The 144179-nt window shown below is 46.9% G+C and overlaps 3 protein-coding genes and 1 pseudogene across 4 annotated transcripts; all 4 read right to left on the reverse strand.

Annotated features, from left to right (window-relative positions):
- Positions 1-56280: 56280 nt before the first annotated feature.
- Positions 56281-58780, reverse strand: LOC139274111 (histone H2B 1/2-like). The gene is made up of 2 exons (XM_070891154.1): positions 58602-58780; positions 56281-56623 (listed from the first exon to the last, which is right to left on the reverse strand). The coding sequence occupies exons 1-2, from the start codon at positions 58778-58780 to the stop codon at positions 56281-56283; spliced, it is 522 nt and encodes a 173-aa protein (XP_070747255.1).
- On the reverse strand, positions 56761-56992 carry LOC139274324 (U2 spliceosomal RNA; annotated as a pseudogene).
- A 1960-nt stretch (positions 58781-60740) lies between the features above and the next one.
- Positions 60741-120123, reverse strand: LOC139273586 (zinc finger protein 214-like). Of its 2 annotated transcripts, none has more exons than XR_011595233.1 (3): positions 120037-120123; positions 119086-119249; positions 60741-62333 (listed from the first exon to the last, which is right to left on the reverse strand). XR_011595233.1 is itself a non-coding variant. In XM_070890535.1 (3 exons), the coding sequence occupies exon 3, from the start codon at positions 106131-106133 to the stop codon at positions 105459-105461; it is 675 nt and encodes a 224-aa protein (XP_070746636.1). In that variant the 5' UTR covers positions 106134-106471; positions 119086-119249; positions 120037-120123; the 3' UTR covers positions 104065-105458. The 2 variants fall into 2 exon arrangements, 1 of the variants encoding a protein (XP_070746636.1); XM_070890535.1 differs by lacking the exon at positions 60741-62333 and adding an exon at positions 104065-106471.
- Positions 71564-71950, reverse strand: LOC139273592 (histone H2A type 2-A-like). The gene has a single exon (XM_070890552.1). It carries the CDS (start codon positions 71948-71950, stop codon positions 71564-71566), a length of 387 nt encoding a protein of 128 aa, XP_070746653.1.
- Positions 120124-144179: the final 24056 nt, after the last annotated feature.

Consider the following 144179-nt stretch of genomic DNA (forward strand, 5'->3'; position numbering starts at 1 on the left):
TGCTTTCCAAATGCGCTGCTATTTCATCTTTAATAATTGATTCCAACATTTTCTCCAACACCGATGTCAGGCTAAAAGGTCTATAATTCCCCGTTTTCTCTCTCCCTTCTTTTTCTAAAAAGTGGTGTTACATTAGCTACCCTCCAGTTCATAGGAACTGATCCAGAGTCAATAGAATGTTGGAAAATGATCACCAGTGTGGAGGCACAGTGCAGTCCATCTTACTGATCTTTGTTAACAGCAGCAATGCATAAATACACCCTACGGGCTCGAGCCATTTTAATGCAATGAACTGAATAAAAGGTGGTGGCTGATCTGATACCGTCCACTGTGCACCACCGTCTGAAACGAATTTCTAGGCCATGCCTCTGCGTATAAAGCCAGGGATCCCGTATGCAGATTTAACAGCCTCCTCAACTTGCCCCGTCACCTTTAAAGACTTGTGTACATATAGGTGTCACTGTTCCTGTCCCCTTTAAGATTGAACCCTCTCATTTACATTACCTCTCCTCGCTCTTCTTACCAAAATGTACTACTTCACACTTCTATGCCTTGAATTTCTTTTACCATATGTGCACCTATTTTATCACTCTGTCTATGTCCCCTAAAGTCTGTTACTACTCCCCTCATAGTTAACTATAGTGATAAAGTGCAACATCCCCACTGACACCTGGGAGTCCCTGGCCAAAGACCGCCCTAAGTGGAGGAAGTGCATCCGGGAGGGCGCTGAGCACCTCGAGTCTCATTGCCGAGAGCATGCAGACATCAAGCGCAGACAGCGGAAAGAGCGTGCGGCAAACCAGTCCCACCCACCCTTTCCCTCAATGACTATCTGTCCCATCTGTGACAGGGACTGTGGTTCTCGTATTGAACTGTTCAGTCACGTAAGGACTCATTTTAAGAATGGAAGCAAGTCTTCCTCGATTCCGAGGGACTGCTGCTGATGATGATGAGTTAACTACATTTCCTAGTTTCGAGCCATCTGCAAACTTTGAAATTATGCCTCATATACACAAATCCAGATCAATAATTATATAGGAAGAGCAATGACCTGAACCGGCCGCTGGGGAACACCACTGCACATTTCTCTCTAGTCCGAAAAACAAATAGCCACCACTACTCTCTGCTTTCTGTCCCCTAACCAAATTCCGTATCCAGCTCCACTGCCCCTTTAATGTATGGGCTCTTCTCTGAAACAACATTTACAAATACAGGTTGCATTTTTTGTTCAGTCCGTCTTAGAATCATGGAATCATAGAAATCTGGGGCATCAAAGGAGGTGGTGAGGGTGTGATTGAGCAGATCGATAGCTGCAGAAATGTCATGGTGATAGGAGGGTCAAAGTAGCTGTTCATAAGTACCATTGTCAAAGAGTCAAGAGAGAGTTTTTTCCAGGGGCGGACACGGAAGGAAGTAGGGCTGGCGGGGGATGGGGGTGGAAGAGGGATGTGGGTGGAGAGCGATACGAGGATGTGGTCAGAGATGGCCTTTTCTGTAATTGACATGATGGGAGTGGCGAGGCCACGTGAAATAGCAAGGTCAAGGGGGTGGCTGCGAATATGGCTGTGGAGTGTACATGGAGGGAGAGATTAAGGGAGGATATGAGGCTAGTGAACTGAGAGGAGAGGGAGCACAATGAGTTGAGATGGAGGTTGAAGTCACCGAGGATGAGAACTCATTCGGTGCAGAAGGAGGAAAGTAGTGAAGAAATGTCGGTAATAACATTTTTTATGGTATTTGGGAGGGCGGTAGAGAGAAGAATTTTAAATGGGAGAAAGGGGTGGAATAAGGTGAGATGTTCAAAGGAGGAGAAGGTGTCGGAGGAGTAGGGGGACAGACCAAGGTAAGATTTGATGATGAGAGCCACACCGCCACCACAGCAGTCTGGGCAGGGCAAGTGGTGGAAGGTGTAGCCAGGAGGGGAGGTTTCATTTAAGGGTAAGGTGCAATTGCCCCTCAACCAAGTTTCTGTCAGGGCCATGATGTCGATACCATCATCCACGATAAGCTCATGGATGGGAAGGGCGTTATTCACAAGTGAACGGACATTCTGGAGGGAGATGCAGAGAGGGTTGGTGATGGCTGCCCCACTGCCAGCGTCCACAAGGTCAGCGCTGTGGTGGGATGGGTGGGATGGGGGGGGGGGCGCGGGGGAAGAGGAGGGGGGAATGGTGAGTTGAACAGGGGGGACATTGACAAGATTAGCCCCCAGTGGGTGAGAGAGTAGGATGGGACAGTTAGGGTTGCTGCTTCTAAGGAGGCAGTGATGAGTGCGTCGATGGGCCCTTCGGCAGATGCCAAGAAAGGCACAGAGGGAAGCTGCAGGTTTACCTAGGAGGGACTCAAGCCTGGGGCGGCAGCAGGAGAGTACGAAGATCAAAGAGTAATGAAGGGTTGGGGTAGGGATTTGGGAGGGCAGAATATCCGAGAAAGGAGAGACGAAAGGAGGCATGATGACAGGAGAGAACGGTCAGGGAGGGATCAAAAGAAAAGGAAAGAAGGGTAAAAAGTGGAAAAGTATTGAGTGACTCAGGAGAACAATCCCAGTTTCTCCAGTCTATCCACATAACTGATTTTCCTCATTCCTGCAACCTTTCTTGTAAATCTATCTGCTCCCTCTGTCAAACAACTGTCAAATAAATCAGCTTTGTTTCCTACATACAGTGAGTCGATTCCTTGGTTTCTCCAAGAGGAGACTAATTAATGTCCTGTTACCCACTGTTCCATTTTTAAGCCTTTTCTCCTTTGTATTTATAAAGTGCCTTTCGCCACCTCAGGATGTCCCAAAGCCCTTTGCAGCCAATGAAGTATCCTTTAAATGCAGTCGCTGCTGTAATGGAGGAAATGCAACAACCAATTTGCACACAACAAGTTCCCACAGACAGCAATGTGATAATGACCAGATAATCTGTTTTGGAGATTTTGGTTGAGGGATAAATGTTAGCCAGGACACTGGGGAGAACTCCCTTTTTCTTCGAAATAATGCCATGGGATGTCTTACGCCCACTTGAGGTGTCAGATAGGGCCTCGGTTGAATGTCTCATGTGAAAAAGGGCACCTCTGACAGTGCGGTGCTCCCTCTGTACTGCATTGGAATGTCAGCCTAAATTTTATGCTCAAGGCTCTGGAGGTGGACTTGAATCCACAACCTCCTGACTCGGAGACAAGCATGTTACCACTGAGCCACAATGAACACCTTATTGTCCCTCAACCAACATCACATTGCCAGATGTGGCTCAGTGGGTAGCGCACTCGCCCTGAGTCAGAAGGTTGTGGGTTCAAGTCCCATTCCAGGGAGTTGAGCACAAAAATCTAACCTGACACTCCCGTACAGTGCTGTGGGTGTGTTGCACTGTCGGAGGTGCTGTCTTTCGGATGAAACATTAAACCGTGGTCCCAACTGCTCTCAAGTGGTCATAAAAGATTCCATGGCACTATTTCATAGAAGAGCAGGGGAGTTATCTCTACTGTTCTAGCCAATATTTATCCCTCAATCAACATAACAAAAGAAACAGATTATCTGGTCATTATTACCTTGCTGTTTGTGGGAGCTTGCTGTGCACAAATTGGCTGCCTCGTTTCCCACATTATAACAGTGACTACACTTCAAAACTGCAAAGTGCTTTGAGATGTCCGGTGGTCATGAAAGGTGCTATATAAATCCAAGACTCGGGATCCAGAGAAGGTATTCGTAACACGGGGAGTGTTGGATGGGACAGTGCAGAGGGAGATTTACTCTGCATCTAACCTGTGCTGTACCTGCCACGGAAGAATCACATGAGACTCTAGAGTTCATATAAATGATTTTTATTGACATTCAGACATGACCGTCAACCTTATTCTGGGGAGCACCGCTCAGACCAGAGGAAAGATTGTACAGACCAGGCTGGTAATCCCTTGAGTATAGAAGATTAAGAGGTGATCTGATTGAGGTGTTTAAGATGATTAAAGGATTTGATAGGGTAAATAGAGAGAATCTACTCTGGTGGGGGCAGTCCAGAACGGTGGGGGGAGGGAGGGGGGGGGGGGGAGTGGCATAACCATAAAATTAGAGCTAGGCTGCTCGAGGGTGATGGGAAGAAGCCCTTTTTCCAAACAAAAGGCAGTGGAAATCTGGAACTCTCTCCCAAAAAGCTGTTGAGGCTGGGGGTGAATTGAAAATATCAAGAAGGAGATTGATAGATTGTTGTGGGTGTGGGTATTAAGGCTTATGGAAGCAAAGTGGGTAGATGGATTTGAGATACAGATTAGCTGTGATCTGATTGAATGGCGGAATAGTCTTGAGGGGCTGAACGGCCTCGTCCTGTTGCTCGGTTCCTTCCCTACCCGTGCAGATTGTGAATCTCCATCACCTGCTGCAGGAGCCAGTAAAGGGGATTTAGTCCATTGTGAGCAGACTATAACCACAAGCCCATCTGGTTATCACCTATATGGTCCGTGAGGTTATTGTTAGATTCACACCCAGACATTGGGCCTTTACTGGTCTGGCACTTCATCCCATAACACGGGTCCAGGGGCTCAGTAATGTTTCATTCCTCAGAACAAGTAAAGTACAACACACTGGTCAGCTAAACAGAATCTCATCATATTTATAGGGCCATAAATATAAAATAGTCACTCATAAATCCAGTAGGGAATTCAGGAGAAGGTTCTTTACCCAGGGAGTGGTGAAATGTGCATTGGGACAGATACATCTAACGGAATGCCAATGGAGGGAGAAAGCAACACATGGTTATATGTATCGGGTTAGACGGAATAGGATGACAGGAGTCTTGTGTGGACCATAAACACCGGCTCGGACCAGTTGGGCCAAATGGACAGTTTCTATGCTGTACATTGTATGTAATTCTATGTAATAACATGAAAGGTCAAATCAAGGGGATCATCAGCACAACAGTTTGAAAGATTATCAGCGGTTCAATATTTATAAAAACATTCTCCCATCCACGTTCATGTCGCCCCAGCTGTCTGCAGGGCCTGCGCTACAGAACAGTGTGAACTCGCTGGTGTTTCAGCAGGTGGGATAACTAAGTGAATCTCTTCGCACACACGGAGCAGTTGAACAGTCTCTCTCCAGTGTGAACTCGCTGGTGTTTCAGCAGGTCGGATGACCGAGTGAAACTCTTCGCACACACAGAGCAGGTGAATGGGTCTTTCACCAGTGTGAACTTGCTGGTGTTTCAGCAGGTCGGATGACCGAGCGAATCCCTTCCCACAAACAGAGCAGGTGAGCGGTCTCTCTCCAGTGTGAACTCATTGGTGTGCCTTCAGCTCTTGGGAGCTTTTAAAGCTCTTTCCACAGTAACAACAATTAAACGGTCTCTCATCAGTGTGAACTCGCTGGTGTTTCAGCAAGCTGGATGAACAAGTGAATCCCTTTCCACATGTGGAGCAGGTGAACGGCCTCTCCCCAGTGTGAACTCGCTAGTGTATCAGCAGGTGGGCTGAGTGAGTGAATCCCTTCCCACACTCAGAGCAGTTGAATGGTCGCTCCCCAGTGTGGACACACTGGTGTATCAGCAGGCTGGTGAATTGAGTGAATCCCTTTCACACGTGGAGCAGCTGAACAACCTCTGCCCAGTGTGAACTCGCTGGTGTATCAGCAGGCTGGTGGACTGAGCGTATCTTTTCCCACACATGGAGCAGCTGAACAACCTCTGCCCAGTGTGGAGGCGCTGGTGTCGCTTCAGCTCCCCAGAACTTTTAAAGCTCTTCCCTACAGTCGGAACATTTAAACGACCTCTCGTCAGTGTGAACAAGCTGGGGTGTCCACAGACGGGATGGATAAAGAAATCCCTTTCCACACACAAAACACGTGTGCGGTTTGTCTGAGCTGTGATCGCTGCTCTCTCCTTCCATGTGCAAAGGCCGATGATATTCAGGTCCTGATGAATCAAGCGACTCTGTCGGATCTTGACTTGATAGTTGGGTCTGAGCTTCCTGTCTGTAAATGCTCCACATCTGACACCCAGCAAAGGGAGTTTAGAAAGGGGTAAGAGGGGGAATGTTGCCTCATGTCGCCCTTTCCCAGCCCAGGGGCAGTGAAGCTGATTTTCAGGCCCAGGTGCTGCACAGGTTGGTTGACAGGATCAACACTACCCACAGGCCCCCGCGCTGACACCACGCATGCGCCCCCTGGCCCCGCCCACAGGTGGCCGGCCTGCACCGTGCATGCTCAGCTCACACCGCCTGCGAGCCCCATCACCGGTGGAAAGTGAGTTTTATGAGGTTTTTTTATATATAAATAGCGGAGAGAAGCGCGAGCGGGGAGATCAATGAAAATAAAATACAAACCGCAGCTTCCGAGCACCTCCCCCCCCACCGAACCGAGCAGGGCAGACTGAGGCCCCCCCCCCCACCCCCCGGGAACAGAGTGGGGTGGATTGAACCTCCCCCCCCCCACCCTCCGGGAACAGAGTGGGGCGGATTCAATCCCCACCCCCCACCCCACCCAGAACCGAGCGGGGCGGATTGAATCCCCACCCCCCGGGAACAGAGCGGGAAGGATTGAGAACCCTCCCCCCTCCCCCCCCGGGAACAGAGCGGGGCGAATTTAGCCCACCCCCCGGGACTAGAGCGGGGCAGACTGAGCCCCCCCACCCCCCAGAACCAAGCGGGGTGGATTGAGTGACCACCCCCACCGAGAACTTAGTGGAGCAGACTGAACCCCCCCCCCCCCAGAACCGAGCGGGGCGGATTGAGTGCCCCCTCCCCCCACCCCAGAGAACAGAGCGGGGAAGACTGAGGCCCCGCCCCCCCGGGAACAGAGCGGGGCAGATTGAGCGCACCCCCCACCCCCCAACCCCCAGAACCGAGCGGGGCGGATTGAGCACACACCCCCCCCCCCGCCCACACCCCCAGAACCGAACTGGGCGGATTTAGGGGCCGCAGCACATCACAGCACAAATACATTCCATTGAAAATCAAAAACGCCACAGGGAAAGTGATCCATCTGTGGCTAACTAAAGAAGTTAAGCATAGCATTAGATTGAAAGAAGATTATAACATTGCGAAGAATAGTAGTAAGCCTGAGGATTGGGAGAGTTTCAGAAACCAGCAAAGGATGACCAAAAAATTGATAAAAAGGCAAAAATAGTTGGAAAACTGCAAATGTAACACTATTTAAAAAAAGAGGCAGACAAAACGCAGGAAACTATAGACCTAACATCTGTGATTGAGAAAATGTTGGAGTTCATTATTAAAGAGGTAGTATCAGGACATTTGGAAAAACATAATTCAGTTAGGCAGAGACAGCATGGATTTATGAAGGGGAAATCATGTTTGACAAAGTTGCTGGAGTTCTTTGAGAATGTAACCGACAGGGTGGATAAAGGGGAACCAGTGGTGTATTTGGATTTCCAGAAGGCATTTGACAAGGTGCCGCATAAAAGGTTACTGCACAAGATAAAAGTTTACAGGGTTGGGGATAATATATCAACATGGATAGAGGATTGGCTAACTAATAGAAAACAGAGAGTCTGGATAAATGGTTTATTCTCTGGTTGGCAATCAGTAACTCGCAGAGTGTCACCGGGGTCAGTGCTGGGACCCCAACTATTTACAATCTGTATTAACGACTTGGATAAAGGGACCGAGTGTAACGTAGCCAAGTTTGCTGACGATACAAAAGTGGGAGGAAAAGCAATGTGTGAGGAGGACACAAAAAACCTGCAAAAGGACTTCGACAGGCTAAGTGAGTGGGCAAAAATTTGGTAGATGGAGTATAATGTTGGAAAGTGAGGTTATGCACATTGGCAGAAAAAAATCGAAGAACAAGTTGTTATTTAAATGGAGAAAAATTGCAAAGTGCCGCAGTACAGCGGGACCTGGAGGTATTTATGCATGAAACACAAAAGGTTAGTATGCAGGTACAGCAAGTGATCAGGAAGGCCAATGGATTCTTGGTCTTTATTGCAAAAGGGGATGGAGTGTAAAGGCAGGGAAGTCTTGCTACAGCTGTACAGGGTATTGGTGAGGCCACACCTGGAATACTGCGTACAGTTTTGGTTTCCATATTTAAGAAAAGATATACTTGCTTTGGAGGCAGTTCAGAGAAGGTTCACTAGGTTGATTCCGGAGATGTGGGGGCTGACTTATGAGGAAAGTTTGAGGAGGTTGGGCCTCTACTCATTGGAATTCAGAAGAATGAGAGGTGATCTTTATCGAAACGTATAAGATTATGGGGGGGCTTGACAAGGTGGATGCAGAGTGGATGTTTCCACTGATAGGGGAGACTAGAACTAGAGGGCATAATCTTAGAATAAGGATCCACCCATTTAAAACAGAGATGAGGAGAAATTTCTTCTCTCAGTGGGTTGTAAATCTGTGGAATTTGCTGCCTCAGAGAGCTGTGGAAGCTGGGACATTGAATAAATTTAAGGCAGAGATAAACAATTTTTTAACCGATAAGGGAATAAGGGGTTATGGGAATCGGGCAAGGAAGTGAACCTGAGTCCATGATCAGATCGGCCATAGAAACATAGAAAATAGGTGCAGGAGTAGGCCATTCAGCCCTTCGAGCCTGCACCGCCATTCAATAAGATCATGGCTGATCATTCAACCTCAGTACCCCTTTCCTGCTTTCTCTCCATACTCCGTGATCCTTTTGGCCGTAAGGGCCATATCTAACTCCCTTTTGAATATATTTAGTGAATTGGCCTCAACAACTCTCTGCGGTAGGGAATTCCACAGGTTAACCACTTTCTGAGTGAAGAAGTTTCTCCTCATCTCGGTCCTAAATGGCTTACCCCTTATTCTTAGACTGTAACCCCTGGTTCTGTAACTCCCCAACAACGGGAACATTCTTCCTGCATCTAACCTGTCCAATCCCGTCAGAATTTTATATGTTTCTAGGAGATCCCCTCTCATTATTCTAAACTCCAGTGGATAGAAGCCCAGATGATCCAATCTCTCCTCATATGTCAGTCCTGCCATCCCAGGAATCAATCTGTTGAACCTTCGCTGTACTCCCTCAGTAGCAAGAACGTCCTTCCTCAGATTAGGAGACCAAAACGGAACACAATATTCCAGGTGTGGCCTCACCAAGGCTCTGGACAACTGCAGTAAGACCTCCCTGCCATTTACCTTCTTCACCGCCTGCTGTGCCTGTATGTCAACATTCAATGACTGATGTACCATGACACCCAGGTCTCGTTGCACCTCCCCTTTTCCTAATCTGTCACCATTCAGATAATATTCTGTCTTCCTGTTTTTGCCACCAAAGTGGATAACCTCACATTTATCCACATTATACTGCATCTGCCATGCATTTGCTCACTCACCTAACTTGTCCAAGTCACCCTGCAGCCTCTTAGCATCCTCCTCACCGCTCACACCGCCACCGAACTTAGTGTCATCTGCAAACCTGGAGATATTACATTCAATTCCTTCATCTAAATCATTGATGTATATTGCAAGTAGCTGGGGTCCCAGCACTGAACCTTGCGGTACCCCACTAGTCACTGCCTGCCATTCTGAAAAGAACCCGTTTATTCCGACTCTCTGCTTCCTGTCTGCCAACCAGTTCTCTATCCAGTCAATACATTACCCCCAATACCATGTGCTTTAATTTTGCACACCAATATCTTGTGTGGGACCTTATCAAAAGCCTTTTGAAAGTCCAAATACACCACATCCACTGGTTCTCCCTTGTCCACTCTACTAGTTACATCCTCAAAAAATTCCAGAAGATTTGTCAAGCATGATTTCCCTTTCATAAATCCATGCTGACTTGGACCGATGCTGTCACTGCTTTCCAAATGTGCTGCTATTTAATCTTTAATAATTGATTCCAACATTTTCCCCACCACCGATGTCAGGTTAACCGGTCTATACTTCCCTGATCGTATTAAATGATGCAGCAGGCTCGAGGGGCCATATGGCTTGCTCCTGCTGCTATTTCTTATGTTCTTTTGTAGACATAAATATAAAAAGTATGTAAATAGGAAGTGAGTAGCAAATGTATACATTGGTCCCTTAGAGACTGAGACAGGAGGAATTATTATGGGAAATAAGGATATGGCAGAAAACGTTAAACAAATATTTTGCATCTGTCTTCACAGTAGAAGATGCAAAAATCATACCTAAAATGTTGGGGATTAGTGAGGATGAGGAACTTAATGTAATTAATATAAATAGAGAGAAAGTACTAGAAAAATTAATGGGACTAAAAGCCGACCAATGCCCTCGACCTAACGGCCTGCATCCTTGGGTTCTTAAAGAGACAGCTGCAGAGATAGTGGATACATTGGTTCTGATCTTCCAACATTCCCTCGATTCTAGAATGATCCCAGCGGATTGGAAGGTAGCAAATGTAACACCGCTATTCAAGAAAGGAGGGAGAGAGAAAACAGAACTATAGGCCAGTTACCCTGATATCAGACATCGGGAAAATGCAAGAATCCATTGTTAAGGAAATGGTATCAGGGCATTTAGATAATCATAACATAATTAGGTAGAGTCAACATGGTTTTATGAAAGGGAAATCGTGTTTGACAAATTTATTAGAGTTTTTTTGAGGATGTAACTCGCAAGGCAGATAAACCAATGGATGTAGTATATTTGGATTTCCAAAAGGCATTTGATAAAGTGTCTCATGAAATGTTATTACTCAAGATAAGGGCTCATGGGATTGGAGGTAATGTATTAGCATGGATAGAGGATTGATTGACAGACAGAAAACAGAGAGCAGGGATAAACGGGTCTTTTTCAGGTTGGCTGGCTGTAACTAGTGGGGTGCCGCAAGGATCAGTGCTGGGGCCTCAGCTATTTACAATCTATATTAATGACCTAGATGAAGAGACCGAGTGTAATGTATATAAGTTTGCTGATGATACAAAGCTAGTTGGGACAGTAAGCTGTGAGGAGAACACAAAATGTCTGCAAAGGGATATAGACAGACTAAGTGAGAGGGCAGTAAGGTGGCAGATGGAGTATAATGTAGGGAAATGCGAGGTTATTCACTTTACTTGGAAGAATAGAAAAACAGAATATTTTTTAAATGGTCAGAGCTTTTAAATGTGTTCAGAGAGATTCGGGTGTCCGCGTGCAAGAAACACAGAAAGTGAACATACTGGTACAGCAAGCAAGAAGGCAAATGGCACGTTGTCCTTTATTGCATGGGGTTGGAGTATAAGAGTAAGGAAGTCTTGCTACAATTGTACAGGGCCTTGGTGAGACCACACCTGGAGTACTGTGCACAGCTTTGGTCTCCTTATCTAAGGAAGGATATACTTGCCTTGGAGGTGGTGCAACAAAGGTTCACGATTGATTCCTGGGATGAGAGGGCTGTCTTATGATGAGAGATTGTGTAGAATGGGCCCATACTCTCTGGAGTTTGGAAGATTGAGAGGTAATCTCATTGAAACATACATGCGTCTGAAGGGGATTGACAGGGTAGATGCTGAGAGGTTGTTTCCCCTGGCTGGAGTGTCCAGAACTAGGGGGCACAGTCTCAGGATAAGGGGTAGGGCTATTTAAAACAGAGATGAGGAAGAATTTCTTCACTCACAGGGTTGTGAATCTTTGGAAATCTCTGCCCCAGAGGCCTGTGGTTCTTATATTCAAGGTGAATATATTCAGGGCTGAGATAGATAGATTTTTGGACTCTAGGGGAATCGAGGGATATGGAGATCAGGCAGGAAAGTGGAGTTGAGATCGATGATCAGCCATGATCTTATTGAATGGTGGAGCAGGCTCGAAGGGCTGTGGGGCCTACTCCTGCTCCTATTTCTTAGCATGTTGTCTTCTGTAGGGAACCGGACTTGGGCATGTGATCAACTCCACGGCCATGACTGACGTGAGCTTCGATCAATAGGGAGCAAGCAGGCAGAGCTTGGAGGGCTGAGGTGGCGGCGGGTCCTCCAACCAATTGTGGACATGAGGGGCGGGACTTTCGCTGCCGACTTCTGAAACAAGTGTAATGCAGCAGCAGAGGGCGCTCTTCTGACTTTAGGGCGTAGGCATGGAATCCTCGAATGGTTCCAACACAGGAGGCCATTCGGCCCGTCGAGCCCGTGCCAGCTCTCTGCAAGTGCACCTTAGCTAGTCCCCCGCCTTTTCCCCATAGCCCTGCAGTTTATTTTCCTTCAGATACTTATCCAACTCCCTTTGAAAGCCACAATTGAGTCTGCCTCCACCACCCTTTAGGCAGTTCATTACAGATCTTAAGCACTGTCCAGACCCCTCATTATTTTGAACACCTCTATCAAATCTCCTCTCAATCTTCTCTGCTCCAAGGAGAACACTCCCAGCTTCTCCAGTCTATCAATGTAACTGAAGTCCCTCATTCCTGGAATCATTCTCGTAAATCGTTTCTGCATCTTCTCCAAGGCCTTCACATCCTTCCTAAAGTCCGGTGCCCAGAATTGGTCACGATACTCCAGTTGGGGCTGAACCAGTGTTTTATGCAGGTTCATAATAATTTCCATGCATTTGTACTCTGTACATCTGTTCATGAAGCCGAGGATCCTGTTAGCTTTTTTAACTGCTTTCTGAACCTGTCCTGCCACCTTCAACAATTTGTGCACATGTACCTCTGTTCATGCAACCTCTTTAAGATTGTACACTTTAGTTTCTATTTCCTCTCCTCATTCTACCAAAATGTATCAGTTGATACTTTTCTGCATTAAATTGCATCTACCACATATCCGCCCATTTCAACAGCCGGTCTATGACTTGGATGAAGTGACCAAATATAATGTAGCCAAGTTTGCTGATTATACAAAGGTGTGAGGTAATAAAAAATCTGCAAAGGGATACAGACCGGCTAAGTGAGTGGGCAAACTTTTGGCAGATGGAGTATAATGTGTGAGATTATCCATTTTGGCAGGAAAAATAAAAAAGCGTATTATTATTAAAACATGCTGCAGTATCAAGGGACCTGGGGGTCCTTGTGCATGAAACACAAAAAGTTAGTATGAAGGTACAGCAAGTAATCAGGAAGGCAAATGGAATGTTGGTCTTTATTGCAAGGGGGATGGAACTAGGGAAGTCCTGCTACAACTGTACAGAGTATTTATGAGGCCACACCTAGAGTACTGTGCACAGTTTTGGTCTCCTTATTTAAGGAAGAATATACTTGCATTGGAGGCAGTTCAGAGAAGGTTCACTATGTTGATTTTGGAGATGAGGGGGTTGACTTATGAAGAAAGGATGAGCAGGTTGGGCCTATAATTGGAGTTTAGAAGAATGAAAGGTGCTCTTATTGAAACATATAAGATACTAGGGGGGCTCAACAAGGTAGATGCAGAGAGGATGTTTCCATTCGTGGGGGAATCCAAAACTAAAGGGCATAGTTTAAGAATAAAGGGTAGCCCATTTAGAATTAAGATGAGGAGGAATTTCTTTTCTCAAGAGAGTTGTAAATCTGTGGAATTCTCTGCCCCAGAGAGCTGTGGAGGATGGGTCATTCAATATATTTAAGGTGGAGATAGACAGATTTTCGAACAATAAAGGAGTGATGGGTTATGGGGAGCAGGCAGGGAAGTGGAGCTGAGCCCAAGATCATATCAGCCATGATCTTATCAAATGGCAGAGCAGGCTCGAGGGGCCAAATGGCCTTATCCTGCTCCAAATTCTTATGTCTTCCTGAAGTCTATCACTATACTTCCAAGTTTTGTGTCATCTGCAAATTTTAAAATAGTGCCCGGTACACCCATATCCAGGTCATTAAGTCACATGCACTCCAAACCCATCTCAGTCTGCCTCGCTTTTGCCTCTTCTGATCCCTCCTATTTCTGAACTTTTCTTTACTCTGGTGCTATTTCTCACTCTTATAAAATCTATTTATGACCTCTGGTTCTGGTTTCCCCCAAAGTGGGAACATTTTCTATACATTTACCCTGTCATAATCTTACTGACCTCGATCAGGCCTTCTCTTTTCTAGGGAAATGAGCACCAGCCTGTCTAACTTTCCTGATAGTTGCAGGTATCATCCTTGTGAATCTTTCCTGCACGTACGACTGAAGTCAGGCTAACCGGCCGATGGTTCCTTGTTTTCTCTCTTCTCTCCTTTCTTGTTCCGTTTACCACCTTCTAATCCCCGGGTCTGTTCTAGATTCTCAGGAATTCTGGAAGATCAAAACCAAGACTCGAGTTATTGGTCAACTCCTGGAGTCTGTATTCTGAGATAAAGTTAATTCCAAACTTGCAGAACAAGGAGAATCACTGTCCCTTTAACTACCACAAACCCTGTGTGGAGGAGATACAGTCTGTCCCAGGAACTGTGGCACAACAGAATTAGAGACCCTGTCACTTCATTCATGAATTTAAAAAGTCTGTATTAAAATGTGAGCCCAAGAGACTTGTGTCCAATAAAGTCCCACAACATGCCCTGGCCCCAGGCCCTGAACAAGTCCCGCCCCTCGGGCTCCCCGATTGGTTGGAGGACCCGCCACAGGCTCGCGTCTCCAGACCCGCCCTGCGCGCTCCCCATTGGTCGGAAGCTCCCTCAGCCCCGCCCTGCGCGCTCCCCATTGGTCAGAAGCTCCATCAGCCCCGCCCTGCGCGCTCCCCATTGGTCAGAAGCTCCCTCAGCCCCGCCCTGCTCGCTCCCTATTGGTCAAAGACACATGTCAATCAATCCCGGATCACGTGCCCCTCGAGCGCGCTCCGCGCGGGACCCGGATGGACGGACTCGGGTTCGGATTTCCCTTTATTCTCTCCCTCCCCCTGCGCCATTCGCTAACGAATCGGAGCGGAGAAAACTCACCGCATCACCGATCGCGGCTCTGTGACGGACACAAACACCTGTCCTCGACTCCTCGCCACAGGAATCCAGCGCGCAGGCGCAGCTCCGAGTGTGGGGGAGGGGCGGTTGGTGTCCTCTGGGCATGCGCGGTTATTACTGATGGCGACCGAGAGAGGGCGCTGTGCGCGGCTCGGGGTGCGCATGGGCGGGCTCTCGGTTGTCAATCACAAATCAGGCAGCGCGGCTGCTGGTGAGCTCTGTGACATCACAGAAGGAGGCCATTCGGCCCATTGTGTCCCTGCGGCCCACACAGAGCTCTCCGGCCTAATCCCACTATGCAGCTCTAGTGTAGCCCTGCAGGTTACGGCACTTTAAGTGCACAGCCAAGTACTTTTTAAATGCTATGACGGTTTCTGCCTCGACCACCCTTTCAGTCGTGAGTTCCAGACTCTCATCACGATCTGGGTGAAAACATTTTTTTATCAAATCCCCTCTTAATCTCCGACCAATTACTTTAAATCTATGCCCCCAGTTATTGACCCCTCTGCTCAGATAAATAGGTCCTTCCTATCCACTATATCTGGGCCCCCTATAATTTTTTACACCTGAATTAGGTCCCCCCTCAGCCTCCTCTGTCCCAGTCTATCCAATCTTTCCTCATAGCTAAAATTCTCCATTCCCGGCAACATCCTCCTCTGTAAATCTCCCCTGACCCTCTCTAGTGCATTCACATCCTTCCTGTAATGTGGTGACCAGAAATGCACGCAGTAATCTAGCTGTGGCCTAACTAGTGTTTTATATAGTTTAAGCATAACCTCTCTGCTATTCTATGCCTTGGCCAATAAAGGCCAGTATCCCGAATGCCTTCTTAACCACCTTATCTACCTGGCCTGCTATTTTCAGCGATCTGTTGACATGCATTCCAAGGTCCCTTTGTTCCTCTACACTTCTCAGTGTCCCAGCATTTATTGTACATTGCCTTGTCTTCTCAGCCCTTCCCAAATGCATTGCCTCACACTTCTCAGGATTGAATTTCATTTGACACTAGGGTGCCGCTGGGATCCCAACTATTTACAATCTATATTAACGATGGGGAAGAAAGGACCGAGTGTAATGTAGCCAAGTTTGCTGACGATACAAAGATGGGAGGAAAAGCATCATGTGAGGAGGACACAAAAAAAACTGCAAAAGAACAAAGACAGGCTACGTGAGTGGGCAAAAATTTGGCAGATGGAGTATAATGTTGGAAAGTGTGAGGTCATGCACTTTGGTAGAAAAAATGAAAGAGCAAGTTATTATTTAAATGGAGAAAAATTGGCAAAGTGCTGCAGTACAGCGAGACCTGGGGGTACTTGTGCATGAAACACAAAAGGTACAGCAAGTGATCAGGAAGGCCAATGGTATCTTGGCCTTTATTGCAAAGTGGATGGAGTATAAAAGCAAGGAGGTCTTGCTACAGTTATACAGGGTATTGGTGAGGCCATACCTGGAATACTGTGTGCAGTTTTGGTTTCCATATTTACGAAAGGATATACTTGTTTTGAAGGCAGTTCAGAGAAGGTTCACTAGGTTGATTCCGGAGATGAGGGAGTTGACATAGATTCTTTTCTCTCAATCTGGTTCAGTAAAATTACTGAGTCGAATACCTCTTGTGCTTTGAACAAAGCAGTCTTTATTTTACCGGCCGGCAAGACCTATCAGACAGAAGATATACTCTCTCGATAGAGCGTACACACTCCCTACGGATAAGTGACGTTACATTGTCAAGGCACGATGGTTATACATTTTCGGCAAAAGATAACAAGATAGGGCTAGAGTGACATCCCAGCTCAGCCCATCTCCTTTGATCCCTCCTTCCCTTTGTCCACTCATAAGCCGACCCAAGCATGGTCCGATTTTAAACAAAGACCTTCTGTCAATGTTTCAGGTTAATAACATGATTTAATAAGACCTTGAGGTTTTTCTGCAAGCTGTGGGTTTTGTTTCAATATGTGTTAGTGTTGTAACATTTCGCAGTCTCGAGTCTGAGATGTCATGGCTATTCCTCCATGAATTGTTTGTTAGCTTATACTGTCCCTATACAATTCCCACGTTCTCAACTTCAATGTCTCTATACATTTTTAAACATTCACAACATATGAGGAAAGATTGAGTACATTGGGCCTCTACTCATTGGAATTCAGAAGAATGAGAGGTGATCTTATCGAAACATATAAGATTATGAGGGGACTTGACAAGGTGGATGCAGAGAAGATGTTTCCATTGATAGGGGAGACTAGAACTAGGGGACATAATCTTAGAATAAGGGGCCGCCCATTTAAAACTGAGATGAGGAATTTCTTCTCTCAGAGTGTTGTAAATCTGTGGAATTCGCTGCCTCAGAGAGCTGTGGAAGCTGGGACATTGAATATATTTAAGACAGATAGGCAGTTTCTTAATTGATAAGGGAATAAGGGGTTCTGGGGAGCGGGTAGGGAAGTGGACCTGAGTCCATGATCGGATCAGCCATGATCGTATTGAATGGCGGAGCAGGCTCAAGGGGCCATATGGCCTACTCCTGTTCCTATTTTTTATGTTCTTATGTTCTGCCCACCTGACCAGTCCATTGATATCTTCCTGCAGTCTACAGCTTTTTTCTTCATTTACAACCATACAGCCAATTTTTGTATCATCTGCAAACTTCATACCCCCTACAATCAAATTCAAGTCATTGATATATACCACAAAAAGCAAGGGACCTAGTACTGAGCCCTGCAGAGTCCCACTGGAAACAGTCTTCCAGTTACAAAAATACCCATCGACCATTACCCTTTGCTTCCTACCTCTGAGCCAATTTTGGATCCAACTTGCCACTTTGCCCTGGATCCCATGGGATTTTACTTTCGTGCCACGTCTGCCATGTGGGACCTTGCTAAAATCCATATCGACTACATTAAATGCACTACCCCCATCGACCCTCCTTGTTACCTTTATGGTAGAGCTATCCAGTTAGTTCCACTCCCCTGCTCTTTCCCCATAACTCTGCAAATATTGTCCCTTCAATATTTATCCAATTCACTTTTGAAAGTTACTATTGAATCTGCTTCCACCATCCTATCAGGCAGTGCATTCCAGATTGCAACAACGCACTGCATAACAATGTTTCCTCATGTCGCCTCTGCTTCTTTTGCCAATCACCTGAACTCTGTGTCCTCTGGTTACCAACCCTTCTGCCACTGGAAAAGTTTCTCCTTATTTAGTCTATTAAAACCGTTCATGATTTTGAACATCTGTATGAAATCTCCTCTTAAACGTTTCTGCTCCAAGGAGAATAACTGCAGTTTCTCCAGTATCCCCACATAACTGAAGTCCTTCATCCTTGGTACCATTCTAGTAAATCACTTCTGCACCCTCTCTAAGGCATAGACATCCTTCTGAAAGTGTGGTGCCCAGAATTGAACACAATGTGCCAGCTGAAGCCTAACCAGTGTTTTATAAAGGTTTAGCATAACTAAACATCAAATGCTGATATTTCTGTGATGGGGTTTAGAAGGGCGAGGTTTATCCAGTCAGTTGGATGGGAGCTGAAACATGTGCACTTGGAGCGGAGAGCCAGGGACACGCTGTGTAACCGGGCACAGACACTCTGCACAGCCCACACATCACTTGTTTCCCACTTGGTGCAAAAGGAATATATTAATTGCAACAATTCAATTGACTTGACTTTAAATAGTTAAGTTTATAAATGTAGTGATGCTTCTCTAATTTATTTCTTAACTCAGATTCATGGCCTCATTTTATTTCTTCCTCTGAGCCCCTCAACGTCATCTGGCAGCATAATGTTGGCAAGTGGTAATTGATTGCCCTGGGAACCAACAGGAAGAGAGCTCAGAGGCTGGAGGGCCCAGGGAGCAGCGTGTTCTGCAACCAATCGCGGTGCTTGAGGGGCGGATCCTGAGTCGGCCTAGTCAGGTGAATCAGTGTGAACCCCTGTTAAACAATTTATCTTTTAATAGTTAAATTGAGATTTCTTTTGTCAACAAAACAGTTTAACACTTGTCAGTATTTTGTTTTCCTGGAGTTCCTATTATGAGTTTCAGATACTTCAGTGCCAAGTGGACCAGGTGTTTAAAAGTCATTTATTTCCTTCTTAGTTCAGTTGACAGGGTAGATAGAGAGAAACAATTTCCTCTGGTGAAGGGGACAGAACCTTAAAATTAGAGCTAGGCCGTTCAAGGGTGATGCCACGAAGCACTTCCTCACACAAATGTTTCCCCTGGCTGAAGAATCCTGAACTAGGGGGTCATAGTCTCAGGATAAGGAGTCGGCCATTTAAGACTGGGATGAAGAGGAATTTCTTCACTGTGAATCTTTGGAATTCTCTATCCCAGAGGGCTGTGGATGCTCAGTCTTTGAGTATATTCAGGGCTGAGATCGATAGACATTTTGACACTTTTATAAGGTCCCACATGGCAGACTAGTCACGAAAGTAAAAGCCCATGGGATTCAGGGCAAAGTGGCAAGTTGGATCCAAATTGGCTCAGAGGCAGGAATCAAAGGGTAATGGTTGATGGGAGTTTTTTGACTGGAAGGATGTTTCCTGTGGGACTCCCAGGGCTCAGTACTAGGTCCCTTCCTTTTTGTGGTATACATCAATGATCTAGACTTGAATATAGGGGGTATGATTAAGAAGTTTGCAGATGATACTAAAATAGGCTGTGTGGTTGATAATGAAGAAGAAAGCTGCAGGAAGATATCAATCAACTGGTCAGGTGGGCAGAACAGTGGCAAATGGAATTTAATCCAGAGAAGTGTGAGGTAATACATTTGGGGAGGGCTAGCAAGGAAAGGGAATACACATTAAATGGTAGGACACTGAGAAGTGTAGAGGAACAAAGGGACCTGGGAGTGCATGTCCACAGATCCCTGATAGATAAATGGCCAGGTAGATAAGGCAGTTAAGAAGGCATACGGAATGCTTGCCTTTATTAGCCGAGGCACAGAATACAAGAGCAGGGGGTTATGCTTGAACTGTATAAAACACTGGTTAGGCCACAGTTAGAGTACTGCATGCAGTTCTGGTCACTGCATTACAGGAAGGATGTGATTGCACTGGAGACGATACAGAGGAGATTTACGAGGATGTTGCCGGGAGTGGAGAATCTTAGCTATGAGGACAGATTGGATAGGCTGGGTTTGTTTTCCTTGGAACAGAGGAGGCTGAGGGGAGACCTCATTGAGGTGTATAAAACTATGAGGGGCCTAGATATAGTGGATAAAAAGGGCCTATTTTCCTTAGCAGTGGTCAACATCCAGAGGGCATAAATTTAAAGTAATTGTTAGAAGGTTTAGAGGGGATTTGAGGGTAAATTTCTTCACGCAGAGTTGTGGGGGTCTGGAACTCACTGCCTGAAAGGGTGGTAGAGGCAGAAACATAGAAAATAGGTGCAGGAGTAGGCCATTCGGCCCTTCGAGCCTGCACCGCCATTCAATAAGATCATAGCTGATCATTCCCTCAGTACCCCTTTCCTGCTTTCTCTCCATACCCCTTGACCCCCTTAGCCGTAAGGGCCATATCTAACTCCCTCTTGAATATATCCAATGAACTGACATCAACAACTCTCCTGCGGCATGGAATTCTATAGGTTAACAACTCTCTGAGTGAAGAAGTTTCTCCTCATCTCAGTCCTAAATGGCCTACCCCTTATCCTAAGACTATGTCCCCTGGTTCTGGACTTCCCCAACATCGGGAACATTCTTCCCGCATCTAACCTGTCCAGTCCTGTCAGAATCTTATACGTTTCTATGAGATCCCCTCGCATCCTTCAAAACTCCAGTGAATAAAGGCCCAGTTGATCCAGTCTCTCCTCATATGACAGTCCAGCCATCCCTGGAATCAGTCTGGTGAACCTTCGCTGCACTCCCTCAATAGCAAGAACGTCCTTCCTCAGATTAGGAGACCAAAACTGAACACAATATCCCAGGTGAGGCCTCACTAAGGCCCTGTACAACTGCAGTAAGACCTCCCTGCTCCTATTCTCAAATCCCCTAGCTATGAAGGCCAACATACCATTTGCCTTCTTCACCGCATGCTGTACCTGCATGCCCACTTTCAGTGACTGATGAACCATGACACCCAGGTCTCGTTGCACCTCCCCTTTTCCTAATCTGCCGCCATCCAGATAATATTCTGTCTTCGTGTTTTTGCTCCCAAAGTGGATAACCTCACATTTATCCACATTATACTGCATCTGCCATGCATTTGCCCACTCACCTAACCTGTCCAAGTCACCCTGCAGTCTCTTAGCGTCCTCCTCACAGCTCGCACCGCCACCTAGTTTAGTGTCATCCGCAAACTTGGAGATATTACATTCAATTCGTTCATCTAAATCGTTAAATCCTCACCACATTTAAAAAGTACTTGGATGTGCACTTGAAGTGCCGTAAACTGCAGGGTTATAGGTCTAGAGCTGGAAAGTGGGATTAGGCTGGATAGCCTCTTGTTGGCCAGCGCGGACACGATGGGCCGAAATGGCCTCGTTCCGTGCTGTAAGGTTCTATGATTTTAATGGAATCGAGGAATACGGGAATAGTGCGGGAAAGTAGAGTTGAGGTCGAAGGTCAGCCTTGATCTTATTGACTGGCGGAGTCGGCTCGAGGGGCCATATGGCCTACTCTTTCCCTTATTTCTTATGTTCTTAAAGGGTAGTGGAAATCCGGAACTCTGTTCCCCTAAAACTGAGGCTGGGGGCCAATTGAAAATTCCAAAACTGAGATTTGTAGATTTTTCTTCGGCAAGGGTATTAAGGGTGATGGAACTAAGGCAGGTAGACGGAGTTAAAATACTGATCAGCCACGATCTAACTGAATGATGGAACAGGCTCAAGGGATTGAATGGCCTACTCCTGTTCCTATGTTCCTACTTACAGTGATGACTTTTGTAAACCGCTTTTATAGGGGATTGGAAGGGGAGGATATGCAGACAGAATTAAACCTGGGCCCCTCCTGGTCCTATGACTCAGTCACATTGGGCGATGCCTTTACCCACTGAGCCATTGTCAGGAGGGTCCAGTGACCCTGCTGGAAAATGCACGTGTGAGGCCTCAGGTGAGGACAGTGGAATAGCCTGTCGACACTCACTGTCGAGGTTCACACATGGACATTGGGCACATCGGTCACATATTGGAGAGAAACTGGTGAGTGTAGAACTGAACCCAGCCAGAGTCAGCATCTTCAGGGGAGGGAGAGAAATGGAACCAGTGAGTGTAGAACTGAACCCAGACAGTCAGCACCTTCAGATGAGGAGAGGGAGGGGAACCAGTGTGTGTAGAATTGAGCCCAGCCAGAGTCAGCACCTAAAGGGGAGGAGAGGGAGGGGAACCAGTGAGTGTAGAACTGAACCCAGCCAGAGTCAGCATCTTCAGGGGAGGGAGAGAAATGGAACCAGTGAGTGTAGAACTGAACCCATACAGTCAGCACCTTCAGATGAGGAGAGGGAGGGGAACCAGTGAGTGTAGAATTGAGCCCAGCCAGAGTCAGCACCTAAAGGGGAGGAGAGCGAGGGGAACCAGTGAGTGTAGAACTGAACCCAGCCAGAGTCAGCACTTTCAGGGGAGGAGAGGGAGGGGAACCAGTGAGTGTAGAACTGAACCCAGCCAGAGTCAGCACTTTCAGCGAGAAGGAAAAAATGTTAGAGGTGGTATAATGGGTTTGAATTTTAGCACAGGGAGTAGGGAGTGTGTGTGGGACAGGGATTTACAGCTGTGGGGAAACCAAAGAGGAATGTGTATACCATAGAAACTAGAATTGTCCGATCTGAATTTCTATCCTGTCCTTAGTGATGATTTTGGAAACTCCTTTTACAGGGTATTAGAAGGGGAGGGTTTGCAGACGGGAAACTCAAACCAAGCATCACATCAAGATGTAACAGTCACTCGATGCATCACAACCTGAATATCATCGGACCTTGAATGTGGAAGGAGAAATGTTTGTCTATTCCGCCTGTGGGAAAAGATTTCAAACATCAGTGTGACTGGAAAAGCACCGAGACACACACACCCGAGTGAGAGTGTTCCAGTGCACTGACGGAAAGAGCTTTAACCAGTTACACAGCCTGAAAAAACATCGCACCATTCACAGTGGGGAGAAACTGTTCACGTGTTCTGTGTGTGGACGAGGCTTCAACTGATCGTCCAACGTGGAGAGACACAAGGACACCCGCAGCACGGAGAAACCGTGGGAATGTGGGGACTGTGGGTAGGGATTCAATTACCCATCTCAACTGGAAATTCATCGGCGCCGTCACACTGGGGAGAGGCCATTCACCTGCTCCATGTGTGGGAAGGGATTTACTCACTCATCCAACCTCACTGTACACCAGCGGGTTCACACTGGGGAGAGGCCATTCACCTGCTCCGTGTGTGGGAAGGGATTCACTTGTTTATCTCACCTCACTGATCACAAGCGAGATCACGCCAGAGAGAGACCATTCATCTGCTCTGTATGTGGGAAAGGATTCATGAAATCATCTCACCATCTGAGACACCAGCGCACTCACACTGTCGAGAGGCCGTTTACCTGCTCTGAGTGTGGGAAGGGATTCACTCAGTCATCCCACTTCACTGCACACCAACCTGTTCACACCAGTAAGAGACCGTTTAAATGTTCTGACTGTGAAAAGAGCTTTAAAAGCAGAAATGATCTGATGGTACACCAACGCACTCACACTGGGGAGAGGCCATTCACCTGCTCCATGTGTGGGAAGGGATTGACTAGTTCATCCAAACTGCTGACACATCAACGCACTCACACTGGGGAGAGGCTGTTCACCTGCTCTGTGTGTGGGAAGGGATTCTTTGTGTCAGCCAGCCTCACTGCACACCAAGTTGTTCACACCAATAAGAGACTGTGTAAATGTTCTGACTGAGAAGAGATTTAAAAGCAGAAATGATCTGATGAGACACAAACGCACTCACACCAGGGAGAGGCCATTCACCTGCTCCATGTATGGGAAGGGATTCACTCGATCGTCCCACCTGCTGAGACACCAGCGAGTTCACAAGTGACTGCAGGGGTTGGATTCTGCTGTTATTACAGCTGTTAATCACATCCAGGACTGAACCATGTTCATTCTGATAGATGGGCTTTGTTTCCCCTATAACTGGGCTGGAGGTTAATTTTATGGATATCTGACAAATCAGCTTTGGTTCAAACACACAGTGTGTTGATTCCTTGATTTCTCCAAGATAAGAGGAGACTAGTTGTTGTCCTGTTACCGACTGTTCCATTTTTGGGCCTTATCTCCTTTGTTCAATAAAGACCTGTCCTTATGTAGCACCTCACACGACCTCAGGATGTCCCAAAGTGCTTTACAGCCAATAGAGTACAACAACATCAAAGTACATTCACCATTGCAATGTAGGAAGTGCGGCAGACAATTTGCACACAGCAAGCTGCCACGACCAGCGATGTGATACTGGCCAGATAATCTGTTTTAGTGATATTGGTTGAGGGATGATGGAGCCTCAATTGAGCGATTCATCCAAAAGATGGCAACACAGACAGTGCAGCAATCCCTCAGCACTGCATTAGAATGTCAGCCTAGATTTTGTGCTCAAGTATCTCCAGGTGGATTTGAACCCACAACCTACTGACTCAGAGATGAGAGTGCTACCACTGAGCCACGACTGATACCCAATCATTGCTCATGATTATTTCAGTTCTCATTCCTTCGGTTACTCTCATGGACAAACCCTAGATTTCTATACCTTCCAGATTGCCACTCCTAGCCTTGGTATCCAGGGAAGGTATCGGTAACACATCCATGTACCTGCCTGGGAGTGTTTGATGAGACAGTATAGAGGGAGCTTTACTCTGTATTTAACCCCCTGTACCTGCCCTGGGAGTGTTTGATGGGACAGTGTAGAGGGCGCTTTACACTGTATCTAACCCGTGCTGTACCTGCCCTGGGAGTGTTTGATGGGACAGTGTGAAGGGATCTTTACTCTGCATCTAATCCGTGCTGTACCTGCCCTGGGAGTGTTTGATAAGACAGTGTGAAGGGATCTTTACTCTGTATCTAACCCGTGCTGTACCTGCCCTGGGTGTGTTTGATGGGACAGTGTAGAGGGAGCTTTAATCTGTATTTAACCCGTGCTGTACCTGACTGGAGAGTGCCTCAGACAGACAATATGATCTCAGAATACCCCAATCTCCAATGCTGATATCCACCACCTCGATGAGAACATCATTTAACCCAAAGATAAGAGAAACCCATCAGTTCCTCCCCCGGACACAGATCCAGAGGGACAGTGAGTGTCTCGAACATTGTTGTACAGTGTGCTCGACAGTTCCTCCCTGGGTCTGAGCCTTTTGGTGATGATTTGAATTTGATGCCCTCGAGTTACTGACTCACCGACTGGTGGAAATAGTTTTTCCTCATTTACCTGATCACATCTTGAACACCTCCCTCAGATCACAAATTAAGTTATTTAGTTATCAGGGACTTGTTACCAATGCCTTTCCTGGATACCAAGGCTAGGAGAGGCACTCTGGGAAGGTATGGGAAGCTGGGCTTTGTCCATGAGAGTAACCTTTGTTCTAATGAAAAGACCCCAGTTTCTACAATCTCTCCCGATAACTAAAGCCTCTCTTCCCTGGTAACATCTCAGTGAATCTCTCGGCACCCTCTCCATGGCCTCGTCATCCCTCTGGTGTAAGATGCCCAAAAGCTGACACAATATTCTAACTGCAGCCTAACCAATGATTTGTTCAGGTTTACATGTTCTCTGCCCGTTTATACACTACACCCTTATGTATAAAACCTAGGATCATGTGCTTTTTTAACCACTTTATCAACATAAAATGACTAAAATACATTGACTTAAATGTGTATTATGGGAAAGAGAAGTTTAGTATGAGTTAGAAACTCAAACAATCGATTCACTGCAGACGGGTCGCCATGGCAACACTGATCAGACATTCCATTCACTGACCCCATTTGTTGGAATCTGTAATCAGATCAGGGGATAGAACAGGTTTGTCTGTTAGTAACCACAATATAAACTCAAACCAGAGTGAGGAATAGAATAGATTAGATTAGAATGTGTGATGTTTAGACCTATAATTGTGAAACTATAAGAAATAACAACTAACAGCAGGCAGGGGAGTTTAGGGATAATGAGAAACTTACTGAAGCTAAATTAACTACTGGGAACCAGGGAAAATGTCCTTGTAAATCACAGATTAGAGAAGTTCCAGCTGTCTTTTCCTTGCTTTCTGCCCAAACCCAGCAGAGAAGACACAGAAGAGTCGATGCCAGAGGTGGATCACTGCAGGGTATAAAAGTGAGGGGAGACTGATGTAAGGGGGCAGTCGGGACTGGAGACACTGGAGATCAAGCTCGGCGTCCGAGGTTCCATCCAGCGGGCTGACCTTGTGTCAGTTACTGTGGACACGCGGGACTTGCATGTTTACTCTGATTGATGGATCAATACAGATATGGAAGAGGACAGAGAATCTGTTCATGATATATTTCTTAAGGTATTAATGTTGCTGACACTCTCAAACCTACTAATTAATTAGACATGGTATTAGCTACAATCAAACCAAACATCACGTCAAGATCTGACAGAGTCACTCCATTCAGCGGGACCTGAATATCATCGGTCTTTGACTGTGGAAGGAGAAATGTTTGTCTGTTCTGTCCATAGCAAAAGATTTTAAACATCAATGTGACTGGAAAAGCACCGAGACACACACCCGAGTGAGAGTGTTCCAGTGCACTGACTGTGGAAAGAGCTTTAACCAGTTACACAACCTGAAAAAAACGAGGCTTCAACTGATCATCCAACGTGGAGGCACAAGGACACCCGCACCACAGGGAAACCGTGGGAATGTGGAAAGGGATTCAATTACCCATCCCAGCTGGATATTCAGTGACGCATTCACATCTGGGAGAGGCCATTCACTTGCTCAGTTTGCGGGAAGGGATTCACTCTGTTATCCAAGCTCCAGACACACAAGCGAGTTCACACGGGGGAGAGACCGTTCACATGCATTGAATGTGGGAAGGGATGACTTCAATCATCCCATCTTCTGACACACCAACTTATTCACACTGTTGAGACTTCATTTCAATGTTCTGACTGTGAGAAGAGCTTTAAAAGCACAAAGGATCAGCTGACGCACCACGTACTCACACTGAGGAGACCATTCACCTGCTCCATGTGTGGGAAGGGATTCACTCAGACATGCTCTCTGCTGAGACACCAGCGAATTCACACTGAGGAGAGACCGGTCACCTGCTGCATGGGTGGGAAGGGATTCACTCAAACATGCTCTCTGTTCAGACACCAGCGAATTCACACCGAGGAGAGACTGTTCACCTGCACTGTGTGTGGGAAGGGATTCACTCAGTCATGCTCTCTGCTCAGACACCAGCGAGTTCACACTGGGGAGACCGTTCACCTGCTCCATGTGTGGGAAGGGATCACTCAGACATGCTCTCTGTTCAGACACCAGCGAGTTCACACTGAGGAGAGACCGTTCACCTGCTCCATGAGTGGGAAGGGATTCACTCAGACATGCTCTCTGCTCAGACACCAGCGAATTCACACCGAGGAGAGACTGTTCACCTGCACTGTGTGTGGGAAGGGATTCACTCAGTCATGCTCTCTGCTCAGACACCAGCGAGTTCACACTGGGGAGACCGTTCACCTGCTCCATGTGTGGGAAGGGATCACTCAGACATGCTCTCTGTTCAGACACCAGCGAGTTCACACTGAGGAGAGACCGTTCACCTGCTCCATGAGTGGGAAGGGATTCACTCAGACATGCTCTCTGCTCAGACACCAGTGAGTTCACAACTAACTGCAGTGGTTTGGATTCTGCTGTTTTTGCTGCTGTTAATTACATCCTGGACTGAATCATGTTCACTATGGAAATCATGCTTTATTTCTGCTGATATTAATAACCCCTATAACTGGGCTTGAGTTTAATATTCTGGATAAATATTAAATAAATCAGCTTTTTTTCAAACACAGTGTGTTGAATATTTGATTTCTCCATGATAAGAGACTAATTGATGTTCTGTAACCCACTGTTCCATTTTTGGGCCTTTTCTTACTCTAGATTATTTCAGTTCTCATCTAGTTCTCATTCTACCACATCAAATCCCAAGCTTGTTGTGGGTGTGATAGACTGAACTGTAGGCCCCAAGTTTCCACACGATAAAAAACGGGCGCCACTCCGAGCTGGGCGCCTGTTTTTCGTGCCGGAAAAAAAACGAGCGATTCTGGAGCGCCCTGCAGCTCCATGTCTGCTTGGCGCGGCGCCCAGGGGGGCGGAGCCTACCACTCGTGCTGATTTTGTAAGTGGGAGGGGGCGGGTACCATTTAAATTAGTTTTTTTCCTGCCGGCAACCCTGCGCGTGCGCGTTGGAGCGTTCGCGCACGCGCAGTGTGAAGGAAACATTGGCACTCGGCCATTTTTGAAGTTCTTTGTAGCTGTTTAATTTTTGAACATTTTTTAATAAAAGCACATTGCCATCAGCACTGAGGCTTCTTGCAGCAGTGAGAAGGCTGCAGGAAGCCTCAGAAAGTTGAGGCAGTCGTTTCCCGATGGCCTTCCCCCCCGCTGCTGTCGGGAATGGCTGCTGAACTTGTGAGGCTTCCTGCAGCCTTCTCACTGTCTCCTTCCCCCCCCCCGCCCGCCGTCGCGAATGGCTTCCTTCGCCCCCCCCCCGCTGCGTTCAGTCGGTCGGGCCCGCACTCCCTCCTCCCCCCCCTGCCGTTGGGAACGAACGGCTTCCTCCTCCCCCCCCCCCTGCGGGAACGAACGGCTGCCTCAACATGTGAGGCTTCCTGCAGCATTCTCCCTGGCTGAAGCACTTTCACACAGGTAGGAAGATGGTTTATTTAATCTTTTCTTTGCTTATAAATTTTTATTCAGGTTGGATTTATTTGTATAATATTTGTATAAAAATAAATAAGGATTTATTATAAAATTTAATGACTTCCCTTCCCCCTCACCTCGTTCCGGACGCCTAATTTGTAACCTGCGCCTGATTTTTTAATGTGTAGACAAGGTTTTTTCAGTTCTACAAAAATCTTTACTTGCTCCATTCTAAGTTAGTTTGGAGTACGTTTTCACTGTGGAAACTTTGAAATCAGGCGTCAGTGGCCGGACACGCCCCCTTTTGAAGAAAAAATTCTGTTCCAAAGTGAAACTGTTCTAACTGACTAGAACTGCAGAAAAAAAAATGTGGAGAATTGCGATTTCTAAGATAGTCCGTTCTCCACCAGTTGCTCCTAAAAATCAGGCGCAAATCATGTGGAAACTTGGGCCCGTAGTGTCTCACTTTACATTCCTCTGAAGTTCTGTTGACCCATCCTTTATAGACCTATCTTGCATAAGATTTTAAATCTGTTATTTTCTGTACCATTTAACCTTTTTGGATCTGATTTTTTTTTTAAACTCCTCCACACATATTGCATGTGACGGCCTTTGAAATGTCTAATCTTTGTAATTGTCATTGTGGATTTTGATGGTCTCGGTGATTGAATCTCTTGTTACTAACATACCTTGCTCTATTTCTTTAATCAAGATCATTGTTTCAAATACTTCCTTTATCTGGTCATTAGATCCTCCATTGATCCATGTCAATAAACCTTGGTTCAGGCTGGGGTTTGGGTGTAGGTTTAGGGTTAGTGGTTGGGGCTATTTGTGGATAGTCAATACGATGTTCGGTTTACAAGTTAGTGATTAGGGTTAGAAACCACGATTGACAACACCGTGTTACTAGACGCGTCGATTTTAATTTTATTTTTTTTAAACCTCACGCAGACAAGTAAAAAAAAAAGCCTCATGAATTGTTCATTCCAGGAACCTTCTTTCTGATAGAGTCCGATTTCCTCCCTTCTTTTACAGCTCGACATTTCCCACAAAAAAAAACATCAGGGACATTAGACTTTGGGATTTTGGGACAAGAACAGGCAGATCCAGGTGTTGCGCTGGCTACATCCAATTATCAGCCTGTCTGAAAAGGGCTTCTGACAATAACCTATCACCAGGCCCCACCAGTCCCCGTCTAATTCCACCGTCACAACTTTATCCATTAACTGCCTTCCGCCCTCACCTCATCATAACCATTCCCCATACTGAGGCTCGCTGATTCCCATTTTATAGTCTCAGTGTAAGTGGTCCCTGGATTTGGTGTCTCAGTGTAAGTGGTCCTGGATTTGGTGTCTCAGTGTAAGTGGTCCCTGGATTTTGTGTCTCAGTGTAAGTGGTCCCTGCATGTTGTGTCTCAGTGTAAGTGGTCCTAGACAGACTAGAAGGAATCTTTCCCCCAGCCACAATGACGTCACACAGATTGACCATGGGGTTTAAATCTCTGGCGGGTTTGTGATTCAACAGCACTTCTTCACTGGGACTGAGGCAAACCCACAGCCCAGCAAAGTATTTAGCACAGAATGATCCCACACAAATCTATTCCCCACTAACACTGTCCACATTCATTCACCAGAAACAGCCCAATGCCCGTGGGTAACTGCACCCAGTGTCTGACTTCAGTTAAACACACAATTCAAAACATTGTAAAGAGTAAACAAGCCTCATTATAGTTAGCAGAGTCTATTCGTGGTCAGTGAACCCCCTCACCCCAGAATAGTCCAGATAAATGGGTCATTTTCAGATTGGCAAACTGTAACTCGTGGAGTGCCACAGGGATCAGTGCTGGGAGCTCAACTATTTATACTTTATATTAATGACTTGGATGAAGGGACCGTGTGTAATGTAGCCAACTTTGCTGATGATACAAAGACAGGTGGGAAAGCAAGTTGTGAAGAGGACACAAAGAATCTGCAAAGGGATATAGATAGATTAAGTGAGTGGGCAAAAATTTGGCAGCTGGAGTATAATGTGGGAAAATGTGAACTTATCCACTTTGGTCGGAAGAATAAAAATTATTATTTTAAATGGAGACTACAAAATGCAGCGGTACAGAGGGATCTGGAGGTCCTTCTACATGAAACACAAAAAGCTCACATGCAGATACAGCAATTAATTCGGAAGGCAAATGGAATGTTCACCTTTATTGCAAGGGGATGGAGTATAAAAGCACGGAAGTCCTGCTACAACTGTATAGGGCATTGGTGAGACCACACCTGCAGTACTGCGTACAGTTTTGGTCTCCTTATTTAAGGAGGGATATACTTGCATTGGAGGCAATTCAGACAAGGTTCACGAGGTTGATTCCCGAGATGAAGGGGTTGTCTTATGATGAAATGTTGGGCAGGTTGGGTTTATACTCATTGAAGTTTAGAAGAATGAGAGGTGATCTTATTAAACCATATAAGATTCTGAGGGGGCTTCACAAAATGTTTCCCCTCGTAGGGGAATCTAGAACTATGGGACATAGTTTCAGAGTAAGGAGTCGGATATTTGAAACAGAGATGAGGAGGAATTTCTTCTCTGAAGGTCTTGAATCTTTGGAATTCTCTGCCCCAGAGAACTGTGGAGGCTGGGTCATTGAATATATTTAAGATTGAGATAGACATATTTCTGAACGATAGAGGAATCAAGGGTTATGAGGAGCAGGCAGGAAAGTGGAGTTCCCACAGTCAGAACATTTAAAAGGTCTCTCATCAGTGTGATTAAGTTGGTCTGTAGTGAGTTGAGATGAACAAGTGAATCTCTTTCCACACACGGAGCAGGTGAATGGTCTCTATTGCGAGCTCGCTGGCATGTCAGCATGCTAGACAACTGAATCATATTCAACATAAGGGGCAGTTGAACAGCCTCTCCCTAGTTTTCAGTGGGATAGTTAATTGAATCCCTTCCCACGGTCCCCACATTTCCACGGTTTCTCCGTGGTGCGGGTGTCCTTGTGTCTCTCCAGGTTGGACGATCAGTTGAAGCCTCGTCCACACACACAACACGTGTACGGTTTCTCCCCGCTGTAAATGGTACGCTGTTTTTCAGGCTGCGTAACTGGTAAAAGCTCCTTCCACAGTCTGAGCACTGGAACACTCTCACTCGGGTGTGTGTGTCTCACCGCTTTTCCAGTCACACTGATCTTTGAAATCTTTTCCCACAGACAAACATTTCTTCTTCCATATGCAAAGTCCGATGATAGTCAGGTCTTGATGAATCGAGTGACTCGGTCAGAACTTGGTGATGTTTGGTTTGTGTTTCTCGTTTGCAAATCATCCCATTCTGATTCTCTGTAAAGGGAGTTTACAAAAGACATCACTGTAATTATTGATAGAAATTCAGAACAGACAGTTTTAGTTTCTATAGAACATTTTTTACTCTCTTGTTCCCCCAAAGCTGTAAATCCCCATCCCACACACTCTCCCTCCTTCCTGTGCTAAACTCCAAACCCATTGCACCATCTCCATCATTTTATCCTCCGCTCCCAGTTTTCTCCCTCGCTCTACTCTGGCTGGATTCAGCTCTACAGCCCCTGAGCGTAGAATGAGAATAAAAGCAATGAACTGATGATTTTCTCTCCTGGACACTGGGCTTATTTTGATGAACCAATAGGGTGATACTGTGTTGCCCCAGGGTCACCAGACAAGAATCAGAACAAGGCTCCCTTTCAGGGGCCACTAATATGAGGAGAAACATGTCGTCCAATCAAAGTGACAGAGACCCTGAAGCCCCGCCCACTCTTTGTTCCTGCCCAATCGCAGTGAGCCCCGCCCTGTCCAAGCTGGCGGCCTGTGAGCCCGCTCCCCCGGGCGGTCACTGATGGGCCCCGTGGGCTCTTATTTGGCACCTCAGGCCCACACCAGGTGTTCATAAAGCTTCTAAACCCACCCACAGGACCAATCCATCCCCTGCACCCACAATCTGATAATTCTTATCCCAAGTAATATCGATACTATCTTGTTTACTGCTACATTGGCAGAATCCTCTTCTGTAGTGAAGACAGAAGCAATGTACTCATTTAAAACCTCAACCATGCCCTCTGCCTCCACACGAATATCTTCTTTTTAATCCCTAACCATCCCTTGATTAAGGGGATAGATCAGACAGCGGTTCTGAAACAAACACTGCGGCCCGATAAGCCAATCGGCTATTTATGCAGAATGTTAAACCCCAGCCTGGAACAGCAGTTTACAAAAGCCCTGACTGTGAGTCCAGGATAGAGACTCTCAACATTCTCCCCTCCTGGTTCCTGGCCCAGGGAAAGGCCGCGCATGCGCCCTGCTGCCCCCCGGGGCCTGTCACCGGGAGAAAGCCCCGCAACTGCCGGGGACCCCTCTCGGGGAAAGGCCGGAGCCGCAGGTTCTTGTTCGGGGCCTAAGGCCAGCACCGGGTGTGTGTGAAGCGGATAATGCAGAGTGTTGTCTCTCGGGTCTGGGCCCACACTCGGTGTATGTGAAACCCGCGGGGTTTATTAACCTGCTCCCTCCCTCCGCCCATCTCTCACCCGCTGTCGCCACTCAACCTCCCGCAGCCCGCACATGCTCAGCTCACACTGCCCGGGTGATTGACGGCAGCTCCCAACCAATGGGAAGAGCGGGGGTGGGACTGGAGGACCGAGCGGGCGGTTGGTCCTCCAACCAATCGGAGTGTGTGAGGGGCGGAGATTGCAGCTCCCAGTGGGCGGGGCTGAGCCTGGATCTCCCTCACTGTCTGAGCATGCGCGGGCGGGGAAGACATTGTTGTTGTGCACAGATGGACGCGCATGCGCGGTACGTCTCGATGTGTCACAATGGCACCATACAGACCCGGAGCTTTCCTTTCATCATCATCATAGGCGGTCCCTTCAACCAGGATGACTTGCTTCCACACGAGGTCACAGATGTTTCAATGAAGGACCCGATGTTCCAGTCCTGAACTCCAATTGAGGGGGTGGAAGATGCCTGTGTGTGGATTAACGTGTGCTGAATGTTGCACACCAGCCACCACACGGGCTTGACAGAGCTAGGTCTTGGTCCAGTGGCAAAGGGTAATGATTGATGGATGTTTTTGTGACTGGAAGGATGTTTCCAGTGGGGTTTCGCAAGGCTCAGTACTGGGTCCCTTGCTTTTTGTGCTTTATATATCAACGATTTAGATTTGAATATAGGGAGTATGATTAAGAAGTTTGCGGACAACACTAAAATTGGCTGTGTGGTTATAATGAAGAGGAAAGTCATGGGCTGCAGGAGGCTATCAATCTACTGGTCAGGTGGGCAGAGCAGTGGCAAATGGAATTTAATTCAGAGAAGTGTGAGGTGATGTACTTTTGGAGGGCTGATAAAGAAAGGGTATCAACATTAAGCGGTAGGCCACTTAATAGTGTAGATGAACAAAAGGACCTTGGAGTGCTTGTCCACAGATCCCTGAAAGTAGCAGGTCAGGCGGAGAAGGTGGTTAAGAAGGCATATGGAATACTTGCCTTTATTGGTCGAGGCACAGAATATAAGAGCAGGGAAGTTATGTTTAAATTGTATAATACTTTGATTAGGCCACAGCTGGAGTACTGCGTGCAGTTCTGGTTGCCGTATTATAGGAAGGATGTGATTGCACTAGAGAGGGAGCAGAGGAGATTTACTAGGATGCTGCCTAGAATGGAGAATCTTAGTTATGAGGACAGATTGGATAGGCTGGGTTGGTTTGTTCTCATTAGAACAGAGGAGATTGAGAGCAGACCTCATTGAGGTGTACAAAATATTGAGAGGCCTGGACATAGTGGATAGTAAGAGCCTATTTCCATTGGTGGAGGAGTCTATAACGAGAGGGTAAAGTTTTAAGGTGGTTGGTGGAAGCTTTAGAGGGGATTTGAGAGGGGGCTTCTTTACGCAGAGGGTTGTGGGGATCTGGAACTCGTTGCCTGGAAAAATGGTGGATGCACAAACCCTCACCACTTTTAAGAGATGGTTGGATAGGCACTTAAAGTGCAGTAACCTGCAGGGTTACGGACCTAGAGCTGGTAATTGGGATTAGACTGGATGACCTTTTGTTGGATGGTGCAGATATAATGGTAAGTACTGCAGGGAATAGAATACTGCCAGGGTGATGATCTGGACTAGTTTCGATTGCCTGGATCGGTCGGAGAGGAATTTTCTCATTTTTTTTCCCTAAATTGGCCTGGATTTTTATCTGGTTTTCGCCTCTCCCAGGAGATCACATGGCATTGGGGGTGGAGTTTGGAATGTTTCAGTATAAGAGATAGCGCAGTTGTGTGAGGTGTACTGATTGGGATGGGTACTCTTTGCCTTTCTGTCATTGTTCATAGGTTTATATGTAACCTTTAGGGCTGCTGCCCAAGGGCTGTGCGGCTCTTTGTCGGCCGGCGCGGCCAATTTTGGATCCAACTTGCTTCTTTGCCCTGGATCCCAAGGGCTTTAACCTTCATGACCAGTATACCATGTGGGACCTTATTAAATGCCTTGCTAAAGTCCATATGTACTACATCGTATGCACTACCCTCATCAACCCTCTTGGTTACCTCCTCAAAAAATCCAATCAGCGACAAGGGGAAAGGAAACAAAACAGGCTCTGGCTGGGTGGGGGGTGGGGCGCGGGGGGAGGTGGGAGGGAGCCAAAAATTGGCAGCGGTTACACTGTGAAATTGTTGAACTCGATGTTAAGTCCAGAGGGCTGTAAAGTGCCTAAACGAAAGATGAGGTGCTATTCCTCAAGCTTGCGTTGAGCTTTGTTGGAGACCAAGGATGGAGAGGTCAGAGTGGGAGTGGAGTGGAGAATTAAAGTGACAGGCGACTGGAAGCTCGGTAAGAATTTTGTATGTTTCAAACTACTGAACTCTAGATAATATAGGCCTAATCCACTCAATCTCTCGTGATAGGACGATCCCCATTTTCAGGGCATCAGTTTGGTGAACCTCTGTTGCACTCCCTCTATGGCAAGTATATCCTTCCTTAAATAAGGAGACCAAAACTGTACACAATACTCCAGGTCCAGTCTCACCAGGGCCCTATATAATTACAGTAAAACATCTTTACTCTTATACTCAAATCCTCTCGTAATAAAGGCCAAAATACCATTTGCTTTATTAATTGCTTGCTGTACCTGTGTGTTAACTTTCAGTTATTCATGTACAAGGGGCACCCAGGTCCCTCTGAACGCCAACATTTCCCAATCTCCCACCATTTAAAAATACTCTGTTGTTCTGTGTTTCCTACCAAAGTGGACAACATTATATTCCATTTGTCATGTTCTTAACAATATATATCAATGACTTAGACTTAAATGTTGGGAGTATGATTAAGAAGTTTGCACTTGACACTAAAATAGGCTGTGTGGCTGATAATGAAGAAGAAAGCTGCGGACTGCTGGAAGATATCAATGTACTGGTCAGGTGGGAAGAACAGTGTTAAATGGAATTCAATCAGGATAAGTGTGAGGTAATGCATTTGGGGAGATCTAACAAGGCAAGGGAATATACATTAAATGGCACGACACTCAAAAGTGTAGAGGAACAAAGGGACCTTGGAGTGCAGGACCACAGATACCTGAAGGTAGCAGGCCAGGTAGATATGGTGGTTACGAAGGCATATGGAATACTTACCTTTATAAGTCGTGGCATTGAATACAAGAGCAGGGAGGTATGCTTGAACTGTACAAAACACTGGTTAGGCTGCAGCTGGAGTACTGCGTGTAGTTCTTGTCACCATATTACAGGATAGATGTGAGTGCACTGGAAAGGGTGTGGAGAAGATTTACAAGAATGTTGCCTGGACTGGAAAATTTTGGCTATGAGGAAATATTGGAGGTGCTGGGTCTGTTTTCTTTGGAACAGAGGAGGCTGAGGGGAGACCTGATTGAGGTTTATAAAGTTATCTGGAGCCTGGATAGAGTGGATAGGAAGGACCTGTTTCCCTTGGCAGAGGTGGTCAACAACCAGGGGGCATAGATTTAAAGTAATTGGTATGAGGTTTAGAGGAAATATGAGGGGAAATTGATTTGCCCAGAGGGGGTGGGGCTCTGGAACTCACTGCCTGAAAGGGTGGTAGAGGCAGGAACACTCACCACATTTAAAAAATACTTCGATGTGCAGTTAAACATTTCCTAACATAGATGAGACTGCACACAGGGAGGTTAAAGTAACATGACCTCAGTCTTTATTAAGACACTCCAGAGTGACGAACAGGCCTTAGGGGCCGGCTTATATACAGTGCTCCCAAGGGATGCTGGGATCCCTTGGGATTTCAGGGGATGCACTCCCTGGTGGCGGAACATGGGAGTGCATGCTTTACAGATACACAACATCACTCCTCCCCAAAGTCAAAGTGAAAACTATTTACAAGGTGAGGCGGTCGGGAGCCTTTCTTTCCCTGGTGGACCGCCTCGGTACAAATGTCTGTTCTGGTGTGTTGGCTGAGCCCTCGCTGGGCTGGCGTGTTGTTGGCCCTGCAGGGCTGCTGGGTGAGCCTGGCCTTGCTGGGCTGTTGGGCATGATGGGTTCAATTTCCTGGTCCGGGCTGGTGTCGTTGATCCTTTGGGTGTGTGTTGTGGGCTCGAAAAAGGTGGTGCCTGATGTGGGCTGTTCAGAGCAGTCTGTGAACCACAGCCTCGTTTGGTGCAGGTGCTTTCTGCAAATTTATCCATTGTCTAAGTTGACTACAAACACCCTGCTCCCTTCTTTGGCTATCACTGTGCCCACGATCCACTTGGGACCATGTCCATAGTTTAGCACATACACAGGGTCATTCAGATCAATTTCCCATGACACAATGGCGTGACCATCGTTTACATTATGTTGCTGCTGCCTGCTCTCTACCTGATCATGCAGGTTGGGGTGAACCAGCGAGAGTCTGGTTTTAAGTGTCCTTTTCATGAGTAGTTCAGCCGGGGGCACCCCCGTGAGCAAGTGGGGTCTCGTGCGGTAGCTGAGCAGTACTTGGGACAGGCGGGTTTGGAGTGAGCCTTCTGTGACTCGTTTATGGCTCTGTTCGATTGTTTGTACTGCCCGCTCTGCCTGCCCATTGGAGGCTGGTTTAAACGGGGCCGAGGTGACATGTTTGATCCCATTGCAGGTCATGAATTCTTTAAATTCGGCACTGGTGAAACATGGCCCGCTGTGGATGGCAAACATGGCCCTCAGGCTTTCCATGGTGGCGGTGGCAGTGCTTCCCGACATTATTTCACATTCAATCCATTTTAAAAAGCATCCACCACCACCAGGAACGTTTTACCGAGAAACGGGCCCGCATAGTCGACATGGATCCTCGACCATGGCCTGGAGGGTCAGGACCACAAACTTAGTGATGCCTCTCTGGGCACGTTCTTCAACTGAGCACACATGCGGCATTGCTGTACACAGTTCTCTAAGTCAGAGTCGATACCTGGCCACCACACGTGGGATCTGGCTATTGCTTTCATCATTACTATTCCCGGGTGTGTGCTGTGGAGATCCGAGATGAACGTCTCCCTGCCCTTTTTGGGTAGCACTACGCGGTTACCCCACAACAGGCAGTTTGCCTGAATGGGCAGCTTGTCCTTTCGTTGCTGGAATGGCTTGATTAGCTCTTGCATTTCAATGGGGATGCTGGCCCAGCTCCCATGCAGTACACAGTTTTTTGACTAGGGACAGCAGAGGATCTTGGCTGGTCCAAGTCCTAATCTGGCGGGACGTGACAGGTGATTCATCATTTTCAAACGCTTCCATGACCATCAACAAGTCTGCAGGCAGCACCACCATCAACAAGTTTGCAGGTTGTGCCATTTTCACCCCCGTGGTGGACAATGGTAGCCAACTGAGAGCATCTGCACAGTTCTCGATGCCTGGACTGTGGCGGATGGTATAGTTATACGCTGATAGCGTGAGTGCCCACCTTTGTATGTGGGTTGAGGCATTAGTATTTATCTCCTTGTTTTCAGTGAACAGGGATATGAGGGGCTTGTGATTGGTTTCCAGCTCAAATTTGAGACCAAACTGCCACTGATGCATTTTCTTTACCTCGAACACACACTCTAATACCACTTTCTCAATCATGCTGTAGGCCCTCTCGTCCTTAGACCAGCTCCTGGAGGCATACGCGACTAGTTGCAATTTGTCCGCAACGTTAGCTTGTTGTAATACACACCCGACTCCGTACGATGACCCATCACATGATAGCACAAGTCTTTTACATGGGTTATACAGTACAAGCAGCTTGTTGGAGCATAAAATGTTTCTGGCTTTCTCAAAAGCAATTACTTGTTTTTTTCCCCATACCCAATTCTCACCTTTATGCAACAACACATGTAGGGGCTCTAAGAGGATGCTTAACACCGGTAGGAAGTTACCAAAATAGTTGAGGAGCCCCAGGAACGACCGCAGCTCCATGACGTTCTGATAGCCTCTGTCTTGGCGTATGTGGGCCGAATGCCATCCGCCGCAATCTTTCTCCCCAAAAACTGCACTTCTGTTGCCATGAAGATGCATTTTGACCTCTTCAGCTACAGCCCTACGCGATCCAGTCGCTGGAGGACCTCCGCCAGGTTTTGTAGGTGCTCGACGGTGTCCCGGCCCGTGACCAATATTTCGTCCTGAAAAACCACCGTGCTTGGTACCGACTTGAGTAGGCTCTCCATGTTTCTCTGGAAGATCGCTGCAGCCGACCGAATTGTTGACTCTGCCCAATCCTATTATTCTCTAAGTGCATGTTACCATGTTGTTAATAATAGAATCGAGCTTTTCCCTACTACTGATGTCAGGTTAACTGCTCTGTAGTTCCCCGCTTTCTCTCTTCTCTCCTTTCTTAAATAGCTCTTACATTTGCTATCTTCCAAACCACAGGAACCATTCTAGACTCTATGGAATTTTGGAAGATGACAACCAATGCATCCACTAGTTCCATAGCTACCCTTTTCAATACCTAGGATGTAGGCTATCAGGTCCAGGGATTTTATCGGCTTCCAGTCCCATTAATTTCTCCTGTATCATTTTTTGATTAATATTAATTTATTTCAGTTCCTCATTCTCGCTAGACCCTGGGTTCTCCAGTAGATCCAGCAAGTTTTTTGCACCACTTTCCATGAAGACAGACATAAAATATGCATTTAATTTCTCTGCCATTTCCTTGTTCCCATTATAATTTCTCCTGTCTCCTGTAGGGGAAACACATTTACTTTTACTAAACTTTTCCTTTTTACATACCTATAGAAGCATTTGCAGTCTGTTATTTTGTCTCTCACTAGTTTACTTTCATATTCTATTTTCCCTTTCTTTATCAATTTCCTGGTCCTCCTTTGCTGAATTCCAAAATCTTCCCAATCCTCAGGCTTACTGCTCTTTTTGGCAACATTCTAAGCATCTTTCTGTCATCTAATACTATCTTTAACTTCTCTTGTTGGCCACAGTTGGACCACTATTCCTGTGGGATTTTTGTGCCAAAAAGGAATGTGTGTTTGTTGTAAATTATGTATTAATTCTTCAAGTGATAGCCATTGCTTTTCTACCATCATACCTTTTAATGTAGTTTCCCAATCAACCTTAACCAACTCTCCCCTCATACCTACATAGTTTCCTTTGTTTAGATTTAAGACCCAAGTTTCAGATTTAACTAAATCACTTTCAAACTTAATGTAAAATTCTATCATATTATAGTCACTCTTCCCTAAGGGCCCCTTTACTATAACATTATTAATTAACCCTTTCTTATTGCACAATACTAGATCTAAAATAACCTGTTCTCTAGTTGGTTCCTCAACATACTGATCTAGAAAACCATCTTGTATACTTTACATGAATTCGTCCTCCACACTATTACTGCAAATTTGGTTTCCACAGTCTGTATGCAGATTAAAGTCCCCCATGATTATTGTATTACCTTTGTTACATGCACCTCTAATTTCCTGATTTATACTGTGCCCTACATTACCACTACGGTTTGGGGGCCTATAAACAACGCCTACCAATGTTTTCTGCCCCTTGCTGTTTTTTAGCTCCACCCAAACTGATTCTTGATTTCCCGAGCTAAGATCCTTTCCCTCTACTGTCTTTATCCCATCCTTTATTATCAGGGCTTCCTCCTCTCCTTTTCTATTTTACCATCTCTTCTAAATGTTATGTATCCTGAAATATTTAGTTCCCAACCGTGGTCACTTTGCAATCACGTCTCCATAATGGCTATTAGATCAAACCTATTAATTTCTATCTGTTCTACTAATTCAGCTATTTTGTTGAGAATTCTTTGTCCATTAAGATATAGTGCCTTTAGCTTTGACTTTCTTCTATTTTTTCTTGATGTCTCCTTAGTCCGTAATGCCTTATTACCTTTGTTACTCTCTCTGTCTCTTCCTGACCCACTCTGCTTATTGTTATCCAAAACTCAGCTTTAGAGCCTTGACATGTCTTGTTGCTTTTTCTCTCGATCTAAACCGTGCTGTACTTTCCTGGATCTCCCCACCCCGCCTTCAATAGTTTAAAGCCCTGTTTACTACCTTAGTTATTCGATTCGCCAGGACACTGGTTCCTGCCCAGCTCAAGTGGAACCCATGGCAAGGGAACAGCTCCCTCTTTGCCCAGTGCTGGTGCCAGTGTCTGTAAAGAAAAACCCCTGCCTCCCACACCACTCTTTGAACCATGCATTTAATGTTCTAATCTGCTCATCCCTGTAACAATTGGTGTGGGGTTCAAGTAACAATCCAGAGATTATTACCTGTGAGGTTCAGCTTTTTCATTTGGACCCCAACTCCTCCATCTCTTTCAGCAGAACCTAGTCCTACCTATGTCGTTGGTTCCTACATGGTCCACGACAACTGCATCCTCCCTTTCCCACTCCAAGGTCTGACTCTGATCTGCCCCAGGGAGGGGGCAATGTGTGATGTCCCTGTGGGATGCTGTGTCTGACCCTGAGCTGCCCCAGGGAGGGGGGCAGTGAGTGATGTCTCTGTGGGGGGCAGTATGTTCAGTACCTGACCCTGAGCTGCCCCAGGAAGGGGGCAGTGTGTGATGTCCCTGTGGGGTGCAGTGTATGACCCGGAGCTGCTCTCGTTCCTCCTGCTCGAGGGGGCAGTCACGCTCCTCTCAGTCGGAGTTAATTTGAGGGACAGCATCATCTACTGGACACAGGAGGTATTTCAAGGCACATCATGTCCAGCGCCATCCCAGAGAAATTCAAAGCCAACTTGCAGATTCCATTAATTTTATCAATTGTTTAACAAAGTTTAGCTCAATTTGTTGCAGCTTTCAGTACTTGAAGAAATCCCTTTAAAGAGTGAAGTATAGATGTCTCCACAAGATCCTGCAAATCCCCTGGGAGGACAGGCGCACCAACATCAGTGTTCCTTGACCAGGCTAACATCCCCAGTACTGACCACACTCGATCAGCTTCGCTGGGCAGGCCACATAGTACTCATGCCAGATATGAGACTCCCTAAGCAAATGCTTTATGCGGAGCTCCTTCATGGTAAACGAGCCAAAGGAGGACAGCAAAAACGTTATAAGGACACCCTCAAAGCCTCTTTGTTAAAGTGCGACATCACCACTGACACCTGGGAGACCCCGGCGGCAGACCGCCCGAGGTGGAGAAAGTACATCCGGGAGGGTGTTGAGCTCTTCGAGTTTCAACGCAAAGAGCATGAAGAGGCCAAGCACAGGCAGTGGCAAACCAGCCCCACCGAACCCTTCTCTCGACAAATGTCTGTCCCATCTGTAACAGGGTCTGTGGCTCTCATATTGGACTGTTCAACCATCAAAGAACTCACTTTGGGAATGGAAGCAAGTCCTCCTCGATTCCGAGGGATTGCCTATGATGATGAGATGCAAACACAATTAGTATTATTTTTATCTGACCCATTTCCCGTTGTTTAATTGGTCAAATATCCAGAATATTAAACTCCAGCCCAGTTATAGGGTAATCAATATCAGCAGAAAGAAACCCCAATGGTCAGAATGAACACGATTCAGTCTGGGATAACAGTAGTAGCCAAACCCTGCAGTCACTTGTGAACTCGCTGGTGTCTCAGCAGGTGGAATGATCGAGTGAATCGCTTCCCACACACAGAACAGGTGAACGGTCTCTCCCCAGTGTGAACTCGCTGGTGTATCAGCAGGTGGGATGACTGAGTGAATCCCTTCCCACACTCAGTGCAGGTGAATAGCCTCTCCCCAGTGTGAATGCGCTGGTGTGTCAGCAGGTGGGATAACTGAGTGAATCCCTTCCCACACAGTGAGCAGATGGATGGCCTCTCCACAGTGTGAACTCGCTGATGCGCCAGCAGGTGGGATGACCAAGCGAATCGCTCCCCACAAACGGAGCAGGTGAACGACTTCTCCTCAGTGTGAACTCGCTGGTGTATCAGCAGGATGGATGAGGTAGTGAATCCCTTCCCACATACAGAGCAGATGAACGGTCTCTCTCCAGTGTGAACTTGTTGGTGTGTCAACAGGTGGGATGACACAGTGAATCCTTTCCCACACTCAGAGCAGGTGAACGGTCTCTCCCCAGTGTGAATTCGCTGTTGAGTTAGAAGGTGGGATAACCGACTGAATCCCTTCCCACAATCAGAGCAGGTGAACGGCCTCTCCCCGGTGTGACTGCGTCGATGAATTTCCAGATCAGACGGGGAACTGAATCTCTTCCCACAATCCCCACATTTCCACGGTTTCTCCATGGTGCAGGTGTCCTTGTGTCTCTCCAGGTTGGATGATCAGTTGAAGCCTTGCCACAAACAGAACACATGTACCGTTTCACCCCGCTGTGAATGGTGCAATGTTTTTTCAGGCTGTGTAACTGGTTAATGCTCTTTCCACAGTCAGTGCACTGGAACACTCTCACTCGGGTGTGTGTGTCTTGGTGCTTTTCCAGTCACACTGATGTTTGAAATCTATTCCCACAAACAGAATTGGAAAATATTTCTCCTTCCAAATTGAAAGGCCGATGATATTCAGGTCCGGGGGAATTGAGTGATTCCGTTTGGTTTGATTTTCCCGTCTGCAAATCCTCCCCTTCCAAGACCTTGGAAAAGGAGTTTACAAAAATCATTTCTGCAAGTACAGGGCAGAAATTCAGAACACACAATTCTAGATTCCATGGAACATTTTTTCCTCTCTTGTTACATAGAAACATAGAAAATAGGTGCAGGAGTAGGCCATTCGGCCCTTCGAGCCTGCACCACCATTCAATAAGATCATGGCTGATCATTCACCTCAGTACCCCTTTCCTGCTTTCTCTCCATACCCCTTGATCCCTTTAGCCGTAAGAGCCATATCTAACTCCCTCTTGAATATATCCAATGAACTGGCATCATCACCTCTCTGCGGTAGAGAATTCCACAGGTTAACAACTCTCTGAGTGAAGAAGTTTCTCCTCATCTCAGTCCTAAATGGCTTACCCCTTATTCTTCCTCCAAAGCTGTAAATCATCATCCTACGCACTCTCCGTCCTCTCTGTGCTGAAATTCAAACACATCGCATGTCTGAAGGCAGCATGTCCTCCGCTCCCAGTTTTCACCACCAACTCTGTCTGGGTTCAGTCCCACACTCACTGGTTCCCCTCCCCTGAAGGTGCTGACTCTGGCTGGGTCCAGTTCTACACACATGGTTTCCCCTCCCTCTCCTCCCCTGAAGGTGCTGACTCTGGCTGGGTCCAGTTCTACACTCACTGGTTCCCCTCCCCTGAAGGTGCTGACTCTGGCTGGGTTCAGTTCTACACACACGGTTCCCCTCCCTCTCCTCCCCTGAAGGTGCTGACTCTGGCTGGGTCCAGTTCTACACTCACTGGTTCCCCTCCCCTGAAGGTGCTGACTCTGGCTGGGTCCAGTTCTACACCCACTGGTTCCCCTCCCCTGAAGGTGCTGACTCTGGCTGGGTTCAGTTCTACACTTACTGATTCCTCTGCCTCTCCTCCCTGAAGGTGCTGACTCTGGCTGGGTTCACTGGGACCCTGTAGCCCCGCCCATACTTTGCTCTTTTGCAAAGATGGCCATGCATGTGCTCTCGGTGAATCTCGGTGGCAACGCATAAACCTGCAGCTTTCCTATAATGATAACTTTTATTCATATAGCACCTTTAACGTAGTACAATGTCCCAAGGCACTTCACAACAGTGTTACCAGACCAGTTAGCCTAACATTTGTCGCAGGACATTTGGAAAAGCATAATTCAGTCAAGCAGAGTCATCATGGTTTTTCTCCTACTATGGCCCCAGCTTCTGATACATGCTTATGTTTATAGATTCTGTCCCTTCCTGTTCTGTTTTTGTTCCCCCAATGCTACCCTGCTCTATTGCCTTCACCTTATTCTTTGAGCTTTTAGGTTTCTGCTCACCTGAACCCTACCCACCACTGATTACTAAAACTCTCTCTGCAGCCCTAGTTATTCGGTTCGCCAGGACCCTAACCCCAGCACATTCCAAGTGGAGTCCGTCCCAGGTATAATGTGGGAAAGTGTGAGGTTGTCCGCTTTGGCAGAAAACATAAAAAAGCAAATTATTATTTAAATGGAGAAAAATTGCAAAGTGCTGCAGTACAGAAGGACCTGGGGGTCCTTGTGCATGAAACACAAAAAGTTAGAATGCAGGTACAGCAAGTCATCAGGAAGGCAAATGGAATGTTGGCCTTTATTGCAAGGGGGATGGAGTATAAAAGCAGAGAAGTCCTGCTACAACTTTACAGGGTATGGTGAGGCTATACCTAGAGTACTGCATGCAGTTTTGGTCTCCTTATTTAAGAAAGGATATACTTGCACTGGAGGCTGTTCAGATAAGATTCACTAGGTTGATTCCGGAGATGAAGGGGCTGACTTATGAAGAGAGGTTGAGTAAGTTGGGCCAATACACATTGGAGTTCAGAAGAGTGAGAGGTGGTCTTATTGAAACATATAAAATAATGAGGGGGCTCGACAAGGTGGATGCAATGAGGATCCACAATTTCCACATAGGGGAAACTGGAACTAGGGGACATAGTCTCAGAAATTTACAGATACAATCCACACATATACCAGAGACTGACAAGTATAGTGTGAAATCCAAACTCACACTCCGAAAACTGTTATATACAGAGCAAAATTCACACTCACACACCATAGTCTGAGAGATAGAGTAATACCCACACACAAATATCAAAAACAGACAGACACAGATAAGACCCACACTCCCATATCAGAAAATGACAAGGACTGTGTAAATCTAACACTCACATACCAGCGAATGAAAGACTGGGCCTGGGGGGCAAGGACAGAGAATGTTTAAAGCTGGGGGCCTTGTCCCTTTGATATGCTCAATTTGGGATCATTCCGTGCAGGGTGTTTTTCGCTTTGTGAGCCCGTCCTCACAAAGCAATCCTGCAGAAACATTGGAGGGACGAGGGAGCAGGAGTGTTTGCTGGGACTGTGCAGGAGTTAAAATCTGACAGAAACTGTCCCAGTTTAATTTAATCAGAGTGAAACACTCGGTCACTGAGAGTAATACCGAACGGCCCTGAGCCGCAAGATTACAGAGAGTACAACAGGCAAGCGAGGGTTAAATGTGGGACCTTGTTTCTCTCACTCTCTGACACTGTCCCGCAGTGTGGGATTAATAATGTGTCTGTCTGTGGTACAATATCAGTGAGAGAGAGGACTGCATCTTCTGTCTCCCCAATGGGATCTTTCAGGATAAAACCGGACCTCAAAGGTCAGCCTGGGACTGATACTGTGTATGTTTCTGTGTCTCACCGCCCTGCCTCGCACTCCCCTGTCTCTTTCTCTCTCAGCCCACTCTCTCTCTCTCTCTGTCGCTTTCCCCCTTTCTCTTGTACTGTCTGTGAAGGCGGGATACTGTTATTTAGCGTGATGTGGAAACACTGTTGGAAGTACAACACTGATAATTTCTCTCTTTCTCTCTCTGGTGCTATACATGACGGTGTGGCACTGTGACTGAGCGTAATATGGAGACACTGATACACAGTGTAAGAATGATACAGTGCCTGTCTCTCTCTCTTTCTCGCTGATGCTGTACATGAATATGTGATATTATTATAGACCGTAATAAGCAGACACAGTGAGGTAGTTTTTTAAGATTGATTCTGTGTCTCTGTCGCTCTCTCTGATAGCCACCTCTGGGTGGTGAGTATGAGATGTATAGGACACCAGTTACAGTTAAATATCCCTCAGCTTAGGAGGAGAGAGAGACATAGAGATGCTGGAGCGGTAGTGAGCACATAATTTATATTTTCACATTAATGAAACATATTTCCTCTGCTGTGATTGGCTACTGCCCCTGAATCTGGGGAACAGACATTGTGAGGAGCACCGGTCTAAGAGTGTTTAACACTTACTGAGCTGGGAAACTACAACTAACCCCGAGAATCGGCAGCACAGGCCGAGCGGAGAGGAAACCCTGTGCTGGGAGCTTTAAATCTGGGACAGTTTGTGCTGTGAATGTGCAGATGTGAACATTGTGTGATGAGAGTGTGTTAAAGGGGCGGGCCGGTGAGACTAATGTCACTGTGTTTGTGTGTCCGTCTCATCGCCGGATTCCAGAATTCCTCTTATGTAAAATTCAAAGATTTCCCTGTCACAGGATCGCCCTGCTGCCCTGCTCAGGTCTAAAGTGGGAATTAAACGTCAAGTTTGAAGTGATTTCAAATTTCAATCGAAAAACAGAGAAAATGTCCGCGATCGGGTGAGAGAGCGCGACCAGTGCAGCAATAAAACGGGTTTAAATCCAAATTGCTGTCTTCAATTCGGATGAAACTTTCTCGACAACCAACATCCCGGTCTTCGGGACAGAAAGAGGCCTGTCTGGGACTCTGGAGGGCCCGGGTTGAATTGGAATCGGACAGTTAATGAGGAGAGAGAAACACAGAGAGGCTGGAGGGGCGGGGAGCTGACAGCAGGATGTCTCCGCCCCGTCCGCTCGCTGCCTTTAAGTTGCTCTGTGCCGCCGCCTCCCGTTTCATTTCTGACCGAGCTCTGACTGTCAGAGAGATTTTCCACAGAGTCGCCGACATGACTGACACTGCAGCCGTCGAAACGGCCCCTCCTGCCGCCGCCGCTCAAACCAAGGCTCCCAGCAAGAAGAAGAAGGCGGCTCCCCGCTCCAAGCCAGCCGGTCTCAAGTTGGGCGAACAGATCCTCAAGGTTGTGGCCGATGGCAGCGATCGCAAGGGGATGTCCCTGGCCGCGATAAAGAAGGCTCTGGCGGCCAAAGGCGTGGATGTGGAGAAACGCGGGTCCCAGATCAGGGTCAGCATCAAGAGGAATGTGACAAATGGCTTCCTGGTGCAGACCAAGGGCACGGGCGCCTCGGGCTCCTTCAGAGTCGCTAAGAAGGAAAACCAGGGGAAAGTGGGAAGGAAGGTGAAGAAACCAGCAGCCAAGAACTCTCCAGCCAAGAAACCAGCAACCAAGAAATCTCCAGCCAAGAAATCTCCGGCCAAGAAAACGAGCACCAAGAAGGCGCCAACAGTAAAAAAGACAGCGAAAGCGGCGGCTGGGAAGAAGGCGGCAGCGGCTAAGCCCAAGAGCCCCAAGAAGGCCTCGGGCGCAAAGGTGAAGGCGGCCAAAAAGGTGGAAAAACCGAGGGCCAAGGCCAAATCAGCAAAACCCAAGAAAGCAGCGCACAAGAAGTAAATAAAAAGTTCAACTTGTAAACATCTGAACCCAAAGGCTCTTCTCAGAGCCACCACGCCTCTTAGAAAAGAGCTGATCCCCGAATCAAATGATCCCTATCCCGGGGCCGGGCTCAGATTTCAGACAGAAATCATTGAACATGAAGCCAGGATCCCTGGTGACTCGCTGACATTGGCTGCACCCACCCCTCCCCCAGTGTCTGCAATAAAACACACAGAGAATGTCCGGCCCGGGCCTCACTGTAACTGGGGATGTGTTCGGCTCCAGTCTCAATTCCTGGTCATTGTCATTTCACAGATTCAGGGGGAGAGTCTGTGAGACGGTGATACTGGCGGAGATATCCCGCCTCACAACTCAAATCCTAAACACCACATTCTCCAAATCAGCTGGAATAAGGTGTTTGTAAACTGCTGAACCCGTCTGTGAGAGGAAGTGTGGGGAGATGGAACAAGGTCTGAGATTGACAGGGAAGGGACTGTATATAGGCGGGAATATTCGTGATTGTTAATTGTAACGGGACCTTATTTAAAAGCTTCAGGTTCCTGGAAGCCTTGAAGATGAATTCCGAGTCTGTAAGGGTTTGTGCGGAGCGCTGTGTTTCGGTTCTATTGTGGGAAAACGGTTTGAAATTGGCGGCTACAGAAAGCTGGAGGCGGAGCTGGAAGACCAGAGGCCGCTCTCTGCTCTGTCTGTCAATCTTAACTCTGTGTCCTCCCCTTTCCGCCTCTCTCACTCTGCGCTTTCTCAGTCAGATCGGGTCCGGCTCTATAAAAAGGAGCCGGCAGCAATTCGCTTTTCAGTCAGCGGCAGTTTAACTGAAGAGTCGTTATAATGTCTGGTCGAGGTAAAGGCGGCAAAGGACTGGGTAAAGGCGGAGCCAAGCGGCACCGTAAAGTGCTCCGTGATAACATCCAGGGCATCACCAAACCAGCCATCCGCCGCCTGGCTCGCCGTGGCGGTGTCAAGCGGATCTCGGGCCTGATCTACGAGGAGACCCGCGGGGTGCTGAAGGTTTTCCTGGAGAATGTGATCAGGGATGCGGTCACCTACACTGAACACGCCAAACGCAAGACGGTCACTGCCATGGATGTGGTGTACGCTCTGAAACGGCAGGGCCGCACTCTCTATGGATTCGGCGGCTGAATAACTCGGACCTTTTCCCCCAAGCACAACACAAAGGCTCTTCTCAGAGCCACCCATCGCCTCACAGAGAGAGCAGCGACCTGGGGATGGGAATGCGGACAGTTTGGTTGGGAAATGGTTTCGGCTGTTTAATTAATGGAAAGAAAAGTTTGGATTTATATAGCGCCTTTCACGACCACCGAACGTCTCTCAAGACCAATGAAGTACTTTTAGAGTGTAGTCGCTGTAGGAATATGGGAATTAAATATTTTACAACTATTGTAAATATGAGAGATCATAAACTCCGGCTGACAGTCACAATTGCCGGGCGGGATACACAGTCCACTTGACCCAGACATTACAGTCTCCCCTCACAGATAATTCCTGTAATGTGAGGTTTCTGAGATTCGGTTCAGCGGGATCGAATGGGGCCTTGTGTTTAGGAAGCAGTGACCGGGGATTTATTCCCGCCCGGTACAGACCGATCAGGGAATGGAACAGAATTCAAACCGGAATGTTGCAGAGAATGGGATTGGTGACTTATAATGGGGCACAATCGCCGTTATAAAGAGCGGATTCTTAAATTGCTGGCGGGAAATTAGAGTTTCTTTAAATCTGTTGGTTGATATTTTGAAATTGGCGGGCTTTTTGAAATTGACCAACTGTCAGTTTCAGTTCAGCCAATCAGGGGCCAGTAATCCCCACCCTTCATTTTCTTTCTCGGTGCTTGGGTCAAACTTGATTGGCGGTCGGGTTGCAGCCAATCACAGCCCCGGGGCGGACCCTCACACACTTTAAAAGGAGGCCCCAGAGGAGGCTCTGCATTAACAGTCCGTGTGTCCCAGATTGTGCTGAGATCCGTTCAGACAATGGCCAGGACCAAGCAGACAGCGCGCAAATCCACCGGAGGGAAAGCTCCTCGCAAATAGCTGGCGACCAAAGCGGCCCGGAAGAGCGCTCCGGCCACGGGCGGAGTGAAGAAGCCTCATCGCTACAGACCCGGCACCGTGGCTCTGAGGGAGATCCGCCGCTACCAGAAATCCACCGAGCTGCTGATCCGCAAACTGCCCTTCCAGCGCCTGGTGCGGGAGACCGCTCAGGACTTCAAGACCGACCTGCGCTTCCAGAGCTCGGCCGTCATGGCCCTGCAGGAGGCCAGTGAGGCTTACCTGGTGGGGCTCTTTGAGGACACCAACCTTTGAGGACGCCAAGCGAGTCACCATCATGCCCAAAGACATCCAGCTGGCCCGCCGCATCCGCGGGGAGCGCGCCTAGATTTCCCCTGCCCCGACTCGGAGCTTCAGCACTAAGTGCAACAACGGCTCTTTTCAGAGTCACCAAATCAGCAAAGGAAAGAGCTGCGATCTCCTGTAACCAGAGCTTCGTGTTGTTCATTAACCCATTGTAGGAACGGGCAGAGCGTGTGGGACTGATTACTGATCGTCTGTTCATATACCAACTCCGTTCACATGAGTTATTGACTAATATTAACTAATGAGCCCTTTAATATTTTCAGAAACTGAAATCGGCTTTGGCAGAGCACAGATTTCCCCATTCGGTGTTGCCGGAGAATGGTGGCAGGCAGATCTGGGAAGCGCTGCAATTGACCCGGGTCCTGTGTGTGTACATCGCTCGCTGATGCAGTGCGGTCTAAACTGACCGGCTTAGCAGAGAAATACAGCCCGGGAACAGAAGCAGCATTCAAATTATCTCCAACCAGACCAGAATTAAACTAGGCCCTTTGATTACTATATTAATTCATCACCGCCGACTCTCTAGTTTTCATAGACAGACTAAAGAATATTTAAGGAACCGGTGGCGGTATTTATACAATTGTTGAGTGACAACTGTAGTTCAGTTATTCGCTGTTAACTGGAAGAGTATGTGTGAGCAGAGAACCGTAATGCAGAGACCAGGAACTGAAAACTCCCCATACGGATAAGGGGTAAGCCATTTGGGACTGAGATGAGGGGAAACTTATTCACTCAGAGTTGTTAACCTGTGGAATTCCCTGCGGCAGAGTTGTTGATGCCAGTTCGTTGGATATATTCAAGAGGGAGTTCGATGTGGCCCTTATGGCTAAAGAGATCAAGGGATGTGGAGAGAAAGTAGGAAAGGGGTACTGAGGTGAAAGATCAGCCATGATCTTATTGAATGGTGGTGCAGGCTCGAAGGGCCGAATGGCTTACTCCTGCACCTATTTCCTATGTTTACTGGTCTGAAATAAGCCAATCGATCGGTACATGAATTAAAGGGCTCTGACTCCATTAATACAGTAAGCAGCCCTTCCACAGATACTGTGGGTGGCTCTGAAAAGAGCCTTTGGGTTATTAGATTAAATCTTGTCCGCTTTACTTGATCTTGGACGAAGTGGTGGTTTTCTTGAGCAGTAGCACAACCTGAATATTCGGCAGCACCCCGCCCTGAGCGATGGTCACCTTTCCCAGCAGCTTATTGAGCTCCTCGTCGTTGCGGATGGCCAGCTGCAGGTGTCTGGGGATGATGGGTTTGTTGTCGCGGGCCGGGTTGCCGCCCAAATCCAGGATTTCAACGGTCAAATACTCGAGCACAGCAGCCATGGAAACCGGGGCTCTGGCACCCACACGCTCAGCATAGTTCCCCTTTTCGCAGGAGTCTGTGAACAGGGCCCACAGGGAACTGCAGTCCGGCCCGGGAGGAACGTGACTTGGCCTTGGCCCAAGCTTTACCGCCGGCTTTTCCTCATCCAGACATTTCCACAATCCACAAGATCAAAGAATGCGAAACTCCTCCCTCATCTGCTCTTCTTCGACATTCTGGAGGGATGCAGGGAGTGAACTTGTGATTGGTCGCTCTGCGGTGCATTTCATTGGACTTTTCCGATGACCAATCACCATCTGCTTAGCCTGCCACTGAAAACATAGAAACATAGAAAATAGGTGCAGGAGTAGGCCATTCGGCCCTTCCAGCCTGCACCACCATTCAATGAGTTCATGGCTGAACATGCACCTTCAGTACCCCATTCCTGCTTTCTCGCCATATCCCTTGATCCCCCTAGTAGTAAGGACTTCATCTAACTCCTTTTTGAATATATTTAGTGAATTGGCCCCAACAACTTTGTGTGGTAGAGAATTCCACAGGTTCACCACTCTCTCGGTGAAGAAGTTTCTCCTCATCTCGGTCCTAAATGGCTTACCCCTTATCCTTAGACTGTGTCCCCTGGTTCTGGACTGCCCCAACATTGGGAACATTCTTCCTGCATCTAACCTGTCGAAACCCGTCAGAATTTTAAACGTTTCTATGAGGTCCCTTCTCATTCTTCTGAACTCCAGTGAATACAAGCCCAGTTGATCCAGTCTTTCTTGATAGGTCAGTCCCGCCATCCCGGGAATCAATCTGGTGAACCTTCGCTGCACTCCCTCAATAGCAAGAATGTCCTTTCTCAGGTTAGGAGACCAAAACTGTACACAATACTCCAGGTGTGGCCTCACCAAGGCCTTGTACAACTGTAGCAACACCTCCCTGCCCCTGTACTCAAATCCCCTCGCTATGAAGGCCAACATGCCATTTGTTTTCTTAACCGCCTGCTGTACCTGCATGTCAACCTTCAATGACTGATGTACCATGACACCCAGGTCTCGTTGCACCTCCCCTTTTCCGAATCTGTCACCATTCAGATAATAGTCTGTCTCTCTGTTTTTAACCACCAAAGTGGATAACCTCACATTTATCCACATTATACTTCATCTGCCATGCATTTACCCACTCACCTAACCTATCCAAGTCGCTCTGCAGCCTCATAACATTCTCCTCGCAGCTCAGACTGCCACCCAACTTAGTGTCATCCGCAAATTTGGAGATACTACATTTAATCCCTTCGTCTAAAGCATTAATGTACAGTGTAAACAACTGGGGCCCCAGCACAGAACCTTGCGGTACCCCACTAGTCACTGCCTGCCATTCTGAAAAGTCCCGTTTACTCCTGCTCTTTGCTTCCTGTCTGACAACCAGTTCTCAATCCATGTCAGCACACTACCCCCAATCCCAAGTGCTTTAACTTTGCACATTAATCTCTTGTGTGGGACCTTGTCGAAAACCTTCTGAAAGTCCAAATATACCACATCAACTGGTTCTCCCTTGTCCACTCTACTGGAAAGATCCTCAAAAAATTCCAGAAGATTTGTCAAGCATGATTTCCCTTTCACAAATCCATGCTGAATTGGACCTATCATGTCACCTCTTTCCAAATGCACTGATATGACATCCTTAATAATTGATTACATCATTTTATCCACTACCGATGTCAGGCTGACTGGTCTATAATTCCGTTTTCTCTCTCCCTCCTTTTTTAAAAAGTGGGGTTACATTGGCTACCCTCCACTCCATCGGAACTGATCCAGAGTCAATGGAATGTTAGAAAATGACTGTCAATGCATCCGCTATTTCCAAGGCCACCTCCTTAAGTACTCTGGGATGCAGTCCATCTGGCCCTGGGGATTTATAGGCGTTCAATCCCATCAATTTCCCCAACACAATTTCCCGACTAATAAGGATTTCCCTCAGTTCCTCCTCCTTACTAGACCCTCTGACCCCTTTTATATCCGGTAGGTTGTTAATGTCCTCCTTCGTGAATACCGAACCAAAGTACTTGTTCAATTGGTCCGCCATTTCTTTGTTCCCCGTTATGACTTCCCCTGATTCTGACTGCAGGGGACCTATGTTTGTCTTTACTAACCTTTTTCTCTTTACATATCGATAGAAACTTTTGCAATCCGTCTTAATATTCCCTGCAAGCTTCTTCTTGTACTCCATTTTCCCTGCCCTAATCAAACCCTTTGTCCTCCTCTGCTGAGTTCTAAATTTCTCCCAGTCCCCGGGTTCGCTGCTATTTCTGACCAATTTGTATGCCACTTCCTTGGCTTTAATACTATCCCTGATTTCCCTTGATAGCCACGGTTGAGCCACCTTTCTTTTTTATTTTTACGCCAGACAGGGATGTACAATTGTTGTAGTTCATCCATGCGGTCTCTAAATGTCTGCCATTGCCCATCCACAGTCAACCCCTTAAGTATCATTCGCCAATCTATCCGAGCCAATTCACGCCTCATACCTTCAAAGTTACCCTTCTTTAAGTTCTGGACCATGGTCTCTGAATTAACTGTTTCATTCTCCATCCTAATGCAGAATTCCACCATATTATGGTCACTCTTCCCCAAGGGGCCTCGCACAACGAGATTGCTAATTAATCCTCTCTCATTACACAACACCCAGTCTAAGATGGCCTCCCCCCTAGTTAGTTCCTCGACATATTGGTCTAGAAAACCATCCCTTATGCACTCCAGGAAATCCTCCTCCACCGTATTGCTTCCAGTTTGGTTAGCCCAATCTATGTGCATATAAAAGTCACCCATTATAACTGCTGTACCTTTATTGCATGCACCCCTAATTTCCTGTTTGATGCCCTCCCCAACATCACTACTATTGTTTGGAGGTCTGTACACAACTCCCACTAACGTTTTTTACCCTTTGGTGTTCTGCAGCTCCACCCATATAGATTCCACATCATCCAAGCTAATGTCCTTCCTAACTATTTCATTAATCTCCTCCTTAACTAGCAATGCTACCCCAGCTCCTTTTCCTTTTATTCTATCCTTCCTGAATGTTGAATGCCCCTGGATGTTGAGTTCCCAGCCCTGATCATCCTGGAGCCACGTCTCTGTAATCCCAATCACATCATATTTGTTAACATCTATTTGCACAGTTAATTCATCCACCTTATTACGGCTACTCCTTGCATTAAGACACAAAGCCTTCAGGCTTGTTTTTTTTAACACCCTTTGTCCTTTTAGAATTTTGCTGCACAGTGGCCCTTTTTGTTCTTTGTCTTGGCTTTCTCTGCCCCCCCACTTTTCCTCATCTCCTTTCTGTCTTTTGCTTTTGTCTCCTTTTTGTTTCCCTCTGTCTCCCTGCATTGGTTCCCATCCCCCTGCCATATTAGTTTAACTCCTCCCCAACAGCACTAGCAAACACTCCCCCTAGGACATTGGTTCCAGTCCTTCCCAGGTGCAGACCGTCCGGTTTGTACTGGTCCCACCTCCCCCAGAACCGGTTCCAATGCCCCAGGAATTTGAATCCCTCCCTGCTGCACCACTGCTCAAGCCACGTATTCATCTGCGCTATCCTGCGATTCCTACTCTGACTATCACGTGGCACTGGTAGCAATCCCGAGATTACTACTTTTGAGGGCAAAAATTATTGTTCGACTTCCAACGAATCTTCAATTTCAAAAACCCCGCCAATAATTTTTACAATGCGGATTATGTTAATAAATTCATCATTAGCCAAAGATTTCCAAACACTTTTTATTCCATATTGCCTTACAAATTCCAAGATGTTAGAATCAGGAGTAAATTAGGGTTCACTATCAAACATTCTGAACGGGACACATTCCAGCTCAATCTTTGTACAATTTGGGAATCACAGATCATGGATCGATCCTCCGCACAGGCGGGAGTGAGACTAGAACTGGAAGTCCTTCTGTGAAAAGAGAAGAGGGACAGAGTGTTCAAACTGCCCCGTTCTGGTCTCTGGAAGAACTCCTATTCTGGGTTGTTGCACACGCAGGCCCCGGGTAATAAGCGGGTTCACTAACTAGAATTTTTTTTATTGAAAAGGGCTTGAGAGAGAATGAGGTGAATAAAGTCTGAGTCTCCCCCCTTAAAACAAGACCATAATTCGTCGGCAAGCGACCAGGGAGTGTTTGTAGTTTACTGGGAGGGACATTCATCAACGAAACTAAGGCTGAACCGGACAGTAAAACCGATTATCTGAAAATTCGTATCTAATTCTACCCTGGATCTTTAAATGCTGTCAAAAACACTTGCTCAGGAAATGACTACAGTAAATTGAGGTTAAAGGATGACGCGTTTGTGCAGCTCTTTCAGAGAGGTTGTGGGTGGCTCTTAAAAGAGCCGTTATGTTTGGGGTTTGTTCCGTCAGAACAGCGTGGAGCTTTACTTGGAGCTGGTGTACTTGGTCACCGCCTTTGTCCCTTCTGACACGGCGTGCTTGGCCAGCTCCCCGGGCAGCAGCAGGCGCACGGCGGTCTGGATCTCCCGGGAGCTGATGGTGCAGCGCTTGTTGTAATGAGCCAGGCGGGAAGCCTCACCCGCGATGCGCTCGAAAATATCGTTCACAAACGAGTTCATGATGCCCATGGCCTTGGAGGAGATGCCGGTGTCGGGGTGAACCTGCTTCATCACTTTGTAGATGTCGATGGAGTAGCTCTCCTTCCTCGACTTTCTGCGCCTCTTGCCGCCCTTCGGTGGCGTTTTCTTGATCACTTTCTTGGCGCCTTGCTTGGCAGTAACTGATTTTTTTTTTATAAATTCGTAGCCAATCGTTCTAATTCTCTGTCAAATCACAAACGCCAGAGGTCACCTTGCATATGCCAAGGATCACTCTGCGCCAATGCTCTTAGCCAAAAGGCCTAGAGCCACTGCACCGTTCCTGGAAGTACTGCAATACCAGGTTCGTGCCATGGAGGTGGATGGGTCAGGTCCCCCACACACCTCCGTGGAGGTGGATGGGTCAACCCACCCCACCCACCTCCTGTTTCCAAAAATGCAAGCATATACCTTCCTGACCAGGGAGAAACCACCCGGAGGTCATGGTGGCTGGTCAAGTTAGTTATGCATGATCTTAGCCAAAAGGCCGAGAAGCGACTGATTTCTTCTCTTCAGGCATCGTCTTGTTCAATCCAACCCAGACATGACGTAAACTCAGCTCGGAGCTCGTATTATATAGGCAGCCCCACACTCCGCCCACAGCCCTATGCTAATGAGGGATGGGTGAAGGCAACGATTGTGATTGGTTCATTCGCTGCGTTGTCAATTTACATTGTTCTGTAATTCTCTGATTGGATATTTAAAGAGACCAATCAGATTTACTGCTCACCACAATCTCAAATTCTTGACTTAGGTCATCAGTTACATCCCCTCACGAGCCATATTCTGTTCTTTATCGATCTCGATGTCTACATGTTCGACAGACATTGACCGGTTTGTATCCGAGATTGCCTGAGGGTCACTTCTGGTCAGGACATGGGAGTCCTACTGTGAGGGCAAAAGACCTTCACTGTCCTTCCGCCCTGATGCTGCCTTCCTCCCACCGTTTAATTCAACACCTTTCTTATCTGTCACTGCTGTAACTATATTAGTTGTTTCAGTATTACCTTCACTGGAATATGCCGTAGCTTCTGTGCCATAAACGGCCTATTTCCCTTAGCACAGGGGACATAAATTTAAAGTAATTGGCAGGTTTAGAGGGGAAATTTCTTCACATAGAGGGTTGGGGTCTGGAACTCACTGCCTAAATGGGTGGTCGAAACAGAAACCCCTCCACCCGAAGACCACCTAATAAGACTGTGTTCTTTTGCCATCTGGGGAGTGCACCCCAGCAAAACACCCACCCAGCACTGTGAGGGGAGACCTGCCCTCACAGCTTCCCTCATTCCCACCCTCCCATCTCCCTCTCTCTCTCTGTCACTCTCTCTGTCTCTCCCCTCTCTCCCTGAGAGCCCTTTCCTCCTAATTAAAAAATCAAGACAACTGAGCAGAGGGAGCAAGGCCCCTCCCCAATCATTAATTCGGGGAGAGGAATGCCTCATTAAGAGCTCCCTCTGCTCACACACTTAACGAGGCCTATTAAGACCATTAAGGCCTATGACTTTGGTGTGAGTGTAGCCCTTAATGGGACCCCGTGATGGCAACCCCATCCACGTCAGTGGCAGGGCCTGTTAAGACTTACGCGCAGGCGGTGTCCACAGCCACGGCGCCTCCTGTGCCTCCTGCTGCCCTGCCACCATTTAGATTAATAACTAAAAAACATGGGGTCAAGAGCTACACTCACCCTACTATGAGCATCAAGGAGTGCGTACGGGTGATGGCTGGGGTAGTCGGCCCCTCGGCCATTATCGCGGCCTCCAAGATGTCTGCGAAGGCTGTGTTCTTCCTGGGGTCAGAGCGGGTGGTGTCCCTGGCCGTTGAAAAGGGGCTCATGGTGGGCGGGACGTTCCAGCCAGTGGACCCTCTCGAGGCCACCATGCAGAGGGTCATTCTTTCAAATGTCTCGCCCTTTGTTCCTGCTGAGCTCCTGCTTCCCCCACCTACATCAACTGGGGGAGGTAAGGTCGGGGATTAACCTGATACCACTTGGCCTCAGGGAGATCAGCCTGCATCACGTGTTCTCCTTCCGCCGCCAGATTTTTGTCCGACTGGCGCGGGAGGAGACGACGGAGGGCACCTTCAACGTGGTGCTCGAGGGGACTGCCTACCGCATATTTTGGACGTTGGACGGCATGCGGTGCCATGCCTGTAGGGAGGTGGTGCACGTTCGTAAGAACTGCCCCGCCTCCAAAACACCAAAGGCGGCCAGGGCTGGTGCCGCCGCCACCCCTCCCCCTGGTAGTGTCCGCGTAGGTGCGCGGACATCGTCGGAGGCCTTTGTCTTCATGGCCTCCGGCGGGCGGTAGGGAGAGCGTCCGGGCGGAAGGAAGGCACGGAGGAAGGTTAAATACCTCGAGGCGGGGTTACCTCGGTGTGCCGGACAGCCCCATCACCGCGCTCGGCCTACCCATTGTCACCGGCAAGCGCGGGGTGCCCTGAGCCCATGCCCGAGCCCTCAACCAATACCGCAGAGGGGCTCGGGCGCGGGCAAGAAAAACAAAAGAGGGAAGTGCAGCGGAGGCCTCGGCAGACATGGAGGTCTCCCTGCCTCCGTGCCCCCTCAGACAAAAAAGGAGGCACCGCTCCAATGAGGCAGAGGGGGAACAACATCCCTCCGCGGAGAAGTCGGTGCCCGCCATGTGTCCCGTGTCCCCCAGCAGCGCTCACAAACCACGCCATAGGCGGGGGGAATCTGTCCCCAGCGAGGGTCAGACAGTCGAGGCTGCCCAGCCTCTGCCTCCCGGGGATGGCAAGGAAGATCTACCTGTTGTGGGGGGCGTGGGGCCGGCGAAGAAATGCATCGCCGCCGGGTCGGGCGTCCCGGGGACTGAGGCGGGTGGGGCTGAAAAGGCCGAACCTGAGCCTGCCCACCCAATATATAACATCTCCCGGGATCTGCTCGATTTTTCAAAATTTTAAAGAACCTATACACGCTGGGCTGGGGGGTGGCGGCGGGAAGGGGGAAGAACACCAACCCTCGCCCCCAACATTGGAGCTGGGGGACTTGGAGGACCTGGAGTGGTTCTTCGACCAAGTCTCTCCATGTTCCCCGGTACCTGGGGTGGAGGGGAAATCCCTTCCGCTGCCGCTTTCTGACCCAGCACCACAATTAAAAGTTAACAGAACCCAGTGGGGTCTCCTCTGCCGATGATCCTAGGGATGGTGATCGGGGCAGAGCCAGGGCTGGATGGAGCGGCCGCGCCATTTGCCGTACCTCGGGCGGTCGACCGACTGGCTGCTGGCGGCGACCTCCCGGAGGGGGACGGGGACTCGGTGGAGGACGCAGGAGAAGATCTGGAGTCCATCGCCAGTGAGGCGGTGGATCTCCTCGTGACGCTGCTGAGTCCCCCCTCATTCCTGTAAAGGAGCTCCGGGACTTTATGGTCCAGAGCCAGGGTCGCCGCAACCGAGCCCATCTGGCCCTGGAAAAATGGTCCGAGCCGGCGCTCCTCATCAGGTCCGTCCACGCTGCCGCTAATACCTTGGCCGCGGGTGGACCCTTTTCAAAGTCGCAAAGCCTTGAGCTGCACTGGCTCAAAACGTTCCTCACTGGGCTGCTGAGGGAGTAGAGGTCAACAAACGACTCCACCCCCCCCCCCCACAATAAGTTAAGTAGAGGTTGCACTATGCTTTTGTCACGTGTCGAAATCTCGACCTCCGAAAAGAATGACTCCGACACTTACCACTTACAGCTCCGGTAGAAGTTTCTTTAATTTACTTGCTCGCAAGGGGTAGGTTTCACTCAGTCAAGGGCTAAATGAACACCTCCGCAATGGTACAGCTTCACAAGATATTTATACAGTAAAACCCAAGTTCTGGCCTCTCCCTGTGTATTGCTCTGTCTCACAGTCAGTGAATACAGATAAAGAGTTAATTACTATATCCTGGTCCTGACATGGTGTCAAGATATTTCCTTTTGTCAGGGTTATCAGAAAGCCAAACGGCCATTACTCCATGAGTCATAGGTAATGGGCTATCACCTGTCTTGTATTGTGTCAGGATTGTTTCAATTTCCTGGTCAGTTTATCTGTTTGCATCAAATGGATGAGGTCTCGGAAAGAGATAATGGCTAGAAGATAAGGGTGGGGTGACATGGAACTCCTGTAGTGTAGACAATAGGAGAGCACCATGGGGGGTTACTTGTCTCAGCATGACTTGTCTCCTAGCTGTCTGATAACTATCAGCCATCTAACAGCAGGTTTAGCTGTTTATGCAAGCTGGCTGCTAAAATGCAGAATGTTCTGGAAGGGCCAGGACTCCATTTTAATCAAAAGGCACACAAATACCGTATGGTATCAGCTTAGATAAAAATACATTTCCACATTCCCCCATTTTGTCCTTCACAAGGACAACTCAATATGATCAAACCCTGTACCACAGATTTCCCCAGGGCTCCCAACCATCCTGATGCCCAACCCCACAAGGTGATACCGTCCTGGCCAACTGTCTGTTTATACTCTATTACCTTTTTCCTGATGTTTTCAGCTAGACTGCCGATTCTTCTGATTTATCTGGGATATATGTACAGCATTCTTCACCTATTAATGCGCATGTCCCTCCCTCCTTGGCTAGGAGATAATCTAAGGCCATACGATTTTGGAGAGCCACTGTTCGAATAGCTACCATTTCGTCATTTATCCCTTCAAAGGCTTGGGAAGTTGCGTTGGCTACTGATTCTACTAAGTTAGCCAGTTCCCGTAACTGCCATTCGGTCGATGCTATTCCATAGGGTGGCACCATTACCTTGAATAATCCGTTTAGCCACGTCAAATCCCGTTTAAATCTGTGGCTTCCATAGGCCTCCCTTAGAGTCCTTACTGATCTGATAAGGGGTACCACATATCCTAAGTAACAGGACCCTGTCCAGTTGGCTGGTAACCATGGGTAGGCTTTATGGCCACAAATAAAGTAGGTGCAATTATAGGACGTCAGCTCCTGGTCCTTTCGCACTGACCCTACTCGAGTGGTCTCACCTTCCCACCCTTCACCTGGTGCTTTGTTATGGACCGTTGTCCAGCCAACGGTTGTTATCTTTCTCTCAGTGGGATTAGTTGTGGCTTGCCATTTAATCATTTGGGAACACTTGCTGCGTCCCATTTCTGGTCCTTTTGTCTCATTACTCACTAGGCATATTATACCCTCAGGATTTCTTATTCTGGGAGTAATGCTTAGGAATGGAGGTTGATGGTTATTATCATAATTGGGCTGGTACCATCCCTGGAAGACTGTAAGTTTATACCCTGCCGACCTCCATTCTGTTTGCTCCTTCGTTTCTGGCCCCTTAGTTAGTTTTGTCCTGTTTTGCACTGTCAACCATTCTACCATTTCTGATTCGTTAAAGGGGACAGATCTCAGGGGAATACCCCCCTGGAGTGGACAGGTACATGGGAACATATCCAACAATTCGACAAGTTTCTTACTTGAGCATACCTATGACTCAGTGCCATAAATACGTTTACGTGCAATTCCCTTCGGTGGCGGGTCTGTACCCCTGGTGTAATCAATAATGTGAAGTAAAACCCTGTCAAGCCCAGCACCATCAGTCCCCATAGTCCATACAGTTCCTTATTCAGTCTTCCTTTTTCTGTTCCTCTGATTCCTTCGTCCCTTCCTCCTAGTCGGGTGCCCGTTTGCAATGGGATGCGTGGATCCATGTTGGTCTTTCCTTTACCTTGATTGCAGTATTGGTCGCCAGCAGGACCTGGTATGGTCCTTCGAATCTTGGCTGTAGACTGCTTTTCCTTTTAAAAATCTTGATGTAAACGAATTCCCCTGGCTCCAGGTTATGACACTTCCCTTCCGCTGGCTTGACTTGGGCTTCCTTTACCTGTGAATGAAAGCTGGAAATACATTTGGTTAGTGCAATACAATAATTCAACATATTTTCCTCCATTTTGTGGATGTCCATCTGTTTTGCAGTAAATGGTGCTGTAAAGGGTAGTCGTTGGGGACGTCCCATAACTATCTCATGCGGTGACAGGCCTGTTGTTCTGTTGGTTGCAGATCGCATTACCATCAAAGCTAAGGGCAGCAGTTCTGTCCATTTCAGTCCAGTGTCATTGCATAGTTTTGCCAGCTTATTTTTAAGCATTCCATTATATCTTTCAACAAGTCCAGCTGATTGTGGATGATAACTGCAATGAAAACGTTGATTAATCTGTAAAGCTTTACACATTTCTCTTATGACAGTTCCCGTGAAATGTGACCCGTTATCACTGGAAAGCTTAGCAGGGATTCCGAAGCGCGGTACAATTTCTTTTCACAAACATTTAGCAACAGTAGTGGCATCGGCCTTTTTACATGGAAAGGCTTCAATCCATCTAGAGAACACATCTACAATAACTAATACATACTTGAATCCAATACACATAGATAATTCAATAAAATCCATTTGTAAATGTACAAAAGGCCCGACTGGATTTGGGTGGGAGGCAGATTCTACTTTTTCCGTCTTACCCGGATTCATTGTCTGACAGGTAACACAATTTTCACAGATTTGTTTTGCAATTGCCAAAATACCTGGTGCATACCAAGTTGCCAAAATATAATCTGCCAATCCCCCTTTGCCTGCATGTGTGAATGTATGAACACATCGGGCAATCCATGGAAGTAAGGATCTAGGGGCCACCACGCGGCCGTCATGGTGAACCCATATTCCTTCTGGATTTTTATAACATTGATCCTTCGTCCAGGTCACCACCTCCTCCGTACTGGCCTGTGTCTGAAAGGCCAGCACGTCATTAATAGTGGGTGGCGGGTCTGAGCAATTACTGTTCCTTAGTGGGAACAATGACACCTGCATCCCCCCTTTTGACAGAGCTGCTGACTTAGCTGCATTATCAGCTCTGGCGTTCCCAAGTGCCACCTCATTCGATTGGCCTGTATGTGCCTGGCATTTGATAATGGCAAGTTTCAAAGGGCATTGAATGGCTCGCAGGAGATTTTCCACTTGTTCTGCATTTTTGATTGTCTGAGCCTGTTGCATAGCATAATAAGCTGCTGCCAACGAAGGAAGACATCCTGGTAGTCCGCGTGCCACTGGGTCTAATTAGGTACTGAAATATGCTACCGGTCGCTGCCTGTCCCCATGTAACTGAGTCAAAACAGATTGTGCAAAACCCGACTTGTGATGCACAAATAAGTTGAATAGCTTAGTGTAATCTGGTAATCCCAAGGCTGGTGCTGAAGTGAGGGACTGCTTAAGGTTCTGGAAAGCATTCCGGGATACTTCATTCCACATCCTTTAAGCATTGTGAGAATATTTGTGTGGGCTTCTGAACTGGACGAATCTGTGTGTTACACGGACTTCTCATTTATGCTTATGGTGATTCACAGATCACAGAATGTAAAGTACTTGTTTTCTAATTTTATTAAAAGGCTTCCAAACCCAAGATTTTTCCAATGCACCCAAAATGTTGATCAAGAGATCACCTGAAATATCTCAAAATCCCAATTCAACTATTGTACTGTCACTCTTTATCAAAAAAAATCCTCTTACTGAGCTAGAAGCTTTTGTACCAAGAATTTACACCAAGGACAATGAGAGTGTACTCCCCCAGCCTGCACCTCGAGAGACCCACAAAGGCTTTTTAAAAAAAAAAAGGCATTACAACATTTAACCACCGGGACCATGTCTCAACAAACCTATCCTTTGTGCATTTCCTAGCTCCGTAACCTCTCATCCGAATAAATCCACACCTGCGCTTCTAACTTAAAATGTCTTAAACTTCCCACATGCAGGACAACACTATGAAGGGTTAAAAAAACTTCACTTTGTTTGAAAAAGTGGGTGGAGCTAAAACAAACAGGCAGTTCCACAACCTTTCCAAACAGGCTTCCAGACACAAGGAAAAAAGACAGAAGCACTCTCATTCAAAGACAAGACATTCACGCACTCTCATTGAAAGACAAGACATTCACAAGTCTCTCTCCATTCAATAAAGCTTTTTCTTTTGCTAGCTTCATTTTTTTTTGAATCCATAAGTCACTATCAGGTTCTCTTTTTTTTTTACATTTGATTTACTTCCTCTGTTAATTTTACATGGACTTGAAGAATCGGAACCCAGGCCTTTTCTATTACTTTCCTTTTTTTTTCCTACCTGGATCTCTGTTTATAAGACACTCCTGGAGACAAGTTGTTCTCTCTAAATTAAATGAACCATCGGGTGGAAATGGCCTGTTTTCACCCTTAGTCCACTTTACCGTTTTTGTTTCTTTGGTCAATTGAAGACTGACCACAATTCTGGAGCATGACATAGGCTGGTGTGCCTTTTGTGGTGTTTTAACTTGCTCCGGCACCCATTCTGGATGATTAAGATTTTCCCACAGTTTCTGATCTCACAATCCTTTCGGCCAACCGAGTTCTCTACGCCCACTTCTCCTGGCCGTTACGTGGCCTGAAAAGGCTCTTAATTCGGGCTCAGTCTGGGTGTGTGAGATATGTTGGTACGAACCAATCGTAGTTGATCAATCAGTTACTGTTTCTTTTCTTAATCAATCCTTGTGTTTTTTTTTTCCCGAATCACAATTTTCCCTAGTGACTCTTCCCGTTTCTCTAATGGCAATGACTCACAAAGGTATTGCACCCAACAGTAATACAAGGACAACAAACAATATTCCCGTGAGTACACAAATCATAACCTCTAAACAAACTCTCAGTCTGCGTTGTACGTCACTACAGACCGAGTCCTTAACTTATCCTAATAACAGCTGATAAAACTTAAGGTTCCGTACCCAAACTCTTTGATCGATTGCGCTCTTTTTTTTTAATAGTCTTATCACATAAGAACCCCTTCCGAATTAAAAACAATAAAAATCTTATCACATAAGAACCTTCGATCGATTAGCGCTTTCTTTTTTCTTTTTTTTTTAATAGTCTTATCACATAAGAACCCCTTCCGAATTAAAAACAATAAAAATCTTATCACATAAGAACCTGGAACCCTTTTCGATCGACTAGCGCTCCCTTACCTACTGAAACCTTCCCTGGGCTGTTTCGAGATTTTTCCAGAACCTGTTCTCTTCTGCTGGCGAGCTGAGAAAGAAATGGTTATAAAAAAAATACCTTTAACTTTTAAATGCCGAGTCTTGTAGATGCAGTACCTCAGCTGTGGACAACAGATTACATATGCGATTCAACAGTGAAGAAACCTCTCGTGAGCAAAGGCTCACCTTGTTTGGCCACCGAAGCCTTTCACTGGAGAGGCACTATGCCTGTATCCGTTTTACTCACAGAACAGAGAGTATGCATCTCGGTGGAACCTCCAATAACTGTCGAAATCTCGACCTCCGAATAGAATGACTCCGACACTTACAGCTCCGGTAGAAGTTTCTTTAATTTACTTGCTCGCAAGGGGTAGGTTTCACTCAGTCAAGGGCTAAATGAACACCTCCGCAATGGTACAGCTTCACAAGATATTTATACAGTAAAACCCAAGTTCTGGCCTCTCCCTGTGTATTGCTCTGTCTCACAGTCAGTGAATACAGATAAAGAGTTAATTACTATATCCTGGTCCTGACATGGTGTCAAGATATTTCCTTTTGTCAGGGTTATCAGAAAGCCAAACGGCCATTACTCCATGAGTCATAGGTAATGGGCTATCACCTGTCTTGTATTGTGTCAGGATTGTTTCAATTTCCTGGTCAGTTTATCTGTTTGCATCAAATGGATGAGGTCTCGGAAAGAGATAATGGCTAGAAGATAAGGGTGGGGTGACATGGAACTCCTGTAGTGTAGACAATAGGAGAGCACCATGGGGGGTTACTTGTCTCAGCATGACTTGTCTCCTAGCTGTCTGATAACCATCAGCCATCTAACAGCAGGTTTAGCTGTTTATGCAAGCTGGCTGCTAAAATGCAGAAAGTTCTGGAAGGGCCAGGACTCCATTTTAATCAAAAGGCACACAAATACCGTATGGTATCAGCTTAGATAAAAATACATTTCCACACACGAAGATAACCATAGCCAGTCTCAACATCAACGGCGGCAGAGAGGCATGCCGTAGATTTATCTATTTTTTGCTCCTGCAGGAGGGGTAATATGCGGTGTGCTTCCTGCAAGAAACCCACACCGTTCCGGGAGATGAAGCCACGTGGCTCCTGGAATGGCAAGGAGAGGTCCGCATGAGCCACCTCACCGCCACTTCTTGTGGGGTGGCCATCTTGCTGGCCCAGCATTTTCAGGGGGAGATCTTGGGGGTCGAGGAGCCCGTGCCAGGCTGCTTGCTGCACGTCACGGTTCACCTGGGGGACGTGCCATTCCATCTCCTGAATGTGTACACCCCTCAGCCTGGCCCGCAGCAAGCGCGCTTCTTCAAAGAAGTGTCCGCTCTTCTTGGCTCCGTCGACGTCGGCAACTGCATTGTCCTCGGAAGGGATTTCAACTGCACCCTCGAGGCGAGGGACCACTCCGGTGCCCCGCAGAGCATAACGGCGATCGAGAAGTTGAGGGACCTGGTCGGGTCCTTCGACTTGGTGGAGGTCTGGCAAAATCTCCATCCCGACACCAGCACCTTTACTTGGGTGAGGCCTGGAAGAGGATGGTCCAGAATCGACCGCCTTTAGGTGTCTCGGGCGTATGTTTCCTGTGTTCCGGCGGCCTCCATGCGGCCGGCGCCTTGTTCGGACCACCACCTGGTGTGGGCGGAGCTCGCTTCACTCCGCGCGAGGACGGGGTCCGCGTACGGGCATTTTAACAACCAGCTGCTGGAGGACGCATGGTTCCAGGACTCATTCCATCATTTCTGGGCTGACTGGAGAAGGAAGCAGGGGGGCTTCCCCTCCTTGAGGTTATGGTGGGATGTGGGCAAGGCTCACGTCCGTGTCTTCTGCCAAGAGTATGCGAGGGGGTCGACCAATGGGCGGGCGGCCAGGGTCAGGCGCCTAGAAAAAGAGGTGCTTGACCTGGAATCCCGTCTCGGTCAAGTCATCGAGGACCCGGCCAAGCGGACAGTGTACGAAGCGAAGAAGGCCGCGCTGAAGGACCCGCAGTTCGTCGGTCCCGAGGCGCATTCGTGCAGTCGTGGATCCAGTTCCTGCGGGATCTGGACCGCAGCTCCCCCTTCTTCTACTCGCTGGAAAAAAGACAGGGTGTCCATAAGCAGCTCTTGACGCTGCTGGCCGACGACGGCTCTCTCGCCTTGGATCCAAAGGGCGTCAGCAACAGGGCCCAAGGATATTACGGGGCTCTGTTCTCTCCGGAGCCATCCAGCGAGGAACTGCATAGTGTTTTGTGGGAGGACCTGCTGAAGGTCGGCCCGGAGGGCGCCGAAAATCTGGAAGCTCCGCTAAGCCTAGCGGAGCTGACCAGCGCCCTCCACCCGCTCTCGAGGGGAAAAGCCCCGGGGCTGGACGGGCTGACCATGGAGTTCCACAGGGCGTTCTGGGACGTCCTGGGGGGCGACTACGTGCGGGTACTGGGGGAAAGTCTGGCGACCGGGGAGATGCCCCTCTCTTGGTGCAGGGCAGTCATCGTCCTGCTGCCTAAAAAGGGCGATCTCTGCCTACTTAAAAACTGGCGCCCAGTCTCCCTCCTCAGCACGGACTACAAAATCTTCGGCAGGGTGATGTCTGCTCGCCTTGGCACTGTGCTGGACCACATGATCCACCCCGACCAGTCCTACATGGTCCAGGGCCGGACAATCCACTATAACATCCATCTGGTCCGGAACCTCATCCATCACTCCCAGGAGGCTGGTCTGTCGGTCGCCTTACTATCTCTCGACCAAGAGAAGGCGTTCGACAGGGTGGATCATGACTATCTGTTCGGAACTCTGCGCGCTTTTGGGTTTGGGATGCCTGGATCCGACTTTTGTATGCTGCTGCGGAGTGTCTGATTAACGTTAATGGGTCCTTGACAGCGCCCCTTCGCTTTAGGAGAGGGGTGCGCCAGGGATGCCCCATGTCCGGCCAGTTATATGCCATCTGCGTGGAGCCTTTCCTGCGCCTCCTGCGGACGAGGTTGACGGGACTGGCTCTGCAAGGGCTGGGCATGGAGGTCGTCCTCTCGGCTTACGCCGATGACATGCTCCTCATGGTAGAGGATCCCGTTGACCTGCGGAGGATGCGTGAGTGCCAGGAGATTTACTCGGCTGCATCCTCCGCCAGGATCAACTGGGAGAAATGTTCCGGACTCCTGGTGGGTCAGTGGCGGGTGGACTCCCTGCCGAAGGAGCTGAGGCCTTTTGCCTGGAGCACGACCCATCTCCTCTATCTGGGAGTCTACCTTAGCCCCGACGAGGAAGCCTGGCTGGCAAATTGGCAAGAGCTGGAGGCCAAGGTTGCCGCTCGCCTAGGGCGCTGGACAGGACTGCTCCGAGTGCTGTCCTACAGGGGTCGAGCCCTAGTCATAAACTAGCTGGTGGCTGCTATGCTGTGGTACCGGCTGGTCACTTTGACCCCTCCCCCTGCATTTGTCGCCAAGATACAGAAGAAGCTGGTGGACTTCTTCTGGAACAACAGGAAGCACTGGGTCTCTGCGGCGGTCTTGAGTCTCCCGCTTAGGGAGGGCGGTCAGTCGTTGGTGTGCGTCAGCACCCAGCTAGCGACTTTCCGTCTTCAGAACCTGCAGAGATACCTTTACGTTGAGCCCCCTCCTAGGTGGCGTGCGCTGGTGACGTATTTCTTCCGCCAGCAGCACAGCCTCAACTACGACATGCAGCTCCTGTTTGTGAGCTTGGGGAGCATCAGGACCGCCGTCCAGGGGCTGCCTGTCTTTTACCAGGAACTCATCAGGGTCTGGAACAAAGTCTCCACCAAGCGCAGCTCTCCACCAGCTGGAGTGGCGGATGTCCTGCAGGAGCCACTGCTCGGGAATCCATACCTCCACGACCGAGGTTTCAGATGGCAGTCGAATGAGAGGGCTGCGGCTGGCGAGGTGACCAGGGTCAGGGACCTGCTCGATGGTAGAGGAGCGGGCTGGATGGCGCCAGACTTGCTGGCAGGGCACCAAAATTCGGCCGACGTCCGCCGTGTGGCCGATGCCATTGAGTCGCTAAAAACAGCTCTGGGCCCTGACTCTGTTAGGTGCGTCGAGGAGGCTCAAGCACGTGAGGAGATCCCGTCCGAACTGACCCCCGTCCGGACGGAATTCCTTATCGGCGCCAAACCCCGGAACCTCCCTCGGGAGCCGGCGCCTCACAACTTGAGCCACCTCGGGGAATTCCCCTCCGTGCCTTTCAGTTCTGCATGGAGGGGGTCCTGTACGGGCTGCTCCTGCACACTCTCAACCTGGCCATCCTCGTCTGCCATCCGGAAACGCCATGGCGTACCACCTTGCTGTCCGGCGGAGGCGGGGGTCCCCGATGGAGTGTACTCTATGCGGGAGTCCTCCCATTATTTATTCGGGACTTGGCCTGGAGGGTGCTACATGGAGCAGTCCCGTGCAATAAATGTTTAAGTCGGTTCACGGGCTCCCAGGCCGCCTGCAATTTCTGTGGTCTGGAAGAGTCCGTGTTCCACGTTTTTGGTGAATGTATGAGGTTGCAGCCCTTGTTCCATTATTTAAAGGGGCTGCTCCTCAATTTCTGGTTGCACTTCAGTCCCACACTCCTGATCTTTGGGCACCCTGTGCAGAGGGGAGCGGGTAGGTCCGAAGGCCTCCTTGTAGGACTGCTCCTAGGCACGGCCAAGGGTGCCATCAGCCGGTCCAGGCAGCGGGCAGTCGAGGGGGTCGTTCAGCCTGACTGCCTGCCTCTCTTCCGTGCTTACATCCGGGCCAGGGTGTCCCGAGAGATGGAGCACGCAATGTCCACCGGTACGCTCGCGGCCTTCCACGAGAGATGGGCGCCGGAGGGACTGGAGTGCATTGTCACCCCCGGCAACCAAATTTAAACATGATTTTATATGTTTTAAAGTTTCATTTGTTTTAATTGCTGGGTTTTAGTGTCCCCCTCCCCTTTTATAGGGGGCACTTGTAAATTATGGTTTTTCTGCCCAAAAAAAACCCCACAAAAATAACCAAAACAAAAATGGCACGTGAAAAGTGTTTGGAGTGTCCCCCAGATCGGGGGACACTTGGATTAATTTATTATGTTTTCCCCAAAAGAGTTGTGCCGTAAACGACCTATTTCCCTTAGCACTGGGGACATACATTTAAAGTAATTGGCAGAAGATTTAGAGGGGAAATTTCTTCACAGAGGGTGGGGGTCTGGAACTCACTGCCTGAATGGGTGGTCGAGGCAGAAACCCTCACCACATTTAAAACTACTCGGATGTGCAATTGAAGTGCCGTAACCTGCAGGGTTACGGACCTCGAGCTGGAAAGTGGGTTTCGGCTGGATTACCTTTTGTTGGCCGGCACGGACACGATGGGCCAAAGTGGCCTCCTTCCGTGTTGGAAGCTTCGATTATAAATGTCTAGAATTCTGAAACTAAAAGGATATACCATCCATCGTGCATATGCTGATTTAAAACATAGAGACCTTGGCGAAAATATCTATCTATACAGAACAAAATGTAAATCAACGATATCTCCCTCCGTCCCCCTCCCTGTGAGACGGTGGGTGGCACTGAGAAGAGCCTTTGCTTTGTGCTTGGGGGAGAGGGTCGTGTTGAATCCATATAAAGTGCGGCCCTGCCGTTTCAGAGCGAACACCACATCCATGGCAGTGACCGTCTGACGCTTGGCTGCTCAGTGTAGGTCGAAACTGGTCGGCTAAGAAGAGAAATACACAGCCCGGGAACGGCCGGAGCTCCCGGGAACAGAGCCAGCATTCAAACTCTCAAACCAGACCAGAATTAAACCAGGCCCTTTTAATAACCGCCGACTCTCTTCATACAGCTTTCATTGATAGACTAGAGAATATTTAAGGAACCGGTTGCGGTATTTATACAAGTTTTGAGTCTCTAACAACTGTAGTTTAATTATTAGCTGCTAACTAAAACAGTTTGTGTGAGTAGAGAACCGTAATGCAGATACCAGGAACTGAAAACTCCCGCATACAGGTCTGAAACAGACCAATTTATCGGTACCTGAACTGAAGGTCTCCAATAACACAGTAAGCAGCCCTTTCAGATACTGTGGGTGGCTCTGAAAAGAGCCTTTGGGTTATTAGATTAAATCTTGTCCGCTTTACTTGCTCTTGGACGAAGTGGTGCTTTTCTTGGGCAGCAGCACAGCCTGGATATTGGGCAGCACCCCGCCCTGAGCGATGGTCACCTTTCCCAGCAACTTGTTGAGCTCCTCGTCGTTGCGGATGGCCAGCTGCAGGTGTCTGGGGATGATGCGGGTCTTCTTGTTATCGCGGGCCGCGTTGCCGGCCAGCTCCAAGATTTCAGCGGTCAGATACTCGAGCACAGCAGCCATGTAGACCGGGGCTCCGGCACCCACACGTTGAGCGTAGTTCCCCTTTCGCAGGAGCCTGTGAACACGGCCCACAGGGAACTGCAGTCCGGCCCGGGAGGAGCGAGACTTGGCCTTGGCCCGAGCTTTACCGCCGGTTTTTCCTCTTCCAGACATTTCCACAATCCACAGGTTCAGACAAGGAATGAGAAACTCCTCCCACATCTGCCCTTCTTATACCTTCTGGAGGGATGCAGGGAACGAACGTGTGATTGGTCACTCTGTCGTGGATTTCATTGGCCGTTTCCGATGACCAATCACAGCCTGTTTATCCACCAAAGAAAGGAGGGCGGAAATTACTGGTTCCCAACAGTCAGAATCTAACGATTTTTAAAATTCAAAAATCCCGCCAATAATTGTTAAAATTGCGGATTATGTTAGTAACTTCACCATTAGTCATATATTTCTATACAATTTGTTTCCTTTTGTCTTATTCCATGTTTCCCTTGCAAGTTCCGGCCTGTAACAATCAGGATTAAATTCGGCTTCAGTTTCAAACTGTCTGTAACGGGCGGGACTCAGTCCCCACTGATTCTGTAACGGGACACATTCCAGCTCCATCTTTGTAAAAGTGAACTTGTTTTCACAGGAGCTGCTGTGGGGGTGAGACCAGAACTGAGAGTCCTTCTGCAAAAAAAGAGGGACAGAGTGTTCAAACTGCTCTGTTCTAGTCTCTAAGAACTCCCATTCTAGGTTGTTACACTGCGGGGAGTCTCGGGTTAATAAACGGACTGAGCGCAACGGAATAAAACAAAACGTGAAAAGGGCTTGAGTGAGAATGTGACTAAAATCGGAGTTTCCCCGCCCCCCAAAATAAATTCGTCGGCAGGCGCTGTGAATGAACGGGTCTGAGAACAAAGTGAAAGCGACCAGGGACGTGTTTGTAGTTGACTCTGCAGGAAATTCCAGCGACGCCAAGGTCGAACCCCTCAGTGAAGCTGCTTATGAGAATTCAGAACTAAATCTACAGTTGGAACTGCAAAGGTTCTCACACACACTTGTTCGGGAAATAATTACAGTAAATTGAGTCTAAAGGGTGATGTATTTGTGCAGCTCTTTCAATGATGTTGTGGGTGGCTCTTAAAAGAGCCGTTGTGTTTGGGGTTTGTTGTCAGGACAGCGTGGAGTTTTACTTGGAGCTGGTGTACTTGGTCACCGCCTTTGTCCCTTCCGACACGGCGTGCTTGGCCAGCTCCCCGGGCAGCAGCAGGCGTACGGCGGTCTGGATCTCCCGGGAGCTGATGGTGCGGCGTTTGTTGTAATGGGCCAGGCGGGAAGCCTCACCCGCGATGCGCTCGAAAATATCGTTCACAAACGAGTTCATGATGCCCATGGCCTTGGAAGAGATGCCGGTGTCGGGGTGAACTTGCTTCATCACTTTGTAGATGTAGATGGAGTAACTCTCCTTCCTCGACTTTCTGCGCTTCTTGCCGCCCTTTAGTGGTGTTTTCTTGATTATTTTCTTGGCACCCTTTTTCGAAGCTGGTTTCTTCTCCTCAGGCATTGTCTTGTTCAGTAAGGTACAGATATGAAGAAAATTCTGCTCGGAGCTCGTATTATATTGGCAGCCCCACACTCCGCCCACAACCCTATGCTAATGAAGGATGGGCGAAGGCAATGACTGTGATTGGTTCATTGGCGCGTTGTCAATTCCCATTGTTCTGCATCTCTCTGATTGGTCTCTTTAAACATCCAATCAGATTTATTGCTCGCCACAATCTCAAATTCTTGAATTAGGTCATCAGTTACATCCCCTCCCGATTTATACACCGTTCTTTATGTTTCTGTTCTGCTCTCAGGCAAAAATGGTTAATGACGGCCGGACTTATGAGGAAGGTTCATTCACGTTTTTTCCTATATATATAAATATATCTGAACAGCAAACTCGCTGCTGTGTTTGTCGATCTAGATTTCTACATGTTCGAGACATTGACCGCTTTGTAACCGAGATTGTCTGAGGGTCACTTCTGATCAGGACCTGGGAGTTCTCCTATGAGGGCAAGGGACCCTCACAGCCCTTCCTCCCTGATGCTGCCTTCCTCCTATCGTTTAATTGAACACCTTTCTTATCTGTCACTGCTGTAACATAGATGTAACAGCATGGATTTATGAAGAGGAATTCATGTTTGACAAATTTGCTGGAATTCTTTGAGGATGTCACGAACAGGGTGGATAAAGGGGAAGCAGTGGATGTGGTGTATTTGGTCTTCCAGAAGGCATTTGACAGGTGCCACATAAAAGTTCTGCACAAGGTAAAAGTTCACGGGGTTGGGTTAATAAATTAGCATGAATAGAGGATTGGCTAATGAACAGAAATCAGAGAGTCAGGATAAATGGATCATTCTTGGGTTGGCAATCAGTATCCAATGGGATGCCACAGGGATCAGTGCTGGGACCCCAACTATTTATGATCTATATTAACAACTTGGATGAAGAGACCGAGTGTAATGCAGCCAAGTTTGCTGACGATACAAAGATGGGAGGAAAAGCAATGTGTGAGGAGGACACAAAAATTCTGCAAAAGGTCATAGACAGGCTAAGTGAGTGAGCAAGAATTTGGCAGATGGAGTATAATATTGGAAAGTGTGAGGTCATGCATTTTGGCAGAAAAAAAATCAAAGAGTAAGTTATTATTTCAATGGCGAAAGATTGCAAAGTGCTGCAGTACAGGGGACCTGGGGTTACTTGTGCATGAAACACAAAAGGTTAATATGCAGGTACAGCAAATGATCAGGAAAGCCAATGGAATCTTGGCCTTTATTGCAAAGGGGATGGAGTATAAAAGCAGGGAAGTCTTGCTACTGTTGTACAGGGTATTGGTGAGGCCGCACCTGGAATATAAAAGGGGTCGGAGGGTCTATAAGGAGGATTTACTGAGGGGAAATCCTTATTAGTCGGGAAATTGTGTTGGGGAAATTGATGGGATTGAAGGCCGATAAATCCCCAGGGCCTGATGGACTGCATCCCAGAGTACTTAAGGAGGTGGCCTTGGAAATAGCGGATGCATTGACAGTCATTTTCCAACATTCCATTGACTCTGGATCAGTTCCTATGGAGTGGAGGGTAGCCAATGTAACCCCACTTTTTAAAAAAGGAGGGAGAGAGAAAACAGGGAATTATAGACCGGTCAGCCTGACATCGGTAGTGGGTAAAATGATGGAATCAATTATTAAGGATGTCATAGCAGTGCATTTGGAAAGAGGTAATATGATAGGTCCAAGTCAGCATGGATTTGTGAAAGGGAAATCATGCTTGACAAATCTTCTGGAATTTTTTGAGGATGTTTCCAGTAGAGTGGACAAGGGAGAACCAGTTGATGTGGTATATTTGGACTTTCAGAAGGCTTTCGACAAGGTCCCACACAAGAGATTAATGTGCAAAGTTAAAGCACATGGGATTGGGGGTAGTGTGCTGACATGGATTGAGAACTGGTTGTCAGACAGGAAGCAAAGAGTAGGAGTAAATGGGGACTTTTCAGAATGGCAGGCAGTGACTAATGGGGTACCGCAAGGTTCTGTGCTGGGGCCCCAGCTGTTTACACTGTACATTAATGATTTAGACGAGGGGATTAAATGTAGTATCTCCAAATTTGCGGATGACACTAAGTTGGGTGGCAGTGTGAGCTGCGAGGAGGATGCTATGAGGCTGCAGAGCGAATTGGATAGGTTAGGTGAGTGGGCAAATGCATGGCAGATGAAGTATAATGTGGATAAATGTGAGGTTATCCACTTTGGTGGTAAAAACAGAGAGACAGACTATTATCTGAATGGTGACAGATTAGGAAAAGGGGAGGTGCAAAGAGACCTGGGTGTCATGGTACATCAGTTATTGAAGGTTGGCATGCAGGTACAGCAGGCGGTTAAGAAAGCAAATGGCATGTTTGCCTTCATAGCGAGGGGATTTGAGTACAGGGGCAGGGAGGTGTTGCTACAATTGATCAGGGCCTTGGTGAGGCCACACCTGGAGTATTGTGTACAGTTTTGGTCTCCTAACCTGAGGAAGGACATTCTTGCTATTGAGGGAGTGCAGCGAAGGTTCACCAGACTGATTCCCGGGATGGCGGGACTGACCTATCAAGAAAGACTGGATCAACTGGGCTTGTATTCACTGGAGTTCAGAAGAATGAGAGGGGACCTCATAGAAACGTTTAAAATTCTGACGGGGTTAGACAGGTTAGATGCAGGAAGAATGTTCCCAATGTTGGGGAAGTCCAGAACCAGGGGACACAGTCTGAGGATAAGGGGGAAGCCATTTAGGACCGAGATGAGGAGGAATTTCTTCACCCAGAGAGTGGTGAACCTGTGGAATTCTCTACCACAGAAAGTTGTTGAGGCCAATTCACTAAATATATTCAAAAAGGAGTTAGATGAAGTCCTTACTACTAGGGGAATCAAGGGGTATGGTGAGAAAGCAGGAATGGGGTACTGAAGTTGCATGTTCAGCCATGAACTCATTGAATGGCGGTGCAGGATAGAAGGGCCGAATGGCCTACTCCTGCGCCTATTTTCTATGTTTCTATGTTTCTAATACTGCGTGCAGTTTTGGTTTCCATATTTAAGAAAGGATATACTTGCTTTGGAGACAGTTCAGAGAAGGTTCACAAGGTTGATTCCGGAATGAGTGGGTTGACTTATGAGGCAAGGTTGAGTAGGTTGGGCCTCTATTTATTGGAATTCAGAAGAATGAGAAGTGATCTTATCGAAACATATAAGATTATGAGGGGGCTTGACAAGGTAGATGCAGAGAGGATGTTTCCACTGCTAGGGGAGACTAGAACTAGAGGGCTTAATCTTAGAATAAGAGGCCGCCCATTTAATACTGAATTGAGGAGATGTTTCTTCTCTGAGGGTTGTGGATCTGTGGAATTTGCTGCCTCAGAGAGCTGTGGAAGCTGGAACATTGAATAAATTTAAGACAGAAACAGACAGTTTCTTAAACGATAAGGGAATAAGGGGTTATGTGGCAGGGAAGTAGACCTGAGTCCATGATCGTATTAAATGGCGTAGCAGGCTCGAGGGGCCGTATGGCCTAGATTTGCTCCTATTTCTTATGTTCTTACTACATTAGTTGTTTCAGTATTACCTTCACCTGGAATGTGTTGTAAATGTCTATGATTCGAAGACTAAAAAGCCATTCCGTCCATCGTGTAGATGCTGATTTAAAACACCTAACACCACAATATAGATCTTGGCAAAAAACATATCTATACAGAACAAAATGTAAATCAACTATCTCGCCCCCGTTCCCTAGGCGCTGCTCTCTCTGTGAGGCGGTGGGTGGCTCTTAGAAGAGCCTTTGTTTTGTGCTTGGCGGAAAGGTCGCGTTGTTCAGCCGCCGAACCTATAGAGAGTGCGATCCTCAGAGCGTACACCACATCCATGCCAGTGACCGTCTTGCGCTTGACGTGCTCAGTGTAGGTGACCGCATCCCTGATCACATTCTCCAGGAAAACCTTCAGCACCCCGCGGGCCTCCTCGTAGATCAGGCCCGGGATCCCCTTGACACCGCCACGGCGAGCCAGGCGGCGGATGGCTGATTTGGTAATGCCCTGGATGTTATTACGGAGCACTTTACGGTGCCGTTTGGTTCCGCCTTTACCCAGTCCTTTGCCTCCTTTACTTCTTCCAGTCATGATGATTCTTTACTCAAATCACCGCTGAATGTTAATCTCTCGCCTTACCCATTGTCTGTTGAGACCACCAATGAAACGAGGGCAGAAATTCCTGTCAACAGTCACACCTCGAATGATTTTTAATTTCAAAAACCCAGCCAATAATTTTTTAAAGTGCGGATTATGTTAATAAATTCACCATTAGCCAAAGATTTACAAACAGGGTTTACTTCCTTTTATTTTATTCCATATTTCCCTTACTAATTCCAGGCTGTTCCAATCAGGATTAAATTCGCGTTCACTTTCAAACTGTCTGTAACGGACGGCAATCAATCCCCACTGACTCTGTAACGGGTCACATTCCAGCTCAAACTGTGTAAAAGTTGGGAATCACAGACCATGGATCGATCCTCCGCACAGGCGGGAGTGAGACCAGAACTGGGAGTCCTTCTGTGAAAAGAGAAGAGGGACAGAGTGTTCACACTGCCCCCGTTCTGGTCTCTGTAAGAACTCCCATTCTGGGTTGTTACACTGCGGGAAGTCTCGGGTTAATAAACGGATTGACCCATAACAGGAATTGAAGAATAAACTTGAAAAGGGCTTGCGAGAGAATGAGGTGACTGAAATCTGAGTCTCATCCCTAAACAAGCTCTTAATTCCTCGGCAGGCGCTGTAAATGGGAAAGAGCGACGAGGAACCGTGTTTGTAGCTTGAATGGCGGGAAATTCAACAGCGGTCCTAACGTCGAACCAGACAGTGAAGCTGCTTATGAGAATTCAAAACTAAATCCACAGCTGGAACTGCAAAGGTTCTCAAACACACTTGTTAAGGAAATAATTACAGTAAATTGAGTCTAAAGGGTGATGCGCTTTAGGTCTTTCAGAGAGGTTGTGGGCGGCTCTTAAAAGAGCCGTTGTGTTTCTGGTTTGTTCTCTCAGGACAACGTGGAGTTTTAATTGGAGCTGGTGTACTTAGTCACCGCCTTTGTCCCTTCCGACACGGCGTGCTTGGCCAGCTCCCCGGGCAGCAGCAGGCGCACGGCGGTCTGGATCTCACCGGAGCTAATGGTGTTAGATTCTGGTATGTGAGTGTGTATTTTATTCTGTACCTGTCAGTCCCTAGTATTTGAGTGTGGTGTTTATTCTGTACCCGTTGGTCTCTGGTGTGTGAGTGTGGGGTTAATCTGCACCGCCAGCTGCTATGTGAGTGTGGATTTTATTCTGTACCTCTCGGTTCTTGTATATGAGTGTGGGTTTAATATCTACCTGTCAGTTTTTGGTATGTAAATGTGGTCTTTAATCTGTACCTATCAATTTCTGGTATGTAACTGTGGGCTTTATTCTGTACCTGTCAGTTTTCGTTATATGACTGTATTTTATTATGTACCTGTCAATCTCTGTAATATGACTGTGGGATTAATCTGTACCTGCCAGTTTCTGGTATGTGTGTGTAAGTTTTATCCTGTACCTGTCAGTTTCTGGAATATGAGTTTAGGTTTTAAGATGTACCTGTACAGCCCCTGAGCCCAGTTTGAAATAAGGATAAGGTTTGCAAATTGTTGCATTTTTAAACTTTCTGTTGTCTTCTACAATACAGAGGATCAGTTTAAACGAGTCTTGTGTGTGTGGGGTTAAATGTCTGAGACTGTCAATTCTGTTTCTAACTGGGCTCAGTTTAAAAGCAGCACTTGAAAGCAAGCCACAGGAGTTGAGTGCATTTCGGCTGTTCTTGAAGTTTTATGTGGGAGGCGATAGTGCTGGCTACAAAAAAAAAACATATATTTTTAGACTTTTCAATGTGTAATAAGGTGAATTGAAAGATTCCTTTAGCAGTTTCACCAGATGGAGTCTGGACAGTGGCCAAAGTGGAATAAAACCAATCTTGTTCACTTAAGGGTTTTATGTAGCAGGTTTTGTTTTTACGGTGTCATGTCGAGCTGTGTGTAATAAGACTCCTTTTTCTAAATTTTTTAAAAACTCCACGGCGCTTCGCAATCCACCCACTGCCCACATCCCGTGGAGTCACTTTTAATGGGACACAGGAAACTAGAATGAAAGGTAAAAAGCAGAATCTGTTGCTAATCATTGTCGCTCCTGGGAACAGACTGATTTCTGGCCACGCGTTCTGCTCTGAAACCAGTTAATGTACAGCTGGGAAAGCTCAGCCGGTAAACAGAATGGGTGACCTGGGCCACCAGTGTCACCAGTGGAATTAATTCTGGTCTGGGCTCCTCCGAGCTTCTTGTCTTCAAACATTTGCTCCTCTGAATTTTCCTGAGCTGCAAAAATCCGTCCGTCCCCCACCCCCTCACCCTCTACACCCTTTCCTCCTCCTCCAGTGTGTCAAAATTCAGCTCCCCACTCGCTCTTTCCCATGACCTTAAAACTGTATGTCTCCTCACCTCCCTCTAGTCCTCCCTTCCTCGGTCAGTCTCTGGGCTTTTAAGCTTTGGAATGACCACTTCTGATTCATCGCTTCTCCTCTCTCTCATTTCTGTCCTTTCGGATGGGATGGATTGGCTGGTCATTATCACATTGCTGTTTGTGGGAGCTTGCTGTGCGCATATTCGCTGCCGCCTTTCCTACCTTACAAAAGTCACTGCACTTCAAAAGTCTTCCATTGGCTGTGAAGCGCTTTGGGATGTCCTGAGGTCATGAAAGGCGCTATAGAAATACAAGTCTCTCTTCTTTTGAGGTGACTGGCACTGTGAGCTTTACCTCTTGATCTTTGGATTTTTCAATTCATTTTGATCGAATTTTTATTCGTGGTAAGACGAAGAAGTTAATCATTAATCGGGGCAGCGCTGCATCCTGCTGCTTGTGTGTTGGAAATGAAGAATCTCTAGCACAGAAACAGCCCACTCGCCCGCCTGATCAATGCTGGTGTTTATAATCCACACTAGCCCTCTCTCACTCGAATTGCCTCTTCCCACCCTGTCCTAGTTTCCCTCTATTCCCTCTCCCGCATGAATGCATCAAGCCTCCCCTTCAATGCATCAATGCTCTCTGCTTCATCACTCCCTGTGGCAGCAAGTCCCACATTCTCACCACTCTCTGTAAAGAACTTCCTCCCAAATCCTCCTAGATCTGTTACTGGCTATCTTATATTTATGCTCCCTTGTTCTGGACTTGTCCATAAGTGAAAAACGTTTCTCCACACCCACCCTATCGAACTCCTTCATAATGTTAAAGACCTCTGTCAGATCTCCTCTTAGGCTCAGAAGAGGCGAGGGCCCAGGGGCAGCACGGGCCAGCCCACACTGCGATATGTGTGCGCACTAGGTCCGTGCAGCAGAGCTGGTCTCCAGTCGTCTTGGTTAATCCTTGCCACTGGACCAAGACCTAGCTCTGTCAAGCCCGTGTGCTGGCTGGTGTGCAACGGTCACCACATGTTAAAAAAATCTATGCACAGGCATCTTCCACCCTTCAACATGTAGTTCGGGACCTGGAATATTAGATCCATCATTGAAACACCTGTGAATTCATCCCTTTTTGGCGTGGAAGCAAGTCATCCTCATTTCGAGGGACTGCCTATGATGGACGTGAGTGTGGACTGTAATCTGTACATATCAGATTCTAATATGCGAGTGTGTATTTTATTCTGTACCTGTCAATCTCTGGTATGTGATTGTGGGTTTAATCTGTACCTGTCAGTTTCTGGTATTTGAGTGTGGTGTTTATGCTGTACCCGTTAGACTCTGGTATGTGAGTGTGAGGTTAATCTGCACCCATCAGCTGCTATGTGAGTGTGGATTATATTCTGTACCTCTTGGTTCTGGTATATGAGTGTGGGTTTAATATCTACCTGTCAGTTTTTGGTATGTGAATGTGAGGTTTAATGTCATGTTTATACCTGTCAGTTTCTGGTATGTGAGTGTGGTCTTTAATCTGTACCTATCAATTTCTGGTATATGACTGTGGGCTTTATTCTGTACCTGTCAGTTTCTGTAATATGACTGCGTATTTTATTATGTAACTGTCAATCTCTGTTATATGACTGTGAGGTTAATCTTTACCTGTCAGTTTCTGGTATGCGACTGTAGGTTTTATCCTGTACCTGTCAGTTTCTGGTATATGAGTTTAGGTTTTAATATGTACCTGTCAGTGTGTGGTATGAGTGTGGGGTGTAATCTGTACCTATCAATTTTTGGTTTATGATTGTGGGCTATCAGATTCTAATAAGCGAGTGGGTATTATATTCTCTACCTGTCAATCTCTGGTATGTGAGTTTGAGTTTTAATCTGTACCTGTCATTTTCTGGCATATGAGTGCAGGTTTAATCTGTACCTACCAGTTTCTGGTATATGAGTGTGTATTTTATTACCTGCCCATCTCTGGTATGTGAGTGTGGCTTTAATCTATACCTGTCAGTTCCTGGTATGTGAGTGTGTGCTTTAAATCGGACCTGTCAGTTTCTGGAATATGTAATGTGTATTTTATTTGGTACCTGTCAGTTTCTGGTATATGAGTGTGGCAATTAATCTGTACCTGTCCGTTACTGGTATGTGAGTGTGGAGTTTAATCTGTACCTATCAATTTTTGGTTTCTGATTGTGGGCTTTAATCTGTACCTGTCAGTTTCTGGTGTGTGAGTGTGGGTGATATTCTGTACCTGTTAGTTTCTGGTATATGTGTGGGGTTTAATCTGTAACCATCAGTTTCTGGTAAAAAGTGTGTGGTTTAAACTGTACCTGTCAGTTTCTGGTCGATGAGTGTGGGTTTTAATCTATATCTATCAGTTTCTGGTGTGCAATTGTGGGTTTTATTCTATATATTTCACTATCTAGTATATGAATGTGATATGTTTCAATGGTGAAACAGCATAAGAACATAAGAAATAGGAGCAGGAGTAGGCCATATGGCCCCTCGAGCCTGCTTCACCATTTAATACGATCATGGCTGATCTGATCATGGACTCAGGTCCACTTCCCTGCCTGCTCCCAATAACCCCTTATTCCGTTATCGGTTAAGAAGCTGTCTATCTCTGTCTTAAATTTATTCAATGTCCCAGCTTCCATAGCTCTCTGAGGCAGCAAATTCCACAGATTTACAACCCTGTGAGAGAAGAAATTCCTCATCTCAGTTTTTAATGGCGGCCCCTTATTCTAAAATTATGCCCCCTAGTTCTAGTCTCCCCTATCAGTGGAAACATCCTCTCTGCATCCACCTTGTCAAGCCCCCTCATAATCTTATACGTTTCAATGAGATCACCTCTCATTCGTCTGAATTCCAATGAGTAGAGGCCCAACCTTCTCAACCTTTCCTCATAAGTCAAACCCTCATCTCTGGAATCAATCTAGTGAACCTTCTCTGAACTGCCTCCAAAGCAAGTATATCCTTTCGTAAATATGGAAACCAAAACTGTACGCAGTATTCTCTGATCCTACTGCTCCATGTGGATGGAAGATTCACAATGTAACTTAGCCACTTTGGATCACTGTTGGGCTGACAGCTTCTGCTGCCTGTGATAATAGGATTGAGGCCAGTTCTGTGTCTCTGCGCTCTGTGAGTGATAATATACTTGTGTGTGTGAGAAGGAGCTGCTTGCACTTTTCCTTGTGTTCCGGGTGGAAGAAATATCACATTTATTCTGGCTCGTTGAAGTATTTTGCTTTGAGAATAATAATACCAGAACAATATTAGTTATGATATGGACAGCTGATGGGGAGAATATAAAATAAAGTTGTAATGAATGTATATGTTTATAATAAAGTAACATATCTGGAGAGAGGAAACCGTGATACAAACAGTGTCCTTGTCGGACCTCACTGCAGTACAGTGGCACTCAGATTTTCCACACCAGGTGTGTAGGACGGTTCTATAGTAAGTTATCAGCATCCAGACACAACCCAAACCCAGCACTGGTCCATGAATGGGATCACCCGATTGATTCAGTCGCTGTTTATATCTTCCATTCCCACAGGACTACCTGTAAAATTCTGAATCGCTTTCTGGATTATAACCATAGGTACCTGGGCTGTACAATAATTGTTCTCAGTCTATTGGAACCGAGTTAAGTGCCTGTGCAGGCAACAGAATGTCACAGAGCCCGGATCCTGATGTATCTGAGGGAGCGACAATGTATCTCTCGATCACCTTCAACATGGTTCTGGAGAACTCAACGCACCGAAACAAAATTACCAAATTTGAAATGTACATTTTCACACTTCTGTCCTGGTGCCTGCAATAGATGCACTTTGTGACACTCCTCACATCCTCACTGTCAGGCTGTGTTTCCACTGTTTAATGTTCAAGAACAACAGACACTGAGATTGGGACTGAATCAGGAACATTCACTACAGATTTGGTGAAAGAAAGCAGCAATGATTTGAAAGAGTGCGGTGATTAACTTTCTCTGTTACCTTACACTGGATACACACAGCCCGGGATATCTCCGCTCCCTTCCCCCACTCACTCCATGTTCCTGAACTACTTCCTGCTCCACTCTGCCTCTTACAAACAGCCCCCGATACCCCGACACAAAGCCCATCTGCGGACACAGTCCCAATGCGAAGAGCTGCTGTTTACTCCCTTACTCGGGCCCGGAATAACTCCTCTCCCTGATGTGTTCAACGATTATCAGCCCAGCACAGAGGAAACAGCAGCCGCTGGGGGAGGGGTGCTCGCCTGGGCCCTTCCCGTTGGCTTAAACACTGGTTGGGGAGAGGGGGTAGGGGAGGAGCAGACAAGTATTTCAATGCTGGAGTGTGAAGCCTGGAGGCGGTTCTGGAAGCTCAGAGGCCACTGTCTCTGCTCAGCCTGTCACTCTGATTCTGGTTCCTCCTCGCCTCTCACACACTCTGCCTTCCTCAACCAGGTCCGGGCTGGCTTCATAAACACATCTGGATGGCGAGAGTTTATCATTCAGTTTATGTTCCTGTGAAGAATCATCATGTCTGGAAGACATAAAGGAGGCAAAGGACTGGGAAACGGTGGAGCCAAATGCCACCGTAAAGTGCACCGTGATAACATCCAGGGCATCACCAAACCCGCCATCCGCCGCCTGGCTCGCCGTGGCAGTGTCAGCGGATCTCGGGCCTGATCTACGAGGAGACCCGCGGGGTGCTGAAGGTTTTCCTGGAGAATGTGATCAGGGATGTGGTCACCTACACTGAGCACGCCAAGCGCAAGACAGTCACTGCCATGGATGTGGTCTACGCTCTGAAATGGCAGGGCCGCCCGCACTCTCTATGGATTCTGAGGCTGAACAACTCGACCCTTTCTACCCAGCACAACACAAAGGCTCCTCGAAGAGCCACCCACCGCCTCACAGAGCGAACAGCGACCTGGGATCAGGAGCGGGGATATATTGGGGTGGGGAATAGATTCAGAATTATAAGAATTATCGGACTCAATTGAACTACTTTAAAATAGACGTCAAATTAAAAAATTGAAACCTTATATTTATATTAAATTCGACAGAGAGACATTAAAATGGGGCAGTTTGACTATTTTTCTGATAATTTTCTCACCAGATTGAAAGGACGTTAGCAGGAATGATTAAACTGATGAAATGAGTTCATTAAACTGGCGGCTCCATCAGAGAGACTGTGGGTGGCTCTTAAAAGAGCCGTTCTGTTTTGTGTGTTTTTTTGTCAGTACATTGTGGAGATTTACGGAGCTGGAGTACTTGGTCACCCCGTGCTTGACCAGCTCCCCGGGCAGCACCAGACTCACGGTGGTTTGGATGTGTGGACACAATCTGCACACTCTAAACTATTAGAGGTTGGTGCCATCTCCTGGCTGAAAGTGCGTCCTGCAACAAGTGACAATCATTCAGAAACCATTTTAAATTCGACAGAGATAGCTCAGAACCATGCTTATGTTCAGCCTAAACCACTGAATAGTCTAAACATCCATTAAAAGCAGGTGGACGCGCTCACCCGATTCTAGTGTGAACAGTGGGTTAGTCACTGAGCGTGGGATAGTCAGTGCCTCTGTCACTCTGGTAGTGTGTCAGTGGGATTCACTGGTCAGTGTAGGATAGATACTGTATCTGTCACTCTCTAGTACAGCGTGTCAGTGTGAGATTACTGGTGAGTGTAGGATACATACTGTATCTGTCACTCTCTGGTACAGTGTGCCAGTGTGGGATTACTGGTCAGTGTAGGATAGATACTGTATCTATCACTCACTGGTATAGTGTCAATGTGGGATGGACAAAATAGCATAGGATAGACGCTGACTCTGTTACTCTCTGTATTGTGTCACTGTCAGATTGGCCGGTGAAAAATGATAAATACTGTATCTGTCACTCTCTGGTACTGTATGCCAGTGTGGGATTGACAGGTGTGTATAGGACAGACGCTGCCACTCACTCTCTGGTACTGTGTGTCAGTGTGGGATTGACAGGTGTGTATAGGACAGACAATGCCACTCACTCTATGGTATTGTGTGTCAGTGTGGGATTGACAGGTGTGTATAGGACACTGCATATCAGGCTCGGATTAATTCGGCAGCCCTTTGCTAATGAGGGATGGGTGAAGGCAATGATTGTGATTGGCTGATTAAGAATGATATCAATTTGCATTGATCTGTATCTCTGATTGGATATTTCAGAAAACCAATCAGATTAGCGGTTGCCACCCACACATGCCCTGCCGTCAGAAAGGTCATTCCAAGTACAGAGGAAACATCATCTCCCCATTCACCATTTCCCAGACCATTATCCAGGGCCCCAAACACTCCTTCCAGATGAGAAAGCAAGTTAGATGTTCTTCCTCCAAGCTGCGCACTATATTCACGCCTTGCAGTGTGGTCTCTGCTACATTCGTTGTGTATCTGTCTGTCTCTAGTACTGTGTGTGCGTGTGGGAATAGTGCTGTATCAATCCGTCTCTGGTGATGTATTGAAGTGGGGGAATCATTCATAATCTCAGTCTCTGTTACAGTATGTGAGCGTAGCTTTCATTCCTTTTCTGTCTGTCACTGGTACTGTGTGGTATATTGGGTATCATTCTGAATCTGTCATTCTCTGATATGATAAGTGTGTATGAAATTAATTCTGTATCTGTCAGTCACTGGGATGGGTTGCAAGTCTGAGATTCATTCTGTATCTTTCAGTGTGATAATGTGTTTGTAGACAATCAATGTGGGGAAGAGATAAATGTGCATGTCATTTTTAGACAAAGATTAAAAATCTCTGTTTTTATTTCAGATTCCAGCATCCGCAGTATTTTGCTGAAAAATCTCTCACCTTGCATTCTGTTATTCACAATTTCCCATCACATTCCTAGTGCTAACACAAAAACATGTTACATTATTCGTTCCTTTTCTGTTCTCTGTCATATTGTCTCTAGTGGGCGGAATAAGGCCCATTCTTACCAAACTGATGGAGATTGAGCTGAAACGAGTGCCCATGACAGGAACAGATTACCGGGAATAGAGGGACCCTGATGCTGAACAGGAGCCGGGTTTCCTGAAAACAGAATCAAGGATCCTTAAAACAGAGCCCATCCTGGTCTGTGCAATAAGCTCACTCTGGATTGTTACATTGCATGGAACGTGCTGGCAGTAAGCGGGATATTCACAGCAGCAATTCAATATTGGAGAGACTGGCTCCACAGAGAGAAACGGAATTAAATGATCCTTAGCCCTGAGCGGGGTGGGTAAGGGTACACCGGGTGGCGTAGAAATTCTGAATGAGTGCGAGAGCAGAGTAAGAGTGAATTGAGCGGGTCACAAGCCCGTGCTCACTTTATTTCACAACAAATTCGACAGCGACAGACATTAAAATGGGACAGTTTGACTATTTTTCTGATCATTTTCTCACCAGATTGACAAACATTGAATCATGGAAATTTACAGCACGGAAAGAGGCCATGTCCTTGCCAGCTAACAGGAGGATATCCAGCCGAATCCCACTTCCCAGCTCTAGGTCCGCAGGTTACAGCACTTCAAGTACACATCCAAGTACTTTTTAAAAACATGGTGAGGGTTTCTGCCTCTGCCACCCTTTCAGGCAGTGAGCTCCAGATCCCCAACACCGTCTGGGTGGAGACATCTCCCCTCAAATCATCTCTAAACCTTCTACCAATTACTTTAAATTTATGCCCCTGGTTGTTGGCCCCTCTGCTAAGGGAAATGGACCCTTTCTATTCACTATAGCAAGGCCCCTCATAATTTTATATACCTCAATGAGGTCTCCCTTCAGTCTCCTTTGTTACAAGGAAAACAAACGCAGCCTATCCAATCTGTCCTCTTGCTAAGGTTCTCCACTCCTGGCAACATCCTCATAAATCTCCTCTGTACCCTCTCCAGTGCAATCACATCCTTCCTGTAATGTGCTGACCAGAACTGCATGCAGTACTCTAGCTGTGGCCTAACTAGTATTTTATACCGTTCAAGCATAACCCCCCCCCCCGGCTCTTGTATTCTATGGCTCTAAGAAATGCAAGCATTTTGTATGCCTTCTTAACCACCTTATCTACATGGCCTGCTACCTTCAGGGATCTGTGGACATGCCCTCCCAGGTCCCTTTGTTCCTCTACATTTCTCAGTGACCTACCATTTAATGCATATTCCCTTTCCTTGTTGGCCTTCCCCAAATGCATTACCTCACACTTCTTTGGATGAAATTCCATTTGCCACTGTTCTGCCCACCTGACCAGTTGGTTGATATCTTCCTGCAGTCTACAGCTTTCTTCTTCATTATCAACCACATAGCAGAGTTCAGTATCATCTGCAAACTTCTTAATCATACCACCTATATTCAAGTCTAGATCATTGATGTATACCACAAAAAGCAAGGGACCTCGTACTGAGCCCTGCGGAACCCCACTGGAAACATCCTTTCAGTCACAAAAACAGCCATCAACCATTACCCTCTGTTTCCTGCCTTTTAGTCAATTTTGTATCCAATTTGCCACTTTTCCCTGGATCCCATGGGCTTTTACTTTCGTGACCATTCTGCCATGTGGGACCTTATCAAAAGTCTTGCTAAAATCCATTTACACATCAAACACACTATCCTCATCAACCCTCGTTACCTCCTCAAAAATTCAATCAAGTTAGCCAGACACGACCTTCCATTTACAAATCCGGGCTGGCTGCCCTTGATTAATCTGTGTCTTTCTAAATGAAGGTTTATCCTGTCCTTCAGAATTTTTTCCAATAATATTCCCATCACCGAGGTCAGGCTGACTGGCCTGTAATTACTCGGTCTATCCCTTTCTCCCTTCTTAAACAAAGGGTACCACATTAGCAGTACTCTGGCACCACACCTGGAAAGACGTTAGCTGGAATGAATAAACTGACCAATTCAATGCATTAAACTGGCGGCTCCATCAGAGAGGTTGTTGGTGGCTCTTAAAAAAGCCGTTGTATTTTCTGCGTTTTTGTGTCAGTAAATTGTGGAAATTTACTTGGAGCTGGAGTACTTGGTCACCCCGTGCTTGACCAGCTCCCCAGGCAGCACCAGACTCACGGTGGTCTGGATGTGTGGACACAATCCGCACACTCCAAACTATTAGAGGTTGGTGCCATCTCCTGGCTGAAAGCAAGTCCTGCAACAAGTGACAATCATTCAGCAGAAACTATTTTAAATTCGACAGTGGCACCTCAGCACCATGTTTATGTTCAACTAAAACCATTGCAAAGTACTTTATTGGTCCGGCTGAAACTCTAAACATCCATTAAAAGCAGGTGGAGGCGCTCAGCCGATTGTAGTTTGAACAGTGGGGTTAATCATCGAGTGTGGGATAAGCAGGGGAGTATAGGATAGACCCTGCCCGTCACTCTCAGGTACTGCGTGTCAGTGTGGGGTTGACTTATGAATATAGGATAGATATATTGCTATCTGTCAGAGCTGCACTGTCAGAGGTACTGTCTTTCACATGAGACGTTCAACCGAGACCCCATAAGAACATAAGAAATAGGAGATGGAGTAGGCCATTTAGCCCCTTGAGCCATGGCTGATCTGATCTTGGCCTCAACTCCACTTCTCTGCCCGCTCCCTATAACCCTCGACTCCCTTAACGTTCAAAAGTCTGTCTATACCCACCTTAAATAAATTCAATGACCCAGCCTCCACAGCTCTCTGGGGTAGAGAATTCCAAAGATTTAAGATCCTCAGAGAAGAAATTCCTCATCTCCAGTTTAAATAGGCAACCTTATTCTGAAACTATGCCCCCTAGTGTTAGATTCCCCAACCAGGGGAAACATCCTCTCTGCATCGACCCTGTCAAGCCCCTCAGAATCTTATACGTTTCAATAAGATCACCTCTCATTCTTCTAAACTCCAATGAATATAGGCTCAAACTGCTCAACCTTTCTTCCCCTGTACAGTTGTAGCAGGTCTTCCCTACTTTTATACTCCATCCCCCTTGCAAAAGAGGCCAACATTCCATTTGCCTTCTTAATTACTTGCTGTATCTGCTTGCTAACTTTTTGTGTTTTATGTACAAGGACCCGCAGATCCCTCTGTACTGCAGCATTTTCTAATCTTTCCCCATGTAAATAATAATTTGATTTTATATTTTTCATACCAAAGTGGATAACCTCACATTTTCCCACATTATACTCCATCTCCAAAATATTTGCTCATTCACTTAGCTTGTCTATATCCCTTTGTAGATTCTTTGCGTCCTCCTCACAAATTGCTTTTCTACCTCTCTTTGTATTATCAGCAAATTAAGCTACATTACTCTCGGTCCCTTCATCCAAGTCATTAATATACATTGTAAATAGTTGAGTTCCCAGCACTGATCCCTGTGGCACCCCACTAGTTAGTTTGCCAACCTGAAAATGACCCAATTTTTCCCAATTCTGTTTTCTGTTAGTTAGCCAATCCTCTATCCATGCCAATATATTACTCCCAATTCCGTGAGCTCTTATCTTGCGGAGTAACCTTTTATGTGGCACCTTATTGGATGCCTTCTAGAAATCCAAATACATGACACCGACTGGTTCCCCTTTATCCACCCTGCTCATTACATCCTCAAAGAACACCAATAAATTTGTCAAGCATGATTTCCCTTTCATAAAACCATGCTGACTCTGCTTGACTGTACCATGATCTTCTAAATGTCCTGCTGCTACTTCATCAATAATGGACTCCAGCATTTTCCCAATGACTGATGTTAGGCTAACAGTTTCCTGCTTTCTGTCTCCCTCCTTTCTTAAATAGGGGAATTACATTTGCTGTTTTCCAATCAAAAATCCAGGATCCAGGGATTTTTGGCAGATTACAACCAATGTAGCCGCCATCTCTGTAGCCACTTCTTTTAATACCATAGGATGCAGGCCATTAGGTCCAGGGGACTTGTCCACCTTGTCCCCTCCCCATAGCCCCTTGATTATCAATTATTGGGATGCTTTTAGTGTCTTCTACAGTGAAGACCGATACAAAATATTTGTTCAAATTCTCTGCCACTTTCGTTTTCCATTATTAATTCCCCAGTCTCATCCTCTAAGGGACCAACTTAGCTACTCTCTTCCTTGTTATATACCTATAGAATCTCTAACTGTCTCTTTTTATATTTCTTGCTAGTTTACTCTTAATCTATCTCCTTTCCCTTTTTTCTATTTTAGTCGTCTTTTGCTCTTTTCCAAAAAGTTCCCAATCTTCTGGCCTTCCACTAATCTTTGCAACATTGTATGCTTTTGTTTTCAATTTGATGCCATCCATTATTTCTTAGAAACATAGAAAATAGGTGCAGGAGTAGGCCATTCGGCCCTTCGAGCCTGCACCAACATTCAATAAGATCATGGCTGATCATTCACCTGAGTACCCCTTTCCTGCTTTCTCTCCATACCCCTTGATCCCTTTAGCCATGAGGGCCATATCTAACACCCTCTTGAATATATCCAATGAACTGGAATCAATAACTCTCTGCGGTAGGGAATTCCACAGGTTAACAACTCTCTGAGTAAAGAAGTTCCTCCTCATCTCAGTCCTAAATGGCTTACCCCTTATCCGTAGACTATGTCCCCTGGTCCTGGACTTCCCCAACATCAGGAACATTCTTCCTTCATCTAACCTGTCCAGTCCCATCAGATTTTTATATGTTTCTATGAGATCCCCTCTCATCCTTCTAAACTCCAGTGAATATAGGCCCTGTCGATCCAGTCTCTCCTCATATGTCAGTCCACCTATCCCGGGAATCAGTCTGGTGAACCTTCGCTGCACTCCCTCAATAGCAAGAACGTCCTTCCTCAGATTAGGAGACCAAAACTGAACACAATATTCCAGGTGAGGCCTCACTAAGGCCCTGTACAACTGCAGTAAGACCTCCCTGCTCCCATACTCAAATCCCCTCGCTATGAAGGCGAACATACCATTTGCCTTCTTCAGCGCTTGCTGTACCTGCATGCCAACTTTCAATGACTGATGTACCATGACATCCAGGTCTCGTTGCACCTCCCCTTTTCCTAATCTGCCGCCATTCAGATAATATTCTGCCTTCATGTTTTTGCCACCAAAGTGGATAACCTCACCTTTATCCACATACTGCATCTGCCACATGTTTGCCCACTCACCTAACCTGTCCAAGTCACTCTGCAGCCTTTTAGCGTCCTCCTCCCAGCTCACACCGCCACCCACTATAGTGTCATCTGCAAACTTGGAGATATTACACTCAATTCCCTCATCCAAATCATTAATGTATACTGTAAATAGCTGGAGTCCCAGTACTGAGCCCTGCGGCACCCCACTAGTCACTGCCTGCCATTCTGAAAAGGACTCGTTTATCCCGACTCTCTGCTTCCTGTCTGCCAACCAGTTCTCTATCCACGTCAGTATATTACCACCAATACCATGTGCTTTAATTTTGCACACCAATCTCTTGTGTGGGACCTTGTCAAAAGCCTTTTGAAAGTCCAAATACACCACATCTACTGGTTCTCCCTTGTCCACTCTACCAGTTACATCCTCAAAAAATACTTAGTTAGCCATGGCTGGTTCTTCTTAAGAGTCTTTCTTTCTCACTGGAATATATCTTTGCTGAGAGTTATAAAATATCTCCTTAAATGTCTGTCACTGCTTATCTACCATCTTACCCTTCCTTTGTAATTGCCTCTATTTAAGTTCAGGGCACGAGTACGAGACCCAAGTTTCTCAGCCTCAAACTGAATTTGAAATTATACCACGTTATGATCACTCTTCCCAAGAGGATCCTTTACTATGAGATCATTAATTACACATTACCAGATCTAAAATAGTCTGCTCCCTGGTTGGCTCCACATCGTATTGTTCTAAGAATATCCCGAATACACTCTATGAACTCTTCCTTAAGGCTACCTTTGCCAATTTGATTTGTCCAATCAAAAAGATTAAAATCGCCCATGATTATTGCAGTATTTCTTACAAACCTCCATGTGTTGTTGATTTATATGCTGTCCTGCAGTGTAGCTACTGTTAGGGGGCCTATAGACTACTCCTTCCAGTGATTTATTTCCCTTATTATTTCTTATCTTGACACAAACTGGTTCTACATCTTGATCTTCTGAGAAGAAAAGGCTGCTGTTTACAACCATCTTCAGCCAGACGTGCCGAGAGGATGATCTATATCGGCCTCCTCCTAAGGAAGCCAGTCTTCAGCCAATTCGATTCACTCCACGTGATGTCAAGAAACAGCTGAATGCATTGGATACAGCAAAGGCTATGGGTTCCAACAACACACCGGCTGTTGTGCTGAAGACTTGTACCCCAGAACTAGCCGCACCTCTAGCCAAGCTGTTCGAGTAGTTACAACACTGGCATCGATGCGACAATGTGGAAAACTGCCACAAAAAGCAGGACAAATCCAATCTGGTCAATTACCGCCCCATCAGTCTATTCTCAATCATTAGCAAAGTGATGGAAGTTGTCACCAACAGTGGTATCAAGCGGCACTTATTCACCAATAACCTGCTCACCGATACCCAGTTTGGGTTCCGCCAGGACCACTCGGCTCCAGACCTCATCACAGCCTTGGTCCAAACATGGTCAAAAGAGCTGAATTCAGAGGCAAAGTGAGAGTGATTGCCCTCGACATCAGGGCAGCATTTGACCGAGTGCGGCATCAAGGAGCTGTAGTAAAACTGAAGTCAATGGGAATCTGGGGGAAACTCTACACTGGCTGGAGTCATACCTAGCACAAAGGAAGATGGTTGTGGTGGTTGGGGGTCAATCATCACAGCCCCAGGACATCGCTGCAGGAGTTCCTCAGGGCAGTGTCCTAGGCCCAACCATCTTCAGTTGCTTCATCAATGACCTTCCTTCCATTATAAGGTCAGAAGTGGGAATGTTTGCTGATGACTGCACAGTGTTCAGTTCCATTCGCAACTCCCCAGATAATGGAGCAGTCCATGCCTGCGTACAGCAAGACCTGGACAACATTCAGGCTTGGGCTGATAAGTGGCAAGTAACAGTCACGCCACAAGTGCCAGGTAATGACTATCTCCAACAAGCAAGAGTCTAACCACCACCCCATAACATTCAATGACATTACCATAACCGAATCCCCTACCATCAACATCCTTGGGGTTACCATTGACCAGAAACTTAACTGGAACAGCCACATAAATACTGTGGCAACAAGAGCAAGTCAGAGGCTGGGTATGCTATGGTGAGTGTCTCACCTCCTGACTCCCCAGAGCCTTTCCACCATCTACAAGGCACAAGTCAGGAGTGTGATGGAATACTCTCCACTTGCTTGGATGAATGCAACTGCGACAACACTCAAGAAGCTCGACACCATCCATGACAAAGCAGCCCGCTTGATTGGCACCCATCCACCACCTTAAACATCCACTCCCTCCCATCATCAACGTACCGTGGCTGCAGTGTTTACCATGTACAAGATAAACTGCAGCAACTCACCAAGACTTCTTCGGCAGTACCTCCCAAACCCGCGACCTCTACCAACTAGAAGGACAAGGACAGCAGGCGCATGGGAACACCACCACCTCCACGTTTCCTTCCAAGTCACACACCGTCCTGATTTGGAAGCATATCGCCATGTGAATGTGCATGAAGGAGTTGTGAATGTGTCAAGTGGTGAAGAGAATCATGGGAAGATAGCTGAAAGAAATGTCAAGCTGCGATATTTGCAGTGTCGACACAAAAAGGGGTTACTCAGAGTTGTGGTCAAACACGAGTTACGCGAAAAGCAAAGTCAGGCATGAGTCAGACGAAAAGACTGCTATAACCAGCCGTAAAATAGGAAAATACAATTCAAAGCGAAACTTTAAACAAGGACCCTGGAGCCCGCCCTATCTGGAGAGTTGTTAGCCTGCAATTGGGTATGCTATGAGGGAAGCCGACCAATGATTGTATAAACTAAGTGCCACTTAAATATGGTCTGTTATAACAATGTATAAATATTGAGCTTTTGTACTGTTACGAGACTTGTCAGGAGAGAGGTGAACAGGCTCAAATCGAGGGTGTTCCCTTTATCTTAACAGGTCCCGGCCGGAGAATCTCTAATAAAGGTCTTATGTTACAAAGACTAAAAGTGTTCTTGTGTCAGTGTATTCGCTGAAACAGATTGAAGGGAAAAGAATCCGTATCCTCATTTGGTGTCAGAAGTGGGATCTCAATGGACGACTGCCGAAAACTTGCGAACTAAGAGCCGAACTAACCTCAGACGAGACGGGAGGAAAGTGGCCACTGGAGTGAGTATATTTTAAATACCACTGCAGTTTCCTCCGGTTTCATAAGTCTAAGGGGAGTTTGGCCACTCGCTGGTTCTCAGGTAGCGTCTGAACGAGATCTAGGTCAATCTGGCGAATACTTTCTAAACTTAGGAAATAAGTGTCCAAGTCAGGTGTGATGTCGACCTTGTATATCACTTGGCCCGTCTAGGCACAGATTGGATTTAAATCTGGAATCTAGAACAAATTAAGTAAGGATTATCGCGGGGTGACGCGAATAGGGGGACCGCGCGGTGACACGGAGGACAGGGAATTAGGGAAAACTAAGCCACGGGGCAACGTGGGAGTGTGTAAATTTGAAATTGTACTTATGCCAGGTACGGCGTCGATCTCGTATATCACTTGGTCCGCCTAAGCTCTGGATAAGATAACTTATTCCACCGCGAGGGCAATTGGAACTAATTAGGACCTCGATCCTACGCGGGGCAACGTGAGGATAATCATTTAGATAAAACTACGGATGCGGGTAGTCCGCTCCAAAAGATATGTGAAGAATTCCCTGAAAAAGCTGAACAATTTAGACTGTTATCTGGAACTTTGAATAAATTACTAGGAGATGATCAATGGCCACTAGGGGGCACCAAAAGCTTGGAAGTAGTAAAACAAGCGCAGGGAATAATTTGGAAGAAGGGACGGGGGAAAAGGGATAAGGATTTAATAGCCAAATGGAGACAGTACTGTCAAAAGCTGAAAGATGAGTCCCTTCTGTCAAGCTGGCAGGAAAACGCCACTAAACTAGGATTCTCCTTGACAGAAGGAGAACATGTTAAAACTGTAGACGTCTTAAAGAAAGAGTGCGCACACGAGAAACGTACTAAGAGTTCCCCTGGGACCTCTGAGAAGGGTACCGATAGACTACGTAGTCGAATGGTTGGCTTTGCGTTGACCGAGGCTGATGATGAAATTGATGAATGGACACAGCCGCGCCCAACGGCGCCTCCTGCAACCTCTGACCCTTTGTCACAGCCTCCTTCCCGTCAACCCCCACCCTACACTCCGGCGGCAGAAGGTAATGATAATCGTAACCCTACACCACCGAACCAACAAACCCAGACGGACCCCGATTCTCCAGATAGTGACTCCACTCCTCAGTTCACCGACCCTGTAGCCGGTAGAACCAGATCTCAAACTACAAAGCGGGGCTCAACCGTTCGGACCCCTAGTCCAGAGAGGCGACGCGGGCGCTCTCACCAGCCCCGTTCTCAGTCTGAACCTCGGGGCCATCGGCGACGACTCACTCGTCATAGCCGAAGCTCCAGCACTAGTTCTACAGGCTCGGAGTGCTCTTCGGATAGGGAAATGGCCTCAGGAAATAATACTTCTGTCCAGAAAACTAGGGCAGGAACTAGGCAGTTCCCAGTTCGACCCATGCCAAATCCCGATTCAAATCAGGTTGCGAACCACCCCACCATAGATGTATATATGCCATGGAAACCGAATGAGATTATGGCTATCCTGGCTACCATACCAGATCGAAAGAGAGAACCTGTCAAGTTTATAGATCACCTCCGACTCACCATTGCAGTTTATAATGCGGAATCAAGAGACTTGTGGTCCTTAGTGCAGCAGACCCTGAGCCCGACTGAACACGACCGGTTCTTAGAAAATTTGGGGCGAGCCACCCATGATGCATTAGTGACTGCTCACCCTAATAATGCCCAGGAACACCTAAACACTATCTTTAATGCTCTCAGCAAGACCCTTCAGAAGCCCATCAGTATGGCCGCAGTATTAGAAACTAAACCCAAACGAGAAGAAACTGCCGACGAATTCATGGAAAGATTTATTGAAATATACGGAGGTCAATCAGGAGATAATGCCTTCAGGGCAGGGGATAATTCACCTCAATTCTGCGCTATTCTACTTCAATGCCTACCCCATTCGATTACTCACGCTATCCGGACCAATAATATGAATTGGGCAGATAAAAGTAGGGCCCAAATGGAAAGAGCGGTAAAATATTATTGGCAAGAGAAGAAAGGGGGAGAAGGGGGAGGTGCACCCCCAACCCGGGTCAAGACCGAATATGTGACAAGAAAGGAAGAGCCTTCACGGGGAGGACCAAAACCCGATCCAAGGGGATATCAAATGGAACCACAGTACTGTGTAAAGGGATGGGTGGATAACCAAGGATATGGGTATACCCAACACCCCAACGGCCCCGCAAACTATGGACCCCCTTACGGCCCCCGAATGGGTATGGGGAGTAGTAGGGGCTGGGAAAGGAGTGGACGATGCTTTAACTGTGGACAGGAGGGACATTGGAGCAGGGAATGCCCCTCTCATCGGGATGGTGGAGGGAAAGGAGGACGAGGAAGGGGGCAAAGAGGAAGAGGACGGGGATCTTATACGACCTTCTCGCAGGAAGACCCCTTTGCCCCGTTAAGACCTGAACATCAATACTGACCACGCAGCTTGACTGTACGAGGACCTTCCTCAGATGAGGAACCAATGATATCGCTAAAGATTCAAAATGAGTGGCAACACTTTGTAATAGATACAGGAGCTTCCATGTCCTCTGTACAATCAAAGCTTAAACTCCCCGCCTCCACTGAGACACAGGGACTGTCAGGGTTCCTGGGACAAGTCTCAACATTCCCGGTATCAGAACCAGTCAAAGTAAATTACAGGGAAGAATCTGTGGAACATCGGTTTGTTATCACCACCAAATTGGACTGTAATCTGATGGCTAGGGACCTCCTCTGTAAATTTCAGTTGCATCTGGAATGCAGGGATGATGGAATCGTTGTAAAGCAAGGAACCTTTAAACGGCAGTGCTATACTACCCGGACCCCTCAATGGTGGTCCCTGGATTTGCCCCAAGCGCCCTATCATGTGACCCTGGCCTATGATCCTAGTGGAAAGAATCAGGATCTTCAGAATTTCTATCCGGACCATGTGGGAGGCGAGTGGGAAATCCTCCTAAGAGCCAGAGTGTCTGGACCAGAGGGGAAGGCGGATTTTGTGGAAATGAATAAGAATTTGTGGCGACAGCCCCCGACGGTGGCACCCCACATCACTCGCGAAGTATTACCTCCCACCACGCTAAAGATTTAGGGACTATGGTGCGCCAAGCTATAGACGAGGCTGACCCTACCAGCCTGGATTTGCAGATTGTGGGACATGGCCGGACGGTCCAATTTCACATGGATCCCGAGGAGGTCCTGACGGTACTATGCCACCATACCGGTACCAATATATCCGATTACGTGGATCCTCACATATGGGCAGAGGACCCCTCCCAAGTGGGCTATACTCCAATTGATCCGATTAAGATCCTCGTAAAGGATAATGTGGACTGGCCCTCCATTCGCCAGTACCCACTGAAACCACAAGCAATACCGAGTATCCACCGATTGATCAAGGGATTAGTGGAACAGGGGATTTTTGTTCAATGTCAGTCCCCGTGTAAATCACCAATACTGACAGTTCCTAAGCCAGGCAAGGTAAATCAATTCCGCTTGGTCCAAGACCTTCGAGCCATCAATGCTATTGTCCGGCCCCTACACGCTCTGGTTCCCAACCCAGCACAGATACTGTCGTTAATCCCAGAAAATGCCAAGATCTTCGCAATAATAGACCTCCAACATGCCTTCTTTGCCTTGCCGCTAGCCCAGGCAAGTCAGTACCTGTTCGCCTTCACTTACCAGGGACAGCAATATACATGGACTAGACTTCCCCAAGGGTTCATCCACTCCCCGACCTTATTCTCAAGGTGCCTGCAGAAACAGTTACAGTCCCTCACGCTGACTAAGGAATCCACTTTAATTCAGTATGTGGATGATTTACTGGTAGCCAGCGCAGATGAACTAAGTAATCGGGAGGATGCTAATCAGTTACTGAATTACTTGTCCTCCCTGGGATACATAGTTTCCGCATCAAAGGTCAAAATTGGCCAGTCTCAAGTCAAATTTCTTGGGATCATCTTATCAGGCACCCACCGGGCCTTGGAGGCTAGCCGAGTTGAACCCATCTGCCGGTTTCCAGTCCCTAGCACGGCTAAACCGATGCGGCAGTGGTTGGGGATGATCAATTACTGTAGATCCTGGATCCCTAACGTTGCCCTGATGACCAAGCACCTCACACCGTATACAACTAAGGAAGGCAGCTTTGAAAAAGAAGCCACAGATGTCCAAGCCTTTAAGGAACTAAAGACAGCCCTGTTGCAAGCTCCGGCTTTGGGCCGGCCCCTCTATGACCGGCCCTTTCAACTGTATTGTACAATCCTGAAAGACTGTGCTACTGCTGTCTTAACTCAGAAACACGGGGATAAGCAAAGGCCTGTTGCCTACTACTCTTCCAAAATAGACCCTGTTGCCTTGGGGCACCCTGTTTGTACTCAAATATTAACCGCCATCTACAATAACCTTCAATCCGCTGCCAACATTACCCTCCAGCAGGATATTGTTGTGTACACCTCTCACTCCGTAGCTGCCCTCCTGGGCCAACTGCAGACTCAACACCTTACCATGGCGAGGCAAAGCAGATATGAGATCTACTTACTAAATAATCCTAAGCTGACCTTTCGGCACTGTACTGCCATTAATCCGGCTTGTTTTCTTACTGAGCCACCCCAAGATGAGGAAGAACCCAGTCATGACTGTTTATCTTTAATTCAAGAGGCCTCATCGGTCAGGGAAGATTTAGTTGACGTACCAATGGAAGACCCAGACTGTATTATGTATGTTGACGGAAGTTCTTCTATTAATGCAGAAGGTGCACGAATCTCAGGATACGCCATAGTAAACCAGGAGAATCAGGTCTTGGAATCTGCCACTTTTGAAGCCGCCTATTCTGCCCAACAAGCTGAACTATTCGCCTTCACCCGAGCCTGTATCTTGGCCAAAGACCTCAAAGTCAATATCTATACCGACTCTAGGTATGCCTTTGGGGTAGCCCATGATTTCGGACAATTATGGAAAAATAGGGGATTCCTAACCTCACAGGAGAATGAGATATCCCATAGGCAACTAGTATCTGATTTGTTGCAAGCCCTCATGCTCCCCAAGCGTATTGCCATTGTCAAGTGTACCGCCCACACTACCGGATAGTCTCCGGTTGACATAGGAAACCGCTGTGCTGACAGAGAGGCTAAACAGGCCTCTTGCGGACAACAAATGGTGGTGCCTAGAATGATGAGTCAAACTAAAAATCCTGTAAGGATAAGTTAGCCTCGGAAAAACCAATGCCAACCATCCAAGATGTCATTAAAGCTCAGGAGGACGCTCCTGAAAAAGATAAACTGTTGTGGAAAGATTATGGATGTACTTATGACAATGTCTCTAAACTATGGACCACTCCCGTGGAACAGACTTGCATGTCTGACGAGTTGGCCTTATGGGTTATTAAATGTATGCACTTTGCTACTCATTGTGGAGCAAGGACAACAAGTGACACGCTTTTGGCCACTTGGTGGCACCCTAGACTCCAGATGCTAGCCCAGAACATCAGTAGTCGCTGCCTTGTTTGCCAACAGCATAATCCAGGGAAGGGAGTCCCCTGTGATTGGGGTAAGACGCCCCTACCAGAAGGTCCCTTTGAGACCTTGCAGTTAGACTACATTGAATTGCAAAGAGTTCAGTGTTACAAATATGTGTTAGTAATAGTAGATGTGTTTAGTAAATGGATCGAAGCCTATCCACCCTGGACAATAAGGCTCAAACTGTTGTTAAGGTGTTAATGAGGGAAATTGTTCCCAGATATGGTATCCCAGCTCGACTGAGTTCCGATAATGGCCCTCACTTTATTGGCCAAGTTAACAAAGAATTCTGTTCCCAGGTGCGCATTAACCAGCAGCTGCATTGTGCCTACCGACCCCAAGCTGCGGGACTAATTGAATGTGCTAATCAAACTCTTAAAACCAAGCTTGCAAAACTGGTAGCATCAATCGGACTCAAATTGGCTCAAACTCCTTCCCATAGCCCTATTCCAGATCCGAACTACTCCCACCAGTAAGGCTAGACTGACCCCCGCTGAGGTCATTTATGGTAGGCCCCTTAGGACCCCATGGAATCAGAATGTCCCCTCCACTGTCCAATTTCACCACATGACTGAGGAAATGACTATCTACATTCTTGCCCTAACTCAGGCTCTGAGAATAGTCCACAACCAGGTTCGAGATGCTCACCTTGACCTCCCAGTGTTACCCGAATCATCTCTCGTGCAACCAGGAAAGTATGTCCTGATTAAGAAATGGATTCGAAAAGGGTTGGAGCCACGATGGGACGGGCCCTTTCAGGTGTTACTCACTACCCCCACCGCAGCTAAGGTTGAAGGGAGAAGTGCCTGGATTCACCTGCACGACTGTAAACTTATTACTTCATAATGAGCCTATCTCACTGGTCGTCCTAACCCTTGTTTCTGTTCCAGACTTCCTCTCCTCCATAGCTGAATAAACCACATCCTTGGGGCAGGAAGAAAAACGCCAAGAACACGGCAGGAGAAAGGAACAAGCAGACTTAGCTGTTTTCTGATCTATCCTTATCTTGTTAACTAATGTGTAGTATCGTCTAAAATTATTTAAACATGTGTAAGCTAGCAGGTATAATTGTGCTATCTTGTGCAATCCTAGCAGAACTAGAAGGGCTACAGGATAACTTATTTTATCAGACCCATACCCGATTGCATGGTAATCGAACTGTGTGTTACCCACGAGCCCAATCAGTAGAGGCCCTGTTCGTGGCTATCCCTGGGTGGACTCCCCGTGATTTATATACAGCGGATACCTCGGACGCACCCTGTGAGGGACAAACGGGCGAATATAGAAGGGGTATACCGGGAAGATGTGTGGAATTAATAGACTCCATGAATCCTGAGTGCAGGGGATCCCAGGGAAAGAACGGAGCGGTATGCAAGCTACCCACTTTGCTTCTCAGGACAAGGGTGGGGGTGTGTATAGCCCTGGTCCCCGGGAACGCCACCTGTGTGCAGACGCAGTGTGCCCGTCAGCACTGTCGAGTGCGTAAAGGCCAGTTTACCTGTACCTGTAACGAGCAAAGATGCCTGAACGTGACCGCAGGAAGGCAAGTTATCTGCGGTCAGTGTAACGGAACTCATGTCAGCTCAGAAACATGGGCATACCCGTTTGATGCTTACTAATTGGTAGGATCGGGCTCAAATTCAAGGGAACCTAGCAATTGGTGGTATAAGCAGTTCATGAGTGTTAGCAACACCGACGTAAAGTGTTATAGAGCTAAGGAAGGATTCGTGTTCCTCCTCAACGCCACTTTCAAGACAGCAACACCGACCCTCCCGGTCCTCTTTGCAGTAGGAACTATAGGACCACTCACTGTCCCATGCCCCAAAAGGGGGCATACCCAGAGAAGGATAGTAACACGGGCCATCAGCAAGGAGTTCTGTGCCGATTGGGAGGATCCTATCACGCTGGGATCATCACTCAGCTACGGGTTCCTCGGGGCCCTATCTGTAGGGGGATCAGCGGGGATAATTAGTGCCAAAAATAGGAACTACCTTATTTGCGGATTGACCATTTTGGGCAATAGCACATCTAAGGGACTGGATGCCATTAACCGAGAGCTGTCTGAACTAAGATTGTATACGCAGCAAACCCGCTATGCCATGGATTATCAGCTGGCCCAACAAGGAGGAGTATGCACCATCATAGGGGATAAATGCAGAATGCATGTTACCGATGAATCATATATCACCCAAGCCATTGATGCCATAAAAAAGCTGCTGGATGAGTTTAGGCAGGGCCCAAAGAAAGGGAGTGGTTGGTTGGATTAGCTATTGGGAGGATCGTGGGGATCCTATTTGATTCACGGAGCAGTTATTCTCATTGTAATAATAATCACCTGCTGTCTGATCATCGGGTGCTGTAATATTTGTTGTAAAGTTATGATGACAAAATTGGAGCAAACTCTTACAGTCACGAGCTCCCAGAATCTGGTTCAACAGACTAAAAGTTTACTCGAGGATCAAGAAGGGTATGAGGAACAAGAATGCGAACGGCTGAATGCGATACTCCTGGAATAATCACCAGGGTTATCATAAAATGATAAAAGGGGGGAATGTGAATATGCATGAAGGAGTTGTGAATATGTCAAGTGGTGAAGAGAATCATGGGAAGATAGCTGAAAGAAATGTCGACACAAAAAGGGGTTACTCAGAGTTGTGGTCAAACACGAGTTACGCGAAAAGCAAAGTCAGGCATGAGTCAGACGAAAAGACTGCTATAACCAGCCGTAAAATAGGGAAATACAATGTAAAGCGAAACTGTAAACAAGGACTCTGGAGCCCACTCTTTCTGGAGAGTTGTTAGCCTGCAATTGGGTATGCTATGAGGGAAGCCGACCAATGATTGTATAAACTAAGTGCCACTCAAATATGTTCTGCTGTAACAATGTATAAATATTGAGCTTTTGTACTGTTACGAGACTTGTCAGGAGAGAGGTGAACAGGCTCAAATCGAGGGTGTTCCCTTTATCTTCACAGGTCCCGGCCGGAGAATCTCTAATAAAGGTCTTATGTTACAAAGACTAAAAGTGTTCGTGTGTCAGTGTATTCGCTGAAACAGATTGAAGGGAAAAGAATCCGTATCCTCAGCCATTCCTTCATTATCGCTGGGTCAAAATCCTGGAACTCCCTCCCAAACACTCGCACTGCAGCAGTTCAAGAAGATGGCCCCCCCCCACCCCCACCCCATCTTCTCAAGGGCAGTTATGGATGGACAATAAATGCTGGCCTTACCAGCGACGCTCACATCCCGTGAACGAATCAAAAAAAGAATCAGAACCATCTGACCTCTCAAGTCGGCGTTAAAGATTCCATGACGATATTTCGAAGAAAAGCGAGATCTCCGGTGTCCTGGCTAACATTTATCCCTCAACCAACATCACTAAAACAGAGGCCGTGAAAAGGCTCAAAAACGGAACAGTTGGTAACAGGACATCAATTAGTCTCCTCTTGGAGAAATCAAGGAATCGACTCACTGTATGTAGGAAACAAAGCTGATTTATTTAACAGTTGTTTGACAGAGGGTGCAGAAAAGAGTTACAAGAATGATTCCAGGGATGAGGGACTTCAGTTACATGGATAGACTGGTGAAGCTGGGGTTGTTCTTCTTAGAACAGAGAAGGTTGAAAGGAGATTTGATGGAGGTGCTCTAAAATCATGAGGGGTCTGCACAGAGTAGAGAGAAAATATTCCCATTGGCGGAAGGGTCGAGAACCAGAGGACACAGATTCAAGGTGATTGGCAAAAGAACCAAAGGCGACATGAGAAAAAACTTTTCTTTAAGCAGCGAGTGGTTAGGATCTGGAATGCACGGCCTGAAAGGGTGGTGGAGGCAGATTCAATCGTGGCTTTCAAAAAGGGAATTGATAAGTACCTGAAATAAAACATTTGCAGGCGCACGGGGAAAGGACGGGGAGTGGGACTATTTACAATCTATATTAACGACTTGGAAGAAGGGACTGAGTGTAATGTAGCCAAGTTTGCTGATGATACAAAGATGAGAGGAAAAGCAATGTGTGAGGAGGACACAAAAAATTTGCAAAAGGAATAGACAGGCTAAGTGAGTGGGCAAAAATTTGGCAGATGGAGTGTAATGTTGGAAAGTCTGAGGTCATGCACTTTGGTAGAAAAAAATCAAAGAGCAAGTTATTATTTAAATGGAGAAAGATTGCAAAGTGCTGCAGTACAGCAGGACCTGTGGGTACTTTGGAGGCAGTTCAGAGAAGTTTCACTAGGTTGATTCCGGAGATGAGGGGGTTGACTTATGAGGAAAGGTTGAGTAGGTTGGGTCTCTACTCATTGGAATTCAGAAGAATGAGACGTGATCTTATCAAAACGTATATGAGGGGGCTTGACAAGGTGGATGCAGAGAGGATGTTTCCACTGATGCGGGAGACTAGAACTAGAGGCCGCCCAATTAAAACAGAGATGAGGAGAAATTTCTTCTCTCAGAGGGTTGTAAATCTGTGGACTTCGCTGCCTCAGAGAGATGTGGAAGCTGGGACATTGAATAAATTTAAGACAGAAATAGACAGTTTCTTAAACGATAAAGGGTTATGGGGAGTGGGCAGGGAAGTGGAGCTGAGTCCATGATCAGACCAGCCATGATCTTATTGAATGGTGGAGCAGACTCGAGGGGTGGTGTGGACTACTCCTGCTCCTATTTCTTATGTTCTTATGACTAGCTGAAGTGCTCTTGCAGAGAGCCGACATGGGTTCGATGGTCCAAAAGGCCTCCTACTGTGCTGTGACCATTCTATGATTCAATGATATCCAGAAAATTAAACTCCAGCCCAGTTATAGGGATTAATTATACCAGCGGCAACAAACCCCAACGGTCTGAGTGAACATGTTTCAGTCCTGGATGTGATTAACGGCAACAATAACAGCAGAGTCCAACCGCTGCAGTCACTTGTGAATTCGCTGGTGTGTCATCAGGTTGGATGACTGAGTGAATCCCTTTCCACACTCAGAGCAGGTGAATGGCCTCTCCCCAGTGTGAACTCGCTGGTGTGCTTGAAGGTAAGATGATCGAGTGAAAGCCTTCCCACACTCAGAGCAGATGAACGGCCTCTCCCCAGTATGAATGCGTTGGTGTGTCAGCAGGTGGGATGATTGAGTGAAACCCTTCCCACATTCAGAGCAGATGAATGGTCTCTCCCCAGTGTGAATGTGTTGGTGTGTCAACAGGTCAAATGATCGAGTGAATCCTTTCCCACACACGGGGCAGGTAAACGGCCTCTCCCCAGTGTGAACACGCTGGTGTTCAGTGAGCTCGGATGAACAAGTGAATCCCTTCTCACACATGGAGCAGGTGACTGGCCTCTCCCCAGTGTGAATTCGCTTGTGTACCAGCAGGTTGGATGACTGAGTGAATCCCTTCCCACACACGGGGCAGGTGAATGGCCTCTCCCCAGTGTGAATTCGCTTGTGTACCAGCAGGTTGGATGACTGAGTGAATCCCTTCCCACACACGGGACAGGTGAATGGCCTCTCTCCGTTGTGATGCCGTCGATGAGTTTCCAGCGCAGAGGGGCAATTGAATCCCTTCCCACAGTCTCCACATTCCCACGGTTTCTCCATGGTGCGGGTGTCCTTGTGTCTCTCCAGGTTGGATGATCAATTGAAGCTTCGTCCACACACACAGTATGTGAACGGTTTCTCCCCGCTGTGAATGGTGCGATGTTTTTTCAGGCTGTGTAACTGGTTAAAGCTCTTTCCACAGTCAGTGCACTGGAACACTCTCACTCGGGTGTGTGTGTCTCGGTGCTTTACCAGTCACACTAATGTTTAATATCTTTTCTCAGACAGAACAGACAACCGTTTCTCCTTCCACATTCAAAGGCCGATGATATACAGGTGAATCGAGTGACTGTGATTGGTTCGAGTTTCCCATCTGTAAATCCTCCTTTTCTAATATTCTGTAAAAGGAGTTTACAAAAGTCAGCACTGAGGACAGACAATCCCAGTTTCTATGGAGCATTCTTTCCTCTCTTGTTCTCCAAAGCTATAAATTCCCATCCCACACACTCTCCCTCCACCCTGTGCTGAAATCCAAACTCATCGCACCACCTTCATCATTTCTTTCCTCCATCTGCAGTTTTCTCACACCCTCTTCTCTGGCTGGGTTCAGTTCTACATCCCTAGTGCGCAGACTGAGAAGAAACAAGGACATTATTTTCTCTCCTGGTCACTAGGACCCTAAACCCTAAACCCACCCACCCTCTGCTCCTGTACTAAGATGGCCGCGCAGGCGCCTTGATCCTGCCCAAGAATTCAGCTCGTTACCCCGAGCGGTCGGGTCTATCATCGCAGGTCAAACATGGAGCCTGCGGGCTCATATTCGGGGCCTGAGGCCAACACCAGGTGTTTATGAATCTGCCCAGCCCACCCAGGGATCCAATTCCTCCGCTGAGCCCACAATCTCCTACTGACTCGCGGAACGTCTCTTCCGCCTCAGACCACCTCCACCACTGGCACTGCGCCTACTCAGAGCACAGCCCGGTCCCGTGTCTGGGCTCCTGGTGTCATTGATAGAGCACTTTACCCCTGCGCGGGGGATTCTGGTTACAGAAGTAAACGTTGCAACATTTGGTAGTGAAATGGATTGATTCAGGACAGACAGCAGGGATTATTGCAGTAAATAACACAGTACAGTGAGAAAAGAAATGCAGTGGATGTTGTGTAGATGGATTGTCAAAAGGTGTTTGATAAGATGCCGGACAGGATCAAATTAAGGCTCACGGTATTAAAGAGAGTGGGGCCGCGTGGAGAGGAAGTTGGGGAAAGGGCAGAAAACAGAGAGTAGTGGTTAATGGATGTTCTTCAGACTGGAGGGATGTAAACAGTGGTGTCCCCAGGGTCAGTGTTGGGACCATTGCTCTTAAAATAGAGACAGGATCTGGGCTAGGGAATAAGCACATAAGAATTAGAAGCAGGAGTAGGCCCCTCGAGCCTGCTCCACCATTCAATAAGATCATATTGATTCATCAATTGATCTACCGCTGCGAAAAACAATAAGAAGAATAAAACCGGACGGACCACCCGGCATCGACCTCCGCACCGGCTACGGACCCGACAACGGCACACCCAGCCCAGTCTTTCTCACCAACATCTGGGGACTTGTGCCAAAATTGGAAGAGATAGCCCAGACTAGTCAAGCAACAGTCTGACATAGTCATACTCACAGAATCAAACCTTTCAGCCAATGTCCCAGACTCCTCCATCACCATCCCTGGGTATGTCCTGTCCCACCGGTGGCGGTACAGTAGTATACAGTCGGGAGGGTGTGACCCTGGGAGTCCTCAACATTGACTCCGAACGCCATGAAGTCTCGTGGCTTCAGGTCAAGCATGGACAAGGAAACCTCCTGCTGATGACCACCTACCGCCCTCACTCAGCTGACGAATCAGTGTTGAACACCACTTGGAAGAAGCACTGCGAGTAGCAAGGTGCACAGAATGTATCTGTGTAGGGGACTTCAATGTCCATCAAGACTAGCTCGGTAGCACCACTATTAATCGATCTGGCCAAGTCTTGAAGGACATAACTGCCAGACTGGGCCTGCAGCAGGTGGTGAGAACCAACGATAGGGGAAAAACCTACTTGCGCCCATCTCTTCGGAAAGGGCGTGAGAGTGGGATCAGCGGTAAGCCTACAAAGGGCATGAGTCAGCCAAGCAGCAGGACTTCGGAAAGGGCGCAAGAGTGGGAGCAGCGGTAAGCCGACAAAGGGCGTGAGTCAGACGAGCCAGCACCAAGTGACCTGGGAGGATAAGAAGTAAAAATATTCAAAATGTGATGTCACAGGAAAGCAGGGAAGTAATTGGTTGGTCAGTTTCTCTATTTTCTTCGGCATTGGTTTAAATTAAGAGCTGGGATTAAAAATCTAAACTTTCAAAATGTGAAAAATTAATTAAATACATTAGAGATGTCAGGGCAAGAGATGTAGAAACATAGAAAATAGGTGCAGGAGTAGGCCATCCGGCCCTTCGAGCCTGCACCACCATTCAATATCATCGCTGATCATTTTCAGTACCCGGTTCCTGCTTTCTCTCCATACCCCTTGATCCCTTCAGATGCAAGGGCCATATCTAACTCCCTCTTGAATATATCCAATGAACTGGCATCAACAACTCTCTGCGGTAAGGAATTCCATAGTTTAACAACTCTCTGAGTGAAGAAGTTCCTCCTCATCTCAGTCCTAAATGGCTTACCCCTTATCCTTAAGACTGTGACCCCTGGTTCTGGACTTCCGCAACATCGGGAACATTCTTTCTGCATCTAACCTGTCCAGTCCCGTCAGAATTTTATATGTTTCTATGAGATCCCCTCTCATGCTTCTAAACTCCAGTGAATACAGGCCCAGCCGATCCAATCTCTCCTCATATGTCAGTCCTGCCATCCCAGGAATCAGTCTGGTGAACCTTCGCTGCACTCCCTCAATAGCAAGAACGTCCTTCCTCTGATTAGGAGACCAAAACTAAACACAATATTCCAGGGGAGGCCTCACCAACGCCCTGTACAACTGCAGTAAGACTTCCCTGCTCCTATACTCTTATCCCCTAGTTATGAAGGCCAACATACCATTTGCCTACTTCACCATCTGCTGTACCTTCAATGACTGATGAATCATGACACCCAGGTCTCGCTGCACCTCCCCTTTTCCTAATCTGCCGCCATTCAGATAATATCCTGCCTTCGTGTTTTTGCCCCCAAAGTGGATAACCTCACATTTATCCACATTATACTGCATCTGCCATCTATTTGCCCACTCACCTAACCTGTCCAAATCACTCTGCAGCCTCTTAGCATCCTCTTCACAGCTCACACCGCCACCCAGTTTAGTGTCATCTGCAAACTTGGAGATATTACACTCAATTCCATCATCCAAATCATTAATATACATTGTAAAGAGCTGGGGTCCCAGCACTGAGCCCTATGGCACTCCACTAGTCACTGCCTGCCATTCTGAAAAGGACCCGTTAATCCTGACTCTCTGCTTCCTGTCTGCCAACCAGTTCTCTATCCACGTCAGTACATACCATGTGATTTGATTTTTCACACCAATCTCTTGTGTGGGATCTTGTCAAAAGCCTTTTGAAAGTCGAAATACACCACATCCACTGGTTCTCCCCTGTCCACTCTACTAGTTACATCCTCAAAAAATTCCAGAAGATTTGTCAAGCATGATTTCCCCTTCATAAATCCATGCTGACTTGGACCAATCCTATCACTGCTTTCCAAATGTGCTGCTATTTCATCCTTAATAATTGATTCCAACATTTTCCCCACTACTGATGTCAGGCTAACTGGTCTATAATTACCCATTTTCTCTCTCTCTCCTTTTTTAAAAAGTGGTGTTACATTAGCAACCCTCCAGTCCATAGGAACTGATCCAGAGTCGATAGACTGCTGGAAAATGATCACTAATGCATCCACTATTTCCAGGGCCACTTCCTTAAGTACTCTGGGATGCAGACTATCAGGCCCTGGGGATTTATCGGCCTTCAATCCCATCAATTTCCCTAACACAATTTCCCGCCTAATAAGGATATCTTTCAATTCCTCCTTCTCACTCGACCTTCGGACCCCTAGTACATCCGGAAGGTTATTTGTGTCTTCCTTTGTGAAGACAGAACCAAAGTACTTGTTCAATTGGTCTGCCATTTCTTTGTTCCCCATTATAAATTCCCCATCTGCAGTAAGTGTTGGCTGCTCGAGGAACTTCGGCTCCACGTTGATGAGCTGGAGTCCGAGCTGCAGACACTGCGACACATCAGGGAGGGGGAGAGTTACCTGGACCATGTGTTCCAGGAGGCAGTCACACTCCTTAGATTAATTAATTCAAATTTGGTCCATAGTTAGGGACAGGAGGGTGTGACTACGAGCGAGGCAGCTGTGGGGACCCTGGAGGTAGTGATGGAGGAGCTTCAGCTCTTGTAATTGTCCAACAGGTACGAGATTCATGCTCCCTGTTTGGACGAGGGCAGGGACTGGGAGGATGAGCAAACTGACCACAGCGCCGTGGTACAGGAGGCCATTCAAATGGGGGGAGTAAAAAGAAATGTTGTGGTAGGAAAGAGTATAGTTTCGGAGATAGATACTGTTCTCTGCAGCCGAGAGCGTGAGTCCCGAAGGCTGTGATGCCTGCGAAGTGCCATGGTTCAGGACATCGCCTCTGGGCTGGAGAGGAACTTGGAGTGGGAGGGGGAAGATCCAGTTGTCATGGGCAATGTAGGTACCAATGACATAGGTAGAACAAAGAAAGAGGTTCTGCTGAGGGAGTTTGGGTAGCTAGGGGCTAAATTAAAAAGCAGAACCACGAAGGCAATAATCTCTGGTTTACTGCATGAGCCACGTGCAAATGTGCATAGGGTAAATAAGATCAGAAAGATGAACACGTGGCTCAAAGACTGGTGGGAGAAATGGGTTTCGATTCATGGGGCACTGGCACCAGTACCGGGTCAAGAGGGAGCTGTTCCATAGGGATGGGCTTCACTTCAACCTGGCTGGTGCTAATGTCCTGGCGAAGCGAATAACTAGGGCTGTAAAGAGGGCTTTAAACTAAATAGGTCGGGGGGGAGCAGTGGGGGGGGGGGGGAAGGGTTCAGGTGAGAGGAAATTTAAAAAGTCAAAGAGCAAGGAGAAGGCAATAGAGCAGGGTAGCACTGTGGGAAATGAGAATCAGACTGTGACAGGAAAAGACAGAATGTATAAAAATAAGAGTGTAACAGAAGGTAGGGTCAAAGCAGGGAAAATGGTAAAAAGTCAAAATTAAAAGTTCTTTATCGGAATGCACGCAGCATTCGTAACAAGATAGATGAGTTGACGGCACAAATAGATACAAATGGGTATGATCTGATAGCCATTACAGAGACGTGGTTGCAAGGTGACCAAGGCTGGGAACTAAATATTCAGGGCTATTTAACAATTCAGAAGGATAGACAGAAAGGAAAAGGTAGGGTAGTTCTGTTAATAAACGATGAGATCAGTGCAGTGGTGAGAAATGATTTTGGCTCAGAAGATCAAGATGTAGAATCAGTTTGGGTGGAGATAAGAAATAATAAGGGGAAGAAGTCACTGGTGGGTGTAGTCTATAGGCCCCCGAACAGTAGCTACACTGTTGGATGGAGTATAAATCAAGAAACAATGGAGGCTTGTAAGAAAGGTACGGCAATAATCATGGGCGATTTTAAGCTTCATATTGATTAGACAAATCAAATTGGCCAAGGTAGACTTGAGGAAGAGTTTATAAGAGTGTATCTGGGATGGTCTCCTTGAACAGTACGTTGCAGAACCAACCAGGGAGCAGGTTATCTTAGATCTGGTATTGTGTAATGAGACAAGATTAAAAAATGATCTCATAGTGAAGGATCCTCTCGGAAAAAGTGAACATAACATGGTTGAATTTCAAATTCAGTTGGAGAGTGAGAAAGTCAGATCTCAAACCAGTGTCCTGATTCTAAATAAAGGCGACTGCAAAGCTATGAAAGCAGAACTAGGAATGTTCGCTGATGACTGCACAGTATTCAGTTCCATTCGCAACTCCTCAGATAATGGAGCAGTCCATGCCCACTTACAGCAAGACCTGGACAACATTCAGGCTGGGGCTGATAAGTGACACAGAAACATAGAAAATAGGTGCAGGAGTAGGCCATTCGGCCCTTCGAGCCTGCATCACCATTCAATAAGATCATGGCTGATCATTCCCTCAGTACCCCTTTCCTGCTTTCTCTCCATACCCCTTGATCCCTTTAGCCGTAAGGGCCATATCTAACTCCCTCTTGAACATATCCAATGAACTGGCATCAACAACTCTCTGTGGTAGGGAATTCCACAGGTTAACAACTCTGAGTGAAGAAGTTTCTCCTCATCTCGGTCCTAAATGGCTTACCCCTTATCCTTAAGACTGTGAACCCTGGTTCTGGACTTCCCCAACATCGGGAACATTCTTCCTGCATCTAACCTGTCCAATCGTCAGAATTTTATTTGCTTCAATGAGATCCCCTCTCATTCTTCTAAATTCCAGTGAATATAAGCCGAGTCGATCCAGTCTTTCTTCATATGTCAGTCCTACCATCCCGGTAATCAGTCTGGTGAACCTTCGCTGCACTCCCTCAATAGCAAGTGTAAAAGAAGATAGCCATCCGTGGCTAACTAAAGAAATAAAGGACATTATCCAACTAAAAACAAGGGCATACAAAGTGTCCAAAACTAGTGGGAGGACAGAAGACTGGGAAGCTTTTAAAAGTCAGTAAAGAACGACTAAAAAAATGATTAAGGAAGGGAAGATAGACTATGAAAGTAAACTAGCACAAACTATAAAAACAGTCTCTATTGGTATATAAAAAGGAAAAGAGTGGCTAAAGTAAATGTTGGTGCCTTAGAGGACGAGACCGGGGAATTAGTAATGGGGAACATGGAGATGGCAGAAACTCTGAACAGATATTTTCTATCAGTCTTTACGATAGAGGACACTAACAATATTCCAACAGTGGATAGTCAAGGGGCTATATGGGGGGAGGAACTTAACACAATCACAATCACTAAGAAGGTGGTACTCAGTAAGATTATGGGACTAAAGGCAGATAAATCCCCTGGACCTGATGGCTTGCATCTGAGGGTCTTAAGAGAAGTAGCGGCAGGGATTGTGGATGCATTGGTTGTAATTTACCAAAATTCCCTGGATTCTAGGGAGGTCCCAGCAGATTGAAAACTGCAAATGTAACACCCCTATTTGAAAAAGGAGGCAGACAAAAAGCAGGAAACTATAGACCAGTTAGCCTAACATCTGTGGTTGGGAAAATTTTGGAGTCCATTATTAAAGAAGCAGTAGCAGTTCATTTGGATGAGCAAAATTGGTCAGGCAGAATCAGCATGGATTTATGAAGGGGAAGTCATGTGTGACAAATTTGCTGGAGTTCTTTGAGGATGTAAGGAACAGGGTGGATAAAGGGGAACCAGTGGATGTGGTGTATTTGGACTTCCAGAAGGCATTTGACAAGGTATCACGTAAAAGGTTACTGCACAAGATAAAAGTTCACGGTAATATATTAGCATGGATAGAGGATTGGCTAACTAACAGAACAGTCAGGATAAATGGTTCATTCTCTGGTTGGCAACCAGTAACTAGTGGGGTGCCGCAGAGATCAGTGCTGTGACCCCAACTATTTACAATTTATATTAACGACTTGGAGGAAGGGATTGAGTGTAACGTAGCCAAGTTTGCTGACGATACAAAGATGGGAGGAAAAGCAATGTGTGAGGAGGACACAAAAAATCTGAGAAGGATATAGACAGGCTAAGTGAGTGGGCAAAAATGTGGCAGATGGAGTATAATGTTGGAAAGTGTGAGGTCATGCACTTTGGCAGAAAAAAAATCAAAGAGCAAGTTATTATTTAAATGGAGAAAGATTGCCAAGTGCCGCAGTACAGCGGGACCTGGGGGTACTTGTGCATTAAACACAAAAGGGTAGTATGCAGGTACAGCAAGTGATCAGGAAGGCCAATGGTATCTTGGCCTTTATTGCAAAGGGGATGGAGTATAAAAGCAGGTAAGTCTTGCTACAGCTATACAAGGTATTGGTGAGGCCACACCTGGAATAGTGTGTGCAGTTTTGGTTTCCATATTTATGAAAGGATATACTTGCTTTGGAGGCAGTTCAGAGAAGGTTCACAAGGTTGATTCCAGGGATGAGGGAAGGGCAGGGGTTGACTTATGAGGAAAAGTTGAGTAGGTTGGGCCTCTACTCATTGGAGTTGAGAAGAATGAGAGGCGATCTTATCGAAACGTATAAGACTTTGAGGGGGCTCGACAAGGTGGATGCAGAGAGGATGTTTCCACTGATGGGGGAGACTAGAACTAGAGGTCATGATCTTAGAATAAGGGGCCACCCATTTAAAAAGGAGATTAGGAGAAATTTGTTCTCTGAGGATTGTAAATCTGTGGAATTTGCTGCCTCAGAGAGCTGTGGAAGCTGGGACATTGAATAAATTTAAGACAGAAATCGACAGTTCCTTAAACGATAAGGGGATAAGGGGTTATGGGGAGTAGCCGGGGAAGTGGAGCTGAGTCCATGATCAGATCAGCCATAATCTTATTGAATGGCGGAGCAGGCTCGAGGGGCCGTATGGCCTACTTGTTTCTATTTCTTATGTACACTGTCTAACGAAACGCTCCCAGGGCAGGTGCAGCATGGGTTAGATACAGAGTAAACCTCCACCTACACTGTCCCATCAGAGACTCCAAGGGCAGGAACATAAGAAATAGGAGCAGAGTAGACCATTTGACCCCTCGAGCCTGCTCCGCCATTCAATAAGATCATGGCTGATCAGATCCAGGCCTCAACTCCACTTCCCCGCCCACTCCCCATAACCCTTGAATCGCTTATCATTCATAAATCTGTCTATCCCCACCTTAAATACATTCAATGACCCAGCCCCCACAGCTCTCTGAGGTAATGAATTCCAAAGATTCACGTCCCTCAGAGAAGAAATTGCTCCTGATTTCCCTTTTAAATGAGCGACCCCTTATTCTGAAACTATGCCCCCTAGTGTTAGATTACCCCACGTGGGGAAACATCCTCTCTGTATCTACCCTGTCAAGCCCCCTCGGAATCTTATACGTTTCAATAAGATCACCTCTACGTCTTCTAAACTCCAATGAGTACAGGCCCAACCTGCTCAACCTTTCTCATTATGACAACCCCTTCATCTCAGCAATCAACCTCGTGAACCTTCTCTGAACTGCCTCCAGTGCAAGTATATTCTTCCTGATATAGTGTGGTGTGGTCTTACCAATACCATGTACATTTGCAGCAGGACTTCCCTACTTTTATATTCCATCCCCCTTGCAATAAAGGCCAACATTCCATTTGCCTTCCTAATTAATTGCTGTAACTGCATGCTAAATTCTTGTGTTTCATGTACAAGGATCCCCAGATCCCGCTGTACACGGCATTTTGTATTCTCTCCCCATTTAAATAATAATTTGCTTTTTTATTTCTCCGACCAAAGTGGATAAGCTCACATTTTCCCACATTATACTCCATCTGCCAAAGTATTGCCCACTCACTGAGCCGATCTATATCCCTTTGTATATTATTGGAGTCCTCGTCACAACTTGCTAGGCTAGCACAGTTTAGATACACAGTAAATCTCCGTCTACATTATCCCATCAAACACTCCCAGAGCAGGTACAGCATGGGTTAGTTACAGAGAAAAGCATCCTCCAAACTGTTCCATCAAACACTCTCAGGGCAGGTAGAGCACAGATTAGATAAATTGTAAATTTCCCACTACACTGTCCCATCAAATACTCCCAAGGCAATTACAGTATGGGTTAGATACAGAGAAAAGCTCCCTCTAAACTGTCCCGTCAAACTCTGCCTGAACAGGTACAACATGGGTTAGATACCGCGTAAAGCTCCCTTTACATTGTCCCGTCAAAAACTCCCAGGGCAGGTACGGTACTGGTTAGATACAGAGTAAAGCACCATCTACACTGACCCAACAAACACTCCCAGGGCAGGTACAGCATAGGTTAGATACAGAGTAAAGCTTCCTATGCATTGTCCCATCAAACAGTCCCAGGGGCAGGTACAGCACAGGACAGATGAAGAGGAAATCTTCCTCTACACTATCCCATCAAACACTCCCAGGACAGCGACAACATGGGTTAGATACAGCGTAAAGCTCCCTCTACACTGTCCCATCAAACATACCCAGGGCAGGTACAGCATGGGTTAGATACAAAGTAAAGTCCCCTCTGCACTGTCTCATCAAATACTTGCAGGACAGGTAAAGCACAGGTCAGATACAGAGTAAAACTCCATCGACATTATCCCATCAAACACTCTCAGGACAGGTACAGCATGGGTTAGATACAGAGTAAATCTCCCTTATTACAACAGTGACTACAATCCAAAAGTACTTCATTGGCTGTAAAGCGCTTTGAGAGGTCCGGTGGTCATGAAATGCACCAAATAAATCCTAGTCTTTCTCCCTCTACACTGTCCCATCAGACACTGCCAGCCCATAATAAGTTGGGGTCAGTGAGGTTAGTCGCTAGGCACTACAGTGATGTCATAAAGCAGGGCCATATAAAGGTGGAGAGCTGGGACATCCTGTCTCAACACACATCCCGCTGTTCATACTGAAAATCCCCGGGGAAGGGCCAAGGCCCAGAGTGTGGAACACAACCAAGGGGGAAAGAGGAGGAGAGACGGTGCAGTGTGGGAGATGAGGGAGGAGTCTGCTCATTCCCAGGGGCAGATCAGACAAAGTGCTTTGAGTGGTGGGTCCAGCAATGAAACTGAAAACAAACCAAAGGGAATAAATAAAGATCCAATCCAAGGGAACAAGCAACGGGTCATTGGGCAGAAATCACAACCAGCCCAAAGTTATTCAATGGGCGAGCATCGACTGCTTATTGTGGGAAGTTCCACACTTAAACCATCCAATGAGTGAAGAAATGTTTCCTAACATCTCTCTTGAAAGGCCTGGCTCTGATTTTAAGGTTATGTACCCTCGTCCTAGACACCCCAAGCAGCAGAATAAATTTCTCGCTATCTACCCTAGCAGTTGCTTTCAAATTCACATTAAATTCCCAGAGACTAGGTGAAGTATGGGTTGGATACAGAGTAAAGTTCCCTCTACACTGCCACTGGGCGAACTTCAGTGTCCACCGCGAGTGTACTGGGCAGCTTATCAATTAAAATTCAGCAGCAGTACGATCTGTCACTGCACTGAAAACTTTCCACCCGCAGCTCCTGATCAGTTTCAGGTTAAAGCTCCCTCTAAACTGTCCCAGGGCAGGGACAGCACGAATTAGATACACAGTAAATCTGTGTCAGAGGAACTGTACCCCAGTGAGAGTCGGTGCCAGAGGAAACTGTACCCCAGTGAGAGTCGGTGCCAGAGGAAACTGTACCCTAGTGAGAGTCATGACAATTCGAAATATCTTCAGTTATCAGCAACAAATTGCATTAATATTTTGCCTTAAAAGTAGTAAAATGTCCCAAGGCAATTCACAGGACCGTTATCAAACAAAATTTGACATCCAGTCACGTAAGGAAATATTAGCACAAGTGACTAAAAGCTTGTCCAAAAGGGTAGGTATTAAGGAGTGTTATAGAGAGGTTTAGGGAGGGAATTCCAGAGCTTATGGCCTCGGCAGCTGAAGGTACGGCCACCAATATTGGAGGGATGAAAATTGGGGCTGCTCAAGAGGCCAGAATTGGAGGAATGGAAAGATCTCCGAGGGTTGGAGGGTTGGAGGAGGTTATAGGGAGGGACAAGGTCCTGGTCGGATGTCAAAACAAGGATAAGAATTTTGAAATTGAGGCACTGATGGAGCAGGAGCCAATGTAGTTCAGCGAGCTCAGGGGTGATGGGTGAAGGGAAATTGATACAAGTTGGGAATAGAGGGCTGAGGACAGATTGATTAGAATAGGCCTATATTCTCTTGGAGTTTAGAAGAATGGAAGGTGATATCATTGAAACATAGAATTCTTAGAAGAATTGACAAGGGCCGGATAGTCTCGAACTAGGGATCGATCCTAGTATTAGGATGAGATCGCCTATTTAAGACTGAGATGAGAAGATATTTCTTCACTTAAGAGTTGTGAATCTTTGAAATTCTCTATCGAATAGAGATCTTACTATATGGCAGAGTAGATGGGAGGGGTCGTATGGCCTACGCCTGCTATTTCTTGTGTTCCTGAGTAAGGATACGGGCAGGAGTGTTTTTGATAAGATTAAAGTTTACGGAGAGTGCGTGGTGTGATGCCGATCAGGAGAGCATTGGAATAGTCCAATGTCGTGGTAACAGAGGCATGGATGAGGAAGGGGCAGAGACCAGCGATGTTATGGAGCTGGAAGTAAGCGTACTCGGTGATTGAGGGAATATGGGTTCAGAAGCTCACCTCGGGGTCAAGTACGACGCCAATAAATAAATTGCAACTCTCCGTATCTTTGTTTCAGTATATTAGAAAACTACATATCTCTAGTGATCGATTAATCGGAAATGTTTCAATATTAGTAGTTATCAATATATTTTCTTATAATTCTAAATGTTCATGAATGAATAATTGATTCTGTCAGTGATAGGCCGTGCTGGTATTTCAGATTGGTCTGTGCATCATGATCAGTGAATTGACGACGTGCTTCCGGTTCAATCTTTCCATTGGCTTTCTCACCAGATGGGAAATATTTGAACACTGAGATCTGATGGTATCGGTGTGAGTTCAGTCCCACCGAATGTACAGAGACGGGTCCATTTGCTGGGCTCTGCCTCAAACTGGAGTTATCTCTTAGATCAAAGCCCTTTACTCTAAAACACACACAAGATTCACTGTGACTGTGTGTTTAGAGACAGAAACTGATCTCACTTCACATCCCATTGCACGGCCTCATGCTGGATAATTGTGCTCGGTGGTCAGACTCTCCCAGTCTCATTTCCTGTCTTACCTTGTAACCTGTGTGTACTGTCTACAGGACCGGTGTGTATCTGAGTAAATGGCACTTTCTCTTACCTTTCTCCCCAGTCGATCTATTGAAGCACTTTCAATCGGAAGGGGCTCCCTAGTTGGTGCTCTCACAATCCTGTGCTGGTTCACCTGCTGTTGTTCCTCAGTCCACAATCCGTTTCCTTCCAGCTGTAGAACTTTCTCAATCACTCCGCCATTCACCAGGAGATCTAATTATGACAGGGCAGAAAATTAGAAGAATATTAATGTTGTGAAGTGGAATGTAGTGTAAAGTGTTTTTCCAACGTTTCAGAAAAGTATACGTCCAGCATTTCTGTTTGATTTTATCCTTTTCCTCAGATCTCTGTCCCGACCATCTGGACTTACAGAAAATCACCAGAATTCTCCCCGGCTTACATGCTGTCTGATCTCACTGGGCCCCCGGGTTACACAGTGCCTGATCTCACTGGGCCCCTGGGTTACACACTGTCTGATCTCACTGGGCCCCCGGGTTACACAGTGTCTGATCTCACTGGGCCCCCAGGTTACACACTGTCTGGTTTCACTGGACCCCCGGGTTACACGCTGTCTGATCTCACTGGGCCCCTGGGTTACACACTGTCTGATCTCACTGGGCCCCCGGGTTACACACTGTCTGATCTCACTGGGCCCCCGGGTTACACACTGTCTGAGCTCACTGGGCCCCCGGGTTACACACTGTCTGATCTCACTGGGCCCCTGGGTTACACACTGTCTGATCTCACTGGGCCCCCGGGTTACACACTGTCTGATCTCACTGGGCCCCCGGGTTACACACTGTCTGAGCTCACTGGGCCCCCGGGTTACACACTGTCTGATCTCACTGGGCCCCCGGGTTACACACTGTTTGATCTCACTGGGCCCCCGGGTTACACACTGTCTGATCTCACTGGAAGTTTCAGTCTATCTCCCGCATGTCCCCAAACCCTGAACTCCGGGGCTGTGTGTTCAGTTCGGTGTTTTCCCTCACAGACTCACCGTACCCTCCCCGCCTGCCGGCCGAGCGCTCTGCCCCGGCCCCAGCCACCCACCATCAGTCCGGTTCCCTGCGGCTCCCGGTTCCCCAAATTGTCCAACCGCTGGTTGGAGCAAACTACGCGGCATCCGGGCACTGGTGGTGGGGAGTGCGGCATCGAGCATGCGCACTGCGGCTACAGGGCGCCTTCTGCATAAATTAATGACCTTCAGAGAATTCCCGGCCGTCTATTGGCTGCACGAAGCGGATTGCCACCACTCCCACCAATAGGACCCGGCAGCGCCGTAGAGCCCCGTCCACTGTGATGAAGGAGCGCTGGGCAGCTCGGCGGTCACGTGTCTCCTGATTTCAAAAATACCGACCGTTCAACGGTTACCATGGAACGTCTCGGCCCCGCCCACTTCGCCTGTGACATCACAGATGGCGTCCGCCTGCGCCGGACTCCCAGCTCATTCAATGCCTCACTCATCCGGTCCAGGGTGTCCTTGGAGATGGAGCACGCGGTGTCCACCGGTACGCTCGCGGCCTTCCGCGAGAGGTGGGCACCGGAGGGACTGGAGTGCATCATCACGCCCGGCAACCAAATTTTAATTTGATTTTACGTTTTAAAGTTAATTTGTTTTAATTGCCGGTGCTTTTAGTGTCCCCTTCCCTTTTATAGGGGGCACTGGGGAAAAATTGTGATTTTAGTGCCCAAAAAAAAAACAAAAAAAAAAGAAAAAACACAAAAAAAAACACAAAAAAGGGGGGAAAAAAAAAAATGGGCCTTGTAAATGTCTGGAGTGTCACCCAGGTCGGGTGGCACCGTTTAATGTTTTTATGTTTTCACAGATAAACTCAAAAGAGTTTCAATGCCTCACTAACCAAATTTTAATTTGATTTTACGTTTTAAAGTTTAATTTGTTTTAATTGCCGGTGCTTTTAGTGTCCCCCTCCCCTTTTATAGGGGGCACTTGGAAAAATGTGATTTTAGCGCCCAAAAAAAAACCACAAAAAAAGGAAAAAAAAAAGGGGCCTTGAAAATGTCTGCTGTGTCACCCAGGCGGGTGGCACGGTTTAATGTTTATGTTTTTTCAGGTAAACTCAAAAGAGTTTCAATGCCTCACTCCTGCAGTATTGATAATAACTCTTCTTTATAGAGCGCCTTTAACAGCAGTGTTACAGGACACAACACATACGTTTGACACCGAACCACAAAAGCAGAAATTGCGGCAGATGACCAAAAGCTGGGTCAAAGAGGTAGGTTTTAAGGAGGGTCTGAAAGTAGGAAAGAGGCGGAGAGGTTTAGGGAGGGAGTTCCAGAGCTCGGGGCCCAGGCAGCTGAAGGGCCGGACACCGATGGTGGAGCGATTATAATCAGGGATGGTCAAAAGGGCAGAATTTGAGGAGTGCAGACATCTTGTGGGCTGCAACAGATTCCAGAGATCGGGAGGGGCGAGGCCCTGGAGTGATTTGTAAAAAGTGATTTGTGATTATTAACAACAACAACTTTTAACAGTGAGTCTTTTTTATTTTGTTTATTTGTACATGGGACGTGCTGGCAACGGAAGAATGACCATAATATGATAGAATGTTACATTAAGTTTGAAAGTGTTTTCGTTAAATCCAAAACTAGGATCTTAAATCTAAACAAAGGGGCGAGGCGAAGGTCGATTAGGAAACTACATTAAAAGGTATGAAGGTAGATAAGCAATGGTGAACATTAAAAAATTAATACATAATTTACAACAAACATTCATTCCTTTAAGGCACACAAACCCCACAGGAAAGGTGGTCCAACCGTGGCTAACAAGAGAAGTTAAAGATATTTTTAGATTAAAGGAACAGGTTTATAATGTTGCCAAAAGAGCAGTAAGCCTGGGGATTGGGAGCATTTTAGAATTCAGCAAGGAAGGACCGAGAAGCTGATAAGGGAAAATAGAATATGAGAGTAAACAAGCGAGAGACATAAAAACAGACCTGTAAACGCTTCTATAAATATGTTAAAAAGGAAAAGATTAGCGAAAGGAAATGTGGGTCCCCTACAGGCTGAGACAGCAGAAATTATAATGGGGAATAAAGAAATGGCAGAGAAATTAAACACATACTTTAGGGAGAAATTGCAGTTAGAGGCTTCCTTTGGGTGAAAGCCTCTGACCGGAATTATTTTAACAAAATGACCTGGTGGTCCCGGAGGAATATAGGATTGTGGTTGGAGTCCTAGTTTCGCAGTGCAGCGTACAGTAATATGTCTTCCAGGTATGTATTTGTATCCTGGGATCACGTGGGCTTGGACCACCAATGAACATCTAGTATTCTCATTGATAATAATGGGAGCTCCGGTTATACGAGTTCCCATTGCTATCAACTGCAACAACTTTTATTAATGTAGCGCTTTTAACGTGGTAAAATGCCCCAAGCAGTGTTATAAGACCAAAAATAAATTTGGCACCGAGCCTCATAAGAACAAATTACAGCAGATGACCAAAAGCTTGGTCAAAGAGGGAGGTTTTATGGAGTCTTAAAGGCGGAAAGAAATGTCCAGAGGCTGAGGGGTTTAGGGAGGGAATTCCAGAGCTTAGGGCCCAGGCAGCTGAAGGCACGGCCACCGATGATTGAACAGATCTTATCAGGAATGCTCAAAAGGGCAGATTTTGAGGAACGCAGACATCTGTGAGGCTGAAAGAATTTAGAGATAGGGAGGGGCGAGGCCATGGAGGGATTTTTAAACAAGGATGGGAATTTTGAAATCGAGGCGTTGCTTAACCGGGAGCCAATGTAGGTCAGTGAGCAAAGGAGTGATGAGTGATCGGAGACTTGATGTGAGTTAGGACACAGGCAGTCGAGTTGTGGATTACCTCAAGTTTACGTAGGGTAGAATGTGGGAGGCCATTCAGGAGTGCGTTGGTGTAGTCAAGGTAAGTAGAAGTAATAAAGGCATGGATGAGGGTTTCAACAGCAGATGAGCTGAGGCAGGTGCGGGCAATATTATGAGATGGAAATAGACGGATTTAGATATGCCACGGATATTTGGCCAGAAGCTAACTTCAAGGTCCAATATGATGCCTAGGTTGCTTACAATCTGGTTTAGCCTCAGATAAATGCTAGGGAAAGGGATGGGATCAGTGTCGGAGGAACGCAGTTTGTGGTGTGGATCATAGACAATGGCTTCGGTCTTCCCAATATTTAATTGAAGAACGTTTCTGCTCATCCAGTACTGGATGTCGGGCAAGCAGTCTGACAATTTAGAGACCATGGAGGGGTCGAGAGAAGTGGTCGAGAGGTAGAGCTGGGTGTCGTAAGCGTACATGTGGAGCCTGACTCTGTGTTTTTGGATGACGTCACCAAGGGGCAGCATAAAAATGAGCAATAGAAGGGGACCAAGAATAGATCCTTGGGGGACACCAGAGGTAAAGATGTGGGGGCGGGAAGAGAAGCCATTGAAGGAGATTTTCTGGTTATGATTAGATGGATAGGAATGGAACCAGGCAAGTGGAGCCCCACCCAGCTGGACATTGGTGGAGAGGCGTTGGAGGAGGATGGAGTGGCCAACTGTGTCAAAGGCTGCAGACAGGTCGAGGAGGGTTAGTGTACCTTTGTCACAGTTACAAAGACTGTCATTTGTGACTTTGATGAGAGCAGTTTCAATACTGTGGCAAGGGCGGAAATCAGATTGAAGGGATTCAAACATGGAGTTTTGGGAAAGATGGTCATGAATTTGGGAGGAGGCAACACAGTCAAGGACTTTGGAGAGGAAAGGGAGTTAGAGATGGGGTGGAAGCTAACAAGCACAGCGGAGTCAAGAGTTTTTTTTTAGGAGAGGGGTGATGACAGCAGACTTGAATAAGAGGGGGACAATTCTTCTTCAGCAGTCCCTTGAAGTTGAGGATGACTTGCTTCCACATTAATATGAGTTCTCAGGTGACTGAAGTCCAATGCGGGACCTACAGTCTCTGTCACAGGTGGGGCAGATGGTGGTTGAAGGGACGAATGGGTGGAGTGCTTGGGTTGCCGTGCACTACTCCTGCTGTTTGCGCTTGTCTTCTGCGTGCTTTGGGTGAAGAGACTCGAGGTGTTTGGTGCCTTCCCGGATGCTTCTCCTCCACTTAGCAGTCTTGGGCCAGGGATTCCCAGTTGGCAGTGGGGATGTTGCACTTTTTCAAAGAAGTTTTGAGCGTGTCCTTGCAATGTTTCCTCTACCCACTTGGGGCTTGCTTGCCGTGTCAGAGCTCCGAGTAGAGCGTTTGTTTTGGAGTCTAATATCGGGCATGCGGACAATGTGGCCCATCCACCAGAGCTGATTGAGTGTGATCAGTGCCTCGATGCTGGGGATGATGTCCTGAGTGAGAACACTGATGTTGGTGTGCCTTTCCTGCCAATGGATTTGCAGGATCTGGCGGAGGCAACGTTGGTGGTACTTCTCCAATACTTTGAGGTGCCTGCTGTACATGGTCCATGTCTCTGAAGCATATAGGAATGCGGATATCACTACTGCTCTGTAGACCATGAAGGAGACAGTACCTGAGGAGAGAGAACCGTTAACAATGTCAGCTAACATGGGAGCCAGAAAAGGACGTTGTGTGGTCAGCAGTTTAGTGGGAATAGGGTCAAGGGAGCAGGAAGTGGGTCTCATGGACAAGATGAGCATGGAGAGGTCAAGAGGGGAGATCAGAGAGAAACTAGAGAATGATGTGAGTTTAGAACTATGGTAAGGGGGAACTTCAGAGGAACATTGCCCCCATGGGCTAGGGGAAGGAAGGGAATTGGAAGAGGCAGATGATTGGATGGTCTCAATCTTTGAGACAAAGAAATCCATGAGCTCCTCACACTTGTTGTTGGAGGTAAGTGTGATGGAGACAGGGGAGAGCGGTTTAAGGAGACGGTTAGCAGTAGACAATAGTAGCCGGGGGTTCTCTTTGCATTCCAGAATGATCCTGGAATAGTGAGCAGTTTTTGCAGACAAGAGTAGGACCCGAGAATGCTTCATGTGGTCGAGCCAGATCTGGAGGTGAATGGCTAAACCACTTGTCCACCACATCCGTTCAAGTCTGCGCCCCTTGAACCTGAAGGAGCGAAGATAAGGGCTGTACCGGGGGAACGGCCAGGGTGAGAGAGAGTAATAATAGGGACTAAGGCATCAAAGGTGGTAGTGAGGGTGTGGGTGAGCAGATCGGTGGCTGCAGAAATGTCGGTGAAAGGAGGGCCAAAAGTTGGACAGTTGGAGTTGATAATTGCAGTTGTAAGAGAGTTTGAAGAAAGTGTTTTCCCGGGGAGGATGCAGAAGGAAGTAGATTTGGGTGGGGGACGGGGGATGTGGGTGGAGAGCGATACAAGGTAATGGTCAGAGATGGCCTTATCTGTAATTGACACGGTAGGAATATCGAGGCCACGAGAAATGGCAAGGTCAAGGGGGAGGCCCTGAGTATGGGTTGAGGAGTTCACGTGGAGGGAGAGATTAAGGGAGGACGGGAGGGTTGTGAACTCACAAGAGAGAGAGCTTGATGAATTGAGATGAATGTTGAAATCACCGAGGATGAGAAGTCACTCGGTGCAGAGGCTGAGGGAGGAGAGCAGTGAGGATATATCTGCGATAACATTTTAATCATACTTGGGAGGGTGAGAATTTTAAATGAGGTAAGAGGGGTGGAATAAGGTGAGATGTTCAAAGGAGGAGAAAGTGCCGGAGGAGTAGGGGGACAGACCAAGGTATGATTTGATAATGAACCACACCACCACCACGGCGGTCTGGGCGAGGCAAGTGGTGGAAGGTATAGCCGGGAGGAGAGGCTTCGTGTAAAGGTAATGTGCCATCATCCCTCAGCCAAGTTTCCGTCAGGGCCATGATGCCTATCATCCACGATAAGCTCATGGATGGCGAGGGTCTTGTCCGCAAGTGAACGGACATTCTGCAAGGAGATGCGGAGAGGATCGGTGATGGCTAACCCACTGCCAGCATCCACAGGGTCAGGGATTGGAGGGGTGAATTGGATGGGAGGAGATTGGCAAGGTCAGCCCCCTCCCCCCTGCTCCCGGGCAAGCTGGGGGCAAGGTCGGTGAGAGGAGGATGGGACAGTTGGGATTGCTGCTCGTGAGGAAACCGTGACGAGTGCCACGGTGGGTCCTTCGGCAGATGCCAAGAGAGGCACAGAGGGAAGCTGCAGGCTTGTCTCAAAGGGAGTGGAGCCTGGGACGGTGGCAGGAGAGTAGGGAGGTCGGAGAGTAATGAAGGGTTGGGGGAGGGATTTGGGAGGGCAGAGTATCCGAGAGGGGAGAGATGAAAGGGGGCATGACGACAGGAGAGATGGTCAGGGAGGGATAGAGAGAAAAGAAAAAGCGGGAGCAGGAAGTGGAAGTAGAAGGCAATGGCTCTGGTCCGAAGTGGCAGTAAATAGACACGGGGAAAAACTCAGTTTACACAGTGAATAGGGAATACTACAATAGTACAATCAGTATAATCAAGATCAATTATATTGAAACAAAATTGATTAATATATAGGTTAATTATAAGTAAACTTAAAATCAGAATTTGAGTAATTGAAAAGTTAAATCAGTCTCTAGCTGTCTCATTAGATCAGTAAATCAATTCCCCGGTAGATCAAAAGGCATAATGAGAAGTAATCATTCCAAAGACCATTGATCCAACTTCTGTCCTGTGATTGTATGAACTGATGCTCTCCACTCTCTGTCCTGTGATTGTATGAACTGATGCTCTCCACTCTCTGTCCTGTGATTGTATGAACTGGTGTTCATCCAACATATCTGCATTCGGCAGGTGACTGCTGCACTGTATGCTTGCAGGAACGACTACATCAAGTTCCCCATGACCGCCCAGGCAATGCATGACAGCGCTGTAGGCTTCTCCAAGATTGCTGGCTTCCCCAAAGTACAGGGTTGCATTGACTGTACACACATCGCCTTAGCGAGCACCTTTGGACGATTCCGTGGTGTACAGGAACAGAAAAGGGTTCCACTCACTAAACACCCAACTCATCATGGTAGTTGATGCCAGATACCCAGGGAGCATCCATGATGCTTTCCTGCTGCGTGAGAGCACTACATCTGCCATTTTTCAGCAGCAGCCACAAGGGCAGATCTGGCTGCAGGGGGACAAAGGATACGGCCTCGTCACCTGGCTCATAACTTCTCTATGTGTAACCCGGACAGAAGCCGAGTGTCACTACATGTCTCACATAATGACACGCAGCATCATTGAGAAGACCATTGGCATATTGAAGCAGCATTTCCGATGTCTGGACCACTCTGGAGGTTACTTGCAATACGCCCCTGAGACGGTCAGTCAGTTCACTGTCGTGTGCTGCATGCTGCACAACTTAGCCATCATGAGGCAATGGCAACTGGAAGTAGAAGAGCCACCTCAGGTGAGAGGGGATGAGGATGATGGCGAGCAGGAGGTGGGGGTATCCGTCGTGCACCTTTTACCATTGCTCGAGCCTTGTGTCAGTGACTAATCCTTCAACACTTTGCTGCATGAAGGCTCAGCGGCACATTTCATAATTGACCATGTTTACTGTTTAGACCTGTTCCGTAATGTGTTGTGTTCAGTGAAGAAGTAATGTTAATGAGGCTGCTTTAATTTAAAAAAGAATTATGTTTATTAAAAATGTTTACCACTTGTACTTACAAAACTATTTTTATTAAAGTTAACTTATCAAATTTTAAACTTTTCAGTTAAGATCACTTGCAAACTTTAAACTTGTAAATTTACATCACTTACAGACATTAAAATTGTAAATCTACATCACTTACAAAAACTTTTCAATTGAGATCAGTTAAATAACAATAACATAAGAATAACAGCAGCAGCAAACACACTTTAGCTGCAGCCATCTCTCCTTACCCTTATTCTAAGACTTGCCCTTGTTGACTCTACCCTTGGCCGGTGGTGGTGGTGCAGGCATTCTCCCGCCACTACCAAGCTGCTTTTTTCGAGATCTTGGGGAGCGTGCATTTCCTGTTGGGGACGGACAGACGGCAATGTGGAAGGCCCGACTTTGCTCTCTTCAACCGAGGGTGATCTAGGGTTTGGAGTGGGAGTTGTGGCAGTTAATTCTGTCAATTGCCGCGGGGCAGTGACCGCCTGGGTGTGTTCCCTTATTGCAGCAGCTGCCTCCGACATTCCCTCCCTAATCTGCCCCGACAGCATATCAACCACCTGTGATATTCTCTCCCTAATGTCTCCCGACCGTGTATCAGCTATCTGTGACATTCCCTCTCTAATCTACCCTGATAGCGTATCAACCACCTGCGACATTCCCTCCCTAATGTCCCCTGACAGTATTCCCATTTCTCGTGAGAGTGTTGTTACTTCTCCCCATCCCACTGGTGGTTTCCAGGCGTGATCGGGTAAAGTCAATGGTCTCCCCCCTCAGTGCCTTGCTCTCCCCCTCATTGCGCTGTTGAGCTCACCTTCCCCTCCTTACCCTGGGTACTGCAGCCCACTGTGGGACACCATGAAATGTCACATCACTCGTAGCAGTCTGGAAAGGGGCTGGCATGTCAATGGATGGCACCACCTCCTCCAGATTCAGTGTGATAGTGTTACGATTGGGGGCTTCCCTCTCACCCCACTGCTCATCCTTGTCTTGCTCTTCCTCTGGAAGTTCGGCATGAAAGATTTTATGTTCAGGGTCCTCTGTTCTGAATGTTCTTCTGCGGCATCGGGTTGTGCTTCCTCAGGGATGGGCGCAACTTCTGCAAAATATAACAGGCAAGACCATCGGTTAGCAGCAGGGGAGGGGGCAGGGTGGCATGAGTAGGCTCACACAGAGCAGGCTCATTTGAAGGACCTAGATGAATGATAGCACATTGCATAAACCGAAGCGTAGCTGACGGAGAGTACATCCCATGAACCGAGGCATGGCTACCCCGTTCAGTACTTAACAATTAGCCAAGCCAGACTGTGGCATTTGCAGGACTTGCCCTCTCTCTGGTGTCTGGGCCCACCTTGTGCACCGGTTGTTGACCTTCTCGAGCCAGCATCCATCATACCAGTGACCCTCGCTTCCAGTTCAATTTTGCTCTCTGTTATGTGCCACCTTCCTCTGCAAAGATGAAAATAGAACTTTTTAGAGAGTTGGGGGGCGGGGGGGTGGTGGGGTGGGGTCTGTCTGCTGTGCTGGGTGGCACACACATGCTCACACTTACAATTGTAATTCCAGTGCATAAATGAAAATATTACTTGCACCAATTGCTTGGCCAAGGTCCTGCCACTTCTTTCTGCACTGCCTTCCGGTCATCAGGGTTCCACAGAAATCTTCTGCAACTTTGTCCCAGCATTTGTTCATTTCTTTTGGCTTTATTTTAATAGGATCTTTGTTCTGAAGCTCATGCCATCGGCCCACAATGACAGAAACCAAAGCCTCGACTTCTTCTGATAGAAAATTTTTGGTCCTTGTCCCCCGATCCCATATTGCAGCTCTGATTTTTCTACTCACAAGCAAGTTCTCACACACAATTGTCTGTTTAAAAACGGCTGAATGCAGACCAGGAAGTGTACTGTGCAAGCGCAGGCACACGCGTCACGTGGAAAAGGGGATTTTTTTTTTTGGTGCATGAACAGAAGGCGGCCTCCATGTTTCAGCTCAGATCTTAGGCTCCACCCACAGAGCTTAAGGACAATCTGCGCCACGCCAAATTCAAAATTTAAAACGGCAAAAATTGCAACTTTTTTGTTGTTAGGGCGCAAAAAAATCGGCTGTAACTCTTCACCACTAAAAATCAGCAATATGGAAATTTGAGCTCCAACGGAGTGGGAATGGGAAGATCCAGTTTTTATGGTCTATGTAGCAACCAACGACATAGATAGAACTAGGAATGAGGATCTGCTGAAAGAGTTTGAGCAGTTGGAGTCCAAATGAAAAAAATGAACCTCAAAGATAATAATCTCTGGATTGTTACCTGAGCCACACAACAATTGGTGCCGGGATAAGAAGATTGGAATGTTGAATGTGTGGCTCAAAGAGTGATGCGGGAGACAGGGGGTTTGCTTTAAGGGGCACTGGCACCAGCACTGGGGAAAGGGGGAGCTGTTCCATTTGGGATGGGCTCCACTTGATCTGGGCTGGAACCAGTGTCCTGCCAAATCGAATAGCCAGGGCAATATACAGAGCTTTAAGCTAATGAAGGGGGTGGGGGGAGAATTCAGGAAAGTACAGCATGGTTTAGATATGGAGAAAAGGCAGCAAGAGAAATGTCAAGGCTGTAGAGCAGAGCAGACCGGAGTTTTGGATAGAAATAAGCAGAATGGGTCAGGAAGGGACAGAGAGAGTAACACAGGAAATAGGGCATTACTGACTAAGGTGACATCAGGGAAAAATAGAAAAAAGTCGAAGCTAAAGGGACTATATCTGAATGCCTGAAGTATTCACAACAGAATAGATGAATTAATAGCGCAGATAGAAATTAATAGCTTTGATTTAATAGCCATTATAAAGACATGGTTGCAAAGTGACCACAGTTGGGAACTAAACATTCCAGGATATGTAACTTTTAGAAGAGATAGCAAAATGGAAAAGGAGAGGGGGAAGCCCTGATAATAAAGGATGGGATAAAGACAGCAGATGGAAAGGATCTTTGCTTGTAAAATCAAGAAGTAGAATCTGTTTGGGTGGAGCTAAGAAACAGCAAGGGGCAGAAAACATTGGTGGGAGTTGTTTATAGGCCCCCAAACCATAGTGGCACTGTATAAATCAGGAAATTAGGTGTGCATGTAACAAAGATAATGCAATAATCATGGGTGACTTAAATCTGCATATAGACTGGGCAAACCAAATTTTCAGTAATAGTGTGGAGGACGAATTCATGGAAGGTATACAAGGTGGTTTTCGAGATCAGTATGTTCAGGAACCAACTGGAGAACAGGTTGTTTTAGATCTAGTATTGTGCAATAAGAAAGGGCTCATTAATAACCTTTGTAGTAAAGGGGCCCATAGGGAAGAGGGACCATAATATGATAGAATTTTATATTAAATTTGAAAGTAACTTAGTTAAATCTGAAATTAGGGTCTAAAATCTAAACAAAGGAAACTATGTAGTTATGAGGGAGGAGTTGGTTAAGATAGATTGGGAAATTACATTAAAAGGTATGATGGTAGAAAAGCAATGACTTTCGATAAGGTGCTACACAAGGTTATTAAACAAAATTAGGGCTCATGGGATTGGGGATAACATACTAGCATGGATTGAGGATTGGTTAATGGACATAAAACAGAGAGTAGGAATAAACGGGTCATTTTCAGGTTGTCAGGCTATAACTGGTGGGGTACTGCAATGATCGATGCTTGGGCCACAGCTATTCACAATATATATCAGTGATTTAAATGAGAGGACTAAATGTTATATATCCAAATTTACTGATGATACCAAGCTAGGTGGGAATGCAAGTTGTGAGGAGGGTGCAAAGAGGCTTCAAGGAGATATAGACAGGCTAAGTGAATGGGCAACAACATGGCAAATGGAATATAATGTGGAGAAATGTGAAGTTATCCACTTTTGTAGGAAAAATAGAAAAGCAGAGTATTTTTTAAATGGCGAGAGATTAGGAAATGTTGGTGTTCAGAGGGACCTGGGTGTTCTTGTACACGAATCACAGAAAGTTAATATACAGGTACAGCAAGCAATTAAGAAAGGAAATAGTATGTTGGTCTTTATTACAGGAGGATTTGCATACAAGAGTGAAGACATCTTATTGCAACTTTATCGGGCCCTGGTGAGACCACACCTGGAGTATTGTGTACAGTTTTGGTCTTGCCGAAGGAAGGGTATACTTAACATAGATGGAATGCAACAAAGGTTCACCAGACTGATTCCTGGCATGCGTGGATTGTCCTCTGAGGAGTGATTGAATAGACTTGGTCTATATTTTCTATAGTTTAGAAGAATGAGAGGTGATCTCATTGAAACATGTAACATTTTAACAGGGCTTGACAGGGTTAATGCAAAGAAGATGTTTCCTCTGGCTGGGGAGTCTTGAACCAGGGGTCACAGTCTCAGAATAAAGGGTTGGCCATTCAGGACTGAGATGAGGAGAAACTTCTTCACTCAGAGGATGGTGAATCTTTGGAATTCTCTATTCCAGAGCTGTGGAGCCTCTGTCTTTTAGTGCATTCAAGACAGAGATCGAAATATTATGGAATATTAAGGGAATGAAGTGAGTCGGGAGGCGGAGCGACCGCGTTGGTGAGGCCAGCATCATTGGGAGACCCAGCAGGGAGTCGGGAAGCAGAGCGGCCACGTTGGTGAGGCCTACAAGAGGCCAGCATCATTGGGAGATCCAGCAGGGAGTCGGGAGGCAGAGCGGCCGCGTTGGTGAGGCCTACAAGAGGCCAGCATCATTGGGAGACCTAGCAGGGAGTCGGGAGGCAGAGCGGCCGCGTTGGTGAGGCCTACAAGAGGCCAGCATCATTGGGAGACCGAGCAGGGAGTCGGGAGGCAGAGCGGCCGCGTTGGTGAGGCCTACAAGAGTCCAGCATCATTGGGAGACCCAGCAGGGAGTCGGGAGGAGGAGCGGCCGCGTTGGTGAGGCCTACAAGAGGCCAACTGGTGCAGATGCAGCCGGGAGGCAAAAAAGAAGTAGAAAGAAATCGAAAGGTGACGTCACAGCCAAGGGGGTAAGTGATTGGCTGGTGATTGGTAAGTAGTTTGTCTTTTTCTTTTCTGTATCAGTAAGTAACCTTTAGCATTGTTGTTGCCAATTTAAGTTTATCTAGGGATAAAGTCATGGCAGAATAGCTCAGATATGTGTTATAATCCACCTGTACTACGTGTGCGTGAAGTGCATCCACCTGCAACTCTTGACGGACCGCATTGCGGCACTGGAAACATAGAAACATAGAAAATAGGTGCAGGAGTAGACCATTCAGCCCTTCGAACCTGCACCACCATTCAATAAGATCATGACTGATCATTCCCTCAGTACCCCTTTCCTGCTTTCTCTCCATATCCCTTGATCCCCTTAGCCGTAAGGGCCACATATAATTCCCTCTTGAATATATCCAATGAACTGGCATCAACAACTCTCTGCGGCAGGGAATTCCACAGGTTAACAACTCTGAGTGAAGAAGTTTCTCCTCATCTCAGTCTTTAAATGGCTTACCCCTTATCCTAAGACTGTCCCCTGGTTCTGGACATCCCCAACATCAGGAACATTCTACCTGCATCTAACCTGTCCTGTCCCGTCAGAATCTTGAATGTTTCTATGAGATCCCCTCTTATCCTTCTAAACTCAAATGTTTAAAGGCCCAATTGATCCAATTTCTTCTCATAGGTCAGTCCAGCCATCCCGGAATCAGTCTGGTGAACCTTCGCTGCACTGCCTCAATAGCAAGAACGTCCTTCCTCAGATTAGGAGATCAAAACTAAACACAATATTCCAAGTGAGGCCTCACCAAGGCCCTGTACAACTGCAGTAAGACCTCCCTGCTCCTATACTTAAATCCCCTAGCTATGAAGGCCAACATACCATTTGCCTTCTTCACCGCCTGCTGTACCTGTATGCCAACTTTCAATGACAGATGAACCATGGCACCCAGGTCTTGTTGCACCTCTCCTTTTCCAAATCTGCCACCATTCAGATAATATTCTGTCTTTGCGTTTTTGCCCCAAAGTGGATAACCTCACATTTATCCACATTACAGTGCATCTGCCATGCATTTGCCCACTCACCTAATTTGCCCAAGTCACCCTGCAGCCTCTTAGCATCCCCCTCTCAGCCCACACCGCCACCCAGTTTAGTGAAATCTGAAAACTTGGAGATATTACACTCAATTCCTTCAACTAAATCATTGATGTATATTGTAAAGAGCTGGGGTCCCAGCACCGAGCCCTGCGGCACTCCACTAGTCACTGCCTGCCATTCTGAAAAGGATCCATTTATCCCAACTCTCTGCTTCCTGTCTGCCAACCAGTTCTCTATCCACGTCAGTATATTACCCCCAATAACATGTGCTTTGATTTTGCACACCAATCTCTTATGTGGGACCTTGTCAAAAGACTTTTGAAAGTCCAAATAATCCACTTCCACTGGTTCTCCCTTGTCCACTCTACTAGTTACATCCTCAAAAAATTCCAGAAGATTTGTCAAGCATGATTTCCCCTTCATAAATCCATGCTGACTTGGACCGATCCTGTCACTGCTTTCCAAATGCGCTGCTATTTCATCCCTAGTAATTGATTTCAACATTTTCCCCACTACTGATGTCAGGCTAACCGATCTATAATTACCCGCTTTCTCTCTCCTTCCCTTTTTAAAAAGTGGTGTTACATTAGCTACCCTCCAGTTCATAGGAACTGATCCAGAGTCGATAGACTGTTGGACAATGATCACCAATGCATCCACTGTTTCTAGGGCCACTTCCTTAAGTACTCTGGGATGCAGACTATCAGGCCCCAGGGATTTATCGGCCTTCAATCCCATCAATTTCCCGCCTAATAAGGATATCCTTCAGTTCCTCCTTCTCACTAAACCCTCTGTCCCCTAGTATTTACGGAAGGTTATTTGTGTCTTTCTTCATGAAGACAGAACCAAAGTATTTGTTCAATTGGTCTGCCGTTTCTTTGTTCCCCATTATAAATTCAGCTGAATCCGACTGCAAGGGACCTACGTTTGTCTTCACTAATCTTTTTCTCTTCACATATCTATAGAAGCTTTTGCAGTCAGTTTTTATGTTCCCTGCAAGCTTCTTCTCGTACTCTATTTTCCCCCTCTTAATTAAATCCTTTGTCCTCCTCTGCTGAATTCAAAATTTTTCTTAGTCCTCAGGTTTGCTGCTTTTTCTGGCCAATTTATATGCCTCTTCCTTGGATTTAACACTATCCTTAATTTCCCTTGTTAGCCACGGTTGAGCCACCTTCCCAGTTTTATTTTTACTCCAGACAGGGATGTACAATTGCTGAAGTTCATCCATGTGATCTTTACGTGTTTGCCATTGGCGATCCGCCGTCAACCCTTTAAGTGTCATTTGCCAGTCTATCCTAGCCAATTCATGCCTCAAACCATCGAAGTTACCTTTCCTTAAGTTCAGGACCCTAGTTTCTGAATTAACTGTGTCACTCTCCATCTTAATAAAAGAATTCTACCATGTTATGGTCACTCTTCCCCAAGGGGTCTCACACAACAAGATTGCTAATTAGTCCTTTCTCAGCAACAGCGCGGGACTGATGCCAGAGAAAGGATATTTCCAGACTAAAGGGACCCAGACTCGAGAGGTACAACCTGTATATCCACGTTTGTTAATGATACAAAGCTAGGTGGAAATGCAATTTGTGAGGACGGTACAAAGAGGCTCAAATGATATATACAGGCTAAGTTAGTGGGCAAGAACATGACAAATAGAATATAGTGGAGAAATATGAAGATATCCAGTTTGGTAGGAAAAATAGAAAAGCAGAGTAATTTTAAATGGAGAGAAGTTGGTGTTCAGAGGGACCTGGGTACAAAAATCACAAAGTTAACATCACATAACAAGCAATCAATTAAGAGAGCAAATTGTATGTTGGCCTTTAATACAAGATGATTTAAGTATAAAAGGAAAGGTTTCTTACTGCAATTATATAGGGCCCTGGTGAGACCACACCTGGAGTATTGTGTACAGTTTTGATCTCTTTACCTAAAGACAGATATACTTGCCATAGAGGGAGTTCAATGAAGGTTCACCAGACTGTTTCTGGGATGGGGGTGATTGTCCTATGAGGAGAGATTGAGTAGACTAGGCCTACATTCTCTACAGTTTAGAAGAATGAGAGGTGATCTCATTGAAACCAGCAAAATTCTTGCAGGATTTGATAGGATAAATGTAGAGAGGATGTTTCCCCAGGCTAGGGAGTCTCGAACATAATCTCAGAATAAGGGATTGGCAATTTAGGACTGAGATGAGGAGAAATTTCTTCACTCAGAATGTTTGGAATTCTCTCCCCCAGAGTGCCGTGAAAGTTCAGTCATTATGTATATTCAAGACAGATATCGATATATTTTTGGATATTAAGGGAATCAAGGGATATGGGGATAGTGCAGGAAAGTGGAGTTGAGGTAGAAGATCATTCATAATCTCATTGAAGACTTGAGGGGCCAAATGACATGCTCATGTTCCTATTTTTTATCTTCCTATGGTGACGGTAAGTAACAGGATAGGTAAAGACAAACGGCAGATGTACAGGTACAACCCAGGGTCAGTCCGCGCAGTGACCAGAGGACACAGCTGGACATTGTGAATTATCCATTCTACCATCGACATCAGCATCATGTTGGATCAATTGCTAACAATGGTTTCTCATTGGTTATCTGCCAGAAATGGAAAACAAAAGCTATACCTGGTTATGAAATAATCTTGACTGGTTCTATGGTGGGGTGCAGTTCCCCATCCCCCATTATATGAAGAGAGCTCGACGTAATCTAACTGAGCACTTTGAGCCTCATTGATGCCACGATAGAAAGTCTTTAATTTCTCAAGAGCCAAAATGTGGAAGGAGAAAGATCTGGCTATTTCTATTTCTCTGTGTGACTTCCATCTCTCCTGTCAGCTCTCCTCAACCCCTCTGGCCCCTTCTCCCTCTCTATCTCTTTGTCTCTTTCGGGTTTTTGTTCCTTTTTCTGATCAGCCAGCTCTCTCTGTGACAGTCATCCACTTTCTATCCGTATGTCCCTCTCTACCTTTCCTCCTTTCTCTCTATGGTCTCCCCCTGGCGTGTGGCCCCTTGCTCTCTAACGCAGCCATACCAGGCCACAGTCCCTCAAAAATGCAAAGTCAGGGCAGGGAGGGATCTTCTTATTCGTTAATGGAATAAGGACATCGCTGGCAAGGCCACCATTTATTGGCCATCCCTCATTCCCGTGAGAAGATGCTGGTGAGCCAACTTCTTAAACAGCTGCAGTCCGTTTAGTAAATATATTCCCACAATGCGGTTAGATAGGGAGTTACAGAATTGTGAACCAGCGACCATGAAGAAACAGCGATATATTTCCCAGTCAGGGTGGTGTGTAACTTTGAGGGGAACTTGGAGATGATGGTGTTCCTATGCGCCTGCTACCCTTGTCCTTCTAGGTGCTTGAAGTCTTGGTGAGTTTCTGCATCTTGTAGATGGTATACACTGCAGCCACGGTGCACTGGTGGACTGTTACTAAATAGACAAAAACAGGTCTGTTAAAACATATAAACAACACCCAACAGCAATCCCAGCCGCCCAGATCAGGTGTAACTGCTGTCTATTGCTGTGGATGCAGAGAGGCTATTTCCACTGATGGGGTAGACTAGAACTAGAGGGCATGATCTTAGAATAAGGGGCTTCCCATTTAAAACTGAGATGAAGAGAAATTTCTTCTCTGAGGGCTGTAAATCTGTGGAATTCGCTGTCTCGGGGAGCTGTGGACGCTGCGTCATTGAATACATTTAAGACAGAAATAGAGAGTTTCTTAACGATAAGGGGTTATGGGGAGCGGGCAGGGAAATGGAGCTGAGTCCATGATCAGATCAGCCATTATCTTATTGAATGGTGGAGCAGGCTCGAGAGGCCGTATGGCCTACTCCTGTTTCTATTTCTTATGTTCTTATGTTATTCTGATTTGTAATGGTTTACATTAAGGACACACATGAGATAATAACAAGGCATTGTTGTGAGTAATGTACCAAATTATAATGCCAGTGACCCGGAGAATTTGGAGGGAACTTGATGAATGGTCTGAGAATAATTGTGTTATGGGCAGGAGGTTAAGACTGACCAATGGTTGTGCTCCTAGAAGTGCAAATACGTCCTGCTCTTACAGCTGTGCGGGGCAGACGAAACAGACAGAAGGGCAGATATAGAATGACAGACTTTCCAATGTGGTGTCCATTTCATTATAACCACGTATCGCGACCTCTGCTACAGACCCGGGACCACAGGATGGGGAAAATAACAACAATCGCAAAGAAATGAAGGGACACTTGATCAGTGAAGTCCTAGTAAACTAGAGGAGTGAGTCGGAGCTGGAACTCCAAATCGAGAAATACCACTGATTAAAAAGGATTAGATTCCAGAACTTACTGTTCATAGAGTTAAACCTGTGGGGCTAAGGACACAGGAATAAAACTGAGAATGAGACCTTGATGGCTGTGACGGCTCCCGTGAGACGCCGCAGTGGATCCCAGCAGAGGATCTGGCTGTAGATCCCCGCAGACCATGTAGGGAGTGTAAGGTAATGAAGGATTCTATCACGGTCCTTTAAAGAGAGGAAACATTCCCGATAAACCATTATACACTAAGGGATAGTTCTAGAGATTCAGAACACATGGGAGCAGCTCTTGGAGTCTCTCCACAGCTGAATGGGATCTTGAGATCGGTGTCGATTGGTGGAAATTCAGTGCCAGGATCAATTGCTCTGAGACTCTCTTCCCCGAATTCACTGATCTCTGGCCACTCTGAGCAAAGCCGAGCCTCTCCCCGCCACGGCCAGTGATTCCGGCAGGGGATAGTTTGAAAAGTTAGCTCATACCTCACCTGGGAGTGCGTGATCCTTACATGTACCGGGATTTCTGTCCTGTATTCATACCATGCTGTTCATTGGATGGTGTTAGAGGCTCTGCAGGCTACTTGGCCACATGCTGTATCTGAGTTCGTTCTGCTTGATGAACGACTACATCGTGAGATTTACTCTCTATCTAACCCTACCTATCTGCCCTGGAAGTTTTTGATGTGACTGTGTTGAGCAAGCTTTACTCTGTATCTGAAACCTGCTGTTTCTGACCTGAGAGTGTTTCATGGGGTAGTGCAGAGGCAGCTTTTCGCTGTATGTAGCCCGTGCTGTAGCTGCCCTGGGAGTGTTTGATAGGAGTTTGTAGAGGGACCTTTACCTGACCTGGGAGGGTTTCATGGGACAGATTAGAGGGAGCTTTACTCGGTATCTATCTGGTGCTGGACTTGACGTGGGAGTGTTTTATGGCCACATTAATTATGCTTTACACTGTATCTAACACGTACTGTATCTGACCTGGGAGTGTTTGCTGGATAGGTTAAATATGCTTTATACTGTATGTAAGCCAAGCTGTACGTGACCTGGCTGTGTTTAATGGGACAGGTGTAGAGCAGTGATGTGCGCCATATCCGCCAAGTCATTCTATCCGGCCCGCTGGATTGGACAGAAATAGAACGCGAGCCGGAACTCGAACTGCACATTCGTCTATCCACTTTCACTTCGCATGGGTCAGAGACAGTCCCGAACTACAGCCAAGGAAAAAACATAGTATTACTTCATTCAAATTAATAACTTGCAAAATCGATTCTTCCCGGCCCGATTAAAAAGGTGTGGACACCAATGGCACAAGTGCCTACCCAGAATGCACTGCGTACTAGAATATGCCCTATACAATTTAGAGTGGGGTCATGGCTGCTCATCTCCACAGATCTTCTACCGAAGAAAGTGATTGGTGCTGTAACTTTCCTCTCCCGGTATCCAGAGTAAGACGGCAGCGGAATTCTCATCTGTCACCAATTGGGACGGCATTCGTAATCTTTGCAGAGGGGTAGAAAGCTGACTAAGATGGGGAATTGATGTTGTCACAAGCTCTAAAGAGGGTACAGTTCTATTTCACAGCACTGATTTACAGAGGTTGGGATGGTCTTGAATCTGGCCTGGAGACGTCGAAGGTTGAACAGGTTCCACTGGTTCTGTAGTTTAGTCCCACTCCTGTGGGGAGCTTGTTGAATGTGAGGTGGGAGCTTGTTGAGTGTGAGGTGGAGCATTGCAGCGAGGAAGATCGAGAAGAGGGTTGGCGCAATGACGCAGCCTTGCTTGATCCCAGGCCGGACGTGGATTGTATCTGTGATGGATCCGTTGGTCAGGATCATGTCATCGTGGAGCAGGTGGAGGATGGTGAACAACTTTTGGGGTCAGCCGAAATGGAGGAAGATGCTCCATAGTCCCTCACAGTTGACAGTATCAAAGGTCTTTGTAAGGTCAAAGAAGGCCATGTACAAGGATTGGTGCTGTTCCCTGCATTTTTCTTCCAGCTGTCATTGCTGGCATCGAAGCACTGACCACACTCGACCAATTCCGCTGGGCAGGCCACATTGTTCACATGCCTGACACAAGACTCCCAAAGCAAGCGCTCTACTCGGAACTCGTACACAGCAAGTGAGCCCAAGGTGGGCAGAGGAAACATTTCAAGGTCACCCTCAAAGCCTCCTTGATAAAATGCAGCATCCCCAACGACACCTGGGAGTCCCTGGCCAAAGACTACCCTAAGCGGAGGAAGTGCATCTGGGAGGGCGCTGAGCACCTCGAGTCTCATCGGCGTGAGCATGCAGAAACCAAGTTCAGGCAGTGGAAGGAGCGTGCGGCCAACCAGTCCCACCCACTCTTTCCTTCAGAGACTGTAATTCCCATATTGGACTGTTCAGTCACCTAAGAATTCACTTTTAGAGTGGAAGCAAGTCTTCCTCGATTTCGAGGGACTGCCTATGATGATGATCATTGACAGAGATCAGAAGATACCACAACATTTTCAACTTTTATCTTTGACTCATTTTTAGGCCATATCAACTACATGTTGTGTATGCAAGATCGCATCTGACTACTAACTGAATTTATGTTTATGCAATGTTCATGTTTATCAAATGTTCCCTCTAATTTTGTTTCACACACGGTCCCTTTAAATTTGCTGCTTGGCCACTCGGCAGCCGCACATGCGCAGTGTCTCTTCCAGCGGCAGGAGCTGGGGAGGGGCCTGCATGGGATCGCGTGATTATTGCGTGACCGTGCGCCTACACGCCTTAGGGCCATCATTGGTGGGTGGCCCTCAACAGCTCAACAAAACTTGTTACGTGGCCCTCCAACCCAAATAATTGCCCAGCCCAGGTGATGGAAGACTTGCTGCATATTGTAGATGGTACACACTGCAGCCATGGTGCACTGGTGGAATGTTATCAAATAGATGAAACAGGTCTGTTAACAAATATAAACAGTAATCACAGCCGCCCAGATCAGGTGTAACTGTCGTCTATTCTAGGTTGTAATGGTTCACATTAAGGACACACATGAGATAATAACAAGGCATTGTTGTGTGTATTGTACCACATTGTAATACCAGAGTCCAGGAGAGTTTGGAGGGAACTTGATTAATGGTCTGAGAATAATTATGTTATGGGCAGGAGGTTAAGACTGACCAATGGCTGTGCTCCTGGAAGTGCAAATATGCCCCGCTCTTCCAGCTGTGCGGGGCAGAGGAAACAGACAAAAGGACGGCTATAGAATGACAGATTTTCCAATCTGGTGTCCATTCCATTAGAAACACAGACCACAACTTCTGCTGCAGACCCGGGGATCAGAGGATGGGGGAAATAACAACCATCACAAAGAAATGAAGGGACACCTGATCAGTGAAGTCCTGGTAAACTAGGGGAGTGAATAGGAGCTGGAACTCCAAATAGAGAAATACTACTGATTAAATAGGGTTAGGAGAGTTTGGAGGGAACTTGATTAATGGTCTGAGAATAATTATGTTCCAGAACTTCCTGTTCATAGAGTTAAACCTGTGGGGCTAAGGACACAGGAGTAAAACTGTGAGTGAGGCCTTGATGGTTGTGACGTCTCCCGTGAGACGCCGCAGTGGATCCCAGCAGAGGACCCGGCTGTAGATCTCCACAGACCATGTAGGGAGTGCAAGGAACTGAAGGATTCGTTCATGGCTCTTTAAAGAGAGGAAACAGTCCCGACAGATCATTATACACAAAGGGATAGACCCAGAGAATCAGAACACATGCGAACAGCTCTTGGAGTCTGTCCACAGGTGAATGAGACCTTGAGATCCGGTGTCAATTGATGGAAATTCGGCACCAGGATCAATTGGTCACAGACCCTCTTCCCCGAATTCACTGATCTCCGGCCACTCTGAGCAAAGCCGAGCTGCTCCCCGCCATGGCCAGTGATTCCAGCAGGGGAATGTTCACTTTTACAGCCGGAAGTAAAGGGCTTTCACCCACTGGTGGGCTTTCTGAGTTTACTGGTGTCATGTATTCAACCAGCATTGAAACCCATGTATAATCTGACCGAAGTTGTACACTGTGAGAACACTGACCACTAGATGGTGAATTTGTGGGAGACACTCTGAACCTAGACCTTCAGATATAAAAGGGGAAGCTCCACCCACTTCCATCACTTGAGTGCTATGAAATAAAGGACAGGTCACAGACTGACCTCTCAAGCATGGGCCTCGTCTGCATTTATACTGCATAGAAAGGACGTATCAACTGGTTCCACTCATATTCTGCAAAAATCTGAATCTACCCAACATCTTCAAATTCTAACATTGTGCTGGGACGGCATTGTCGTATAGCCCAAAGGCAGCACATGAGCCTCAGACACAGACTCACAGAGCCTTCCAGTACAACATGGTTTCATTCCCCACACCAGCTCGATCGTGGTCTCTCTCAGGGAGCTTTAGTGCCCCATTTTCGGGATTAGGATTATTTTTTGTGCTGCAGGTTGATAATATGAAGAACTGACGCTGAATTTATGAGATAATAAAGCAAGAGGGATGGAGCTTACCAATCCCAGCACAACATCACCCTTATGTACTGTGCGGGGAGACATGGGGCAGTATCCGGGAATTCCTTCATGTGGACCGTGGCCACAACTGATGTAACCGAGGAGACAATGGGATCTGTTTCATTCTAAAACATGGAACAGTGGCAGCTCCAGAGTGTCTGAGGATAGAGCAGGCCACTCCTTCACACGCTGGGAAACACAACCTGTCAGCTCAAATTTAATTCACATCTTTGGCGTTTGCTTAATGGAAGGATGTCTGTGTGAAAGATTATAATATTCCTTATTCCCGACTGTCAATGATGTATTACTGGAGAAGAAGAAATTGCAGTTAGGATTAAAATGTTCCTTGATAAAGATTTTTGATCTTTGTTGCTGATAGTGCTGCCCTAATGGAGAAGGGAGATGATCCGAGCCAGGCCTGGTCCACATTTACTTTCACAGCAGAACTTCAGACTGGTTCCAGGAACAGCTCCTGCTCCCAGTCTCTGAGACACTGACTCCTCACAACGGACAATGTGTGTCCACAATTTCACCCAGTCCCTGAGACACTGGCTCCTCACACTGGGACACTGTGTACCCATAGTCCCACCCAGTCTCTGAGATACTGGCTCCTCACAGTGGGAGCCCAATTGTTATTCAGTGTCACTGTTTATATTCCTCTATCCCCCGCTGCTGGAATGATCTCGGCACCCAGCAGGTTGCTGCTTGCGAGGAGATTTGCCTCTGGAGGTTTAGCGGGATGTCTGCTCACTCCTGGCCATTTTCTGAACAACTCATTATCCTTAAGGCGCTAGGGAGACCTCATGGCGCTGGAGGCGTTGCGGGGAAGAGGCAAAGGCTGATGCTGGTGTCAAAGGACTGAGGTTTGAGATAGACTGGGGAAACATGGGCTTCACAAACTGAAAAGGAGAAGCTGGAAGGAACTCAGAAAAAGGTGGTCATAGAAACATATAAAATAGGTGCAGGAGTAGGCCATTCGGCCATTCGAGCCTGCACCACCATTCAATGAGTTCATGGCTGAACATGCAACTTCAGTACCCCATTCCTGCTTTCTCGCCATACCCCTTGAACCCCCTAGTAGTAAGGAGTACATCTAACTCCTTTTTGAATATATTTAGTGACTTAGCCTCAACAACTTTCTGTGATAGAGAATTCCACAGGTTCACCAGTCTCTGGGTGAAGAAGTCTCTCCTCATCTCGGTCCTAAATGGCTTACCCCTTATCCTCAGACTGTGACCCCTGGTTCTGAACTTCCCCAACATTGGGAACATTCTTCCTGCATCTAACCTGTCTAAACCCGTCAGAATTTTAAACGTTTCTATGAGATACCCTCTCATTCTTCTGAACTCCAGAGAATACAAGCCCAGTTGCTCCAGTCTTTCTTGATATGTCAATCCCGCCATCCCGGGAATCAGTCTGGTGAACCTTCGCTGCACTCCCTCAATAGCAAGAATGTCTTTCCTCAAGTTAGGAGACCGAAACTGTACACAATACTCCAGGTGTGGCCTCACCAAGGCCCTGTACAACTGTAGCAACACCTCCCTGTCCCTGTACTCAAATCCCCTCGCTATGAAGGCCAACGTGCCATTTGCTTTCTTAACTGCCTGCTGTACCTGCATGCCAAACTTCAAT

Source organism: Pristiophorus japonicus, chromosome 9 (genome assembly GCF_044704955.1).
Source record: "Pristiophorus japonicus isolate sPriJap1 chromosome 9, sPriJap1.hap1, whole genome shotgun sequence".
Lineage (NCBI taxonomy): Eukaryota > Metazoa > Chordata > Chondrichthyes > Pristiophoridae > Pristiophorus > Pristiophorus japonicus.

What these genes read in the sequence shown, in the direction of transcription:
- LOC139274111 (XM_070891154.1), bottom strand. Translation starts at nt 58,780, where the DNA reads ATGAAGACAAAGGCCTCCGACGATGTCCGCGCACCTACGCGGACACTA. An exon ending in TCCAACGTCCAAAATATGCG is followed by an intron (nt 56,624 to 58,601) that starts GTAGGCAGTCCC and finishes TACTGCCAAGCA; the next exon opens with AGGCGCCAAGAAAGTGATCA.
- LOC139273586 (XM_070890535.1), bottom strand. Translation starts at nt 106,133, where the DNA reads ATGGAGAAACCGTGGGAATGTGGAGACTGTGGGAAGGGATTCAATTGC.
- LOC139273592 (XM_070890552.1), bottom strand. Translation starts at nt 71,950, where the DNA reads ATGTCTGGAAGAGGAAAAACCGGCGGTAAAGCTCGGGCCAAGGCCAAG.